This window comes from Taudactylus pleione, unplaced genomic scaffold, assembly GCF_031769625.1.
Source record: "Taudactylus pleione unplaced genomic scaffold, aTauple2 ptg000089l, whole genome shotgun sequence".
In the NCBI taxonomy this organism is placed as follows: domain Eukaryota; kingdom Metazoa; phylum Chordata; class Amphibia; order Anura; family Myobatrachidae; genus Taudactylus; species Taudactylus pleione.
The window spans coordinates 7,171,671-7,303,382 of NW_028284491.1; the positions used below are offsets into that span (position 1 = coordinate 7,171,671).

The 131,712-nt window shown below is 45.8% G+C and overlaps 2 protein-coding genes across 2 annotated transcripts; both read left to right on the forward strand.

Annotated features, from left to right (window-relative positions):
- The first annotated feature begins 12,487 nt into the window (after window positions 1-12,487).
- On the forward strand, window positions 12,488-54,238 carry FAIM2 (Fas apoptotic inhibitory molecule 2). Its single transcript, XM_088469137.1, has 12 exons — window positions 12,488-12,616; window positions 15,893-16,076; window positions 23,764-23,867; window positions 27,125-27,189; window positions 30,063-30,116; window positions 31,305-31,355; window positions 34,091-34,130; window positions 46,607-46,644; window positions 48,209-48,296; window positions 51,586-51,681; window positions 52,441-52,494; window positions 53,214-54,238. Exons 1-12 carry the CDS (start codon window positions 12,602-12,604, stop codon window positions 53,361-53,363), a joined length of 939 nt encoding a protein of 312 aa, XP_088325263.1. The 5' UTR covers window positions 12,488-12,601; the 3' UTR covers window positions 53,364-54,238.
- Window positions 54,239-59,899: 5,661 nt separating this feature from the next.
- BCDIN3D (BCDIN3 domain containing RNA methyltransferase) lies at window positions 59,900-65,039 on the forward strand. Its single transcript, XM_088469140.1, has 2 exons — window positions 59,900-60,158; window positions 64,204-65,039. The coding sequence occupies exons 1-2, from the start codon at window positions 59,961-59,963 to the stop codon at window positions 64,774-64,776; spliced, it is 771 nt and encodes a 256-aa protein (XP_088325266.1). The 5' UTR covers window positions 59,900-59,960; the 3' UTR covers window positions 64,777-65,039.
- The last annotated feature ends 66,673 nt before the right edge of the window (window positions 65,040-131,712 follow it).

Sequence of the window (131,712 nt, forward strand, 5' to 3'; positions counted from 1 at the left end):
GAGCAGGGCCAGAACAATTCGCCCCAGATCTACCTGAAATTCAAAGTTTACAATGTAAGGCTTTTGAGCCACCCCAAAAGTAACAAAAAACAACTTAGCTTTCTGATACCATCCATAGCTGCTTACATGCCGGGGTATTGTCATGATACGTATAAACTGTAAAAAAGCCAAAAATGAGACATCAAAAATTTAGAGGGTGAATTTTTGTTTTTCAAATTGTTGCAAGCCAACACATAAAATAGGAGAAACACACATTTGGCCATCGATGAAAACGACATTGCACACCGTACGTCAAATAGGGTTCAAATGGACCCCAAAAATGGAAAAGGGAAAAGCAAAACTGGTTTACATGATGAATAAGCCGCCAAAAATGCGTTAATTAGTTCGCAAATGCAAGTCACTACACCAACAGTCAAAAATGCGTTAATTAATTCGCAAATGCAAGTCACTACACCAACAGTCAAAAATGCGTTAATTAATTCGCAAATGCAAGTCACTACACCAACAGTCAAAAATGCGTTAATTAATTCGCAAATGCAAGTCACTACACCAACAGTCAAAAATGCGTTAATTAATTCGCAAATGCAAGTCACTACACCAACAGTCAAAAATGCGTTAATTAATTCGCAAATGCAAGTCACTACACCAACAGTCAAAAATGCGTTAATTAATTCGCAAATGCAAGTCACTACACCAACAGTCAAAAATGCGTTAATTAATTCGCAAATGCAAGTCACTACACCAACAGTCAAAAATGCGTTAATTAGTTCGCAAATGCAAGAAAAAAAATGGACTTACCCAACTCGAATATATAAGATTTCCAAAAAAAAGGTCTTTGGGGCCGAAAGCCAAAACAAACTAAAAAAGATGAAATTAGTGTTAAAAAAAATTAGCTAACCAAAAAACAGAAGTAGACACCAATTGGCCACAAATTAGACTGCACAAAACTTACCAAATCAGGAAAGGATGTGGAAAAAAGCAAAAAAATGCGAACGGAAAACCAAAACAACTGTAGCAAAACCAAACAAAAAACCAACTCTGCCAAATCCTCCAACCACAAACAACCAAATCCAAACAACTTAACCGCCAACAATCCAACAACCCAACCTCGACTCCACACACACCAAGCCATAAATAGTGTTTATTTTCCCGCACAAATTAAGGATGAATCATAGGGACGCACAATCAATGATGCGGCCGCAAACAAAGGACGCATGTATAAATACGTCACGAAATCACATTGAATTTCTGGTTGATTTCATTCTGGAAGCAGAGACATGGCTTCAGACCAGGGAAACAATGGCCAAAAATCCGGCGGTAAGGCCTTCATGCATTTTGTCTCAATGATTATTTTAAAACAAATATATTGGTCAAGTTGTGAAGTGGCTAAATCTGCATATTTACCCAAATAGGTGAGGAGGATGACATGGAAGAGACTGCTGGCCCCAGTCAACCCGCCAAAGCTGCCAAAAAAAAAAGGCAGCCACATTTCACAAGCAAGGAGATGGAGGTTTTGATCCAGAAGTGCGTTGACATCCTGCCCCAGGCAGCCAGGAATATGAGCCAAAGCCAGAAGTGGAGAATGTGGGAGGAGGTCGCCGTTGCTGTCAATAGGGTGGGTGATTATGTCCGTCTAGCCCGGGATGTCAAACGGCGGTAAGTAAACACTTTCCCATTCTATAAACAAACCCCATTGTAAAAAAAAGGATAATGGGTCCAATTTCATTCTACAGATGGGCAGACTTCAAATATCGTCTCAAGCAAAAACTTGCCGACAGGGCTAGGCATGCAAGGGGGACAGGTGGGGGTCCCACCCCTGTGTCATTGGAGTTGACAGACTTAGAAGAGCTGGCACAGGGGTGTGTGCAGGCTGTGGAGGTGTTTGGCGTGTCCAACATGGATACGGACATGCCAGACTTTGCGGCTCCTCATGTTGGCCAAGGTAAGTCTTGTGATGTCACCAACTCTGAAATGCTATTGTGCCAATATGTATATTCTAATGTGAGTCTTTTCGCAATTTTCCTAACAGAGACAGAGGCGGATGAGTCTGCTCCAGAGGGGAGCCTTGGCCGCAGAATTTCTGCTGGCTCTGCAGGGGAGGAACCAGTACATCCGGCTGAGGACCCTGCAGAAGCCAGTCCAGGGCGTGCCCCCTCGCAGGCAGTGGGCCTCCTCACAGAACTCAATTTTAAATCGGATTGCCATACGGAGATTCTGCAGAGGATGGACGCCAGTCTGATACGGGTGGCTGAGGCCCTGGAGCAAAATGCTGCGGCCAACGTGACCATTGGTCAGGCCCTGGCGGAAAATACCAGGGCCAACATCCGCATCGCCGATGCCCTGGAGCAGCTCGTTCGCCAGCACATGGTGGAGCCGACCTCCCTTCCTGCCGGAACATCCGGATCCTACACCTCTGGCACAACATCAGCCAATCCTCCAAATGTGCCTAGCCCTGTGCCTAGTCCAGAGGCCACAACATCTGCCTCTGGACAGGCCAGCCCGATGGCATCCCGGACCCGGTCTGGCGCCCACCCTCACCCAGCCAAACGGGCGAGAAAACGGTGACAGCAATGGCGACTTTTCCCACACTCCTTCTGTGCTTGGCTCATATTCCTTTCTGGTCAAAACTTCCCTCTCCTTTCTTGTGAAATGTTTTTAAATTTTGTATTTACGCTTATGTTAGCAGTTATGGTTTTTTTTTTTTTTTTAACAAATATCTTTGCCACAAAAAAAGGCAACAAAATATTAGGCCAATTTGTTTGTGTTTAAACAATAAATTTAAAACAAAAAAATGAGATTGTATTGTGACATTATTGTACAAATGGGTTACATTTAATCCTGGCCCTAAAGGCAAAAACTGACCCTCTTAAAAAAAAAAAAAGGCCTCTTTAAGGAACGTTTAAAAAATCACATAGCGATGCAAATTCCACAGTAAACCAAAAAAAAGGGGAGCTAATTAAAACATGATGACATTATTGTTACAATAGGCCATAACCAACAAATTGTGGCCAAAATAAAACACCAAAAATGTACGCTAATTGATTGTGTAATCATGACATTAGCAGCTCTGATTTCCACCTGCGTACGCTTTTGTGCTATCCCAATAAACTGCTTTCCAAACACATACCAAGCCGGTTTTCAATCCAACACTAATTACTTTACTGACCAGCCGCGATTAATCGCAGCACCATCGCTGAGTCCCGGGACGGAGGAGAAGGCCATCGCCAATGTGGTCGAGTAATCCTGACCCTAAGCTGTGCGAGCATTTTGAAGGGAAAGCGGATGTTCCAGTGACGTATGAGACGGTCCGAACACATTTGACGTTCGCATCTGCTAATGTATGTACGCCCCAAAAACGCCTCGCCACGCCTGCGTTTTTTCATCTCCACCCCCGTCAACACCCAAAAACGCCCTGTTCTGTCAATCACATTTGACATGTCACTTCCTGTACGCTATTTTGGAACGAGAGAAAAAAAGCTCGCAATCTGCCGTACGCACATGCGCAGTGTAACACCGACGCATGCGCGGTTAGTCAACATCGGAACGCAACGAGCGTACTGTTGTTAACGTGCGGCTCTGAATGAGGGCCCATATTCCCTATCATATGTACAGTATATGGTTATTTTTTTTATTTTTTTTTGTCAGAAGCCAATTACCCTACCGGTGTGTTTTTGGGGTGTAGGGGAAGGCAGGAAGACCTTGGAAAGCCATGACCAGGAATAGAACTAATGACCTCAGTGCTGTGGGTAAGTAATGCTAACCACTACGCCATCCATGCTGCCCCATTTGTCACTGCATCCTAAGAATTGTTTATTTGGATCCAATATTCAGCAGGGCACCTAGGCAGGTAACATGATTTCATTGTAAAGTGCAGGTCTGTTTTGCTAATATGGGCCATATTCAATTTGGAGTAAAAAGTCTGTTATCGGCGCTAATTTATCGCCGATGACGTCATTTTCGCCATTTTCACTTATCCCCACATTCAATTTCAAAGACTTTTCGCAGGTGCGAAAAAAAGTGCAGAATTGGGGTTTTAGGGTGCATAATTAAAAAAAAATTGTCTGTAGCCTTTGGTACGCCCCCTTAAAGTAATCTGTTTTGGGGGCGAAAAAAAAAATTGGGGGACAAACTTAAAAAGTAGCCAAATTGACTCAGGGGGGTACCCAAGTATGCAGCAGGTGTTTTCTAGAATGCGGGTGGTTGTGGCAGGTGGATTTTTGAAGAATTAAAAAAAAATCACTTTAGGGACTTAAAAATATGCCAAATTTTCATGTACCCTAAATTTGATGGGACTAGTTCTTTTTCCCCCAAAAAAAGTGCTATTCACTTCTTCAAAGCCGCGTTTATGCACCTGCCGCGGCTGTTTAAAAACTCCAATTACCTTCAGCAGGCCAAATCGGGAGTACCCATAGTGATCCCCCATGTCAGACTATCTTCTAGGGGGTGACAGGCTGATTTCCCCAAAAGTGACAGGACTTTTCGATACTTACCTTTCCGCCTGGTCACGCACCCGATACTTTTTCCCAGGTAAAACTGGCGATGATGGCGAAAAGTCCGACCTCTGACTTTTAGCCTCAAAATGAATATGCCCCTATATCTAATCTCTCTCTCTCTCGCTCTCTTTATGAGGCCAATTCATAGTACGTTAAATGGCACGGTAACCGCGCAGAAACGCTAGTTTCCGCATATTTAAGTTACAGGGGCCATTTATCCATCAGGAGTCCGAATACGGCCACCTGTCAATCAGCAAAGTCCAAAAACTGAAAGTTTTCAGAGTGTGCATGCGAGAACAAGCGCCATCTTCAAATGGCGCTTGTTCTCATAACTCCGCTCCTCCTATGGGAAGGAGTTCCGGGGATGCGAAGAGGGATCCTTACACCGTCTCCTCGCTGACTCTCTGGCGGCTTTATGCATGCGTGACCTCAATCAACCTGGCACCCACCGCACCGAGCTATCAGCACAGGCCTGGGGTGCCCTGGAGAGGGGGACCCCTTTATTGGGGGATCCCCACCTCCCCAGAGATCCCCAGCCGGGGCTGACCAGCTGTCAGGCGTAATGCTTTGGCCAGGGGACTCGATGAAAGGGTTCCCCTGGCTGTGGCATTACACCCCCGCTAGAAAGAATCCGGTGCTAGTTATGGAAAATACAGGGGACCCCTACTCATTTTGTCCCCTGTATTTCCAAAACCAGGACTGGCTTTCAAAAGTCAGGGCTGGTTGTGCTTATAGGGGGAGACCCCGCGTCATTTTATTTTTTTATTTCACACTTTTTACACAGATGCATGCACGGATCTCATTGATCTGTGCATGCATCTGTGTCTCATAATACTATTTACATTTTTAAGAACTCTTTAAGATGGTCATCAGAACTTGGGGACATCAAACGATATATCGTTAACGATCTGACAATTTGGAAATCGTTAACGGTGAATGCTATATAGTTTGATCATTAGTAAAATTGCACAGTGTGTATGCACTATGGGCCTGATTCATTACCATACGCAACTGCGAATACGCACGCAATTGGGCGATTGATGCCGTCTGTGCATGCGTATGCATGGCAGTGCACATGCGCGAACCAGCCACTGCGATCGGGATTGCGATGGCAGAGGCTACGCAGACTCAACGCAGAGTGATTGACAGGAAGTGCCGTTTGTGGGTGGTGAGAGGGGGCTGGTCGGGAAACGCAAATGTGCCAGGGGCGTGCAGGGCTGAAGCTAGGATATCTGTCACCCGGTGCAAGGCAGCAATTTTGCGCCCCCTCCCTTCCTCTACCTGAAGTTTGTCCTTGCTCCTCCATAAGGCAGTGCACTACTCAGACGTCCCTGGTATAGTGACTTACATTATTCCACACACCATAATGCCCATTACACATTATGCCACACACTGTAATGCCTATTACCAAAGTGCCACTTACATATTTGCCCGACACCATTTTATACCCCACAGTAAGGCTTCTAATTACTTTAAAATTACCTGCTCATTGTCAGGGGTTACATGCTCGTTGCCATGGGGTTTCATGCTTGTTGCCAGGGGGTTTCATGCTCGTTGCCATGGAGTTTCATGCTCGTTGCAATGGGGTTTATGCTCGTTGCCATGGGGTTTATGCTCCTTGCCAGGGGGTTTATGCTCATTGCCAGGGGTTTCATGCTCATTGCCAGGGGGGTTTATGCTCGTTGCTAGGGGATTTCACGGGAGAAGATGCAGCTTTCAGCATCTTCTCCTGGCAGCGCCAGCATTCCCGTTGCTGGGAATGCTGTGTGCATTGCTCTGGCCTAACAGACACTAGAGGTCCAGTAGGACCTCTAGCATCTATCTCCTCCTAGGCGGTGGCCATTTTTGGATGGCCGTTTTCATTAGAGTCCATGCGGACGGCTAGTCTGCATGGAATTTGCTGAAAACGGCCATCCAAAAATGGCCGCCGCCAAGGAGGAGGCAGACACTAGAGGGCCAGTAAGGACCTCTAGCATTTGTCTCCTCTTCGGCAGTGGCCATTTTTGGATGGCCGTTTTCTGAGTCTGCAGCCCACAAGCCACCTCGAGTCAGCTTTTTTCACCCCCTGCAATCCGGCACCCGGTGCACGTGCACCTCTAGCCCCCCCCCTAGTTGCGTCCCTGGGGGCGTGCATAAATTAGACACTGCGATATCATATGCTGTCTGAGGTCTCATAGCGTGTCTGGTTGTTAGCAATTTCTGAGTAAGGTCAGGGCTTGTGCAAGTGTGCGTGAGGCTGCGATTAAACCAATGGTTTCGCAGTCTTGCTAAACAGTACGTATGTGTGCAGAGTAAAGTGGTAATCCTTGTGCAATGCTGCGAGGGCATTGCGATCGCAATGTATTAGCAATAGATTAGCATACTATTGCAATTGAACTGCATGCTCAATCGCAATTGCATACGCAGTTGCGATCCATAGTGAATCAGGCCCTATATCGTTAATCCAGGAGGTGTACCCAGCTATAATTTTTTTTTACCTCAGAGACAGTTTCTATATAGAGCCAGTCGTTTGTTCCTATAACCCATCTCTGTAATGAATTTCCTTGATTTATCTACAATCAGTGGCGTATCTATAAATTTTGCTCCCCCCTGCCAAAAATTTTTCAGACTACCCCCCCTCCCCGGCCATAAAACAAACACACCCAAAGATGAGCCCATATACCGTGTCCCCTGTAGCGGAGCCCATATGCCATGCCCCCTTTAGCTGAGCCCATATGCCGTGTCCCCTGTAGCTGAGCCCATATGCCGTGTCTCCTATAGCTGAGCCCATATGCCATGCCCTCTGTAGCTGAGCCCATATGCCATGCCCCCTGTAGCTGAGCCCATATGCCGTGTCCCCTGTAGCTGAGCCCATATGCCATGCCCCCTGTAGCTGAGCCCATATGCCGTCTCCCCTGTAGCTGAGCCCATATGCCGTGTCCCCTGTAGCTGAGCCCATATGCTATGCCCCCTGTAGCTGAGCCCATGTGCCATGCCCCCTGTAGCTGAGCCCATATGCCGTGTTCCCTGTAGCTGAGCCCATATGCCGTGTCCCCTGTAGCTGAGCCCATATGCCGTGTCCCCTGTAGCTGAGCCCATATGTCGTGCCCCCTGTAGTTGAGCCCATATGCCATGCCCCCTGTAGCTGAGCCCTTATGCCGTGTCCCCTGTAGCTGAGCCCATATGCCATGCCCTCTGTAGCTGAGCCCATATGCCATGCCCCCTGTAGCTGAGCCCATATGCCGTGTCCCCTGTAGCTGAGCCCATATGCCATGCCCCTTGTAGCTGTGCCCATATGCCGTGTCCCCTGTAGCTGAGCCCATATGCCGTGTCCCCTGTAGCTGAGCCCATATGCTATGCCCCCTGTAGCTGAGCCCATATGCCATGCCCCCTGTAGCTGAGCCCATATGCCGTGTTCCCTGTAGCTGAGCCCATATGCCGTGTCCCCTGTACACCCATGCCCGTGTACCTCAGTCAGGTGATTCAGCCGCGGAGTCCGCCTGCTCCTCTGTAAGTATGCTGCTCTTCGGCTGAGCGCTTCTTCTCCTCACAGGCAGCCAGGCACACAGAGAGCGTGCGTGGTCTGATGCGGTGGCGGCAGCAGAGCTGGCCTAACAGATACTAGAGGTCCAGTAGGACCTCTAGCATCTGTCTCCTCCTAGGCGGCGGCCTTTTTGGAGGGACATTTTCATCAGATTTCATGCAGACGGCAAGTCCGCATCGAATCGGCATCCCCCAAGCCATCGCGCCCCACAAGCCTCCGCACCCGCAAGCCACCGCAGGGTCTGCTGGGTCTGTAGTTATGCCGCTGTCTACAATGGTTAAAGACCAAAAAATGGCGAATGGGGAGCGTACAACCGCCTATCTGATGAAGATTATTTACATTTGCGGTGAATCATTCAACGAACTTTGTAAATCCAAACACAGGCGCCCAGACACAGTCAGTGGAATCCTTGTGGGAAAAGGCGAAATTTAATAACAAATCCTGTTGGGGCACTCATATGAACATGTTGGATTCGTAGAGATCGTAGCATATTGGCCCCCAAATTGACATTGCTACCTTCTTTTGTTGGAATTTATTTTTCTGTTACTGTATAAATGTGTTTTTAATGTATTTCTTACACAGTTGGTAAAAGTATATTGCGCAGGAATAGTGGTGGGCAGATAACAGGAAAGAGTTGCTCAGGAATAGTGGGGGGCAGATAACAGGAAAGAGTTGCTCAGGAATAGTGGGGGGCAGATAACAGGAAAGAGTTCCTCAGGAATAGTGGGGGGCAGATAACAGGAAAGAGGTGCTCAGGAATAGTGGGGGGCAGATAACAAGAAAGAGTTGCTCAGGAATAGTGGGGGCAGATAACAGGAAAGAGTTGCTCAGGAATAGTGGGGGGCAGATAACAGGGAAGATACATATATACGGTACTGTGCAAATGCTTTATGCAAGTGTGGAAAAAATGCTGCAAAAACAGAATACTTTCAAAAATAGAAGTGTTAATAGTTTGTTTTTTTTTACTTTTTTTCTTTTATTATTAAAGCTTCAAAAGTTACAATAAAATACATGCAACATTTTGTAAAAACATATAATATAAAATAAAGGAGTCTATTAATCATTAAAGATTTTCACAATATAAACAATAATATACTTAACAAAGAAGAAATCCGGAACCGGACCATTTATAATTAATACTTAGGGGTCTATTTACTAAGCAATGTTAGAAGACAGAGTGAAAAGTGATAAGGTGCCAGCCAATCAGCTCCTAACTGCCATCTCACAGGATGTGTTTGAAAAATGACAGTTGGGAGCTGATTGGCTGGCACCTTATCACTTTTCACTCTGTCTCCTAACACTGCTTACTAAATAGACCCCTTAGAGAGAAATGGGAGGATCTTGAAGAAGGATACGAGTATCGTACCACATGGTATTACGAAAACATTGGAATATAGCTTATTTAGTAGAAATAGGCAGGGTCTCTATAAAGCTTTCCCATGTTGTAAAAAACTTTTTGGTTCGAGCTTCTTTATGGAGAGAGGCCTCCAGCCGATCCATATGAAATATAAAGAAAAGTTTTTCTTTGAACATTTTAAGAGTTGGCGGAGAGGTCTGAATCCACAAATGAAGAATTGTTTTGCGGGCAGCTGATGAAATCGCCAAGAGCAATTTTTTAACATCTCTAGAAACCCTAACATTTGTAGGTAATATTCCAAAAATTGCCCATTCTGGGGTAAGAGGAGCATAATTAACTAATCAGTGGTGAAATGCCTGACCCCTAACCAAAATCTTCTTGCAAAGGGACAGGCCCACAGACAGTGATACAAGTTGGCTGAAGACTGCTTACATTTAGGGCAATTGGAACTAGACAATATACCTATTAAAAATCCTCTATGAGGAGAGATATATGACCGATGAAAAATTAGTAGTTTATTTTTTTTCAATTAAGATGCAAAGTCAATGAACAGAAGATAAATCTAAATCAAATCAATATGTGGTGTGATCACCCTTTGCCTTCAAAACAGCCTCAATTCTTCTAGGTACACTTGCATAAAGTCAGGGATTTTGTAAGACTATAGTCAGGTGTATGATTAACCAGTCATACCAAACAGGCAATAATGTTCATTATTTTCATATGTAAGTTGAAATACAGTCATTAACTGAAACAGAAACAGCTGTGTAGGAGGCTTAAAATGGTGAGAAACAGCCAAACTCTGCTACAAATATGAGGTTGTGGAAGACAGTTTCATGTCACAGGTTATACACCATGGCAAGACTGAGCACAGTGTTTATATATACCGAAACATCGACTATGTATGTATTAATGGTGGTTTAAATACACTTATTTATACACTTATTTATTGGAGTGCTGCAGTGACGTGCAGTGGGGTCAATGGCTGGAGAGGCACACATGGAGATGAGTCTGAGTGCTGGGGGCCTGTCTTACCTCCTACTCACTGTATAGTAACTCTCCCCTCACTACACTAAGCTTCAGTGTCCATTGATTCTCCTACCTGCATCACTGTGTCTTCTCTTGCTTCTGCTGACTAAGCCCCGATCTCTAAACACTGCAATGCACTTCCTGGTCACATGACACATCCAAGATGCCTTTATAAGATCTTTCTATGCAGCTTACTGCCCATGGTGTGGCCCCACCCCCAGCTCTGCAACCAGTGTCTGACTATACAGAAGCGAGGCTGGGTTGTTGCTGCCTCATCTCTTGTCTCCCTGCAGTCCCAGGGAGCGCCACAAAGCTGGTGAGTGTTAACTATAAAAATGATTCCAGTAAACAAAGAAGATGTTTATAAGTTATAAATATCTTCTTTGTATTAATCTATTAATTTTATATCAAATCTCAGGAGTTAGACAGGGGAGGCACTGCCTCTCCTGCTTACCCTGACTGCATGTCCCTGGAGTGCTGTCCCTTTGTGCCTGAATATCTATCAGCCAGCCCTAGTGATGGACATTGGAAGCCGATGGTTAGCAACCATTGATATTTCTGTTTTGATGGAAGTACTTTTTCCATTGAATATTGGGAATTTGATGGCTGCAAATCATCGGATGCTGCTTTCCGATGCCCTTCCGATGTCTGGCTTAGGGGAGAGCACACTCCGCTGCTCTGCATAGCAAAGCAGCAGTGGAATAGATGTTGTGCATATGCATCTATTCATAGTGTAAGGGGGAGCCTGGGGGCAGTCCAGTATCTCGGAGAGTGCTGGGCATGCCCCACAGTGATGTGAATGGGAATGCTGTGAGGCACCACCCCCCTTCTCAGAGGCTTCGTCTGCTTTTTGTCCTTAAGTGCCCATGCACAAAGCTATTACTGCTTCTGTGCATGCACACAGTATAACCATTGCGAAAAAAAACATGGAAAACATCTGGGAGGGGGAAGATGCACTAAAGCCTTGGAGAGTGATAAAGTGGAGAGTGATAAAGTACCAACCAATCAGCTCCTGTCAGTTTACAGGCTGTGTTTGAAAAATTACAGTTAGGTGCTGATTGGTTGGTGCTTGATCACTCTCCACTTTATCACTTTCCAAGGCTTAGTACATCTCCCCAACGATGGTAAGGAAACATTAGATCAGGGGCGGGGAACCTTTTCCCGCCGAGGGCCATTTTGATATATGTAACATTATTTGTGGGCCTAGTGCAGGCCACGCCCCCGTGTGATGTCACACAGGGGCGGGGGCACAATCACAGGTGATTACAGCAGTGCCCGGGGATCTGTAAGGGCAGCGTTGTGACCATCTGAAGCATCCTAAGGACACTCCAGGCGGCATTGCTGCATAGATTTTGGCTGCTGGGTGCCATTCTAGGCACCCTGGTAGCCAAATGAGGCTAGCAGAAAAAATCTCAGAGGGCCAGACCAAATGATTCCACCGGCCTTATATACGGCCCCAGGGCCTGAGGTTACCCATCCCTGCATTAGATCCTCGCCATTGCAGGGTGACACATCGAATATCTGAACCATATGACCGATGGTTCCGATGAAACATCAAATGATTCCCAACCCGATTACACGTTATATCAAAGAGACGGACGGGCGGGAAGCCCCCCTCCTGCAGCCAGGCGGCCCGGGAACGGATCATTAAAATTGTACCAGCCCGTGGGGCAGAGGGCACCTGTCCACTGGGACCTCCCTCATACATTTACAAACCTCTAATTCCAGACCTGCATGTGGTGTGTAGTACACGATTGTAGAGATTTTTGCCCTATTTAATGAAAAGTTATGTATTTCAGTGTGTTACAAAACAAACCCTGACCCCAAATATGCAACTGTGTGTCTGTCTATTCATTCTATGTGAGGTTTATATTTTATATTTTTTTGTAGCTGAAGAGTGTTGAATGTTATACTAAAGAATGATTCTGACAAATTGTACCATCGTGTGCATCCCTATATACAATAATAGATGATCCCCTCATCTCAGTCACTTCTAGCACTTGCTGATGCAGACATTTGATCCCGGAGTGCACAGAGCTCCCCCTGCTGGGTGACAGAGGAAGGGCACACAGTGCTGCAGGCTACTGCTGCTGGATGTTACTAGAATCATGTGATGCATCATCGCAGCAGCAGCAACAGCAGCCAGTCCCGACCTGAGAGACGAGTGACATCACCGGGATAACTGTGAGCAGCACCATCATCATGACCCAGGGAAAGGTAAATATTATCCTTTACTGCGTATTCAACACACACAGGCATGCTTCTCACCCAGCCACGGCATGTACAGCTGCACTGGAATTATTACTGACATTATACTACATGTGTTACAGAAGTGGGTGTCTATTTATTACATACTCTGTATATTTACATTACACAGCAATTCAGTTTGCAGGTGGTACGTATCAAATTATATAAATTCAATAGAGCCTATTGCTCACAGGAAAGACAGCAGCTTTCACTTAGTGGTAACACAAGAGGGTATAAATGCTCTAAATAATGCAATATATCTTCTCTACTGGTAATGTGAAACAAGGCACCATGATACTACACCATCACTGCGTCACTAAGCTACTGTATTAGGCAGTCATGTATCAGAAAGGCCAGGGGGCTTCCCCGGGGGGCCAGATGTATAGTGCTGAGCTCACCCTATTACACCATGGTGATGTGCTGCTGAGCCTCGTGCTAAGGGTGACGACAGAATGAGAAACCCCACTCACCCCCAGCTAATATTGCCGGTACAATAAGGGATCAGAGAGGAATGGAAGTCTGAATAAGCTGCATACAGTAGTGGGTATTCTTGTTGTGCATGATACTGTATCTGCCTGATTATAGACAGGGTTGAAATAAAAAGCGTAAATCTGGGTACATGCTATACGATCCATCGTACAATATATCATGACATCGCGTATCGGAACGATATACAGTATCGTACACAGTGCATAATGTGTACGACCGATCTGTCGTTTCCCAACGGTCTTTCATCGCATCGTCCCATCTGGTGTTCTGCCCGTCAGATGGGAAGCTGCAATGAACGACGTGGTGCAGTTACATGTAGCATGTGACAGTACATTGCGCCATCTGACGCCGGATCACGATGTATGTACGGCGCGCGACGTATCATTGCATCGCACTGTCGCTGGGTGGTACCATTGTATGGTGTGTACTAGCTAAGACTCCCTGGCACAGCAAACAAAATAGCTACAGATGTATCATCCTCATACACCTTTGCTGTAGTCTGTGTGTGACTATGGGCTCTATTTACTACAATCCGCATTGGTAATGCAGATTGTAGTGTGATATTACCGAGTGAATTCGCATTGCGAATTTAGGCAATATCACAGGGATTTACTACAAATCCCTTGCAGGGACAGAGCTTGCGATAAAGCTCTGTCCCTGCTAATCCCCTTCGGAGCCTTATCACGGTATTTTCACAAAAAATACCGTGATTAAGTGCCCGTGCATGCGCCGACCGATCGCCGCTGCTACCCCCCGGCGCTAAGCCCCGCCCCGGCACTAAGCCCCGCCCCCTGCGATCGCGGACCCCCCCGCGACCCCCCTCTCCCTTACTTACACTTACCTGCATGCTCCAGGCCTCCGGTGATGTTCTCCATTCCTCCGGTCAGGTGATCTCCCATACTGCACTGGGGCCCGATCACATGATGACCGGGCAGCAGTGCACTGTGGGGGACCAGCTAACCGGAGGGGAGTCATCACCGGAGGCCCGATCACCGGTCCCTGGAGTCAGGTAAGTAATTTTTTTTTTTTTTTTTTTTTTTTTTACAGTAATCAGCTTTCGGTCTGTTTAGACCACACAGCTGATTCTGGAGTCTGGTAACCGGCGGAGACCCTGGATAACACCACCTCCAGGTGGCGTTATTATCACAGGGCTTTCCCCGGTATTTTTTTCACATTTATTTTTAGTAACTATGGTCAGATCACATTTCCCATTACAGTTATGGGAAATGCGATCTGCTTTACTAAAAATAAGTGATACTTAGGGCTTGGAGTAGGATTTTACGAATTCTACTCCAATTGCCCTGTAATAACTATAGGTGATACTAAAATAATGTGAAGAGGGTGTGAAAACACCCTTTTTCACATTATTTTAGTAAAAATAATGTTGATAAATAGAGCCCTAAGTTACAAATCTGTGTAACATATGTTCTGATATGAGCGGTCACGGCTATTCCTTCGGCCATGTCTTGTTCTGTTTATTCTGCCTCTTTGTACATATGTTATAGCCATTCCTTTGCAACCAAATACGCAACCTAGCATCTGTAGTACACAGTGAGCAGCTTTGTATGTGGCTATGATGCCACTAATATAAGAGGCAATATTTAGGTAAAAGTAAACTGCACTTCCCGTGGTGGAGAATCTAAGTCACGCTATGCGCCTTGCACCATATGGCGAATGCTAGGTGTATGAGGACATATCTGGTTATACAGTTATATTACCAGGTAGCTTTTATAATACTTAAACAAACTTTCATGTTGTGCCACTGGGAACAAATACAGATGTGTCCACATACCTCTGAGCGCTACAAATCGCGTTACATATAACGCCTGGGCACTGTACGACTCGGAAGTGCCAATCGTCTTTTCGTGTAACTTTTTGGATGTGCCAGCAGATTCTGCTGATTAAAATTATATGTGGCATGCCTATATTCTGTGGTTATATCTGCATGCAAAGTGCTACGTTACAGTGTCAGTGGCTGTGACACTATAACGTAGCATTACACATGCATATACAGCCGCTGTGACACTATAACGTAGCATTACACATGCAGATACAGCGGCTGTGACACTATAACGTAGCATTACACATGCATATACAGCGGCTGTGACACTATAAGGTAGCATTACACATGCATATACAGAGGCTGTGACACTATAACGTAGCATTACACATGCATATACAGCGGCTGTGACACTATAACGTAGCATTACACATGCATATACAGCGGCTGTGACACTATAACGTAGCATTACACATGCAGATACAGCGGCTGTGACACTATAAGGTAGCATTACACATGCATATACAGAGGCTGTGACACTATAACGTAGCATTACACATGCAGATACAGCGGCTGTGACACTATAACGTAGCATTACACATGCAGATACAGCGGCTGTGACACTATAACGTAGCATTACACATGCAGATACAGCGGCTGTGACACTATAACGTAGCATTACACATGCAGATACAGTGGCTGTGACACTATAAGGTAACATTACACATACAGATACAGCCACAGAGGCAAAGAAAACTTTCACAATTTCACCCTATGAAGGGAGTAGCTGGGGGAAACATGGCGGAGTTCCTTGGTGCACTCATGCATCCCATATTGCACCCCATGCACGAATTGTGTAGAGTTTCTGTTAATTATGTATATTGTAGCTCAACACCACCCACAGGCTGTCACGCCCTACGTGTAATAAGGGACACCTAATTTCTATTCTACCAATTATGAACAATCTTTTTCTGCAGGTCTCCGTTAGTAACAAAGCTGCAGAGAATGGAGGGGGCAAGGCTGATGTGCAGACCAGCACCCCAGTTCCTGCGGAGCCCCCTTCTTATGAGGAGGTCACAGCTGCAGATGGGAAGAAGGCAAATTTTCTACAGACGTCTCCCTCCATGACCGCATATCCTAACTGGACACATGAGGATGCAGGTAAGTAAACAAAGAATGCCTCTTACCTCTCAGACAGGTCTTCTGTTGACCATTGGCATTTCTCCTGACAATGGCAGTTGACCTTTTTTTCCCCAAAATATTTTTATTGAAGCATTATATGCAGTAATAGGTAACAGCATGACAGTATAAGACAATAACAAAGAAGAAAAATGTAGTAACACATACAGCAATGTACATATATAGTCCTATATATTCAATGATCATTATTCAGGAGCCATGTAAGTATGACTGTCATGGTGTGATCATTGTAGATAACAGACAGTACATTAATTAATACTTTAGAAAAAAGGAAAACATAAAGAAGCTCTCTCTTAATTCCCCGCCCCACACACACACCACCTCCATGACTTGTAGGCATTTAAAAGATCACTTTGTGGGCAGTTATCTACCATGCCCAGTAGCTACCATGAAGTGCGGTGCAAACATTGATGAATTATTTCAGGTATCTCATGGGCAGATGTACTAAGCTCTGGAAAGTGATAAATTGGAGAGTGATAACTACCAGCCACTCAGCTCCTAACTGTCATGTTACAGGCTGTGTTCGAAAAATTACGGTTAGGAGCTGATTGGTTGGTAGTTAATCACTCTCCAATATATCACTCTCCAGAGCTTAGTACATCTGCTCCATGAGGAGATAACGTGGAACTATAGCTCTCCCACATACAAAACAAAAGCTCCACCTTAGCCTTCCTGTCCAGAGTTACCTCCACCCAGTCCATCCGAAGCATATAATAGGGGTTAGATTTAAATAAAGATAAGGATGGAGGAGATGGAGAGATCCATTCTTGTAAAATAGCTTTACAGGCTGCTGCGCTGACAGCAAGAGTAATTATCTTCCCCCTTTCCAAACCCGTACATTCTCTGGTAGAAAGCCAAACACTGCCCATACCGCTATGAAAGGACGGTAGCTAACCAGGTGAGCCTCTACATAACTCCTGACCTGTAACAAAGCTGCACTCTAATCAAGGGACATAGCCAAAAGCAGTGGAATAAATCTGCACTATTTGCTCCACATTTATAACATTTATGGGAAGAGAAGCATCCCATAATGAAACTCCTGTGCAGTGAGAGATAGACCTGATGAAAAATATTCAAGAACATTTCTAAATATATATATAGCAGACGGGAGCAGTTTACAAGATATAGTGAATGTAGTGAGTGCAGTGCGGGGAACCAAGGTAACTATTGTGTCATTCCTGTAGGAGAGGAGGAATGATCCATGACTTCCTGGAAAGAATGATAACAATAGTAAATTGCCAATTTAACCAAAGGAGGGTGCTGCCAGAGTTGGTCCATGGAGTTCTGCCAGTCCCTCTCCGAAAATGCCTGGACTACAGAGCTAATATAATGCTGGGCCTGCAGGAAGGCCAGGGGATAGCCAGCTAGAATCTCATATTTCTCAGTCGCTCCTGCAAATATTATACTCCGTTGTAGATGACTATTTCCTAAACAGCCGATATTATTGATTCTACCAGCCCGCCATAATGTGAATGGGTGTGCGGCCCTACTGTCCTGAAAATTGGGGTTGTTTAGAAAAGGTAATAACAAGAATTATTTTTGTGTCTAATTATATGCCAGATCTTTCTTGTATTCCACAATAAGGGTTTATCTCTAAAGCTGGGTACACACCAGAAAGATATATCTGCAGATGACGGTTGTTCATACACACTGAACAAGCAACACTGCCGTCTGGCCGCGGGTCACACTGCCCGGTGGTCGCGACACGCTCCCCTCTCCGCTGCCTATGCAGCAAGTGTACGGGCCTTCGGCTGACTGCCTGTGCACATAGGGCCTGATTCTGTAAGGATTGTAATTGCAAAGCTGCACTCAGGCTATAGTTATATGATGTATGCACTCAGGCAGCTTTGCAATTGGGATCCTTGCAGATATGGTAATGCACAGGAAGTATCACGCCTCTTGTGCATTACTTAACCGAGCTGCGTTCTTCAACGCAGCATCTGTTAATCTGCGTACCATCGGCCGGCTGCGGTGACCCGTCGGGTTAGAGGAAGAGGCCAGGAAATCTCCATCACCCGACTGAGATCCTGGCCTCTTCCCTCTCCCCTAACGGTGACGACATGCCTCCATTTCATGTTACGGAGGGCATTGCGGCCCCCAGACGGCAGCAGACTGTCAATCACTGACAGACTGCTGCCAGTTTGCAGGCGGACTCACAGACCCGTTCTGCACATGCGCACTCACAGACTCACAGACCCGTTCTGCACAGTCATCGACTGTGCAGCACAGCCGACGCGCTATGGCCCTGATTCAGAGCTGGATGCTCTGATCAGAGCGCTCGCTCTGAATCAGGGCCCACCTCCATTAATATGGAGCGTCCTCCTGGACGCTCGTATAGCTGTGGTATAGACCATCGAAACTGCGAGCAAAAGCCTGAGGTTGAGTTTTTCAACCGCAAGGCCAGGAGTGATTTTGGCTCTATCAGAGCCAAAATCACTCCCACTGACATCACTAGTGATGTCAGTGGGGCCGGCTTCAGACGGTAGGCGTTCCCTTGGGAACGCCTCCGTCTGGCAGGCACGCCCACCAAAGGGGGCGTGCTGTCAGTCAACATCGACAGCACGCCCCCTTTGATGAGACACTCCGAGCGAAGGAAAGTCCTTCGCTCGTCGCGTCTCGCGCATGCGCACGATGGAGCTCCCTCCGTCGTGCGCATGCGCAGTGCAGACCATCGACCCACTTGCGAGCGGGCAGCCGCTCGCGAGTGGGTCTGAATGAGGGCCTATGTCTGTGAACTACTTTGTTCACAGACATATCGATGGTGCACACTGACCGATTCACACACAATGTATCGGCCAATATATCTGCCAGTGTGTGCCAAGCATAAGAGTGTTATTTCCTGGTCGTGAAGATTGAGGAAGCTAAGAAGGTAACCCTGGTCCAGGAAACCCCTTTCGATGGCAGAAATATCCCTGTTGTGAATCCAATTAGACAGATACTGAAACATTAGGAGCCTACTGGTTTGCACTAAAAATATTGGGCCTGATTCAGAGCCGCTCGCTAGCGGCAGTACGCTCGTTCCGAGCGATGTTCGCACATCTGCGCATGCGTACGGTTTTTAGTACGCATGCGCGAACCAGTCAGTGCGGCCGAAAATCGTTTGTACGCTATATAGCGAGTGCCTGCTATTTTGAGTGACAGAATGAGGCGTATGTGGGTGGTAACAGGGGAAGGTGCTTGAAAACGGGGGAGTGGAATTCGAACGCAGGCGTGCTTAAAGGTCAAAATGGGCGTTTTAAGGGAGTGCATAATTAATACAGCAGCGTCATTGACCACGTCACTTGGTTTTTTTTAACTCAGAACTGCTCGCAAAATAGCGGTTGAAAAAACCAACCACAAGAATAGCGAGCAGTTCATACGCTGTACGATGTACTCGATTAATCTAATAAATAGCGGACATGACGTATGGTGCGAGCGGCCAGGGGGCGTTTTTATCAAATAAACGAGCGTTTGTTTTGCGTGCTCGTTCAGACTTTGAGGTGGGAACAGACTGCAATTTGCGAAGGGATCATTTGAATAGCCATCCCTTGTTTTTGAACGAACGACCGCAAATAGCGAACGGCTCTGAATCAGGCCCATTGTCAGGAACATTCTGTGTTTTTTGTTAGAGACAAAGCAAATTAACTTTTTAGGGGGTTGAATACTTTTGCAAGTTGCTGTCTGTGTCCCTCCATTAATCCATCCATTCAGATAAATCGGTTTATGATTATTATAAACCTCTCAAATGCTGGAATCACATAGGGCCTGAATCTGAGGTGGGAGTAAAGCAAAACAAGAGCAATGTAATGGGTGCAAATACATGTATTTTATTTGCGTGCAGAGTAAATACTGGCTGCTTTTGCATGTAGCCCACAAATGCTGGACAGCTTTATTTTTACACTGCAAGTTAGATTTGAGTTTGGAAACACCCAGGTTCGGTTTAAGAGAGGAGGTGGTCTGTGTGCAGCCTCCGTGCGGCCCCCTCCTCTCCGGCAGTGCAGTAGAGTCTGGCTTTGTGCCAGAGTCTATTGCGCATACGCAGGTCTTCACAGTGATTTCATTCTGCAGCGCCGGCCGACGCGGGACTCCGGAGAGGTATGTATAATTATATGGGTGTGCAGTATGGGTCCTCCTAGTCCCAGAGGCCCATGTGCACCACACACCCTAGCATGGTTTTTGCCAAGGTGCAAAGTTACTTTTACTCTCACCTCAGAATCAGGCCCATTGTGTATTGTGACATCACTTATTATTACTTAATAGTTCAAGTGGTGTCAGGGAGTGATTCAGCAAGGAGCGCAGTTGCTAATATGCACGCAATCGGCCAATTGTTGCGAATGCAGGGTGCGTGCGCGAACCGGCCACTGCGATCGGAACTGCGACCCTTAACAGTGTGATTGACAAGAAGTGCTGTTTGTGGGTGGTGATGGGGGGGGGTGTTCGGCCTAACACAGGCGTGCCTGTGCATTTTAACGCTGTTGCAGGGGCGTGTATAAATTATCCACTGAGATACCCTACGCAGCCTGAGGCCTCTTAACATGCACGGAAGTTAGCAATTCCTCATGTTACATACATCTAAAAAACACATCCAAAATTCGACCATATCTCACACAAGACACTGCAAAAACTCTAATCCATGCACTTATTATTTCCCGCCTTGACTATTGCAATAGTCTCCTTACTGGTCCTCCCAAAAACTGGCTATCGCCATTACAATCAATTATGAATGCAGCTGCAAGGCTTATCTTCCTTGCCAAACGTTCCTCGTCTGCTGCCCTGCTCTGTCAGTCCCTCCATTGGTTGCCGGTTTTCTACCGTATTCAATACAAAATGCTCTTACTTACACATAAGGCTATTAACCAAACCACACCAACATACATCTCTTCACTCATCTCAAAATATCGCCCTACCCGACCTCTCCGCTCAGCACAAGATCTGCGTCTCTCATCCCTATGCATTACTTGCTCCCACACGGTTACAGGACTTTCTTCGGGCTGCACCCACTCTATGGAATGCCTTACCACGCACAATACGACTTTCCTATAGTCTCCAATCCTTCAAGCGATCCCTGAAAACTCACCTCTTCAGGCAAGCTTATCAGATCCCAGAACCGCCCACACAACCTTCATAGTTTCCATATCTAATTACATCCCCTTTTACAGTCCACACACAATCTCACACATCGTCTCTCTCTCACATCCTCATGACATTTGGCCGACATTCCTGTGTGACTGGATCATGCAGCCAACCAAGAAACTGTGCATTCTGGCTGGACCAAGATGCAATATATAGCACCTATCCTTGTGTATTACTGCCTATTTCCCTATAGATTGTAAGCTTGCGAGCAGGGCCTTCCTACCTATATATCTGTCTGTTATTACCCAGTTTTGTTCTATCAATGTTGACAATTGTAAAGCGCAACGGAATATGCTGCGCTATATAAGAAACTGTTAATAAATAAATAAATAAATAAATTCCTGAGTGAGGTCTGACCTGCCTTACCTGTGCATATGGGTCTGATGTTACTCGATGTTACCGATTATTTTGCTATAGTATACGGATGTGAGTAAGGGGAAGTGGGCCACCTTATGTTAGGCTGCGATGGCAATGCGAATGGAAACATTTACATGTCACCGCTGATATTAGCAACTGCGGTGCGTGCGTATTAGCAGAATAGCGATCCTTGCTGAATCAGGCCCTCAGAATTCTATGTACTCCAGGTGGTAGATGGAATAGAAATGGGAAAGCATGGATTAATAAGGTGCTATTTAGAGTTAAATATTGAGCAATAAATTGTAAAAGATACTAAATAAAAGCAAAATATATCTAAAGTTAAGTATGGAGCAAATGCACTGTATTCTGCAATACCACTCAGTGACTACGCCAACGTTCCTTCTGGCTAACCAGCCACTTATACCAGCTGTACCCCAATCTGGTCTCAGTTGTAGGAGGGTATTGCTGCCAGCACTAGGCTTCTTCACGGCACCTGGAACCTGTTACAGTACATGCATCTAGGTTGTATATAGCTGCCGCAGAACCTATTTGCTGGTTGCTTTGGCTAATTTCTCCTGGCTGCTTAATCTGTTTGCCATATTAACTCAGCAGGGACAGGCGTTTATTGCTTGTATAGACATTGTAAGATCTGTTATACATACACACCACTTGAAGGTGGTGATTATACATTTTTACACACAGGGCTGGTGAAGGATAACCAATCCAGGCTGATCCTCTTATCAGACACAAGAATCATTTAACTTTTTCATACATTAACTAGTGACAGGAGGTGTACTCTCCTACTGTCCATGTACAGTAAGGGGTAAATTTACTAAAGTGAGAGTTTTTAGAAGTGAGTTTTAAAAGTGATGTTGCCCATAGCAACCAATCAGATTCTAGCTATTATCTTCTAGAAGGTGCTAGTTAAATATTAAGTAGAATCTGATTGGTTGCTATGGGCAACATCACTTTTAAAACTGACTTCTAAAAACTCTCACTTTAGTAAATTTACCCCTAAGAGTCAAATGTATTGTTGTACATGTGGTATCATATCTTAAAATTCGGGTTTAGAAATGTAGCAGCCGAACACTGCTGGGACATCCCATAATAATCCTTCTTCTCGGGTTTCTAGGAACCCCACAAATGTGGCTCGGGGGGAGGAAAGCAGCAGTCTTATACCGCCAGATCACGATTTTTTGAACGATTTATCGTTAACAATGTCATTATCGTTCAATCGTTCAAAAAAATCGTTCAGTTTCTGATTTATAATGATAATCGTTCAAGCGCGCTCCTGTTTGTAGTTTGGAATTATCGTTCATCGTCCATTTCAGACTGTCCAACATAACGAATTTCATTAAGGGAAGGAACATTTTTCGTTCATCGTTGTAAAAATCGTTCATTACACTTCAAAATGTCGTTCACTTTTTCAAGGGAAAATCTGACAGAAAATCGTTGGTTACAAAATCGTTACGTGTGTATGCACCTTTACTTTACTATTTCAGACATTATTTTTACATATACAGCTTCACATTTGGGTACACACAATATAATATACCGTATAATACTTCCTACAGCACATTCGAGAAGTGGAGGTGCGGTTGGACCCAATCACAATCTGTATATGTATAAAACATATAAAAGCGGTAGGCTTTTCATGTAAAAAAAAAAATTAATAAACTTTTAAAAAAAATTTTTTTAATATAATTTTATCTGTTTTTAGTGGTTTGCCCTCCAGATTGCCGGATTTAATACCCAGCGATTTGGAGGGTGAAGAATCAAGTTGCTGGCGATGTGTGGTGGGTTTAAAACCCCTACCCCTTTTTTTTGGCAGGATAATATCTCCAATATCTCCAAACTTATAGTGCGTACAAAATAATAGAATGAATTCTCCTTTAGTTAATTGCATGTGTAAGCTGTAGTTTATGGCATGATTTCCAGACTGTTGCCATAAAATATTCTTTTTCTTTAATATAATATTACTTTGTTGATGCTTGCAACTGGCCAAGTAGATATTGTTATAGTGATGATATGATGTTGAACCCACTTTGAATTGATATCAGACGGTATGTTTGCTGGTACCCAGTGGTAGCTCATATGCCGGGATATTACTGCTTGCTCATTGTAACACTGGTAGACAGAAGATAATGGAATAGCCCAGCTGACTGTTCCTCTGTTTCAGGCAACAGTCCTGGTTACAGTAGTGGAGCCTATCCTGGAGACACAGAGATGCTGACCTCAATGGGCTGGGATGATGAGAAGGTGCGCAGGTCATTCATTAGGAAGGTGAGTGTACACTGTAGGGTGAGACCTTTACAGTATGAATGGGGGAAGTGGGGTCATATTGTAAATAAATGTAGAAGACAAATAAAAGCAGTCGGCTCTCATAGGGAGGGTGTCTAACCACTAGCTGCTCTCTCAGGAATTATCCTCAATTCCTTAAACTGATATAACAAAAATAGATAAAGCGCTCCATGGTATTGGTATCTAGTATATAAGTCACTTCTAAATATATCTATATAACAGTCTAAATGATGTACTGGTGGGCAAGAACTTGAGGCTGGATGTTCAGGACTGGAGTTCTATTGGTATGGAAACAATCCAGAAACCAAGTATAAAGTCCCCAATAGTAAGGTAATGTATATTTGTCCCAAATGAGGATGACACAGTCTAATTGTAATACCACACTGGTAGGCAACAACTTGAGGCTGGGTGTTAACGGCAGATGATATATATAAATCAGGTGGGCAACATCTGTCAGCAGAGTGTTCGCACGTGCAGTCTTTTACGTGTATACAATTAGGTCAGCAAAAACTGGGCAGATTGTTGTTTTGAACGAAACGTAGTCTGGATGTTTGCGAATGCAGTCTCCTTCTCCTCCACTTTCCTCACCACCTCAGGAGAGGAACGTAGTATCAGAGTGACAGGTACACCAGAATGCAGTATCATAAGGTAGGAATATGGTGACTTACCTGACCTTGAAGTCTGCTGGTCCTGTGTCAATCTGTGTCCACAATCACTGCATGTGGGTGTGCATGGGGAGACTATGTTGTAAGGATGACTAGATAATCAATAATACAATGACTGTTTATTCAACAGTATAACAAAGAAATACCCTTCAAACAGGGATTGATTATTAAAATCACAAATTGGTATAGGTGAATGTCCCAACGCGTTTCATCTCATTATGACACTTTTTCGAGGGCAAAATGGTGCTTGTACTGTGGAACCATCTTTTATATACATACACATACAGCCTCCTAATTTATAATGACCCCTGTCCGCCAGCGCCTAACTTCCGGTATTGTACTTCCGGGTTTCATGCGCCGCGTGTGTGAGGGGGAAATGTTAAAGTCCCATAGCCTAATCCTCCAATGGTCCCCCCTTGTAACTGCGCTGCACTTCCGGTGGTACACTTCCGGGTTGCGTGCGCCGCGTGTACAAGGGGAGAGCTGTGTAGGAGCGCGTCATAGTGTCTGACACTCCTGTCCAATCACCATGAGAACAATTACATCATTTAAATATTCGTCACGCCCTCCAGTTACATGAGATAGGGCTAAGCTAGGCTCGCTCCTTTTTGTGTCCTTAACCATGGCGGCGGCCATTTTTGGTTAGGTTTTCCCTATGTAGAACAGCCATGGTTCATAATATGAGAATTGGGATCATGGATACGTCTGATGTAATTGTCCCCAGAGGTGGCAGTGGCCATTTTGGATATATTGAAATACAGTACATATATACAATACATAACATTTATCTTAGTTGTCAACAATAATAATAACTTTTTATGTATCAGATCAACATTATGACAATTAGTGAGAGGTGAAACCATTAGACTGTAAGTACCTTAATACATAAGGCACTAAATGGGATTGTCTATAAACTGTCAATCAGGATTATATATAAATATTGTCTCATAATCCTTGGCCCTAGACTACATTAAGTTGAAACATTAATTAAATCAGAAGATAAATAAAGGGATTTTCAAGATAATATATAAAGGAATTATGTAATGGTCCCGAAATGAGAATCATATTGTTCGAGATCAACTGATATTAAAGGTTAAAAAATAGCCATACTATTATATTCTTGAAATATGTGACTGTTATACAAATACAAATACAGTAGCTCCATGAACATATATAGGAATAGTATCCCGTATTCCTTAATTTAGGGGTCTAGATTGAGTCCTTCAGGGTGAAGAGTCTGTAAGTCATAGATCCATTTACTTTCTCTTCGGTTTATGGCATCTATCTTATTTCCTCCCCTCCAGTTATAAATCACTTTGTCAAAACCCGTGAACTTGAGGCCTTTGGGATTGCAACCATGAGTCACCTTGAAGTGTTCTGAGACACTATGGGTCTCTAAACCCTTGTGAATATTTCGACAGTGTTCGTAAATCCTTAACTTGAGGGTTCTTGTGGTGCGCCCCACGTATTGCAACCCACATGGGCATTCAAGTAAATATATTAGATTGTCACTATCGCATGAAAATGTGCCTCTAATCATATATTCCTTGGCGCATGAAACCCGGAAGTACAATACCGGAAGTTAGGCGCTGGCGGACAGGGGTCATTATCAATTAGGAGGCTGTATGTGTATGTATATAAAAGATGGTTCCACAGTACAAGCACCATTTTGCCCTCGAAAAAGTGTCATAATGAGATGAAACGCGTTGGGACATTCTCCTATACCAATTTGTGATTTTAATAATCAATCCCTGTTTGAAGGGTATTTCTTTGTTATACTGTTGAATAAACAGTCATTGTATTATTGATTATCTAGTCATCCTTACAACATAGTCTCCCCATGCACACCCACATGCAGTGATTGTGGACACAGATTGACACAGGACCAGCAGACTTCAAGGTCAGGAAAGTCACCATATTCCTACCTTATGATACTGCATTCTGGTGTACCTGTCACTCTGATACTACGTTCCTCTCCCGAGGTGGTGAGGAAAGTGGAGGAGAAGGAGACTGCATTCGCAAACATCCAGACTACGTTTCGTTCAAAACAACAATCTGCCCACAGTTTTTGCTGACCTAATTGTATACACGTAAAAGTCTGCACGTGCGAACACTCTGTTGACAGATGTTGCCCACCTGATTTATATATATTATGTGCCGTTAACACCCAGCCTCAAGTTGTTGCCTACCAGTGTGGTATTACGATTAGACTGTGTCATCCTCATTTGGGACAAATATACATTACCTTACTATTGGGGACTTTATACTTGGTTTCTGGATTGTTTCCATACCAATAGAACTCCAGTCCTGAACATCCAGCCTCAAGTTCTTGCCCACCAGTACATCACTTAGACTGTTATATAGATATATTTAGAAGTGACTATTATACTAGATACCAATACCACGGAGCGCTTTATGTAAATAAATGTGACAAGTGGGAACCAAGGGCTGAGTGGGGAAGAAATCACAGCTTATAGGAGACAGAAGGACATTGTTGTTGTGGAGAGCATGAGATCAGGGGTGATAATAGATTGTTTCTGCTCTTTCAAAACAGTCTTTATTTTTCTCTTTCAGGTTTATTCAATCCTTTCGCTTCAGCTGTTGGTTACAGTGGCAATTGTGGCTCTGTTTACCTTCTCGTGAGTGTTACACAATGGTGATATAATGACCACATGTTCATCCAATGTTACATTCTGGCACTGCTGTACCTAATGCACGTTGCATATCTGCAATGCTGGTAACAATATATGTATCCTAGTGCCTGGGAACTGATTCTAGGGGGTAAATTTACTAAAGTGAGAGTTTTTAGAAGTGAGTTTTAGTGATGTTGCCCATAGCAACCAATCAGATTCTAGCTATGATCTTCTAGAGGGTGCTAGTTAAATGTTAAGTAGAATCTGAGATTCTTTCTACATGAGCAGTAATTTACTTCTAATTACATATTTGTAGCTATTTGATGTACAGGGATTATCCACTAAGGGCCTGTTTAAAAGATGTACGCTATGCCGATGTTTTCGCACCTGAGCGATTTTCCGCTGTCTTTGCATGTGTCTTAGTCGCACTGGGCATGCATCAAAGTCCATTACTGTAGTCGCAAGCAGCACCTTTATATTTGCAGAGTGATTGTCTGTTAAGGGCCGTTTAGAGGACGGTAATGGGGTGAGCTGCCAAAAACACAGGCGTGTCATGACCTTTCTGGAGTGTGTCACTGCCTGCGTCTGTGATCCAGCACGCAGAAAACATGACCATAGTGTGCCTCTGGTGGCCGATTATCGAAGGAACTGCGCATGCGGCTGCGTATGAGTATCTTGGATTTGCGATGACTTCTCAATACAAATTCCAGATACAGGACACTGCAGCACTGCCCTCTGCTGGAGAGATTGCCTCAGTTTTGCAGATGGATCTTGAGTGCTTTCGCACTGCGTATGCTCTGATGTTAAGCATACAGATCTGAGTAATACATTTGCAGCTGAATGGGCATAACTTGGTGGTACCGGGGCATTTACATGTAGGCAAAGTTTAATATTGGTGTGTGGATGAAATTGTGGGCTATGATGTAGAGTTGTATATACACATAGACACACTTGTTTATCTTTTGCACCAGGGAAAGTGCTCACTGAGCACTACATATAGGGAGTGACCACCGAGATGAGTACAACTCTACATACAGACAAATATACACTTTTAGCTCCGCGCACGCAATGCTGGTGGAATTACGGCCACCTTTGTTCCGTTGAGGAAGTATCACAGCAGTCACTGTGAGCAGCAATATGGATCTGTATTAGAGTTGGCACCAGTATTTGCAGTCACACTTGTCAGCACCTTGTTCTCTGAGAGGCAGGTCAGCGGGATCCCTGAGTAAGCAGAGTACAAAAAGGTGCAGCCACAGCCTTTAGCTAGCCAGTGTATTATGCCTTTGTATTATGGGTTACACATACAGTCAGGTGCATAAATATTGGGACATTGAGAGAATTTTCATATTTTGGCCTCTATTCATCACCACAATGGCTTTGAAATGAAACAAACAAGATGCGAAAGGCCAAGAGGCCGATCCTAAAAAAAAAAAAGCCCGGCCCTGATTAAGAGCGAGCGGCTCTGAATCAGACCCAGTGTTCTAGGAACTCTCATTTGGTTATTGGCACCCAAAACACAGGGAGGGCACTCACACCATAATTAAATGGCCACCTCTCTGCAACTAGTTGAAAGTACTTTATTTTGGACTTTGGGCCTGATTCACTATGGATCGCAATATAGCGTACGCATGCAGTTTAACTGCGATAGTATGCTGCTAATCCATAGCAATCGCAATGCCGCCGCAGCACTACATAAGGACGCCCACTTCACCTACACGCATATCTGTAATGGTTAGCAAAACTGCGAAAACATCGGTACAATGGAGTACCATCGCACCCATACGCACAGTTAGGGCAGGTCAGACCTCACTCAGCGCACGCTATGAGGCCTCAGGCTGCGTATGGTGTAATTTATGCACACCCCTGCAGCGGCGTTGAAACACACTGACACGCCTGCGTTCACTCGACCACTTCCCCCCGACACCAGCCACAAACGCCACTTCATGTCAATCACTCTGCGATGGGTCTGCGTAGCCGCTGTGATCGCTGTGCCAATCGCAGTGGCCGGTTCGCACACATACACTGTGAAGCATACGTATGCACAGTACGCAACAATCGGCCGATTGCGTGCGTCTTGGCAAATGCGATCCTTGCTGAATCAGGCCCTTTGTCATTGAAGGAAAAAGCTACATGTTTGGATTTTCATTTCCTGCCAATACATTACAAGTAGAACTACCTACAGTACCTATTTAGCGGAGATAACTTTTAAAGTGCAGAATTTCTTTCTTTTTATGGTGGCAGGTATGCAGTCCAAATACCAACGTAAAATCAGCCGTTTGCACATTAATTACGTATAATTACAGAAGAGATACTTTAAAAATTAACCTTAATATTATTATTTGTTAGTTTTGAGCAATCACACATTATAAATATAATTTGAGAACTGTTCAGTGCGATAGTTTTTCTCTTACATTCTCATGGAATTGTTGTATTTTTTATCTGGTCTATTTTCCCCCTAAAAAGAAATAATGTCACTATCACAACAATGCCTTCAACTAATGCTGGGCATACACTATACAATTATCTGTCAGGCATCTGTCCAATCTGGCTGGTTGGAATGAATACCTGGTACCTGTAATCACTGGAAAACGGACAAAATCAAAATATTGGTTACATTCGTTTGATTTAACCAATTTGTCTGAATGATAATTTTGGTCCGTTTCCCAGTATTTGATTGTCATTTGCTCCCCTACATTACCAGCTACCAGGTTTTTATTCCAACCAGCCAGATTGAACAGATGTCTGACAGATAATTGTATAGTGTACAGTAAGTGTTTAAAATGTATTTGTGCTAGTACTAATCAGCACTAGTGATTCTCCACAGACAGTACCACTTGTGTACATAGAGATAACACTGCTCTTATGTCCTTGTCTTTCAGTGACCCCGTGAAAGAATATGTACAGGCAAACCCTGCCTTATACTGGGCTTCGTAGTGAGTATGAACGCAGAATGTCCGTGGTGATGACACAGATGTTCATGAATTAACAGAGATTGTTTAATTTAATTTTGAAAAAGGATCACTGTGAATTTCATTTGGCTTATAGCTCACCATTAGGCCCAATAACATAAATTAACAGCTATAAATCTGTGCACTTGGAATGCTATTGGATGTAGAGAAATAGTTACGTTTATGAGTTTGTTCTTTCAGATTTAGCCCAATCATGCTTCACCAATGTTTGACTTAACGTTCTGGAAAGTCCACCATGATGATGCCGATCATGCCAAGCTGTATACTATTGCAGGCGATATATCAGAGCCGCAATTTCCCTATCACTGTCGCCGATCCGATAATCGATGACTGGCGATCCATTGGGGAATCGGGGGAAATTCTACATGTTAAAAATTTGCAACCTGTTGGATTTCACTGATGCCCCAACCCAGGGTCAGGAGATTAGGGAATTGAGGACCCATATGTCCTGGTCTCAATTAAAATTGCTATGAATCTGCATAAGAACAATAAATTAGACCTGCAATACCTGGGCGTGCACTGCACCATAGAATAATGAGTATAATATAGGCCCATATAATTTTTTTATGTTTTGAATACTCCTGTGGAAAATACTTTTGTTGTTCATTTTTAATGATTGTCGGTCATATATAAGCAATATTATATTATATCACAATTCTCTCCCTCTCTTAGCATATGATAACATTTTGCTGTTTCATATATACAGTTCCTAATGCTTACACACAATGTAGGCGGCCATTTTATTTATTGAACTAATATTCAGTTTATCACTCCACTATGGGCCAGTGACCTCACTGAGGGCTGAAACCTAAAGCACCACATCCCTCAGTGATGCCACTGGTTTCCTGTGAATGTATAGGCTGCCTTTTCAGCCCACAAAATGACTAACTTGCCATTGTGTGGGAGATAGTTGCACATTACATGGCCCATATGATTTTGGCGAGATAGCCACTAGATTTAAAGCGGCAATCATTATTAATGCAAAATCAACCTGGTTTTACTTTAAAACTAATTGCTGATTAAAATCTAGTGGCTATATTGCCAAAATAACTCCGGAACCAGTAAATCTCAGACTATGACATATGGGCCGATGCGTTGCCTCTAATATGATCAGAAATGTTCAATACTTATAACTTGTTTCTGCTTTAACAGTGCGGTATTCTTTGTCACATATCTGGTTCTGGCCTGCTGCAGCGGACCAAGGTGAGAACATGATCACTGGCATAAACCATAGTAGAATTAGAATGGTGTTGCAAATGAAGAGAATATTGTGCAAAGAAATGTACAATATTTGGAGATAGCCTACTGGTTTGTGGTGAAAATATAGATTTAGATCTTAGTTGCTGGCACAGTGCGTGCCAGGATTGTGATGGCTTGGACCCTATGGAAGAAATTCTAACAGTGCTGGTTTTAACCACCTGCCTGGCCTGGTCGCATTGTTTGCGACCACGCCAGTACGATGCGGTCTATCAGTAACACACTGAACTGAACATAATCTTCAAGTAGCCGCCAATAGCAGAGTGACCTCCCGGCCCCTCTGTATCCCTGCTCCCTCCCCCAGTGTCTACCCAATCACTGCTTTATGTTGCAGGAATGAGCTTTAAGCTGCGCACACTCTAAACTATATCTTCACTGAGCGATATCGTTTAATGTTTTCCCGGCAGTGGTGTGCTCAATGAGCACACACACTGAACAATATCATTAACGATATCGTTCAGTGCCAGCACCCTCCCCCATCCCCGAACCTGCACAACCTGATGATATCGTCAGATTGGACAGCAGGTTCGGGCGATGAACAGTGTCATCAACGACTAGCAGCTACAGCATCGCTGGTCGTCGACGGCATACACACTGGACGATATTGTGAACGATAACTATATCATTATCATTCAATCGCTCATAATATCAGCTAGTTTGTACGTGGCTTTAGTTTTCTTTTGGATTAAGAAATCAGGCAGTCTCTGGAACTGAGGAACTGAGGATTTCATGTCTCACTTTTTCATTAGAAGTCATTGATAAGGGCAACAACAATTAAGTCATGCAAAAAATATTTTTCCAAATCTTTATACAATTATTATACCATAAACTATAAATGCAGTTCCGGTGGAATTCAATAAGTTAATATAAAACACAAACTTATACTTACCATGGATTTGCTGGATTTTTACCGACATTTATGGGGTGAATGGGAAGTAAAGGTGAAAGGGCATCACCTTGAAACAGGCTGAGCAGCAAGTGGAGAAAGGAGATCAGTGTCGGACAGAGCGCTGATTCCATGATAAGTATAGTTTTGTTTCTTAGATGGGCTTTGTGCTTAGGGCTTTATGCTAGATGTGTACTTCCAACATTTCATTTGGAGAAATAGGGATGCAAGCTGGCATATGTAGGCATGTGTATGCAGATGTTCCAGAAAACCCTAAACAATATCTAAGACTCTCCTAAAATGCTTTTCCACTGGCTTAAGCTGGATTCTCAAGATAAAATGCAGGGTACAGGTATGAATGAGACTTGCCTCGCTCTCCATACTTCTGCTCATGGCATGAGAAGAACAAACAAATGCTAATAGTGTTTTTTAAAAAGAGAAATAAATCTCTGTTAGGTTAAAGATAAAGCCCAGGATGGATGCACAGGAGCCTATTAGACACTTCTGGGACCCAAATACTGTAGGAGCTTATTTAAACATATACACATACTTTATTTCCAAAACAGAGATAGTTGGGGGGGGGGGGGGGAATGACACAGGGGGAGGCAGTTGGTAGATATATACAGAAGTGCTCACAACCAGGTGAGTCAATTCTTATTTATTTTTATTTATTTTTAAACACATTTTTTTATTGAAGCATCAAGTGTTGACATTACAGACATCGCATTGAACAAGAATACAAATGTTCATGGAAAAGAGAAATAAGGATTACAAATAGTTGTACAATAGTACAAATGGTGTATATAACATCATTTGAACAGTGAAGAGATAAAGCAATAGGTTCTTTTTACATACAAAATGATTACAATACGAATAAAAATAAAAATAATACAACAGATCATTATAAAGACAACAAAAATAAATAAATAAATAAATAAACTAGGTAGCTCAGAAAATTTGCGTTAGTATTACAAATTAAGATTTTTTTTTCTTTGTATTACAAAATGTACATCATTATTTTGGATCACAAATATGAAACATTCCCATTGGATTGCGAAAAGAGATCACTTTGGTTGGAATACAAAAAAAATAAAAATGTATTAATTAACATGGGTGTTCTTCATTCAACCCCCATAGAGACAACAGCCCTGTGCTGACCAATTTGGGCTGGATCTACAGGTTTCCCTTTAAATAGTGTGATCAAACCCAAACTTCCCACCCTGTAGCCAGTTTCCACTCTAGTAATAAGAGTCAGCTCTTGTTGTTCCCTGCTTTTGTGTTAACTAACCCATAATGTGTAGCCTGGGGCTGGTTTTCACATTAACAGTATCTGGACCCTATGCTCATTGTCATCCATCTTTTTGTAGGAACTATCAAGACTAGAACTGGTTGAAGCATTTGGGGCAACGATTAATCTATAGTCGCCAATTTTCTTTGTATTATTTTTCATGCATGAATGATCATTAATTTCAGTAGTCCATTTATTTCAATGGGGTTTTGAAATGGTGTACATGCTGAAAACCCCATTGAAATTAATGGTATTTTCAAATGAATGGGAAAAGCTCTTTGCTAATTGAATGCGGGTATGGTTATCTTTGTGGCAAAGAGGTTATTAAATAAAATAGCGAGGTGGATTAATGAAATGATTGCTGTTAGTAAAAAATGTGACAATTGGTCATCACAAATGTAAATCCTTTATTCTAAAACAAGCCCCAGTTACTACAATGATATATCCATGTAAGAGGGCAACATATAGGACAGATTTTTATCTCACTGTTTGCCTTATGTTTTGTAGGAGGCATTTCCCATGGAACCTGATTCTACTGTGTGTCTTTGTAAGTATGGAGGAAACGTTAAATGTATGAGCTCTCCTTCTAGGCATGACAGCATGTCCTAAGGTAATGATGCCCATTTTCTGATATTCATCAGCTGGAGGCATTCCTAAAAGGAGAATTGTCAGTGGGTGGCATTCCTTTACAGGCAGAACTGTATATCAGAGGCGTCACTAGGGTTGGTGTCACCCGGTGTGGTAGCTCATGTGTCACCCCCCCCCCATCCTTAGTACTGTTTTTGTACTATCACTAAATGCAATGGCAATAGTAATAAAATAAACAGCTAACAAAACTAACGTTATACCTTTAAAATACAATATCACAGGTAAAACATTATAACATTTACATAAGTGTTATGCAAACTAAACTCAATGCCTAAATTATTTGACTCAACAGTTTCATGACTTACTGGCCACAAACTTAGACTGTAAAACGGTTTTGCATTGCAATGAGGTTTTTCATGTGTTAGCCAGGATTCGGAAGGGCAACATAGGGATGAAGACATTAAGAGAAACTCTCATGAACAGCATGCCAAACCATATTAAATTTATTATATTCAGCAAAGTATATCACACAAAGTATTCATTTGCACACCTCGATAATTTAATTTGAAGTAATACCATATAAAACATAAACAGTAACAAATACAAAAGCATTTTAGCACTTAATGAACATCTCCACACAAAAAATCAAAACTTTCCTTTCCTGGCCTTCACAGCTGCAAACTTGTGAATCACTTCATCAAAGTCAATGCCTTTTGCCATCTCACTTTCAACTGATAGAATTGCAAGGTCTGAAAGCCTTGACTGTCCCGTGGTAGATCGCAAATAGTTCTTTATAAGTTTCAGCTTTGAAAAGCTCATCTCACATGAAGCCACAGACACACAGATCGTCAAAAATAATTTTAGACTTTGTGAAAGGTTTGGTAGAGATTCTACAAAGTCCCATTCTGCTATGAATTTCAAAATATCTAATACTACCCAATCTTTGGCTTTTTCCACATCAATCTTTGCTGCTTTCAGGTGCCTTCTTAGCCTTGGTAATTCTATTGAAAGAGCACTTTCAGATAACTCATCATAGAAAGTGGTCAATTTTGGAATGGACACCTTTAACTGTTCATCAGTGGCAGCTATGAGACTCTTCGCTTGAACAGCTTCAAACATGGCTGCTATTTTCTGGATGGCTCTTGATCTGATCTGAAGCTCAAAATGAAAGCGATCAATGCACTCAAGCATCGCCCTCCTATTTTCTTCTTGAAGAGAAAGTCCAGCATCACATGCTTGTTCCCCTGCCAACCTCTTCTTGACTCTGGCTCTTCTCTGTACTGCAATTCCATATTCTTCTGACTTTGAAAGTGCCTGTTCAATTGCATGCTCCACTAGTTGACTGCGTTCATCATGTAAAAAAAGTTTAAGCACCTCTAACTTTGTCACCACCTTGTCAAGAGTTAAGCCCTTTGTCTGCAGGTACTGCTGTGTTAGATTAACTTCCTGAAGTACATTACACCAGAAGTATAGGTAGCACAGAAAAGTGAAATCACAGACAGCAGGCAAAAGAGTTTGTGCTGCTCCCCTTGTGTCCAAATTTTCATGTAGATCACAAAGAGCTTCGATCGCCTCCACAAACTTATCAAACTTCTCCTTAACTGGTGTAACAGCAGCATGATGAGCACTCCAGCGTGTTGTTGACAGCCTTTTCACTGAGACTCCAGTATGTTCCATTAACACATCCCATCGATGGGTGGAAGCAGCAAAGAAAGAAAACATTCTTTCAAGAGTCCCAAAAAATGTCACACATGATGCATTTTCAGCAAAAGAGTGCTGACCACACAAATTAAGTGAATGGTCCACACATCCACTAAAAATAGCCTTCCTGTTCTTTTTTTTAAGAATGGCTTGCACACCTCCATAGATTCCAACCATCGTGGCAGCAATATCATAGCCTTGAGAGCGGCACATCATTATGTCCAGTCCATCATTTTCCAGTGTTTTAAGAATGTCAGAACTGAGGTCAGCAGCGGTTTTCCCCTTTAAAGGAAAAAATCCGAGAAATACCTCTTTTACTTCAACTTTCATATCGTTGAATTTTACTTATCTGATCACTTCGGACATCTGGTCAGTATGTGATATGTCAGGTGTGCTGTCAAACATGATCCCAAAACACTTTGCAGACTTTATGTCAATGACAAGCTTCTCCTTCACATGGTTTGCCAAGGCACTTATAAACTCATTCTGAGTGTTTGGTGCTAGATAAGAGACTGGCACTTTAAGTTTACATGTGCTCTGTTTTAATATCATAAGGTGCTCTTTCAGCACTGGCTCATATTTTGACAGCATCTCAACCATTTCAAGAAAGTTCCCTTTATTTAATGAAGTTTCATCTTCCTTGTGGCCACGGAATGCTAGATTCTGCTTGGCAAGAAACAATGTTATATCAAGCAATCTGTACAAGATGTCCCTCCACTTTTTCTTCTCCATTTCCATTAAAGAAATACTTTTGGCATCAATGGTTTTGTGCAGCCTAAGTCCTGCTGCTAATGTTTTCCACTTTTCAAGGCAACATAGGTGCTCTTCGGATGTCTCATGGTTATATACTTTAAGGTTCAGTCATTTTCCACCACATCTGAAACCCAGTCACAAATTTGGATGTCATACTTGTAGCACTAACTGCAAACAGTCGGCAGCAAAAACAGTATAATTTGTTGCTGACAACTGAGTAAATCATCCAAGACCGTAGAATTTTCTCGCCATTTGGCATCATCTTGTAAAACCACTCTTTTGAAAGCTGACGTACACCACCCTTTGCTTTTCCATCTGAATCTTGCCTTGCCACTGCACTGAAAGGACCATCTTTGTTCTGGAAATAAGTACTTCCCTTTTTGATGATTTCAACCCGAAAGTGATCTGGAACTGGTATTTCCCAGAAAGAAACATCATGGAAAATTTGCAAATCTTTCTCCATAACATCACTCATCTCCGTTGCAGTATCAAGGCTAGAGTCACTTTCAGCACTTTCTTATGCTTGACATTCTTCCATTTCCACTCCTTGTTTTTCTGCTGTAAATTCTGCAATTTCCACTTCTTGCTCTTCTGTAGAATGCATGCAATCATCAGAAGAATTAGTATTATCAATTGGAGACTGACACGGAGGAGCTGTGTCTTTTGATGAACCCTGGCCATCATCTTGTCTTTTGACAAATTGAAGCATTGATCCAGCTTGCGTTTTCAGTGCTTTTTTTCTTGTTTCTTTTGCCTTCCTTTGCTGGCATCCACTTGGCCTCTTTGCTTTATGTACACCATGCAGCATGATTGAATATCACTGCACAATATAAAAATGCATAATAGAATTTTTTTGCAAAATAAAATAAAAATATGTAAAATGTAAATCTATTGTAAATAGTACAGGCAAAGGAAGGAAAACCTTGGACCATGTGATTCTGCTGTTACCCTGCCAGGTTAATTACAAGTGCAGAACACTGCATGGGGAAGTTAATTTAAATATTTAAATATACCCTGTTAGTCAATGATAAAAGGTGTGTATTTTACCCCTAATAAGTCAATATTGAAATCAATGCAGGGTTCAAAAACATGCAAAATTTAGAAAAGGCAAACAAAACATTTTGAAAAACAAAAAAAAAGTAATGTTAATATATGTATACAGATGTGTCCTCATACGCCAGGTCGCTTAAGAATCTTCTAGCATTGGGCATCTTCTTCGCTTGTTTCCAACTAAAAATACATCCTAGTTGCAACGTAATGTGACTAGGACGTAAAAGGAGGTTAATTTGATATATGACACTCAGGGTAACTAGGGTAGTGCGACCAGTGCCATGGCACAGGGCACCGCAGGGCAGGGGGCGCTACTCGGGCCTGTCAATTTTCCTGTTTATTATCATTCTCACTTGTAGCTTCCTCTTCTTTTATCCCCAGCATCTCCTGGCCTCTCCTGTCTCTTCCCTGGCCCTTCCCCATGAGGCCATGGCCCTCTCTCAGGTGCACTATATTATGTCCCTATTTATCCCCAGCATCTCCTGGCCTCTCCTGTCTGTTCCCTGGCCCTTCCCCATGAGGCCATGGCCCTCTCTCAGGTGCACTATATTATGTCCCTATTTATCCCCAGCATCTCCTGGCCTCTCCTATCTCTTCCCTGGCCCCAGCATCTCCTGGCCTCTCCTATCTCTTCCCTGGCCCCAGCATCTCCTGGCCTTCCCTATCTATTCCCTGGCCTTTCCCCATGCCATGGCCTTTTTTCAGGTGCACTATTTTATGTACCCATTTAAAAAATGGGGGGGGCACCAATGCTCTCTTATGACACTTGTATATCTGTGTGCAACTGAGTCTCTGAATCTGTATATAAAGTGCAGTAGTAGCAGCTGCAGCTTTCTTCCAATACAAGCTCTGATCTGTACACTGACACAATATACAAGTGTCATATATCAAATTAATCAACACAGTCTCCTTGTGCGTACTATAGTAGTCACATTGCATTGTGACTGAGACTCATTTTTAGCAAACAAAGATGCCCAACGTTAGCAGAGCTGCACTGGACCTGGCGGCTCACTCATGTCCGGCATCTAGCGCTGTATAGCATATCGAGGATAGATGTATGAGTACACATCTATAATGATGTTAACATAAAGGGCAATACACAGACCAATACCAATACCAATTAATAATTTAAAATGAGCCATTTTAAATATACTCCTTAGGGTAGAGACAGTGGGGGTGATTCAATTGTTTGCACCCGTGGCTGATGGCTCAGGGCAGGCGAGCAGAAATGTTCAATAAGTCGGCACTTTGGGCACCTAAATGGGAGTTTGGGCGCCCAAAGCAGGACTTAGCCGCTTTACGGGTTTAGCCCTGTCGATTTGGGCGCGACATGCATGGGCGCCCAAAAACAATTGAATATCGCACCCCAATCTCCCATCACTTTAGGCGGGAGATAGGGTGCGATAAAACAATTGAATGATCCCCAATGACCAACCCTCCATTGACTTTTTCTACTACCTCATTCCCTCCTCACGTTAAACTCATAACAGTAAGATCATATTATAAATCAAAGTTTGATTACATGTAAAGAAATATGATCTACTATGCAGTAATACAAAATAGACCCTCTCTCCCTCCCTTATCTGCAGCCAGGTGTTTATTCAGGGCAAAAATTTCCTTGCTCCCCCCCCCCCCCCCACCATCCTGACCCAAAAATTTTAGACTAGTACAATGCTTTTAACATATAAATGTGTATTATGTATTTTAAGTCACAACAATAAGCATACTATACAATATCAGTGCAAACATACTCAGACTTACAGTGCAGTTTTTTTGAAGGTGAATGCAGAAACTAGACAGCACTCTATTCCAATAGCGTCAGGAGTGGGGTTCGGCTGTCTCCTCCACACTGCTCTGACACCTCTCACTTTATTCTCTGAAAATATGTTTATAATAAATGAGCAACTCTAATATATGGATAATTTATAAAGCACTATTATATATGTTAAATCAATGGGCAGCAAGAGTTTCCATTTGCAGATGGACAAGCACTCGCATTACCTCTATGGAATGCCCCTTATTCAATGCCGTATTAGTGCCCCTTATGCAATGCCCCTGTAGTTGTGCCCATTATGCAGTTCCCCCTGTAGTAGTGCCCCTTTATGCAATGCCCCCTGTAAATGTGCCCAATATGCAATGCCCCCTGTATTAGAGCCCATTATGCAATGCCCCCTTTATTAGAGCCCCATATGCTGTACCTCCAGTAGTGCCCCTTACACAGTTCCCCCAGAAGCGCCCCTTATACTTTACCACCAGTAGCGCTCCTTATGCAGTGCCTCAGTAGTGCCCCTTATTCAGTGTCCCCAGTATGCAGTGCCCCAGTAATGCCCCTTATGTTGTGCCCCCAGTAGTGCCTCTTATACAGTATCGCCAGTAGTGCGTCTTATACAGTGCCCCTTATGCAGTACCCCCAGAAGTATGCCTTATACAGTGCCTCCAGTAGCACCCCTTACGCAGTGGCCCAGCAATGCCCCTTGAGCTGTGACCCCCATAGTGCCCTTATACAGTGCCCCCAGGATTGCATCTCTTATGCAGTGCCCCAGCAATGCCCCTTAGGCTGTGCCCCCAGTAGTGCCCTTATACAGTGTCCCATAGCCCCCAGTAATGCCCTTATATAGTGTCCTATTGCCCCCAGTAGTGCCCTTATATAGTGTCCCATGGCCCTGTAGTGCCCTTATACAGTGTCCCATAGCCCCAGTAATGCCCTTATATAGTGTCCCATTGCCCCCAGTAGTGCCCTTATACAGTGCCCCATGGCCCTGTAGTGCCCTTATACAGTGCCCCCAGGATTGCATCTCTTATGCAGTGCCCCAGCAATGCCCCTTAAGCTGTGCCCCCAGTAGTGCCCTTATACAGTCCCATAGCCCCCAGTAATGCCCTTATATAGTGTCCTATTGCCCCCAGTAGTGCCCTTATATAGTGTCCCATGGCCCTGTAGTGCCCTTATACAGTGTCCCATAGCCCCAGTAATGCCCTTATATAGTGTCCCATTGCCCCCAGTAGTGCCCTTATACAGTGTCCCATTGCCACAGTAGTGCCCTTATACAGTGTCCCATTGCCACAGTAGTGCCCTTATACAGTGTCCCATAGCCTCCAGTAATGCCCTTATACAGTGTCCCATTGCCCCCAGTAGTGCCCTTATACAGTGTCCCATAGCCTCCAGTAGTGCCCTTATACAGTGTCCCATTGCCCCCAGTAGTGCCCTTATACAGTGTCCCATAGCCTCCAGTAGTGCCCTTATACAGTGTCCCATAGCCTCCAGTAGTGCCCTTATACAGTGTCCCATAGCCTCAGTAGTGCCCTTATACAGTGTCCCATAGCCTCAGTAGTGCCCTTATACAGTGTCCCATAGCCTCAGTAATGCCCTTATACAGTGTCCCATTGCCCCCAGTAGTGCCCTTATACAGTGTCCCATAGCCTCAGTAGTGCCCTTATACAGTATCCCATAGCCTCAGTAGTGCCCTTATACAGTGTCCCATAGCCTCAGTAGTGCCCTTATACAGTGTCCCATAGCCTCAGTAGTGCCCTTATACAGTGTCCCATAGCCTCAGTAGTGCCCTTATACAGTGTCCCATAGCCTCAGTAGTGCCCTTATACAGTGTCCCATAGCCTCAGTAGTGCCCTTATACAGTGTCCCATAGCCTCCAGTAATGCCCTTATATTGTGTCCCATGGCCCCCAGTAGTGCCCTTATACAGTGTCCCAGCATGGAACTGCAATGGTGGCCCGGCCCCCAGTAATCTCCCTTATACTGTGCCCCCCCCCTGTGCAGCGACTCAGTACTTACCTCTGGGTGTGTCCGGGTGGGGTGCGCACTGTGCACTTGACTCCTGGCTGGCTTCTTCTTTTCTTGACACCCAGCGCGCTCAGGTCCGTAGTCCCTCCTCCTTCTCCAGCAGGCTGAGCGGCTCCCAGAAAGACAAGCGGAGCCGGTGTGCGCGATGATGTCATCGCGGCCGGCGTCCAGAACCACACACAGGCACAGAGAGATCCTCTGTGCCTGTGTGTGGCTCTGGACGCCGGCCGCGGTAAAAGAATGTGCAGTGCAGCTCACCCCGGCGGCGGCGGGCAGACCAGAGGACCTTCAGGACGGACATCACGCTGCGGATCTGCACAGTTAGTGTCTCCAGCAGCATGGTCGGCAGTGGTGCCTGGGGTGTGCGGCCCGCGGGTGTGACGTACTGCTCTTCTTGGTGTCACCCCCTTGAAGGGTGACACCAGGTGCGGGCCGCACCCCCCGCGCCCCCCTAGTGACGCCGCTGCTGTATATCAGCTGCCCACAGATGGCTTTTTCTCTAATACCAAAAAATACAAAGCAGAGAAGTTGTATTAGCTGATGCTAAACTACAACTCCAGTAATCTAGCAAGTTTTTCAGCTATTACAATCATGAAAAGTGAGGCAATAAAGAAACTATAAAAGGGGTTTCATTTTTATTTTGTTTAATGTCAACTTCCTTCCTACAGTGCTATATAATGGAATCCAGCTCTCCTCTGAGACTGTTGTGATGCTTATGTGACAAAGAGCCATATTCAATTAGAGGCAAAGTTTTCGCCTGTCCGACTGTTCGCTTTATTTGCCTGTTTCAGAGGTGAATTTATTCCGTGCTCGTCCCCGCTTTTCGCCTAATTCAATTGCAAAACAGGCGAAAACGGAAATAGGCGAATGCGGAACAGGTGAAAAGTACTGAAAGAATTTGGGAAATCAGTCTGTACCCCAGAAAAAGATGCTTTAACATAGGGAATCAATATAGATGTGTACTAATAGCCCTAATAAGACTGTTTTGCGTACTTAAGTTGTGTAAATTGCTTGCTATTAGCGTCTTTGTAAAAGTGGTGAAGAATGGCATAAAGCTGTATTTTTTTGGTGAAAATAAGTAGTCCTGTCAAATTTGGGGTGCTTGAAAATGGGTGCAAGCATGTTTTTATGTCTCTAAAGTGAACTTTTAAAAAACGTGAAAAATCCACCTGCTGCATGCACCTGCAATCCCAAAAACACCTGACCCATACTTGTGGACCCCCAAGAAGTCTTTTTCGCTACTTTTAATGTTTATCCCCCCACTTTTTAAATTTTCACCCCAAAAATGACGTCTTTTTTGGGGTGTTCTTAGGATTTAGTTTCTGGTTTTTTTGCGTATTTGTGCTTTGGGGGGCTGTCCCAAGGGGTCTGAGTTGTTTCCCCACGTTTGCACCCCAAAATAAAGATTTTCCATTTCTTTTCACCAGCTATTGATTGGAGAATCATTTTTGGAGAATTGTTTCCACTTAGGTGAAATTGTCCTGGAATTGAATTTGGCGAATTTTTTTTTAGGCAAATTTTTCACAAAAAAACAGGCGAATATGGCTTTTCGCCTCTAATTAAATTCCCCTGAAAGGGTTAGATAGACCACCTGGTCTATCTAAAATAATTAAAATCTCCTTTTTTATAATTGTACAAATAATATTGTATGGATAGTATGGATCTTTGCCACCACCATTACGATTTGATTCAGCAGCTAGCCTTTAGGGAGTTCTTCAGTGCTCCCCCACTTCTACCTCACAATATACTTTCACAAGTTCAATAAGAGATAATCCAAACACTTTCCCCTGTCATTAGCTATATAGCATTTAAAATACAGATGGGTCTTCATACATCTAGCCTCCTTGTGCGTTAAACAGCCCTTCTAGTCGCGCCATGCCGTGGCATGACTCGGTAGCGCAGAGCGTCTTTTGTGTGACTTTCTACCTTTAAATGCATCTTATTCACACAACGATGCGAATAGATAGCACAAGCCGTTTCTGCTGATTTAAAATGACATGCAGCATGCCTATATTCTCTGAGTGCAGGTGTATCTGCATGCGAAACGTTACATTACAGTGTCAGCGGCTGTAACACTGTAACGTAGTGTTTATCATGCAGATACACCCGCAGTCGCACAGAGAACATAGAAATGCTGCATATCATTTTAATCAGCAGAAGCTGCTTGTGCTATCTATTTACATCGCTGTGCAAATCATTTTATCTATTGCGAATAAGACGCATTTGAAGGTAAAAAGTTGCACAAAAAGACTCTCGGCGCTACCAAGTCACACGGATCTCCCGAATTATGTGTGACGCGACTTGTAGGGCACGGATAGATGCATGGGGACACATCTGCACCAAGCTAAAATTTGACACAAGTTTGTAAGATCACAGATTCAGAACTTATTGAATTTATGTGATTTAATATGGAAAAATATGATTGCAGTGATAACAAATGATATACAAAGAATGTAAATTTGACAAAATTATCTAATATAATAAGGATACAAAACAGAAATCAGCACGCTTACAATGTCTGGTTCTGTGGCAGGGAGACATCCAAAAGGTAGGCTAACATCATAATATAAAATTGATTCCCTCGGAATGAACACATGCTCCCTCTGAACGTGACATTTTATGTAGCTCTATACTCCTCAGTGCCATTACAGCATTTTACGCGTGGCGGCAGTACGACTGTAAACATGATCATTTAGCATTATATTTACAGTTGTACTGCCGGCAAACATAAATGCTTTAGCATTTTACAATCATCAAACTAACTCTGCCGGCTTTTCTGAGTCCACATACTACTCGTCAACATTGTGATTCTCGACAAGAGGTATGTATCTCTTCTGAGCAATGCTGGCAGTCAGAATGGAGTATGCATAAATCATTTTGCCTCTCCTAAACAATGGCACCTTTCTACAAGGCAGGTCCCCATTATCTGCCCATTCCACTAATAAACATTTAGAAATAAAATAGGTCAAAATTAAATAAAATAGGTCAATATACAGGATGACACCTAATTTATAAGTTCACTCTGGCGTGTGAGAAGAAAAAACATGTTAACATAAATTCAACATTTTACATGGTTCAATATTGCCCTTTATATTGGGGACAGTAACTTAATCATGACACCTGCGATGTCTGCTACCTCTGCATGTTCTGTATTGATTCCAAATGCAGTGTGATATAAAACTATACCACATTATAATCAGGTATAGTTGTCAGTAGACCACAACGAAGCTGGAACCCAGAGTAGTGTAGTCTGCAGTTAGTAGTCAAAATGTAATCACCGCGGGTTGCAGAAAACGGCGCAATTCCAGCGATTTAGCCCATAGAATTAAAGCTGCAATATTTTAAAAGGCAAAAGCAATTGTGCTGGCTCCTTGCAGGCTATGCCATATGGGCTTGTGTCTTTTCTTAAAGTAAAGTACTGTAGTAAATGGGATTAAAAAAACTACAAAAAGATCTAAGCAGAGCAACCATTTAAGTTGTTAATAGTTATGTTAACATTGGTCTTTTTTATTTTTTACAGATCCTAGAGATTTTTCTTAAATTTCGTGGCTGGCTAGGGAACCTCTACATTGGCTGTGCCCCCTGAAACACAGAGATTTACAAACAACCTCATTTAATTAAAATAAAACTTTAGTTTGATTTTGCAAAAAAAAAATATATATATATTATTTTGCCCCAGCTCTCAGCTGGTATAAATTAGGTGTCATCCTGTATATTTAATGGAACATATTTTGCACTTAGTTTATTATGATTACTTGTGTGTGTATTACTCCTGCTTTCTTGAATATCTGTTGTTTTCACTGCTAATTTTTGAAAAAAATGATATTAATTTAGAGCAATTAGTGATCTCTAAATTATACACAAAGATGTTTAGTTGCAAGTCAACTCTTTTATTTCCTTGTTTAATGAAACGTGCTTTTCTTTCTTTTTTATTTACATCTGTTGTAGAACATAAACATCACTGTGATATGTAAATTAAAATCTGACAGACCATGTTAGTACTGCTGCACACACTGCCTCATTCAGTTATTGGGCCGGATTCTGAGTCACATGCAAATGCATCGTGGGCTGCATACGCTTCTTTAAGTACTTAAGAGCAATTCCAACCCGTAACTAGCTCAGTCTTTTTTCTGCAACCGCTAATTGGGCATTACTGGGTGTCAATAAGGCGGCAACAGGGTGTTCGCACGTAAGAGAAGAGTGGGTGTGTAGCCAGAGTTGCCACCAGTTCATGTGTTTGCACAGTGCTCACCAAAGTACTTTGCATCTCCTGCATCTAGAAATGTGTAAGTGGAACTTCCGACGATAGTGATGACTCATGCGGACGGAGTACTGGTATGTTGCGATCGCTTAGATACATACGACTCGGAATAAGTGCATATAATCGCTTTAGCAATTGTATTCTTATTACATGTGAATCAGAACCAAACCCATTGGTCCGGATTCTCTGAATCAGGGCGGATTTAAAAAAAATAAATAAATCTGCCTCCAGGCCGCTCGCATAGCTGTGGATGACCACCCAGAGCTTGTGCGGGTGGCCTGGCTATGGTCGCGATTATCGCAACCATCGGGCTTGCGACGAAACCCTTGTGGTAGGGTCTCATCCACCGCAAGCCCCAGTGAACGTCCTGCTCTAATAGAGCAGGAATTTCTGTACTGACATCACATCATGCAGCCACCCCCCCCCCCCCCCCGACCTGCCTACAAAACGGGGAGAGCTGTCTATCAACATCGACAGCCGTCCCATCTTGTAGCGAGCCCCGGAGCAGGCGATTTCTCACTCGCTCCGGGGCTCGCGCGTGCTCACTGCCCGACCATCGACCCTCTTGCGAGCGCTATGGCTCACGAGCGGGTCTGAATCGGGCCCATTATCTCTTACTGCTGGTCAACCAGATCTGCATCCAGTGCGATAACAAACAAGTTGAGCCAGATTGGTTATCGATCAGGCAGAATTGCTTCCTTGAGGCCCAACATGATTGTGCTTAGCTTTCCTACAGGCACTAAAAGGATTTATGTACATGACAACTTAACACAACTATAACATTATAAAACCTTATAAATAGTTAAATATTATTCCTTACATATTGCTTCATTTTGCATTAAAAATGTTTCATATGTGACTGTATCTCTTTGCAGACTCTTTCCATGGCATACGTAACTGGGATGTTGTCAAGGTAATGAGACAGTACATTATCTAAGCAGTTTTTATTTGGAGTTTTATAACATATATTGTACCGAGTGTGACTCTATCCCATATTCTACAGGTATAGTAGGAATTCTGTCCTATGGCACTGTTAATGCCGTGTGTCATTGGGGTCTATTCATCATTACTTACTGTAGGTGGAGAGATTATTTTTCACCTACTTTTGTAGAAATTAAGTGACAGGGCTATTAAGTATAAAGATAATAATGCAGGAGATATCACGGATATCTCCTGCTTACCTTGCTGTCCTGATATAGTGTCCGATTCAGACCCGTTCGCTAGGATGCGTTCGCTCGTAGCGAGCTGAAGGAGTGACAGGACGAGCCGTTTGTGGGTGGTGACAGGGGTTTTTCGATGGAAACCGGGGTGTGGTGCGAACGCAGGCGTGTCTGTGCGTCTTAACGCCGTTTCAGGGGCGTGCATAATTAAGATGCAGCATTATAATAAGCGTCATATTGCTGAATTACACACTGAAGCACTCGCAGTGCTTGCGGTAGGGTATGGTCAGCCACAAGTGCTGCGTATGGGTCCGATGGTACTTGATCTTACCGATTGTTGAATACACTTCCTGAAGATGACGTGTACTACTAAGGGAAAGTGGGGTCTTAAGACAGGCTGGTGGATATCTAAATACATACAGCGATCGCACGCCAAGAAATAGTGGGCGTTCTAATGCCTTGCCGTGCGATCGCCGTGACGGCTGCGAGCGAATGCATCTAGCGAGCAGGTCTGAATTGGGCCCATAGCACACTGTCCCCGTACACTAGTATGAATACCTTACTTCATCAAACTTCAAAAACTGAAAGTTTTCAAAGTGTGATTGCGGGAACAGAAGCCATCTTCATATGGCGCTAATTCCTGGAGTTCCTCTCCTACCTGGGAGAAAGTGATCCATTCGGATCCCTCCAACCACCTCCCATACTCTCTGTATGTATGCGTGAACAGTTCACACATGGACAGTAACACTGTCATGTCAAAGTGTAAACTTTGACCACTGCTGATTAGTGGCAGAAGTAGTAGTGATAGGGCTGCTTTCCTCAGCATCTGTCCCCGCACAGGAGTTTAGTATTCGCCACCTCAACTCATGGCAGTTTGAATACCTAATTAACGGGGGCCAGTCGGGGCACGGTGATGAATATGCCGCATTGTCAGAAGCCACAGAAAGACCTCATCTTCTGACATGTTATTCTAATCAGTGTTTCCAAGTTGCTTCATGAAAAATGTCTTTTAATGTATTGGAGGCCTCCATCTGCATATTATTTGTGTGGCTTTACCCTAAAGTGTATTCACATATATCTGGGAGGGTGCATATGACATGGGTGGTGAAGCCATGAAATCCTCATTCACATTTCAAACCACATTGATGTCCAACATCCTGAGAACCATAATGCAATGGGCTCCTTGCCCCTCCCCCCTCCCCCTCCTTATGTTATTAGCTCTAAGTATAAACATATACAACTTATTGTTGCCAATATACTGATATGCGTGGGACTGGTAATACAGAGTTTCTTAGTATCCAATATCTTTCTTCACAGCTTTTATAATACCAAGTCTGTGATCCTCTGTCTTGGAATTACTGCTCTTGTCTGCCTTGCAGTTACCCTGTTCAGCTTCCAAACCAAGGTGAGCGGCAATGATAATATGAGATGTTGAATCTTGTTACGTAAGTAAAAAAAAAACAATCTTTTGCTTTGCCAAGAGGAAGTTTTTAATACAGAGCAAACATGTGAATTTCCATCTCCAGTATACCCTTGTGACTGGTTATGTTCTTTACATGTGTATACCAAGAACAAGAATTACCACAGATTGTTCTGCCTTATAAGATGTAGTAGTCGCCCATTTGTGACCCCTCAGCATAATGTGCACAGCTATCTGACTGAGGACTCAAATACCACAGGATTTATATACAACAGCCCAGTTCTGTGCCCAAAAGATCCAGAGCAGACCTGGACTACAGGTAAAATTGTCTTATCGGTGGAATGGGCACGGGTTGTTGTAAGCAGACATCAGGGCTGGATTAACCATTAAGCAAAATAGGCTCATGCTTGGGGCACCACTGAAATTTTCCATTGTTGGTTTTACCATGGACCATATGGTGCAAAACTGTAAATGGTGCAGCTGAACTAGGTTCCTCAAAAAGGGGCTATATACAATAATAAAAATAAGTATAGTAATAATAAATGGTAATGACATACATTAATCTTGGGACTACAACAAAATTAGAATCTGGTAACTGGTATTCTGCCACACAGTCCACCGAGACTCACGTGATCATTCTTGTCTTAGTCATGCCGGCTATCCCTGGCCACTGAGAGTGAGCGCACCGGTAATCAGTACAGTGCTGCAAGATGGGGGGTTTTCTCTAAATGTGGAGGTTTTTAAAGGCCTTGGAAAGAATTTTGGAGATAACCTCTTTGGGGCTTTTTTGAGGAGCAAAATATTTATGGGGACACCAAAATCGAATGCAATCGCAGCTGTGTTCCTTCACGGTACGCAACTGCGAAAACATGCTAATAGTTTCAAAGATTACCTGAGCATAGGGGTGACAACTAATGCCTTCTCAAATACGTACTTATTTCTCATATGCGTCGCTTACTTGCGTAAATAACGGTAACATTGACGCAAATCGAGCAGCCATCTTGCCCTTGCAGCAGGTCTGACCAACCGCAAACACTGCAGCTCTCTTGATACGCAGAGAGCTCTTATGCTGTGTAGCAGATGGCAATGGCTAATTTATGCCCGCCCATGTAACAGCGTTTAAACTGTCAGACATGCCTGCGTTTTATTAACCACCCCCCCATAACCTCCCCCAAGCGCTGGCTAACTGTCACTCACTTTGCAAATGGATCCTCCATGAGTAATCGCAAACCATTTGCAGCGTGTGTACAGTGCAGCTCACACGCATGCACAATGGCAAATAATCGCTCGATATACGTAAAAATCGCAATAACGTCCATCTATGAATCAGGCCCATCAGAGTCTACATATGTGCTCTGACATGTTTTATTCTTTTATTCAAATTTGGAATAATTGGAACAGTGGAGAAAAATAAAATCCTTCCTTCAAGACGCCAGCCCCAGACACAATATAAATGACGGGGCTCCCTGCTGCCCTCTGCACAAATGGCCTCAAGATCTCAGTTAGTCCCTCCTTGGCCTTGAACAGCCCACGCACAAGGGTGTAATCCTGGCCCAAGGGCAGACACAAGTCCACAGTTGCATTAGTTCCAGATCTCACAAAGCAGAAACAGACACGACATGCTCATTTACTATCATTGCACATAGATACAACATTTGCACTGAACCACAGCAACCCATCCGCAGCTAGTGTTTATATGTACAGTGCCATTTATTATCAGTGACAGCAACAGCAACTATCCTATTGCCCGATGTGATATGGTTCAAATTTTGTACCGCAATATATATGGTAATAAATGAGCCCTATAATTAGTATTATCTGGTAGTAAAGAAGGTGACAGCTGTATTCTTACTATGTCAGTATGGACTTTTTCTATATTTTTTAGTAACCGTTGGCCTGACTCTGAGTCGTGCGCAGCCGCGTTCGTGTCTGCATCTTTTGCCGGTAGCACGCCTGTGACTTTATGTAAATGCCGCTACAAAGCCCTTCCCTGGTGCACATCAATGCGTCCCAATGTGCAAGGACTGAGACGCTCACTTTCAGCATCCGTATACGCTGACATAGTGATTGCTGCGGCTTTAGATGGCAAGTGCAGTTTCCCCATCCTAGAATGTGAGTGGTGGAGCGTCTGTACTCACAACCACTATCCGTGACACGCCCATAACACGGACCTTCTCCATGCGTCCACTAAGCCACCTCTCTGTCACTGCCCAAAACATTTTCATAACATTTCTGAGAATATGCGTCTCCCATGTGCCTCAATCTCATCTCCAAACGGTATATTTATTAAAGGTCGATTTTGATCGATTGAAAATCAATCAAAATTGATTGACATCGATGTTGTGTTTCTGGGGCTAAATCACACATTTACTAGTGTCAAAAATTGTCTGTTAGTAAATGTGTGATTTAGCTCCAGAAACATAAAATCGATTGTTGATTTTAAATCGATCAAAATGAATTAAAATCAACCTTTAGTAAATATACCCCCAAGTCTGGGCGCACGCTATCTGGGCGCATGTGCAGTGCGACTTAGCGCATGCACAGTAAAAAAAAAATGTCTCCATTTCATCTGACAACACTGTTGCATCCAACTCAGAATCAGGCTCAAGTGTTCAAAACTGTTCTACCTTCATAATATATATTAGCAACGTATTAATGCCGTATGGATCTCTTGTATGCTATAAAGCAGAGATGGGGAACCTCAGGCCCGGGGGCTGTATAAGGCCCACGGAATAATTTGGTCTGGCCCTCTGAGCTTTTTTCCTCTAGCCTCATCTAGCTAGCAGGGTGCCTAGAATGACGCCCTGTGGCCAGAATCTATGCAGCAGTGCCACCAGGTGTGTCCTTGGGATGCTTCAGGTGATCACACCGCTGCCCTTACAGCTCCCCGAAGCATCCTCAGGATGTTCCGGGCATTGCTGTAATGACCCCGTCTCAGTGTGACATCACACAGAGGGGGTGTGGCCTGCACCAGGCCCGCAAATAATGTTATATATGTTAAAATGGCCCACGGCAGAAAAAAGGTTCCCCACCCCTGCTATAAAGTGTCACTAGGTTGAGGACATGCTGAAGGAATGTCTAACCTTTCTGTCACCTCCTTTTCATACCTGTCCCCTGAGAGATAGGCAGGGCAATCAAGTGAGTGTGGCAAAGGCGCTTATTGCATCACGCCCCTGATCACTCTGTTCACTGAGGTGGGTGTGGCTGGATGGTGCGATTTGCAGCATCACCACCGTATACATTAAAGTTTTTTTTTGTATCATCCACGTCACAGGTTGACTTCACTTCCTATCACGGCGTTCTGTTTGTGCTTGTCATGGTCCTTCTCTTCAGTGGTCTGTTCCTTGTCATCCTAATCCCCTTCCAATACGTAAGTATCTGGTCCAAGAGTCTCAGCCTTTGTGATGATGTGACACAGCTACGGACATTGAAACTGCATGATTCCTTTTTCAAGACACAAAAATAATATAAAATATTGTGAGAAATAAAACCCAGCTCTAAAACAAATACCAGTGTGATTGAAGACCAAGGTGAATTGCAGCTAATTTGTGACATCTACATTTAAAATGGGCTGATTTAGAGGCTCTGTTTTGCTGTCATATTTTGCATGTGTTCATTTTGCACGTTTGGAAGCCGATCACACGCAGATTCGGGCAATGCTGAATCGTACGCAGCTCAGTTGTGTCTCCACTTGCGGGTGAAGACATGCAACTGGGGGGTAACAGACGATCTCACTTACGTTAAGTATAGGAGTGAGGAATGTTTAATATGCGGCCTGATTAAAGATTTGGCCTAGACCGGTATAAAATGTTGTGCAAAAATAGATCTGGCCAGTGTATTTGTGTGCAGCATGCAGGAGCGTCCAGTGGTTTGCTCCGCATTAAGTTCTGCATGTCAGCCCCATATTATCCACTGCATCTAGTCAATATATACTAAGAGTCTTTTAAGAGCCTATTAACGCTGACTTTTTATCACATCCACCGTGCATCATGATGAATATGTAATTAAACTTTAAGAACCTGAGCCATCGTCATGATTCATGCATCACTCTATATAAAGCACTGTTAATTAGATCAATCAGTAATCATGTGTATATGTTCTCTTTAAACAATTCTGAATGTCTCTCCAGGTGCCGTGGCTTCATGCAATCTATGCAGCGCTGGGGGCCATTGTGTTTACCATGGTAAGTAATAGCAGTTACCGTTTCCCTGTCAGATCAGGGTGAAATTTTGGGTTCACACAGAGCAATTTGGGGCCGATTTAGTTTATAATGACCAGATTGACCATTCAATGGTGCATATGGTAATTTTGACAGTCTATGTACAGATATAAAAGAGAAATTGTTTAAGAGGCAGATTGAGTAGGTCACTGTTGGTGGAGGAGTAGTAGGTTAAAAGCATGGTAGACCGTGCCACAGGTAACCAGAAAATGACTTGGGCAGAAGTAGTTCTACAGGTGTCAACGACATGAAAAGGTGTGTCAGGAATAAGCATGCTGAGGGTTTGTATGATGACACAATTAATGGCTAGAAGTTATGTCTGGCTTCTGATTGGATTAAAACAGCACTCTTCTAACATGAGTCACCTATCACCTACCTATTTGTATACATCGCTTCCCTTGCTCATCTGGTCCTCAGAGATCAGTATGATCATTTCCAGCAGAGATCAACATTAACTTTAGTTACTGGCGTCTTGCTGAATATATCAAGTGATAAGAGTCACACGGGAGGTCCCCAGCTTTGATTTACTGTACTAATTAGGAAGGTTGAAACCCCCTCTAACAATGCTTGCTACGTAAGTCATGGTATGCGGCTATTCAAATTCTAGAATGTATGAATCATTTCCTAAGCTATATACCTATTCACATGGCAAAGTTTCTCATACGAATGTGTGTTTTCCACAGTTCTTGGCATTCGACACCCAAATGTTGATGGGAAACCGGCGATACTCTCTCAGCCCTGAAGAGTATGTCTTCGGAGCACTCAACATTTATCTGGATATAATCTACATCTTTTCATTCTTGCTTCAGCTGTTTGGCTCAACCCACGACTGAAGATTTGCAGCTAATAATCACCTAAGTCTGCACTTGTGCCCGCACTACATCCCGACCACTGAAAAGTCACTCATTCTGCCTGGCATAGAAATCTAGAGGGAAAAATAAGCTGGCACCTTTAGACCACTGACGTTTCACATCTATGTTTTTTACCAACAGTAAAATTTTAAAAAAAATGCATTCTATGTTGTTTGATAAGCTATTTACTAATGTTATAGAGATTGTTGTATAGATTTCAATGAGTAGAAACATAATGTAATGCTTGGTAATCGAACGAATGGTGGTCACCGAAAATCCAACACAAGTGAAGTCACAAATAGGTTTTAGGACATTTATAGCCTTGCATCCATACAAGCATTTAACATGCTTTAGGAATGTATCTTAACTTGCAGAATTAAAAAGCCAATGAGTATGTACTCTAAATTTGATTGAGGTGCACAATTACATTTTGACCATAACAGACACACATGAAATTGTCACCAAGAAGCCATTATTTCACAGAAACTAACTTGTTGAAGATAAAACTAAAACCAATGTAGATTTCCAGCCATTGACAGATGTTTATTGTTACATTTTGAAAGCACATGGAAATTATCATCAGCATTTAAAAGATTCAGCACATGACTTACAGCTTTAGTTGGTGCTTAGTTAATAGAAACTTAATGTTGCTTTCTAATTGAATTGTTGAGTTATTTAGTTATATAGTTGTGTTTCTTGTCATCAGCATCGACCATCACAACAGCACGATACCACATGAGATGAGGTTATAAATTCTATGCATGATACCTATTTTTGTATCCCATCTGAGCTATAGTTACTGTGAGCTTGGAGCTGACATGCATATTGATATAATAAAGACTATTATATTCTTCTGAGTTCACCCTCCGTTATTTCTTCTAATTTGTTTATAAAGTTCAGTGTTGAAAATCTTATTCCAGTTGTATAATTTAGACCAGACTTGTACAACTTGTAGGTCGGAACAGGTTTGAGATATTGTGCAGGCCTCACTACAGGTTTTGGGCATGGCACATGGGGAGTGTGGACACTAGACCAGTGTGTGTCCGGGAGATTCCCGAAATTCGTGTGGCTCTCCTGGACTCCAGAGAGAGTAGGCCAGAGTCCCGCATGTCACTTTCTGTCAGCCACTTCCAGTTCCTGCCCAGGTGTCTTGATAGTGTGATTTCCATTGGGTCGTGCCATCATGGCCCCGCCCCCAGCTTTTCAATTCCAGGAATCGTGGCTTTATATAGCAGGAGGCGGGGCCAAAAATGGCAGCATCATGCCCCTAGCACCTATCTCCTGGCTGCCTCCTCCCAGAGGGGGAAGCTTAAATGTCTACAAGTATGTCCTGGGCCCCTAAAGCGACCTAGGAAAAAGTACTGTATCTGCCCCACCCTCCTCTTGGCGCCCCTGGAGTCCCAGAATTGTTTATGGGGTCTCGTGATTGTCAAATATGCATTAAATTATATCAGTAACTGCCTCTTTAGGGTCCGAGGAGAATAGCACACTGATACTTGTGTTGAACACTGACATTTGGGGTCCACTTAAAAATGGTTGACCTCCTCTGGTTTAAATGAGGCTGCCAATAGAACAGTGTGCCTGTACAGTATTTTTTGCACGTCATTATGGTGGAAACGGTATGTAATGCCGGCGGCTGTTTAGCCGCCAGATCAATTACCGACAGCGGCAGCCCGGCGGGTCGAAATCCCGACACCTCGAGGTAAGCACCCTAACCCTCCCCTCTGCCCCCCCCTAACCCTCCCTTAGGGGTGCCTAAACCTAACCTCCCTCCCATGGGTGCCTGAACGTAACCTCCCCCCCTCCAGCACCCTAAACCTAGCCCTCTCGGGGGGTGCCTAACCCTAACCTCCCCCTCTAGTGCCTAACCCCCCCTTCCCCTAGCCTAACCCTAACCTTCCCTGGGGGGGTGCCTAACCCTGTCCCCCAGGGGGTCCCTAATGTACCTCCAACCCCGAGCTAAGTGTGTACTTAGCCGGCAGAGAGGATGATCGGTCCGGCGTTCTTAACATTCTGTAGGCATCGGTATTTCGATTACTATATTAAATCCCTTGTAGGGATTACTCTTGTCGGGATTGAGACCGGCGGCCGCCTTTAGCTATAATTACTTAATACACAACTCAAGCTAAATTATCTTATGTAAAATAGCCACTAACAATAACATGCTTGTAATAACTAAAAAGTGGAATAGTGAGGGAAAGCCTTATTTCCTATGCACAACATACTTCCTGTTAATAAGCCTATTGCACTCAGCATTCATAAAATGTCTGTTACTGAACAATACCGTGGCTTGCACTTAGCTGCACAATTAATGTAAGTAAAACTCAATATACTGTATCTTAAGTTATGTCAAAGTATGATAACTGTTATATGTGTAGATTTTCCCCTTTATTCTGGGATGTGATACCAATATGCTAGTTCATGTTTAAGGCAACAAGATATTTTATGTGAAGATGTAAGTACATGGCTAAAACATGCAAAAAGAAGATAGTACGAGATGCAGCAGTGCATGTATAGGCCAATAAATAAAACTCATTTGTAACTGGAAGACTGAGCAGCGGTGAACCAGCGTTACCTGCCAACTACACCACTAAACAGGGACCGTTTGGAGGCATGGAACTTAAAGTCCCTAAATTGTAGGTTTTCTACAATGTATCACTAATAGCACACCTATCTTTATTGTTTTATTTTGCTTAAAGAGGGTATTGTTTCCACACAGGACAGAGAAAATTATTTATAAATGATAATGAAAAAAACCCAACAAATAATGAATATAGATCCTGATTTAAATAAATTTCTTCTTCAGGGTCCATATGGCTCCACAGGGGAGACAATGGGGTGTAGGTGGGACCTGAAGGACCGGATACCAAAGCTTTTCAATCCCAGGATGCTCCAGTCCTTCCCCCTATATCCTGTCCACAGCCTGAGGGCAACTCAGTTTCATTGGTGTCCAGCAGGAACTAGATCACCGTTTTAACTTAGGGCTGCTTTTAAGCAGCCCAAGCTTATTTTTATGATTTTAGTTTATTTTCATTTATCTACTATGAGCAGCAGCACAAGACAGTCCATGGGATGTCTGCACTGCTGCTCCATCAATGCTCCGCGGCGCCGTGACATCAGCCCTCGGCTAGGTACTCTCGGCGGGGCTCTGAGGGGGACCTAGCTAGCAGAGGCTCCCCCGACCCCGGACTGCAGCTAGGAATCAAGGGGACAGGTAAGCCATATCCCCACTCGTGGGGACCCGTGTTTGTGCGCAGTCTTACCCCCGGAGACAGACCGGAGGCGCTGACGTGAACACCGATTTGTCCGGGACTCCACTAGACCACCAGGGCCCCGGGCCCAGCAGCCCCGGTGTCCTCTCCTCAGGACCCACCCTAGGCTACTTTTTCAGAGGTGCTGGCAAAAATTGCAAACCATCTAACGGTCCCTGTGGTAACTCCCCCTATGGGATGGCCACAGCAGGTACTTTCTGCAAATCCTATACCTCCACCATGGGTAGACATACTTTCTACCTCAGTGCAGAGTTTGGCGGATACCTCTACAGCCTTTCAGCAAATACTGCAAAAAGAGAGACCCTTACCTAGTAAACCTACTAAGCGTGTTGTGTTATCTTCCCAGTCCACCCAGTTATCAGATTCTGATGTATCATCTGGGGAGGCAGAAGATGAAGACCTCTCTCACTCTGATTCCCCTTCAGGAGACGAGGAACTCCCCTCTAAATTGAATATACCTGCACTTTCTTCGAAGTCCATAGGGTCCGTAGGGCACCTGCCCTGACGCCCCTGGCTTCTATGGGTTCTTATGGTCACTTGTTTCCTTCTCTGTGTTAGAGTGTGATTCTTCAGTGTACAAGTCTTCCTTCTCTCCTAACCTTCTCCTTCCTTGGGTTTGTTAACAAAACTGAGTTGCCCTCAGGCTGTGGGCGGGGTATAGGGGGAAAGACCGGAGCATCCTGGGATTGAAAAGCTTTGCTGTTGATGTCCGGTCCTCCAGGTCCCACCTACACCCAATTGTCTCCCCTGTGGACCCTATTGACTTCGAAGAAAGTTAACAAGGGTAAGTTTTACCATAACTCTCTTTTTATCTAGGACTTAGCTTTAATAGAGCCCATTTAAATATGTGTACTGCAATGTAAAGGACCCATACCAATTAAAATCACCTGGGACAGATGGTAGGAGTACTAGCTCAAAAGAAGGGGTGTCACCTTCAATGTACCTTAAGTACACACATGCATAAAGGAAAAAATGGAATCTGGGCTGCACATCCCAATCTTAAACATAATAAGAGGTGCTACCATGTTGAGACCTGTAGTTCTACAGCAGAAATGAAGGGGAGATACAGATGCACACTATAAGCACTAAGATTTATATATACAGTATAAAAAACAAAAAAATAGAGTACAATCAGAAAGAATAAATTCTTATACGTATTAAAGAAAAAACTCAATAGGAGCTACAATCATGAATAACAAAAACTTATAAAAGCTCTCTGGGAGCTGTAAGGTGAATATATAGGTCCTAATTCCGAGTTGCACACTAATAGCATTGATGCTGCATCTATGGATGCAGCAGCGATGCTTTAATATGCTAATGCTGCAGGCGGCGCTTGAAGAAAAAAGACGTCTTTTGTCGGCATCGCAGATCCGAGTGCTGCGTATGAAGATGCAGCATCAGATCACCATCGCGACGATCGGTCAAATAGTCGCAGTCACCGCCCATCTGAGTAAGTCTAAGCTTACTCAGAATATGAGCTGAAACTCCTCTGCCAGGGCCAGGAAGTTGGCATCGGAAGACGCAGACCCTGGTCTCGGCACTCCCACAAAACGAAGGTGTCGGTTTTGTAGAATGGTCCCCTTCGTCACCCAATCCACCAATCCACTCCCCCAAACGGCCGCAGCCTATCAGTCAGGCTGCGGCGTCCAGATCACTGCATCGCACTGTGGCGCGGCACATGTGCAGTCCTCCCACTATCGGACTTGTACACAAACCATCGGGTTTCCGTACAAGTCTGAAACAGGCCCATAGATCATAAATGTAGTCCTGAAACATAATTGATAATAATAATATTGCCTATTGCCTTGTAGTTGGTGTGTGATATAATATCGTCAGAAGCCTTAATTGTCTTAACACCACCTAAAATGATGTATAGTTAGACAGCAGATCTATTGTGCATTCTTTGATAATATATACCATTGAGTATTGTGACATTTGATCAGTATTTATTGCAGTCACAGCTGAACAAGAACTCTGTCAATATTGATAAAGAAGAATAAGACACGTTGGATGTTATACCTTTCTCACATGCTCCTTCCTTAGTGTGTTCCCATGACTAAATATAAGTTGTATTTAAAAAAACAAACAAATATATATATATATATATATATATATATATATATCAAAGGTTGTTCAGGTCTACATTTGTGATCTATATTTTCACCTTTACAGCTCCTGGAGTACATTTATACATAAAAGATTGTGTTCTTCATTATTGCAGCTCCTATTGAGCTTTTTTTTAATACATATAAGAGTTTATTCTTTTTGATTTTACTCTTAACATTTTTGCTGTATATATTGTGTTTTTTTTATTCAATTTATATAATATTATATCAAAAAGGAGTTCTGCTTTTGGCCCACAATTGTGGATCACATCCTTTGTGAATACAGGGCCTGATTCAGAACCGCTCGCGAGCGCTCGCAAGTGGGTCGATGTTGGCCCAGTGCGCATGTACACGACGGAGCCGGCTCCGTCGTGCGCATGCGCGAGACCCGGATAGCGACGGGCAAACCGTCGCTCCGGGTCTCGTACCAAAGGGAGCGTGCTGTCGATGTTGAGTGACAGCACACCCCCTTTGGTGGGCATGCCGGGGGCGTGGCTGCCCAGACGGACGCGTTCCCATGGGAACGCCTGCCGTCTGGGGCCGGCCCCACTGACATCACAAGGAACCATAACTGATTTAATGAGCCATTCGCAGTTTCACTGTACCGGCCGTGTGTACTTACACGTGCATGGCTTAATCTTTGAGACAAGCATATGCTACTGGCAGGATCAACCAGGTAGCTCTCGGTCCACAAGTGATGTCAGTGGGAGTGCTTTCGGCACCATCGCGACCATCTTCCTGGCCGCTCGCTATAGCTGTGGGTGACCACCCACAGCTATACGAGCGGCCAGGAGGCCGCTCTAAAAATCAAGAAGGACGGCCCTGATTCAGAGCGAGCGCTCTGTCAGATCGTCCGGCTCTTAATCAGGGCCACAGTGTGTGTGTGTCAATGAGGAACAATAACTACTGAATAAAACATCTATATGTAGGGGAAAAAAACCAGACCTAGTAACTAATGACATTTTCAGCTTGCGTAGCGTAGTTTTTTTTAATTAGTGCACATGACTTCTTAAAATATTAAATAAAACCACAACTAGGCATTGATTTAATTCTATTATGCCATATTTTTATAAACAATATATAGGAGTTGGTTATTTTGGTTTGGGTGTAGAAAGATGGCAATTGCCTTAGTATTCACGGGGTGGGAGTAGCAAGATGGCTGCCAAACGGAAGTTACCGACCACACCGTCTGTGTGTGTCGGATGATGGCAGATGCGGAGCCGGCTCACCTCCTGGACCCCGGAGCCGCTCCACACGGAAATTTCCCCAATTATTACACATTCCATCCACCCGAGAGCCGCCTTCAGCTCTTACCCCCCGGGTCACTGCTGGGTTTGCTGCAGAGACAGGAGGGAGAAGAGCAGCCGCTGCTGGGACTAGACGTGGGGTGTAACACGGGGGTGAGTAATGGGAAGATATCTTCCACCTTATTTGCTCTATTACAACCTGTTACTCTTAAGCGCAATTTGACTTGCTGAGAAGCTTGTGTATATATAATACAGGAGGGCAGTGCACCCTGGGCAGTATAAGCGGGGCAGTGCACCCTGGGCAGTATAAGCAGGGCAGTGCAGGCTGGGCAGTATAAGCAGGGCAGTGCAGACTGGGCAGTATAAGCAGGGCAGTGCAGACTGGGCAGTATAAGCAGGCCAGTGCACCCTGGGTAGTATATGCTGGACAGTATATGCAGCACAGTAAAGGAGATCTGGTCAAAATACTGACTCTCATGTGCAAAATACAGCTTAGAATGCCGGTGCCGGAATCCCAATATCTGTCAGAATCCCAGCGTCGGCGTCCCAACGTTATAGCACTGGGGGTAGGGATAGGTTTAGGGTGCGAGGAGGGGGAGGTTAGGTTTAGGCACTAGGGGGGGAGGGTTAGGATACCGACCGACAAGTGTCGGTATCCTAACCCTGTCGGGATTTTTACCACCAGGATCCTGACCGCTGGCATCCTGTACCCAACCCATTAAAATAACTACTTTAATCTCTTATAAGTATTCTTTTTATGTGCACTTATCTTTATACAAATGACATATATGTGGCATTATAGGCTTAGCTTTGTCGCTAGTCGACAAACCCATTCTACTGCCTGTTATTCATCCCACTACCTCGTATTCAGGTAACCCTCTACCAGCACCTGGAACTGCTTGTTCCAACAGGATCCTACACCAGTACCTGTAACGCTTCTCTCAGGCTCCTTCCTCCCTTGGTGGTGCAGACACTGCTCTGCTGCCACAGCCAAATGCAAGAGATATAAAAAATGTACATACTAGATAATTACATATGCAGTCTACATTAGGCGCATAGTGCGACTATTTCCCTTTGATGGCACTGCAGCATTATCATCTTAGCTGCATAGCAAGGGTTCCTGACTACAGCAGTTTAATGGTGGGGTCAGTCTGTTGAGTAGCTATTTGGACTCACTTGCAGTAGATACTGCATTCATATTTTACTCAAATGTACATGAGAACACAGGGTGGACCTTGGATGCATAATGCACTGTTTCAATGGTTGTGTTGGCACATGGTGCTTGATTCTGAGTCGCACATAGGGCCTGATTCAGAGCCGCTCGTAAGCGGCCACTCGTTCGCTCCGAGCGATGTTTGTCCAACTGCGCATGCGTACGGATCGTTATACGCATGCGCGAACCAGTCAGTGCGGTCGAAATTCATGTGCTCGCAAAATAGCGAATGCCTGATAATTTGAGTGACAGGAGGAGGCTATGTGGGTGGTAACGGGGGAAGGTGCTTGAAAACGGGGAGTGGAGATCCGAACGCAGACGTGCTTCAAGGTCAAAACTGGCGTTTTAAGGGTGTGCATAATTAAAACAGCAGCGTCATTGACAACGTCACTGGGTTATTTATAGCCAGAACTGCTCGCAAAATTGTGGTAGCAAAAACCAACCACAAGAATAGCGAGCAGTTCATACCCTGGTCGATGTACTCGATTAATCTAATAAATAGCGGACATGACGTAGGATGCAAGCGGCCAGGGGGCGTATTTTTACAAAAAACGACCGCAAGATTTGTTCGCTCGTTCAGACCTAGAGGCATGAACAGACCGCAAAGAGCGAACGGTTCATTTGAATAGCCACTCCTATTTTCTGGACGAGCGAGCGCTCATTGCGTCCGGCTCTGAATCAGGCCCATAATACGGTCACAATTCTTTTTGCCTACTTTGATTGGAAGTCCCATGTGACTGTCCGCCCATGCTTAGAGTTGGACCTATCCTTGTGAATGTACCGCCTCCAGCTCCTCTCCTGCTGCCTATCGGACTTTTCTCACATGTGAACGCAACGTCACCACTCAGTAATGCCCATTTTGCCATTGGTGCAAAGCAACTGAGATGTGTACAACTCAGGATTGTTCATAAGTGCTTAGAGATGTATGCAGTCCACCTCACATGCGCAGGTTGCAAAAAAGTGGTAGGAAACCTAGATTGTAAACTCTACGGGGGTAGGGACTTATTCTCTGTAAAGCGCTGCGGAATACATGTATGTTATATAAATAACTGATAAATAAAACACTGTACAGGTTAGTTTCTATTTCACCACAAGATGGCAGTATTACTCCAGTGACATGTTGAAGAGTGTTTTTCGTATAGTACTGAGCATGGATGATAACGAACCAATTCATTTACTTGTGTATTTTGGTGCAATGTGTGCATTTTATATGAAACGGTCTTCGATATGGTGACCGCATCCCATTGTCTACCTCCACACAGATCAAATTTGTGGCCATCCAGATTAGATAACATAAAAATAAAAGATCTGGTCCTAGTCAAAATAATAAACTAGCATCTGGTTGTTATAGGTTACTGTTTATGTTGCATATTGCAGAAAGTCTTACAGCCACCATAACTTACATTAAGTATAATGTAACATGGGAATCTGTTTGAAATACAGAAGGCTGAATAGCCGCCAGTTCTCATACTGACGCCGGAAACCCGATGGGAGGACATTCCGACAGCGGCACGTAAGTATGCTAACCCTCCCCTGGCCCCCCTCCCTAACACTAACCTTCACTTGGTGGTGCCTAACCCTAAGCCACCTCGGGGGTGCCTAACCCTCCCTGGGTGGTGCCTTACCCTAAGTCTCCCAGGGATTTCGGTGTGGGGCTAAAGATAGGCGTCAGCATTTCGAAGCTTATCTTTAGTCCGGAGTCGTGATTCTGACGAGCAGCGGTAAATTCACTGCATCCCGTAGCATGCTACACAACCCAGTGTAATTGGCCTGGTATCACCACAAAAACACTTTCTGTTGTGTCTACAACTGCTTATGTAGGATATGCATACAAGTGACCGGGTAATGTAACTACACACTTTTATTGACAAGTATCAAATATTTAAAAAGGCGAGATACTGAAAAACATACTTTAAAAGTATGTAGAGTTGTATGAAGGTTTATTTCTCCAAAAGATTCTGCATAAATATACAATTCGAGTGTCTGGCAACTCTTTAAATAAATTAGGTCAGTGGATGTCGCCATTTTGTCTTTTGTGAAATCTGAGAATGAAACAAGAGCTCTTTCCCGGCGCTATTCAATTTGCTTTGTATTGAATTAAGCCTAATGATGTGATTTGCGGAACTTCCCGGTGACATTGCAAGTGATCCTGCTATTAAATGATCACTGGACTGTTTTATTTAATTTATATTCCGACATCTTTTCAATATTCTTTTCTAGACTTTTGGAAAAAACCTAATACTTTCCTCAATAATAGAGTAGAGGTCCCTTTGTCACATTCACATTGGGTGTGAAATGTAATGATTCCAAGGTGACACTCATGCAAGATTCCACAAATTACTTGTCACCCTGTGTTTCGGAGTATTATATTTTAGCTGGATGAATAAGGTTTAAAGTGGACAGTCATCTGTGCACAGTATTGGCAGCCATTTTGTGGACTGAACTTCAGACTTTCAGTTCGACAGTTAATTGTCTGGCTGCATTCTCATTAATATTGGTTACGCTAACAAATGGCTTGCTCCTCTTTGTGTATGGGACGGGCCTTTGTGAGCCGATGTGAGCCCGGGTGGGTGATTCAATCTTTGTGGGAATTTATTCAGTTACTTCCTGTGACTAGCCCTGAGAATGCACTTATTGCGGATTTCTGTTTGCACCCTCCTGAGGTGATCTCCTGAGGTGAAGTAGGACTTTGGAGCTAGTCGCTAGCATTGGGCACACCACTTGGTCATGGAACTTGTAGCCTAATGCAGCTAATCCCTAGCATTTCCACAGGAAAAGTGGCCATCACGGGAAGTAATTGAATACATCCCGGACGCTTGGTCTGGGAGCTAAATTCAAGCATATCAATTGAATCTCCCCCCAATAATGCTTTTTCATTTGTGCCAAATATTTTTCTTTGCTGCTCTTAATATCCAAGTTTATTGCTGAAATATCACTTCTGTACCACAGGTTGTGTGGTAAATGTCATTGTTTGGTGTCTTACAGGAATTGAGTGTGGGATTGTATAACCATCTCGTGCAGCCAGTGGGATGTTCACAGGTGTGGGAAGAAGTCCGTTTCCTGTGCTGTGACATTGACCCTGATCTGATCACCAGAGCCCAAGCCTCGAACCCCTGCCCCAATTCCATCACTTTCACTTCTGTGGACATCATGGATGCCTCATCGCCAGGTGTCTTCCACAAGTTCTTGGGTAGGTTTAGCCGGTCCACCTTTCATATTGGATTCTGTATGTCCATAACCATGTGGATCCACCTAAATCACGGTGACCACGGACTGGTGAAATTTCTTAGTCGACTAACAATGTTGTGTGACTATCTTCTGGTGGAGCCACAGCCATGGAAGTGTTATCGATCAGCAGCCCGCCGCCTGCGCAAGCTGGGAAGACAGGACTTTGATCACTTCCACACTCTTTCCATCCAGGGGGACATGACTGAACAAATAACTGACATTCTGACCAGAGATGGCAGCACTGAGCTCATTCACTCTTTTGGAAACACAGGTTGGGACAGAAGTCTTTTACTTTTTAAAAGCAAAAGACTGACAAAACTGCCCAGCTAGGATTGTATGATGCCTACATTTCATGTGTGTTATATGATGTTGTTGCATTTGTAACGAGCTACACTAAACCTTTTTATATTTAAATATTTATTTTTTAACAGTCCTTTTAAAGCACTATGGACACAGGAAGTTCACCTGACTTATTTTGGGCATCATGTGACTAAATTGGTGAAATTCACAATCTATACTATAAGATCATTTATAAATACTGTTTTAAAATGGCATTGTGTTTTGGAAAAAAATTAAATATGTTTAATAGATAATGACAGTGGACTTTTTTTTTTTCTTCTGGAAAGGTTACAGAGCTTTATGTTATATAAATGTGTACAGCAGGGATATAACCAAAGGCTGCAGTTCCTGCTGTATCTCATGCACATCAGAATCTCCTGACTGTCTTCTACATAATGTTGGCCAGCGATTTACCCTCTATAACTGTCCTTGTTGGATCCAGCTGAGGTTACAATTGTACATTATATCTCATCATTCTGTCTCTATAGCTATACTCTGTCGCTTAGTCCTAGGATAGTGCTATACACACACATCCCTTTGTTCTGTAGGAACGCTCTGTACCCCTGTTCTGCTTTGCAGGGGAGGAGGATGACAGGTTTTCCTTAGTACATTCACCTCAGGACACCAAACAGTGCATGATTTCCAGGTTTCACAGAATCGCAAGTGAAATAATTATTTCCAACTGTGAATCTTTTAAAATGTGTCAGTGAGTAATGATTACACCTGTGCTCCTGCTGGGTGACCTGGAAAACGTGAACTCTGTGGGGGTTCTGAGGACAGAGGGTCTCATTCAGACCCGCTCGCGAGCGCTGTACGCTCACAAGCGGGTCGATGGTGCCCAAATGCGCATGCGCACGACGGAGGCGCCTCAGTCGTGCGCATGCGCGAGACCCGAATAACGACGGGGTAGCTGTCGTTATGGGTCTCGCACCAAAGGGGGCGTGCTGTCGATGGTGAGTGACAGCACGCCCCCTTTGGTGGGCGTGCCGGGGGCGTGGCTGCCCAGACGGAGGCGTTCCCATGGGAACGCCTACTGTCTGGGTCCGGCACCACTGACATCACTAGTGATGTCAGTGGGAGTGATTTTGGCTCTGATAGAGCCAAAATCACTCCAGGGCTTGCGGTCACCGAGACCCTACCGCAAAGGTCTCGTTGCAAGCCCGATGGTCGCGATGGTCTTGACCATCGCGACCATCATCATGGACGCTCGCATAAGCTGTGGGTGGTAACCCACAGCTATGCGAGCGTCCAAAAGGCCGGACGGGAAAAAAAACCAAAACGCCCTGATTCAGAGCGGGCGCTCGTTCAGAGCATCCGGCTCTGAATCAGGCCCAGAGTTTGAGAACCACTTCTGTAATGTGTACCTTCAATTGCATTAACCTAGTATAAACACTAATCTAAACTGACAGACATTGTTTTTCTAAACGAAAGTCCAATGCTCATTTGATCTGCTGAATAGGCGAGTGTCTTTTGGAAACCATGCCCACTATTATGTGCACTTATAGCCTTTCTTTCGGTCATGTGAGGCCCACATCCAGGAGAAGTGTCAGAGACCAATATGAAGAGTCATCACGTTGTTGCCATCCACCGGCAGACATAAGTGAGCTGTAATTTCTGCCTATACTAGGTGAGTGCTACTGCACATACACATTACATTACAGCGATAACATAACGCTATACAGAATACACTATGCATTTCTACTTCAGGGTCCATAGGGGTCTACAGGGTGACCTTGGGGTATAGCTTGATCCTGGATCCTCGGGCACCACGGAGTTAAAGCTTTCAGCTGCTCCCAGGATGCACTTGGGTCCAACCTCCCCTATACCCCTCCCCCGAGCCACAGGCACCTCAGTTTAAGATGGTGCCTGGCCGAAGTCGGGTCACCCTGCGGGGGGGGGGCTGCAGGAGCAGGCCCCTAAAGCTTTTTATTTTTTAACTTAGTTAAATTTTTTTTTACTGTAGTTTTTTTCTCCAGAGCGGCAGCGATGGGCTGTCTGTACAGACGCCCACGCTGCCGCTCCTTCTCCCTGCTGGCGCCGCGACGCCAGCACTGAACTGGGGATCGCGGCGGGGGAAGCCAGAGTCTGTACTAGCCAGACTCTGGCTTCCCCAGGGACTGCTGGCGGAAGACGCCGGGGAGATTAAGGTAAGCCGCGCACCGCTGATTAGCGGCGGTGCGCGGGTTCCTTGTAAATGCAGTCCCATGCCCCCGGTCTAGGGCTCCGGTATTGTTCTCCTGCAGGCGCTGTTCTGCAGGAGTGGATAGGGAGGATTTGTCACAGGACGACCTGTGCGGACGGTGCCAGGCGCTCCCTGGTATGTCTAAACCTCCCATGTCGCAGGAGCCACCATGGGCAATGTTTTCCCAGGTGCTGGTGTCCATTGCGGACTGTCTGTCGGTCCCGACTGCCGCCCCTACTAGGGCGTTGCCCCTGCCTGCCATCCCCCATTCCCCGGGTGTCCCACAATTATTGCAGACTCCCCCGGGGTCTCAGCCTGTTGGTCCCTATGCGGGGTTGCCAATGTATATTCAGTCCACCCCTGTGGCACAGCAGGCTGTGGTGCCGTTTCAGGCTCCTGTGGCAGCTCCTCCACCCTGGGTGGATGCGCTTTCCCACACTGTCCAAGATTTGGCGGCAGCATCTTCGGCTTTTCAGTCGATGTTGCGCAGTGACGTGCCCTCCAGGGCGTCTATACGCTCAGTCATGGCGCAGGCTGCGCATCTTTCGGATTCTGAGGGGTCCTCGGATGATGGTGAGGTGCAGGATGACTCAGCCTCAGATGCCTCAGTCCAGGAGGTAGACACTAAGTCTTCCATCAATGTGCGGGCTCTGGTTAAGGCGGTGCGGGCCATTCTTCTGATTGAGGATGAGGCACCCGCTCCCAAGTCGAGGTATCCTAGTTTTAAAAAAGCTAAGGTTACTTCTGCAGCGTTTCCCTTGTCTGATTAGTTGACTGATCACATGGCAGTGGCCTGGCAGACACCCAGTAAGCGTTATCTGCCACAGAAACGCTTGGCGTCCAATTATCCATTCCCGGAAGCGCATTGTAAGAAATGGGAAACTCCGCCTGCAGTCGATTCCCATGTAACACGCCTCATCAGGAGTGCTACTTTGCCATTGCCGTCTATATCCTCGCTGAAAGATCCTATGGACAGGAAGGTGGAGACTTGTCTAAAGTCTATTTATTCTCTCTCAGGGGCTGTAGCCCGGCCGTCCATGGCCATCTCCTGGGTGGCCAAGGCCATTGAGGGGTGGGCCAACGCCTTGGAGGACACGTTTACGGATGAAGCTCCGGACGTCCAGAGGGCGTTGTTAGGACAGATGAGAGATGCCGCCTCCTACATTGGAGAAGCATCTTCGGATGCTAGCCTGTTGACCTCTAGGGTTTCGGCGGCAGCAGTGTCTGCTCGTAGATCCTTGTGGTTGCGGTCTTGGAGAGCAGACGCGGATTCAAAGAAAGGCTTGGAGGCCTTACCTTTTAATGGAGAATTACTATTTGGTCCGGACCTGGACAAAATAGTAGATACCCTGGCGAAATCCAAGTCAGCCTTCCTCCCTTCAGCAACTACACCTGCTAAGGTCCGGAGCTCGGCCTTTCGTTCCTTTCGGGTTCAGGGCAAGGCAAAGGGTCAGTCCTTCCCGAGGCAGTCCGCACCCAAGACCGCTTCAAAGCCAAAGAAGCAAGCCTGGAGTGCTAGGCGCCCTTCTTCCAAGCAAGAAGATAAGCCTTCTGCGTGATGGGACGGGCCTCCCTCTGGGGGACCCCAGAGTGGGAGGCCGACTTCTTCAATTCGCCCAGTGCTGGCACAATACCACCAACGATGCCTGGGTGCGAGAAGTGGTCTCCCAGGGATACGCCCTGTCTTTTCGGCACAGGCCGCCTGGCCAGTTTTTTTTGCACAAGTCCTTCTCAGGACAAAACCAAGGCCTTGCAGGTTCAGGAAGCCATAGAGGCCTTGCTGACGGCGGGGGTCATTATACCCGTGCCACAGTCTCAACGTGGGATGGGGTATTACTCTACGCTGTTTCTGGTGCAGAAACCCAATGGCTCTCATCGCCCCATCCTCAATTTGAAGTCCCTGAACAGGTTTCTCAGGGTTCCCAAATTCAGGATGGAAACTTTGCGTTCCATCATTCTGGCGATGGAACCAGGGGACTATATGGTCTCCCTGGATATCCAGGACGCCTACCTCCATGTGCCTATAGCAACATCGCACCAACGGTTTCTGCGGTTTGCTATTCTCCACAACCACTACCAATTCAGGGCTCTACCCTTTGGTCTCTCCACGGCACCAAGGGTATTTACCAAGGTGATGGCGGTCATGGCGGCTCATCTTCGGAGCCAGGGAATACGGTTGCTACCGTATCTAGACGACCTCCTCTTGCTGGCAAGCTCCCCGGAGGTACTGATCCAGCATCTCCACCTGACGGTCGCTTGTCTACAGGCGCACGGCTGGTTGATCAACTGGAAGAAGTCCTCCCTCATCCCATCACAGCGGATGGTTCATTTGGGGGCCCTGCTGGACTCTCGTCAGCAACGGATTTTCTGACTCCAGAGAAGGTCTCCTCCTTACAGCTGCGGATTCACAGTTGTCTGAGCAGTGGCAGAGTGTCGGTGCACTCAGCGATGAGAGTTTTGGGGTTCATGGTGTCGGCATTCGACATGGTGGAGTTTGCTCAGTTCCATTCCAGGCCCCTGCAGGGCTGATTCTTTCGGAATGGAATGGATTGCCACACAGGATCCGCTCTCAGATGCTGGTGTTGTCCTCGGAAGTGCGTCTGTCCCTAGCCTGGTGGCTGCAGACGGCTCATCTCCTAGAGGGGCGCCCCTTTTGGATCCCGGAATGGGTTCTGCTCACGACAGATGCCAGTCTCCGGGGTTGGGGGGCGGTGACAGGCTCCTTGTCACTTCAGGGTCGTTGGTCGGCGGAGGAAGCGATTCTTCCCATCAACATCCTGGAACTGCGGGCAGTATACAGAGCCCTGCAGTTGTCCGGCACCGCTCTTTACGGAAGGGCCGTTCAGGTGCAGTCAGACAACGCCACCACGGTGGCGTACATCAATCACCAGGGAGGGACTCGCAGTCGAGCTGCGATGTCGGAGGTGTCCCGCGTCCTGGCTTGGGCGGAGCGCTATCTTCCAGCTCTCTCGGCAGTTTTCATCCCAGGAGTCCTCAATTGGGAGGCAGACTTCCTCAGCCATTACGACGTGCATCCCGGGGAATGGTCGCTTCATCCAGAGGTATTCCAACTACTCGTGGACAAGTGGGGGCTGCCAGAGCTGGACCTGATGGCGTCCTGTCACAATCACAAGCTGCCTGTGTACGGGTCAAGGACAAGGGACGCAGGCGCAAGTCTGATAGACGCGCTGTCGGTGAAATGGCTGTTTCAACTGGCTTACTTGTTCCCTCCGATATATCTGCTGCCTCGGGTCCTGCGCCAGTTCAAACAGGACGGAGGCACACTGATCCTGGTGGCCCAGAAGGCCGTGGTACTCCGATCTGCGGAGCCTGTCCATCGACGCTCCGTACCTCCTACCTCAACGGCGGGACCTGTTGTCTCAGGGGCCCTGTCTTCACCCAGATCTGGGTCGACTATCTTTGACGGCGTGGCTCTTGAGACAGCCGTCCTGAGGTCTCGGGGCTTTTCTAGCTCCGTTATTACCACCATGCTGAGGGCGCGCAAGCCTGCTTCCGCGAGGATCTATCACAGAGTGTGGCACACTTTCTTTCAGTGGTGCGAGGCCAGAATCTATGATCCCCAGGTGTTCCGGGTTTCGCGTATTCTGGCTTTCCTTCAGTCGGGTTTGGACTTAGGATTACGTCTTTCCTCGCTGAAGGTGCACGTGTCTGCTCTGTCGGTGTGGTTCCAGCGCAGGATTGCTGCTATGCCGGACGTACACACCTTTTTCCAGGGTGTTTTGAGAATCCAGCCTCCCTTTGTGCCACCTGTGGCCCCGTGGGATTTGGCGGTGGTTCTTCGGGCCTTACAGGGTCCGCCTTTTGAGCCCTTGGAGTCAGTGGAGCTCAAGTGGCTAACTTTTAAAACTGTTTTCCTCTTGGCAATTGCTTTTGCCAGGAGGGTTTCAGATTTGGGGGCGCTTTCTTGTCGTCCCCCTTTTCTGATTTTTCATCAGGAAAGAGCGGTGCTTCGCACTCGTCCTGAGTTCCTGCCTAAGGTGGTTTCCAGGTTCCACATTAATCAGGAAATTGTTGTACCAGCCTTTCAGTCGCCTGATCTTTCGGCTGGGGAGGCTTCCTTAGACGTTGTCCGTGCACTCCAGGTTTATGTGGACCGGACTAGTTCTGTGAGGAAGTCGGATTCTTTGTTTATCCTCTTTGGTTTTCACAAGAGGGGTTGGCCTGCCAACAAACAGACTCTAGCCCGTTGGCTTCGTTCTGTTATTATTGAGGCTTATATGCAGGAGGGTTTACCTGTTCCAGCATCTGTTAAGGCTCATTCCACTCGGTCTGTGGGCCCTTCTTGGGCTGCTAGCCGTGGCGCCTCTGCTGTTCAGCTATGTAAGGCGGCCACCTGGTCTTCCATTCAGACCTTTTTGAGGTTCTATGCGTTTGACACCTTTGCCTCTCAGGATGCATCCTTTGGGCGCCGGGTTCTCCTATCAGCACAGGAGCGTCCCCGCCCTTAGTTGGACTGCTTTGGGACATCCCGAAGGTCACCCTGTGGACCCCTATGGACCCTGAAGTAGAAAACAAGAGATATGGTAAGAACTTACCTTTGTTATCTCTGTTTCTACGAAGTCCATAGGGTCCACAGGGCACCCGCCCTGACGCACCTGGCTTCATATGGGCTCTGTGACTGGTCACCGGTTTTCCGTCTCCCATTTCTGTGAGTATGGTTCTTGTGTGTTCCAGTCTTCCTTCTCTCTGTTTCGTCTCCTCCTCCGGCCTGGGCTGCTTACCAACTGAGGTGCCTGTGGCTCGGGGGCGGGGTATAGGGGAGGTTGGACCCAAGTGCATCCTGGGAGCAGCTGAAAGCTTTAACTCCGTGGTGCCCGAGGATCCAGGATCCAGCTATACCCCCTGTGGACCCTATGGACTTCGTAGAAACAGAGATAACAAAGGTAAGTTCTTACCATATCTCTTGTTTTTTAGTACACTCACGGATATTGACCTATTAATGCCCCTGTTTCAAGCTAACAAGTGAACACGGATCAGAAAGTGTCATAATTTCAACCCCACTCCACATATCAAACTGGAGTTGGGGGAGAGCTTAAGTAAAGAACGTAACACACCCATACCATGGACAGTATGAACTGTGATACATTGTGTCATAATCTATATCGTTGTCAATATTTTCCACAAAATTATAGCTCTATAGAGTAAATTAAATGGGGCGAAAACCGCAGTACTGTGGAGTTTGTATGCAAAGCCTTCGACTCTGACTCATATTTTACTACTATCCGACTCAGGCGCCTACTCTGGCTCCCTTGTTATTGGAACGTGTATATTTTACATACATTCTATCTAGAATACAATTTGAACTTTAGATTAATTAAATCTGTGCAATACACCATTTCATTAAGGTTCAAATAGTAGTTTAGGTGTTGAGATAGTAGAAGAATACTGTCACTGAATTTGTTGATCCACATCTGGGACCCTTGGGTCTAGCTGAAGCAGGAATGAAGCTACGGGCTTGGATAAGACCTCTGCTCATTTATGAAATACCTATACCTGAGCCAAGATAGCACTGGTTGGAGGGATGGAATCCAAAGACCAGGAACTGGTCCAGATTACGGAACTGATTGGATCCTTCACTCAGCTCACTTCCGATGGAAACCCATAGGCTTCTATGGGTAACGCCATCAGGAAGATGGCGTTACCCACCGCAACCAGTCGGCTTGGTGCATATGAGAAATGTGGTCAAACCCGCATTTTCGGGGTTTGACCTCATTTTTCTCATTGATGCATCCCGCCCACTGTCAGTTCCATCCATATAACACTGATCCCTTCACAGCTCACTCATTGATTCCCTCACTGCCCCTCTAACAGCACCCACTGTCCACCTGAGAGCACTCACTGTCCCTTTCATTGTCCACCACACATTACTCCCCCCTTCACTACCCCTTCCCCACCACACAGCACTGTCCTCTTCACCGCCACCTCACAGCACTCCCTGCCCCACCACACAGCACCATCCTGCCCTTTTAACAAACACCTCACAGCACCCCTCGGCCCATCCAATGTCCACCGCACTGCACTCCCCACTCACTAACAGCCTGTGTGAGACATTTTTGAGTGCCCCCATCCAACTATAACCATAATTAATACTTTTACTATTTTTAATATTAAAAAACACACACATTGGCGCTCTCAGGGTAAAAAAAAAAACATTTTGCCCCTCATGGGAAAAAAAATAAAACATTTTCCTCGTAGGAAAAAAAAAGTTGGCCCCACAGGAATAAAAACACACATTGGTCCCCACAGAAAAAAAATAATACACCCCAGCCCACTCACAGACGACTGCCCTATCCTCTCAGTAGCAGAAGCAGTGGGAATTATTCTTAATTATTTCACTGCTTTTTGACTATCAGAATATTATTAAAAGCTAAGTTTTATATTTGCCTACTTTTTCTGCACTGCATAGAGAACAACACTTTTTTTTCCTTTTCTCTGAAGCTGTATCACATGTCTGGTGTTTGGCAGGTTGAGAGAGTCTTTGAGCACAGGTCTGGTAGGTGACAGGGTGAGAGTCTTTGGGCACAGGTTTGGTGGATGACCGGGTGAGTGTGCGGGGACAGGTCTGGTGGATGACAGGGTGAGTGTGCGGGGACAGGTCTTGTAGGTGACGGGGTGAGTGTGCAGGGTCAGGTCTGGTGGATGACAGGGTGAGTGTGCAGGCACAGGTCTGGTGGATGACAGGGTGAGTGTGCAGGGACAGGTCTGGTGGATGAAAGGGTGAGTGTGCAGGGACAGGTCTGGTGGATGACAGGGTGAGTGTGCAGGGACAGGTCTGGTGGATGACAGGGTGAGTGTGCAGGGACAGGTCTGGTAGGTGACAAGGCGAGTGTGCAGGGACAGGTCTGGTGGATGACAGGGTGAGTGTGCAGGGACAGGTCTGGTGGATGACGGTGAGCGTGCAGGGACAGGTCTGGTGGATGACAGGGTGAGTGTGCGGGGACAGGTCTGGTAGGTAACAGGGTGAGTGTGCGGGGACAGGTCTGGTAGGTGACAGGGTGAGTGTGCAGGGACATGTCTGGTAGGTGACAGGGTGAGTGTGCAGGGACAGGTCTGGTGGATGACAGGGTGAGTGTGCAGGGACAGGTCTGGTAGGTGACAAGGCGAGGGTGCAGGACAGGTCTGGTAGGTGACAAGGCGAGTGTGCAGGGACAGGTCTGGTTGGTGACAGGATGAATGTGCATGGACAGGTCTGGTGGATGACAGGGTAAGTTTGCAGGGACAGGTCTGGTAGGTGACAGGGTGAGTGTGCAGGGACAGGTCTGGTAGGTGACAGGGTGAGTGTGCAGGGACAGGTCTGGTAGGTGACGGTAAGTGTGCAGGGACAGATGATGTGGCGAGTGTGTCTGTAGGCAGGTCTGGGCACAGCACCCTTCAATGTTCTCCTGTTACAGCACTTTCCCCACTTCAATGCACTCTTCCCCCTTTATCATTTCACAGCACCCCCCACACCTTCCTTCATTATTCACAACATCACAGCACCCTAACACTTCACTGTTCAACTCACACCCCCCCTTTCAATATTCACATCACAGTACATTACACACCTCACAGCATTCCTCGCCACAGGCAGCACCAGCAAATTGCTTACCTTCAAACTAACGCCTCTGCAGTATCGCCCGCAGCAGCCTGCCCTGATGTCTCTCCAACCAGACCCTCTTTGTCCCCAGCCAGCCCCCCTTATGTAGTGTTCACTCTAGGTCCGGCAGCAGGCAGGGCGCCAGACCTAGAGCAAGGGCACATCTGCGCTTGCCCAAAAAGGGGGTGTGGCCAATGAAAAGGGGGCATGTCTTTATGACTCATCCCCTTTTCGTCACTCTTGGGGGCATGCCCGGCACTTACGGACATGCCGGGCAGCCCCCAAGCGCCGCCGTTTTCCCCACCGGCGGGACACTGTGCAGCCCGCGGGTGGAGGATGGAACCCGCAGGCTGTTTCAGCGGGGCGCCAGACTGGAGGGCAGGGTGCTCCGCTGAAACAGCCTAGTGGGAACTCTACACATGTGTCCAGTCCCACCAGCCCCCCTTCTGTGTCCCCAACCAGCCCCCCTTCTGTGACTCCAGCCAGGTCCCCTTCTATGTCGCCAGTCCCTGCAGTCCCCGTTCTGTGTCCCCAGCAGTCCCCTTCTATGTCCCCAGCAGTCCCCCTTCTCTGTCCAGAGCCAGCCCCAGCAGCCCGCGTTGTCCCAAGCAGCACCCCTTCTATGTCCCCAGCAGCCCCTTTCTATGTCCACAGAGCTAGCCCAGCGGCATCCCTTCTGTGTCCACAGAGCCAGTCCCAGCAGCACCCCTTCTATGTCCCCAGCAGCATCCTTCTATGTCCACAGAGCCAATCCCAGCAGCACCCCTTCTATGTCCACAGAGCCAGTCCCAGCAGCACCCCTTCTATGTCCCCAGAAGCCCCATTCTATGTCTGCAGTGCCAGCCCCAGCAGCACCCCTTCTGTGTCCAGAGCCACCCCATCACCACTCCTGTGTCCAGAGCCAGCCCCATCACCACTCCTTCTGTGTCCACAGAGCCAGCCTCAGCAGCACCCCTTCTATGTCCCCAGCAGCACCCCTTCTATGTACGCAGAGCCAGCCCCAGTGGGCACCCTTTTTATGTCGCCTGAGCCAGCCCCAGCAGCACCCCCCACACTTACCTTGTTGCTGTTCGCGGCTCCTTTGAGTCCCCAATATCTACAGTGGCGCCGGCGTGGTGTGATGTCAAGCGCGCCAGGTTTGTAAAAAACAATAACAAAGCACTTTATTGCACGACGCCGGTGGGTTCACCGCGCACATCACAATCAGTAGATGCATGGCCCAGGGAGGGCTGGCAGCCGCAGCCTTATCCTGGTGGCGGTCGTGCAGCTACAATACTACAATTATAGGTGAAAAAATATCTCCTAAACGATAGGGGGGGCACGTGCCTGGCTGCCCCTTCCCCCTGAATCCTACGTTGGGAATGTATAAAAAAATCCATAGCAGAGAGAATTCTTGCGATAAAGCTCTGTCCCTGTGAATCCCCTCTGCACACTACTCACTGTATTATTCCGAGAAAATACAGGGAGAAGGTATCCACTGTCACCCTTGCTGGTTCCCCTTCGCTGCTCCGCCACTGCATCCCCCCTACCCCTGTGGCTGTTGCCTTAGAGCCCCTGCCCCTGCCCCTGGTTCACACTTGCCTGCACCAGGGGTGGTCTCCTCTGACCGGCCGGCACTTTACTGCATCTCAGCTGCCCGCAGTCATCAGCTGAGATTAGAGGAGACCACAACTCTGATCACTAGGACCGGCTCCTGGCTCTGCTCTGCCTGTCAGGAAGGAACCAGGGGAAAGCCCTGATAATTTATGATGGCGTTATTATCACAGGGCTTTCCCCGGTATGTTTTTATAATTGGTTTTAAGTAAATCTCAGGCAGATCGCATTTCCAATGACAAGTATGGGAAATGCTATCTGCATACTAAAAATATGCGAATTGGAGTAGTCACAAAAACTATTCCAATTGACCCTTAATACATTCATGTGATACTAAGATAATGTGAAAAGGGTGTAAAAACACCCTTTTTAAAAAAAAATTGTAAATGCTTTAAGACATTTTTATTTTATTATGTGTAGCCACCAGATGGCAGCATTGTTCCAATTTAACAAAGTAACTGAACAAGTTCTGCAAGTGAGGGATTGCTGTACTAATGGGATTAACATAGCTGCTGCTTTATAGCATGGATTAGATTGCCATTCCAAACCTTTGTTATATCCCCATTTATAGAGAAAGCCAAGAATATTTTCTTTAGCAGAAGTTAAGCTCTGTGACCTGTGTGTTTCTGAATGCAAAATGTGTACACGATAATTTATATAGCACCAGCATATTCCGTTGTGCTTTGAAATGGGGTTTATTTAATCAGAATGTGTTTTGCTCTGATGCCTGTGCCTGATCTTACAAACTTGTTGTCTGGTATTTGCCACCTATGCACAGTACAGTGCAGTTATGTACATGAAGAATTGTAGTAAGACACACTGCTGGCAATAAGGTGGCATTTGTCCGACGCTCCCTTTTTGTGAGAAATCTGAAGAGTTATGGTACATACACACGGTCAGATTTGTCAGATGAACGATTTCTGACTGCATTAAAATGAATGGAATTGTCCAAGTCTGACTGCAAACACATCAGATGTCAGATATCGCTATCTGACCATTGGGAACGTTTATCGTTCAAACATGTCAGATATGTCAGATTTTCCTTCATATATGAACGATTGAACGATTTTTGAAATCGTTATCGTTCAGATCTGGAGAAAAATCTGAGCGTGTGTATGCAACATTAGTGTTTTACGTTACCTCTATCCAGTCCCTGCTTGTGAGTGCAAGTTGCTGGACATTTGTTACATATTGTATTACAGCTGCGTTTAATCCCCCACATCTAGGAATATGTCCCAGAATATACATTACGAGTCTGTAGGCTTTATTGGGACAGGTCTCATGTACGTGTTACTTGTATGTGTATTATATGCAGGCTATGAGTACAGATGGAGCACAAGTGTTTATCATAAGCTGTGCAGTCCGGAACTTCCTGCGATGTATGAGCCCAGCCCACCCCATTATTCTACCACACACCTGTAATTCTAGGCAAGAGATGTGATTGATGGGACCAGTACTAGATCAGCATGTCACTGCCAATAAACACACTTCATCTGTATATGGTGACCCTTAATAACCAGATCTATTTACATATTTCCCCCATCTCCGCTCTATGCCCACCCCCATATTGATTCCCATTCTATTATCTCTTCACATGATAATGATAACTCCTCATACCCTGCGCTAAGTCACAATCTGGGATCCAACAGTGGCTGGCACTAGATAGAGGGTATTTATTTGCTAAAAATCATTAGGTCACTAGGCCGAGGGACCCTGACATCATGGTTTCCACGGTCCTTCTGCTGTCAGTGTAAATCATGTTAGTTACTTGCGTATATTAGTTGCATGTTGGTTTTTATACTAATAAGCCACAAAAAGAAATACTGGTTCTAAAAGGAGTTTTCATCAAAGCATTTATGGCTTAGAACCACAGCATTGAGAAAGTATTTATGTTCCCAGCTATTTTAGTCTTCCCGTCTGATTCTTTAATTCCATTCCAGTCATTAGTGGCGTTCCCCTAAATCTAGAGCAGACCTTTTCACCCCATGGGCTCTAAACATAATAGTTGCTTTGTAGGTTTGTATACTGAGTATAACACGCTTTTCAGTTAACTTTGTCACCTTCCAATTTTCTACTTCAGGGTCCATAGGGTATCCACAGGATACCTTGGGGTATAGGTGTGACGTCAGTCGCAGGGCACCAAAGAGTTAAGCTTTCAGCCTCCCAGGATGCACTAGGTCCCCCTCCTATACCCCGCCCCCGAGCCAAGGCACCTCAGTTTAGTTTGGTGCCCGGCCGGAGTCGGGTGCACCTGTTGGAGTGAAGCTTTTTCTTCATGCAGCTGTGGCTGCACATCTGGATGAACAGCATGGACAGTCAGTCTTGACGTCCATGCTGTCTTCCCTACACCCCGCCGGTACCAGAACGCCGGTACTGATCCGGGGATGCTGGTGGGCATCTGGGGTCACAGCTAGCGGTGACCCCAGATGTTCCGGACCATGGCCGGATTCAAGGGGGACAGACGTAAGCAGCGGGGTCCCGCGGTGGGTCCCCGCTGATCACATGGTCCTAAGTCCCCAGGCAGGGGGCTCCCTGGGGACTGGCTGCAGCGTGGAGCCAGGCGACCAACCTGCGCTTCCACTACCCCCTGGGACAGTGGACCGCAGCAGAGCGGTAGCGCTGCGGCGTCCCAGGGGTTAAATGCATGCCAGGGGAGCGCGCCTTCCCTGTCTCACAGCCGGCGCCTCCCCCGCTGCACACAGCCCTCTCTGCACTGTGCTGACTGGCCCTGTGTCAGCGCTCCTCCCCCAGGCCAGCCTTCTCTCTGCTCCTCGGTGGCCATCTTTTCAGAAGCATTGTGAACGCTGCTGGAAGCCTGCATTGGAAGCATCGTGGTCTGGGTCCCCCCGCATACCTCTCCTCCGCTGTGGTCAGGTCTGTGTATGCAGCGCTGTGTCCTACCAGGCCCTGTGTCTGTGTAGTTGAGTGATCAGCGCTGTTAGTGCAGGAATTGATTTTCTTTGCATTGTATGTGACTGTGCTAGCGCTGCTGCCTGTAACTTTTCTTCTCAAGACTGTCAGCTTTATTACTGTCCCTGTTCTTTCTGCTAAGCCCTTGCGGTGCGGTGCTGCAGGGTGGTCTCTCGCCTATTTAATATATAATTGGTGAGAGGGGTCACATACGTGGTGCCATCATGTCTGAAAGTGATTTTCCCCTCCGGCTACAGTGTACCACGTGTAAAGTACCGTTAGCGGAGGGGGAGGGTAGCGCGGAGGGCCTTTGCCGGCAGTGTTTGTACATGACGCGGCCTCTTACGGTTACAGCACCGGTACAGGAGCCGCCCTGGGCTTGTTTCGCTCAGGCGCTAACAGCTTTAGTGGGCCAGTTAGCTCCGCAGCCCGCGTTTACTCCGATGGGTTTGTCCCAGCAGTCTGTGGTGTCGTCACCCATGCAGGGTTTCCCACGACAATTGGTGGTACCCCACAGTCTCCCTATTTCCCCGCTCCCGGTTTCTCAGGAGCCAGCGTGGGTTAACTCCCTGACGAGTTCTGTACAGCACTTGTCGGATGTGTTGCAAGGGGAGTCTGTGATGCGGCCTCATAAACGGCCGGTGGCGTCTCTGTCCGCTCCTTATGAGGATGACGAAGGGACGTCTGATGATGGGGAGATTCTGGATCCTTACGATCAGGAACCTCTCCATACTAAGGACGCTGATGCTAAGTCCAAAGTATATATTCCTGGACTTATTCGGGCGGTCCGCACAGCCTTGGTGATTGAGGACGAAGTTCCCCCAGCGGCTAAGTCTAAGTATGCCTTTTTCAAAGACGTGAAGGGCGATGCCACAGTCTTTCCTTTTTCGGGTCAGTTGGTGGACCATTTAGAGGAGGCGTGGAAACAGCCTGGCAAAAGATACCAGCCACAGCGACGCCTGGCGGTGGCTTATCCGTTCGCGGATAATTATTTTGCTAAGTGGGAATCCCCTCCACAGGTGGATTCTCACGTGACCCGTCTTGTCCGTAGTGCCACATTGCCGATGCCATCCATGTCCTCCTTTAAGGATGCTACGGACCGCAAGGTGGAAATCTGCCTGAAGTCCGCTTATTCCCTTGCGGGGGGGGGGCAGCACGGCCGGCTATGGCCATTTGCTGGGTTGCCAGAGCGATGGAGCGCTGGGCGGATTCATTAGAGGCTTCTTTTGATTCCGACTGTCCGGCCGAACAGGCGGAGTTGATTGGCAATCTCCGTGATTCGGCCACTTATATCAACGAGGCGGCTCTAGACATTAGTACTCTGGTGTCTAGAATTTCTTCAGCAGCGGTAGCCGCTCGTCGCACCTTGTGGCTGCGATCCTGGAAGGCGGACGCAGATTCCAAGAAGGGTCTGGAAGCGTTGCCGTTTACCGGAGAAGTTCTCTTCGGTCCGGATCTGGATAAGATTGTGGCCACGCTGGCGGCAGCCAAATCAGCTTGTCTCCCGTCGGCCGCTGCTCCTTCTGGTTCTGGACCATCGTCCTTTCGGTCATCTAGGGCCCAGGGCAGGCCCAAACCACAGTCGTTTCCTCGTCAGGCTGGCCCTAGGAAATCGGTCAAGCCCCGGAAGCAGGCATGGAGTACCAGACGTCCGGCCCCCAAGCCATATGACAAGCCTGCGGCCTGACGGTCCGGGCCTCCCTTTGGGGGATCCCAGGGTGGGAGGCCGCCTGCTGCAGTTCGCCCAGTGTTTGTCGGTCACTACGACAGACACTTGGGTTCTGGAGGTGGTCTCCCACGGGTACGCCCTCTCCTTCCGGCACAGACCCCCGGCTCGATTCTTCACCACGGGTCTACCATCAGACCGGAACAAGGCTACGGAGCTGCGGAAGGTATTGCACACTATGCTCCAGGCTGGAGTTATAGTGCCTGTTCCATTCTCCCAGAGGGGCCAGGGTTTCTATTCAAATCTTTTTTTGGTACAGAAACCCAATGGGTCGTATCGTCCGATTCTCAACCTCAAAGCACTCAACAAGTCTTTGCGGGTACCGAAGTTTCGGATGGAGACCCTACGGTCCATCATTCTGGCGCTGGAACCTGGGGACTACATGGTGTCATTGGACATACAGGACGCTTACCCGCATGTCCCTATATTCTTTTGCGCCATCAACAGTTCCTCAGGTTTGCAATCCGCAGCGACCACTTCCACTTTCGGGCGTTACCTTTTGGCCTGGCGACAGCACCACGTGTTTTCACCAAGGTGATGGCGGTCATGGCGGCTTCTCTGCGGCTGCAGGGAGTCCGCATGTTGCCGTACTTGGACGACCTGTTATTGGTGGCGGGATCTCCAGGGCTCCTGTTACGCCACTTGGACCTGACCATTTCCCTGCTGCAACGGCACGGCTGGCTAATCAACTGGCAGAAGTCCACTCTAATCCCGTCTTGGAGGATTCTGCATCTTGGAGCCTTATTGGACTCGGGACAGCAAAAGATCTTCGTGACGGAGGAAAAGATCTCTGCTTTACAGTCAAGGGTGCGCAGTTGTCTGCACAGCCGCCGGGTGTCTCTACACTCGGCGATGAGGTTACTGGGCTCCATGGTGTCGGTGTTCGACATGGTGGAATATGCCCAGTTTCACTCCAGACCTCTGCAGCACCTGATCCTGTCAAAGTGGAACGGGCTGCCTCAGTCTCTGAAGTCCCAGACGATTGTGTTCACCCCGGAGGTTCGCCTGTCCCTTGCTTGGTGGTTACAGACGACCCACCTCAGCGAGGGACGTCCGTTCTGGGTTCCAAATTGGGTCCTGTTGACAACGGACGCCAGTCTTCGGGGCTGGGGAGCAGTTTCGGGTCCACATCTGTTCCAGGGCCGGTGGACGCCGACAGAAGCGGAGCTTCCAATCAATATCTTGGAACTCCGTGCGGTCTTCAATGCTCTCCAGCAGGCACATCGGTTTCTCCAGGGTCACCCGGTACAGGTCCAGTCGGACAACGCTACCACCGTGGCCTACATAAACAGGCAAGGAGGAACCCGAAGCCGGGCGGCTCTCGTAGAGGTGTCTCGGATCCTGGTTTGGGCGGAGCGCAATCTTCCGGCCATATCAGCGGTCTTCATCCCGGGAGTGCTCAATTGGGAGGCGGACTTTCTAAGTCGCCAGGACGTTCATCCGGGGGAATGGTCCCTGCACCCGGACGTTTTTCAACTACTGGTGGACAGATGGTGTCTTCCAGAGATCGACCTCATGGCGACCCGGCACAACAACAAGTTGCCGGTGTACGGGTCTCGCACAAGAGACGAAGGGGCGTCTCTGGTGGATGCTCTGTCCGTCCGGTGGACGTTCCGGTTCGCATACCTGTTCCCTCCGGTCTCCCTTCTTCCACGGGTAATCCGGAAATTCAAACAGGAAGGAGGGACGCTCCTGTTGATAGCTCCCGCGTGGCCCAGACGGCACTGGTTCTCAGACCTTCAGGGTCTGTCCGTGGACAGTCCTCTGCGGTTGCCGCTACGACCGGACCTCCTGTCTCAGGGTCCTTGTCGTCACCCGGACCTGACTTGGCTGTCTTTGACGGCGTGGCTGTTGAGACGGCCATGCTGAGGTCCCGGGGGTTTTCCAGCTCTGTGGTGCGTACCATGTTGCGAGCTCGGAAACCGTCTTCCGCGAGGATATACCATCGCGTGTGGCATACGTTCTTCCAGTGGTGTCAACCGAGAGGTTATGCACCGCGGGAGTTTCGTCTGTCTCGGATTCTCGCCTTCCTGCAAGCGGGACTAGATCATGGGCTTCGCCTTGCTTCTTTGAAGGTACAGGTGTCGGCCCTGTCTGTCTGGTTTCACCGTAGGATTGCTACAATCCCGGATGTGCGCACCTTTATGCAAGGTGTTGTCCGCATTCAGCCGCCCTTTGTTCCACCTGTGGCGCCTTGGGATTTGGCTGTGGTTTGAACCACTGGGATCAGTGGATCTTAAATGGCTAACAGCTAAGACTGTTTTCCTTCTGGCTATTGCTTCGGCCAGACGTGTTTCTGAGTTAGGGGCTCTTTCTTGTAGACCCCCTTTCTTGGTTTTTCATGGGAACAGGGCAGTACTCCGCACTCGGCCCGAGTTTCTTCCCAAAGTTGTTTCCCAGTTTCATGTTAACGAGGAAATCGTTGTTCCGGCCTTTAACTCACCGGGTCTTTCCGTGGGTGAGGCCTCTTTGGATGTTGTGCGGGCCTTAAGGACTTATGTTGACCGCACTTCTTCGTTTAGGAAGTCGGACGCTTTGTTTGTCCTCTATGGCTTCCGTAAAAAGGGTTCGCCTGCTTCAAAGCAAACTTTGGCAGCCTGGATCCGTATGGCTATTTCTGAAGCTTATCTTCATGAGGTATTACAGGTTTGACACCTTCGCCTCTCAGGATGCTTCCTTCGGGCAGCGGATTCTCCTTTCTGCACAGGAGCGTCCCCACCCTTAAAGGATACTGCTTTGGGACATCCCCAAGGTATCCTGTGGATACCCTATGGACCCTGAAGTAGAAAATATGAGATATGGTAAGAACTTACCCTTGTTATCTCTATTTCTACGAAGTCCATAGGGTTCCACAGGACTCCTGCCCTGTCGCACCTGTGCTGCAGATGGGCTTTGCTCTGGTCACCGGTTTTCCGTCTCCCTCTGGTGAGAATGTGATTCTTGTATGTGTCCAGATCTTTGTTCTCTCTCTTCCTTCTCCTCCTCCGGCCTATGGCTTGGTAACTAACTGAGGTGCTTTGGCTCGGGGGCGGGGTATAGGAGGGGGACCTAGTGCATCCTGGGAGGCTGAAAGCTTAACTCTTTGGTGCCCTGCGACTGACGTCACACCTATACCCCAAGGTATCCTGTGGAACCCTATGGACTTCGTAGAAATAGAGATAACAAGGGTAAGTTCTTACCATATCTCATATTTTCAGAGCTGTTGTATTTAAGTTACCCATTTGCAAACCAAAGTTTTTCATTTAAACTGCATTTTTATTTTTTTGGTAAGACTGGTTATTTAAAGAATCCAGACATAATTGTACTGTCTAGATGGTAGGACTGCATATTCCAAAAGGAGAAAGAGAGAAGTCACATTTTCTGAATATTACTCGTTAATCGCAGTCCTGTCATTCAAAAGGTTGGCTTCAATAATTGAGTTTGGCCTATGAAGACAGAATGTGTGTTCCAGTGTTTACAACAGGGATTGTGTAAATGGTGTGGCTGCTGTATGTGACATAGGCACATGATGGCGCCAAAGCCCAGGAACAATTTTACCAGGAAAAGAGAAAAAGTCTTTTGTAGTCACAGTTGCTTTTCACATAATGAGAATCTTACATAACTTAGTGGATTTATGTGATGAAAACTATCTAAAGTATTTGGCCGAGGTTGTCTTATATCAAGATTGATACTGGCAATAAAATCTTGCCAAGTGCACACCGAACATTCTCTTATGTACATATAAGCCTTGCAAATAAACTAATTTGTATAGATTTGTGTTGCCACAAGCCGTTTCTTGTTTTTCAGAGGTTGGGTCGAATATAATGCAAATAGGCCTTCCCGGTCAACCATAAAATCATTGTAGTTAGTTGAAGTGCATAGTGTCAGCTGCACACATTTGAACGAATTGCAGCCTACTGGCCTGATTCTGAGTCGAATGCAGTGGAGCAATGATTTTTGTCTGAGTCGAACCGCACATTCTTCCCGCTTTTTGTTCATACATAGGGCCTGATTCAGAGCCGCTCGCTCGTGCTGTGCGTTCGCAAGCGGCTCGTGCACGAACTACACACTGCGATCGCATCCTTCTCGCTCACCCAGCAAAGGCAGCCCAGGGTAATTAGTGACAGGAGAGGCCGTTTGTGGGTGGTAACAGGGGCAAGACACTAATAACAGGGGGTAGGAGATGCGAACGCAGGCATGCCTGAGTGTTTCAACGCCATTTTAGAGGCGTGCATAATTAACAGGCAGCGTCATAGTACACATCGCTTGCCTTTTTTTAGACTGATTTCCTCGCAATGCTTGCGGTAGGGTAAAGCTACCTCAAGCACTGCGTTCACGCCGATGGTGCTCGATGTACCAATGTTTTAATACACTTCCTGGAGATGACTTGTTGCTGGTGGGCGGCTTGGCTCTGCCTGTGTGATTGAGCATACACATACACAAAGTGGCCGCTCGCTAACACATGGTGGGCGTGCTTATGCCTTGGCGAGCGATCACTTCCCGTGCCGTCACTTTGACAAATTTGCATATGCATCCAGCAAGCGTACGCAGATAGCAAACGGGTCTGAATCAGGCCCATAGTCACATATCAAATTTAGATGCATAATAGCAGAAATGTAAGGGGTGTACCTGGACAGTGACTGGAACTTAACGGGGCTGACTAAACAGATGCACAGAGTTGTTGTATTTAATGGGAGTGTCACTGACAGCATTTGCTTACAGAGATGCTCAACCACTGAGGCCATACTCGGATCGAGAAACTTGCACCAGCCCTTTGGCAGGTACAAGTTTTCATGGTGCATATTCGGTGTCTACGGATGCTGACAGTGGGCGTCTCAGTCCTTGCACATTTACTGTAGGAGTGCAAGTAGATGACATAGAGATCGCCACAGCGATGCTGCCAAATTTAATGCCTGAGTTTGACTTTGTAGTTGTAGCGTTGGAAGCAAACACAGCCAAGTTAACCACAGACACAGTCAGAGCAATACTGCTACAGTTTCAGGAGCGCGTGCCAGTTGAGTCGAACGCTGTGGGTACTGCATTACACACTAAAAATTAGAAGCTTAGAAAAGTCAAGTTCAACAAAAGAAAATGAAAGCTATGCACAACAAGGAATGCAACAACAAAGATGAATTGGCACTGAGTGTCTCAGTCATGAAAAAGATTCTTGATATATTGATTCAGGTGCTACAAGGCATTTCAGTTGCAATGAAGAGTGGTTCACCAAATTAGCTGCATGTGATCCTTTGAGACTCAAAAGAGTTGGGATTGAAGTGCTTACAACCACAAAAATTGAAACAATTACAGCCCACTTAAAAAGTGGGACTAAAACAAAATTCACCATAATTCAAGAAGTGCTTTTATGTACCAGAGATTTGAACAAATCTTGTAGCCATCAGTGTCCTAGAGCAGAGAGGTCACAAAGTTGACTTCACAAAAGGAAAATGCATTGTATGGAACAGAAAAGGGACTGGGATAGCAACAGGTACTTGGTGCCATCAATTGTACATTCTTGACGTACAGAAGTGTTATGCATTGATGACAACTGAGTCACAGCCTATGAAACTGACACAGAAGATTTGGTCACCTTGGATATGAACATGTTCAAAAATTACTGAATGGGATGGCCACAGGAATGTCAGTGACTAATACAGAAAAAACTATGTGAAAGCTGTATAACAGGAAAACAAAACCATCAGCCATTTCCAAAGTCAGCAAGGAGAGCCGAAGCACCACTGGAGTTAATCAATACACGTTTGTGGTCCAATGGAAGTCATTCAATAAGTGGCTACAGATACTTCATAACATTCATTGATGACTTCACAAGAATGACGTGCATATACTTCATCAAAAAGAAGTCTGAAGTAATGAAGAAAATCACAGACTACAAGAGACTTGTAGAGAATCAAACAGGTCACAGACTCAAGACTTAGATCTGATAATGGTGTAGAATATCTATACAAAGATGTGGAATTCTTCCTAAAGAAATACGTAATTGAACATCAATTGACAATTACCTACACTCCTGAACAAAATGATGTAAGTGAGCGAGCAAACCGCACATTAATGGAGAAAGCTAGATGTATGCTAAAGGATACAGGCCTAAACAAGCAATTTGTGTAAGCGGTGTCTGCAGCAGTCTCCCTAAAAAAATTGTTTTCCCATAGTTGCCTTAAAAGACAAAACATCAACTGAAGCGTGGTCAGAGAGAGAGAGAGCCAAGTGTAAAGTATCTAAGAACTTTTGTAAGTACTGCCTACATGCATATACCAAAAGAGAGAAAATGCATGCTGGATTCAAAATCTATGAAAAGCTTTATGCTTGGCTACTGCCTAGAAAGTAAGGGTTACAGACTCTGGATCCAAGTAGCAAAAAGCTTGTCAAGACAAGAGATGTCACATTTAAAGAAACAACACAGCATAAAAGATGGAATTTTAAATGCAGAATAAGTAAATATCACGGTGTATGCCAGAAACTGAACCAGAGGCTACCAACGTGGACATCCAAGCACAGGAAAAGAACTTCCACAAAGTCAAACATTCTAGAAGCACAGCCAAGAGTCTACTGGTGCGAATGGAAATCAGCGTTGGAGAAGAAAATGAAGTTGCTCGATGAAAACAATACGTGGACTATAGTTTAAAGACTTAGCACTTGCAAGATGGTCAAAACTAAGTGGGTGTTCTGCAGAAAGATCGGGGCAGACGGAAGCATTGCACGTTATAAGGCTAGTTTGGTTGCAGAACGCTACACCGAGAAGTCGGGAATCCATTATAATGGAACCTATTTCCCGGTGGCAAATTACAGCACATTATTGCTGGTCTTCACTATATCTGCCCTGCATTACATGCTACTCTACCAGCTGGATTTCTTTTCAGCCTTCCTGATTGGTGAACTGATGGAGGAAATATATATGTAGCTGCCTGAATACTATAACGAAAAGAAGGGGAAGTCTGTCTTCTAAAAAAAAAAAAAAGGCACTTTATGGCCTGAAGCAGAGTGGCCGATGCTGGTATATAAAATTAGACGCTTTACTACAGGATATTTTGAATAAACAATAAAAATATATGGATCTGCGCTTCACAGTAGGCAGCTGCTGATGGCAAAAGGTAATCCCTAAAATTACCCCAAAAGAGATATATAAAACACAATGTAGTCACCAGAGCGCACAAAGAACAAGGACATAGAGTTAGAATGATAAATGCTGCCACTATATACTTATATACAACGTGACAAAAACTTCAACAAAAAGTGTGTAGTAAGAGTCTCTGTGGACTATCTCCATAGTCACAATAGGAGGGTTGCTTCGTTATGTTCAGGATGCTTTTTTCATGAAGGTCTCCTTAATCCCATGTCTCACTCACGTGCACATAAAAGAAAGGAAAAGAAAGGGACCTTCCTGGTGTATTACCATTTATTAAAGTAAGACATGTAAATACAAGACATATAAAATCCACCGTATTTTGATAAAAATCAAGGCGTACCGGAAAGTGGGGGTGTAGACAAAGTACACCAAAAGCGCTATAGGGGTCCTTCCTGAGGAACAGGAACAGGGGGTCCCAAAACGATCTGCAACCCACCTGATTATAAGGGTGTCCTTGTTCTTTGTGCGCTCTGGTGACTACACTGTGTTTTAGGATATTTTGAATGCTCAAAGACAGATCACTGTCTCTATCATAAGTTCATACAGAAGAAACTTTTTATAATTGTCTTGTATGTGGATGACTTACTATCGGCAGGCCAAAAAGAACACATTGCTGAAGTAAGAATTGTTTGGACAAAAATTCTAAATGAAAGACCTAGGTCCAGCGCATTACTTGATAGGCCTAAGAATTAGCCAAGACCTAGAGAAGGGCACTTTATCTGTTGGCAAACATAACTATGTCGAGAACATCCTTGAGAAATATGGGATGTTAGATGCCAAACCGATTGTCTCTTTTGTCGATAAGAGTGCCTAAATAAAGTTTTATGTCATGTAAAAGTGAGAATGAGGCTGAAGACATGAAGAACGTTCCTTATGAGAATGTCATTGGGCCCTCGATGTATGCGAGTGTTGGGACCTGTCCTGATATTACGCATGCAGTGTGCAAAGTTAGTCAGTTTGCCACCAACCCAGGAAGACAACATTGGAAAGCTGTCAAAAGAATCCTGAGAAATCTAAAGGGGACACCTTCCTTGAGATTAGAGTTTACCAGGTCCAGAAACTCTTCACTGGAGTCATTCTGTGATGCTGACTGGTGAGGTGGATGATGATGACCTCCATTCTTATACAGGATATTTGTTCCTTTTGGCAGGTGCAGTGGTGAGCTGTGCAAGTAGGAAGCAACTCATAGTGACATTTTCTACTACTGAGGCAGAATATATTGTATTGACCGAGTCAGACAAGGAAGCCCTACAAATTTGTCCTCACTCATCTTTGCTGCAGTCGCACCAAACAGGTGTCCCGTGAGACTCTGCTAGTGTTGTGTGTTTTTTACTGTCGAAAATGTCTGAGTCGTAATGTGACTAGGTTGCGCCGTTGAGACTGTGCTCATTAATTTCATATGTGACACTTGTATATCTGTGTGCGACTGATTCTCTCAGTCAGTATGCGAAGTGTAGCAATCTCTGAAGCAATTGGAGGCTTCTTTAGCCTCCGGTCACTTCAGAGGCCAGCGGCGGTCGGCGGGGATAAGTGTCGGGCGGCAGGCTGTTTCTGCCGGGCGATGCGCCTGCAGAAAACAGCCTGGGGAGAACCCTGCGCTTGTTGCACGGGACCTGGCGGCTCAGTCATAATAGGTATATCACGCTGCATGGCGTATTGAGGCTAGATGAGCAAGGTCACATCTGTACATCTCAAAGAGACTTTAAGCAAATTGAGTCAGATTCCATCAACATAGTGTGATAACAGGGGTGCAATTGACCTATAGCATAGTGCTAAGCATTATAGAAGATCCAAACATACTGAAATTGTGCATAGCTTCATCCGCGAGCTTGTGGAGAAGGGATCTGTTGATACAGGTCATATTGCCAGTGAAGAGAACCCTGCAGTTATACTTACAAAGGTCATTACATGACACTCGATTGCCATGTTCCTAAAGAGCAATGGACAGGAATTTACTTGAAATGTTGATGTTTTCTTGCTTGTCTAACAAAAATTCTTTAACACGTAACTAAAAGTAAATGTTTGTGTAAGATAGAGAAGCTTGTAGAGAGGAGGGTTTTCCGCCTAAAATACATCTTTTTTGCAAAGCGATGCGGCATGCCTCTATTCTGTGTGTGACTGCTGTTATATCTGCATGCGAATGGCTACATTATAGTGTCAGCAGCTGTGACACTGTAACGTAGCATTTCACATGCAGATACAGCCGCAGTTGCACACAGAATATAGGTATGCCGCATATCATTTTAATCAGCATAAGCTACTATCATCACTTTGCAAATAAAAAGCACGTAAGGGAAAAATTTGCACAAAAATATGCTCAGCGCTACCAAGTCACACCATGGCATGGCGCAACTAGAAGGGGTTGTTTAACGCTTAAGAGGGCTAGATGTATGTGTAAACAACTGTACACTCTGCCATACCACCGCCAGTTGTACACACACATTCCAACAGAAGCGGGTGTATGGTTTTCAATCCTTCTGTTGCCAGGCTGCTATGAAATGTGTATTCAGGGTATGCAATCGGGAAGCCGGCAGCCGGCTTCCCGACTGTCATATCCCGGCAAGGGTGAAATGCCGGGCGTCTAGATGTAGACACCCGGCATTTCCCCGACGCCGGGAGACCGGCGCCCGGCATCCCGATCGTAGTGATGCCGGGCACCGCGAGCGGACAGCCACTGGGGGGGGGGTTAGATTTAGGGCTCCCGGGGGGGACTTAGGGTTAGGCACCCCCCTGGGAGGGTTAGGGTCAGGCTAGGGGGAGGGAGGGTTAGGGTTAGGCACCCCGGGGGGGGGGGGACTTAGGGTTAGGCACCCCCCCGGGGGACTTAGGTTTAGGCAGCGGGGAAGGGGGTGGTTAGGGTTAGGCACTTAGAGGGGGGATTAGGGTTAGGCACTTGGGGGGGAGGTTAGGGTTAGGCACCCCTAAGGAGGGTTAGGTTAGGTTAGACAATACCTACCTATCCACGATCGGGATTTCCAGCGCTGTCGGGCTTCCGCTGCCGGGATCTCTCCTGATGTCGGGCTGCCGCTGCCGGGAATCGAACCCTGCGGCCGATGGTATTTCATACCACTTCCGTATTCAGTGACTTGTACCCAGGCAGTGGGAGATTTACAAAAGTAGTTTAAGTGGACACAGCATTGGCAAGTTACAGTGGTGCTGGTATAATTAACAAGTACCAAAGTTTTCAATGCTCCTGAGACTGGAAAGCGTGACAAAACGTATTGCTTTCATCAATATATGGCCAGACATTGTAATTAAAACAAAAACAGCAAAATACCCGACACCATTGTTTTCTTTTTCTCATGACTGGTTCGGGGGGAAGAATGATCTGATTAAGGATTACAGTACTCTGAGAGGTCACATGTCTTGCATTGTTCAGCATGTGGAAAACACAGAAACAGAGCAGTGTGCCTGGGAGGAAAGCTATAAAACCAAAACCATACAGTAATCCTAACCACAGGGGTGTATCTAGGGGTCTGTGCGCCCCTGGCAAAATAATGGACTAGCGCCCCCCTCCCTCCAAATTTTCTGAATAATTTTATTCTGTCTCCCCAGCCATCCCCCTTCTTTCTACACAGCCTTTCCCACTTCTCTCCCCAGCCAACCCCCTTCTGTGTCCCCAGCCATTAGCCTTCCACTTTCTGTGTCCCCAGCATTCTCTTTTCTGTGTCCCCTGCCAACCCCTTCTGTGTCCCCAGGCACCCCCCTTTATTCTCTACAGCCTTACCCCCTTCTCTCTCCACAGCCATCTCTTTTTTTGTGTCCAAAGGCATCCCCCTTCTGCTTCTCCCCCCACATCCAGCCCCCGCATACCACACAGATACTTACCATATCTTCCGATGTGGTATGGCTGCGGCAGGCTCCTCAGTGAGAGCAGCAATGTGGCGCGCCTTGTGTAAAAAAAACTTTATTAATCATCTGCTCTGTGCTCACTGCTCAGCTCCTCCACAGATGACGAGGCCACACAATGGTGGAGCTCCAGCCCCTGGCACACAATGGGGCTCAAGCTGTCAGAGTCCCGGGTCAGAGCCATGCCGCTGCCCTCTTCCCAAAACTCCCTCCCCGGGCATCCGATCTCCCGACTCCTGCAGCATACCCACCCAGGCTCCCACACTAGAGAACACCTCCGTCTCCGCTCTGTCCCCCTTGGAGGCAGCCGCAGCATCAGTGCCCCAGACAAGCCTTCCCCCGGCCGGTGCAGGCGGGCGGCTACAGGGGCGTATCTACCCCGTATCTGCAGGTGACACCACCGGGCGGCGCCCCCCCTTTGGCTGCTGCCCCTGGCGAGTGCCATCCTGGCCAATGGGTAGATATGCCCCTGCCTAACCACATAAGTACATCTGCGTCAGGCTGCCGAAGAAGAAGTATTGTGATTTGGAATGGATGAGTCTGTCCTTATATTAATTAAAATAGTGCATAATCTGTACAGGGGACTGGGTCAGAGTATGTCTAGAATGTGATGGAGTAATTAGGTCCAGAGCTAAAGGTTCACATTCTCCCCAACAAACACTTACAATTGGATGTCATTAGTGTTTATATGTAGAGATGGAGTAATGTACTATGCACGTTAGGCTAGATGTGCATATGAGTGCACCAACATGATGATATAATTTGTTTTATTTTATAAATATATATACACTACACATGTGGATCAATGTTTACATTAGACCAGGGCTTCCCAAACTCGGTCCTCAACACTAATAGTCCAGGTTTTAAGGATATCCATGCTTGTACTTAGATAGTATAATCAAACTGACTGAGTTACTAAATAAATCACTTGTGCCTAGTATAGCTATCCTGAAATCCTGGACTGTTAGGGTGCCTTGAGGACCAAGTTTGGGAATCGCTGCATAAGACATTAAAAAGTATGATATTTAGTTATCAGTTCGTTCAAATGTTCAATTATTAAGAAACAAATAGCTATAGGTTAAGGTGAAATTCATGCAAGAATATGGATTGATCCAAAAGGATCACAAGACGACTGCAGAGTATTCCCAGCCGCCTACTTGTGTGTCCAGCTCCGTCTCGGTAGAGCTGACATAAGTATGTCATTAGCACACAACATTCTGTTTATATGGCATGTGTAAGGACAAAAGAAGCTTGTTCACCTGAAGCATCAGCTGTTCCAGTAATAAATGTTGTTTACAGACCTAACAATGAGATGACACTTGGCTTATATAAACACACTCACAATAATTGTTGTTACCTGCTTTATTGAAGACAGTTCTCTCCCTGAGGAGTCCCAGCTATACGGAGAGGTCACAGACCTTTCAAGAACTGGACAAACAGGGTGACCTGGAATTCACAGAGACAGAACTGGTATAGGCTAAAGGTGTAGCCATTCACTATGATTCCAAATCACAATAACATTTGCACAAATATTTTATTTTCATGGAAAAAATTGGATAAATGTCCAAGCACTGGTTACCTTATATGTAATTTTCATGCAGCATTGCGCGGGCTTTAGATTTTATATTAAGATAAGCAATAGACAAATAGCAAATAATACAAATTAAATATGTAATAGGGTCAGTGTCAGTATAAAGAGGCTGAATATTATAAAATTGGTTTGCAGGGAAATACATGATTGCTGCAAGCTGGTAAAGGTTTCTGAAGCTATAATTGCCTGTTTACTAAGTCACGAAGCCAATAAAACATAAATGTATGATTCACACTGTATAATGAGAGACCCAGAATGTAACTAGAGTAGAGTTTTAAGGAACACGCAGTTGTATTTGTATTACCCCTTGTAGGGTTGTGATCTATTATATAATATGCTAAATTCACTGTTCCTGACATGGGCAGTGAGAGCCAGAGAGAGGTACTCCCACTGGCACCAGGGACAGGCAGTCACAATGCCCACTGCCATTAAAGATGAAAAACATGGAGCATATTTGACCTACAGCCATTTTGCTAGCCCACTCACCAACCTTCCCCAGTTTGACCACCAGACTGCTTGTTTACCCATTCACAAGAAGCTTGCGTGTGACCTTAGTATTCACCATCATCATGAAGTAGACATCTGGGGCCAAATGTAATAGGGTGAGAGTTTAGAAAATGTGAGCGTTTCATAGGCAAACGCAGGGGGGGTTTCCGTCTGCCTGGAAACCCCCCTCCCCAGCCCACACCATGACCACAATAGAAATAATGTAATAGAATTTTACTAATACTGAATGTTCTTCTCAGTATCACAAATTAAATAATTAGCACCAACTGTGGATATTTTAATATGTATCAGTCAGTAATAAATAACCTGTGCTCCAACTAGGAGATCTGGAAAACATTCACTGTTAGGGATGTGCTGCTATAGAGCTCAATATGTACATATATGTCCAGGGCAGTGCTAGGTTCTGCTGCTGATCCCAGACTCCATGCTCTGGAATGGTTTCCCCCTCCTCGAGCCGGTCCTTAGGCCATCGGCCCTTCTGGCATATGCCAGAAGTGCCCGATGGCCAGTCCGGCCCTGATGTGATGCGATATATGGTGAGCCACTTCATGTTCTTTATGAATAGACCCCCAAGTGTCAAATCTGTTGCCTAAGGCTATTTAACCCTTGCAAAACTACAGCTTCTTATTGAAATCAATAAAATTAATACCTGTGCCACTTTGTCATCCTATTTCATGCCCAAAATCTTGTTGAGCACTACAAAATACAATTGAAATTTGTGTAAGGGACACACTTGCTTGTTTTTACAATGATAACTTAGTGATCGAGGGGCCTATTCATCAACCGATAAATGGCCTGGTAACCATGCGGAAACGCTAGTTTTTGCATTTTTAAGTTACCGGTCCATTCATCATTAGGAGTCCTATCTGACCCCCCCGGTATTCAGCAAACTGCAAAAACTGAATGCCTGCCGAGAACAAGCGCCATCTTCAGAATTTACCTCTGCCGCCTCCTCACCAGCTCCCCGGCGGCTGTGCGCATGCGTGACCCGAGGTCACTCATGCGTTGCCGGGACAACGGGGAGCAGGTAAGTAACGCAGCTACAAAAGTAGCTGCGATACTTTCCACGGGGACAACTGCTTTTCGGAGCAGTTGTCCCATCACCGGAGCAATGATGAATTGCTCTGGTGTCAGACTTCCCCCGCTGCGAGTTCTAAACTTCATCATCGGAGGCCATACGGCCTTTGATGATGAATAGGCCCCCTAATTTGATTTAATTGTTTTAATAAAAACATGTTCTGAATAAGAAGCTGGAGCATGAATAGTATGTTTACTAAAGTATGCTGGTAATAGCAACCAATCTGATTCTACCTATTATTTTCTAATCTGGAAGGTACTAGATAACTGATAAATAGAATCTGGTTGCTATGACAAAATCTCCACTTTTGTAAACCCGCACATTAGTAAATATACCCCTAAGAAGCTAACTGCAGCCTCTTTCCACACAGGCCCTGCCAATCATTTGGCACAGAGGAAGCTATGGATGGGGTAAGAGGACAATCCACCCCCCACCATAACTGCCGTGCATCCAAGGCAAGCCTAACACCAGGTACTGTACTTTGTACCCACCACCCTCTTCACGGCACCACTGCACACCCCTAAGCCAAGTTCCCATTATCTATCTAGTTATGTTCATACTTGTACCACTGAACTTGGCATTGAGATGGTTGGGGTCCCTCACAGGGGGACTCTTAGCTACAGAACCAAATGCCCCTCATATAATATGCCACAATTACACATATCAGAGCAGTGCACTGCAGTCCTGTATGATGGAAGCCTGCACCCCCAGCATTAGTGTATCCTCAGTGTAGGGGGCATGCACTTATCCTGTTGTGAACAGAAATGGGAAGTCATTTACTGGATCTCATGAGCTGCCAGTTGGCTGCCAGGTCCTGTCTGTGCAGGCCGAGCATCACACGTTCACATTCCCTCCACAGCTCAGCAAACCTGCCTCATCTTGCAGGGACACCCCAGACAATTACACAGAGAACGTGCTGACACAGACAGAAAGCAGCGTTGTGCTATGGGAGGGAGCGCTCCATCACTGTGTCATTGTTCATAAACTTCCACAGACTACTTTATGCATCAAGCTGATATGGTTGATGACTAATTCTATATATCAGCAATTACTTCATCATTTTCTCATCTTATGTTTTGTTTTGGTTTTGTTTGTGTGATAAAATCAGGCAGCAGAAGGGAGAGTGATATGTTGGAGGAATCCACCTCACACTATGGAATAGGGAGGGGAAAAAGTCTGATCACGATCCTAACTAAGTGCCTGATTCAGAGATGGTTGGTAATTCTGCCGCACTAGCAGACGCTCTCTCAATAGCTGTTGCGGAATATACAAGTGCTAATCTCAGCCTTCCCTTTGTGCGCCACTGTTCGATGGAGGGCACGAGCGCTGAGACGCCCACTTTCACGCTCTGTAGTCTGTGCATTTGCGATGGAGTTTGTAAACACTGCAACATCAGTCGCACCATCAGCATTTGTGGTAGCCTTGGGTCTATTCTAGCTACTCTCCTGAAATGTAACCAAACAAGGCCTCTGATGCAGTGGATTTGCGCAGAAGCACTACCAGTCACACCTGTGACACTCCCATAATACGCCCATGAAACGGCCCCTTACTGAGATCACTTTAGGTCACCTCCCAATCTCCACCTTGAAATGCCCAGAGATTGCAAACCCCTTCTCAAGTGTTAGCGATGCCATATGCAATTACGAATGGCATAGGACACACAGGTACCCACCAGCCTCTTCACGGCACCACTGCACACCCCTAATCCAAGATCCCATTATCTATCTAGTTATGTTCATACTTGTACCACTGAACTTGGCAGTGAGATGGTTGGGGTCCCTCACAGGGGGACTCTTAGCTACAGCCCCAGTTGTAGAAATTAAGTTATCAGGCCATTCATCAAGAAGGTAAAGCAGGAGATAGCACAGATATCTCCTACTTACCTTCCTCTGGCGAAATGGCCCACTGTCCCCATACACTAGTATTGGGACAGAATTCATCTAGCTTTGATTATACCATATTTTCGGAGCTTGAGTGTGCGGGAGCAGTGAAGCCGCACCCAGAGACAGCTGATTTTCACGTCAGCTGTCTCCGCGCCGGAGCAATGATGAATTGCTCCAGCGCTCGCAGCAAGTTAGAATTATAATTATTGGTTTCGGACCCCGATAATTAACATCATGAATAGACCCCTTGGTGAAATGCACTCCTGAGGTCAAACAGCTACAGATCGTGTGCAATTCATATGTATCACAGATTAAAGGGATATTATAGCAACCCTACTTTAAGTTAATCCTTCAGTTTTGCAGGCTCCCCCTCAATATGAGCACCCAAGGCAATCACCTATATCTAGGTTTGCCAAATGGCCATAATGCTAACAAACAAGTGAATGAGTCTGGGAAAAGGAGCGAACAGTATTTATGTAAAAGGCATCATTTTAAACACTCATTCCCAGCAAAGCTCTATATGTGTGTGGGTTTCCTACAGATACTCCAGTGTCCTCCCAAAATACTGGTAGGTTCATTTGCTTCTGCAAAAAAAAGACCCTACCGTGTTAAGATCAACACCAAAAAAGAAGCATCAGTAGTTTTGCTCAATGCTTGAATAAGTTGACTGAATATGTACAGTATATTCAATTACAATAGGCAACAGAACTGTTTTGAAAAGCACAGAATTTCACCCCCACCAGCACCCACGTAGCACATTTATATCACCTGTAACACAACTGTGTCACATTCAGCACAAGCCCCTCCCCCCAGAGTGCAGCTGATTCATTCTGAATTGCTGTCACTGTCTGCAACTTCTCCCCATACTTTACAGGAGAGATCCAGGTTTCCCGGGACCCAAAGACAGAAACACTACTACAGTGTTTCCACCCCACAGTCCCATTTCCCCGTATATATGTCCTGACACAAAAGAGACCTTGCGAGCATATGAAGTACAGCAACAAAGCGTAAATACTTTGCACATTGGACCCAGTACAAATAAATAGTTACTGCTGACAGTCTCCAATAGACTGTCCCCCTCCCGCACAGCTCACGCATGCGCAGAATGACTCCTGGGTAATAAACCCGGGAGTCCTTAGACCGCTGAGGACATCTTTAACGTTTATTGGAAGAGCTGTCCTTTGTGGTTGTAATCACAATTGTGCATGCATACGGCATTAATAAACGCCGCTATGCATGCTTTAAGTGGTGGGATGCATCGCATTCAAAATGTGATGCTTGATACATCCCTCCCTTAGAAAGGCATGTAGTTTGGAAGCCGATGGTCGAAATCCTGACCGCCGGCTTCCAGATGTTCTAATCCCGGCGTGGTGCCGGGCGCAGACAGCCGCGGGGGGGGGGGGGGGTAGGGTTAGGTTTAAGGCTCCTGGGGGGGATTTAGGGTTAGGCTAGGGGAGGGGGGGGTTAGACACCCCCCCGGGGGACTTAAGTTTAGGCGGCGGGGAAAGGGGGGTTAGGGTTAGGCACTTGGGGGAGAGGTTAGGGTTAGGCACCCCTAAGGGAGGGAATTATGTTAGCGATACTTACCTTAGGGATGAACGGGATTTCCACCCTTGCCGGGCTGCCGTTGTCAGGATTTGAACCACCGGACATGCATCCGGTGGTAATACCTACTACACCCCTTAGAAAGGAGCATACTAAATATCAATGTAAATGTGGAGGCTCAAAGAATTGAGATACTTTCTAGGAAAAAAAAAAAGGTATACATTACGTAATGAGATATAAGCCAGATAAATTTGTCATGTGTATATATTTGTACACAGGTTTATGGTTACAATGTAAAATGGTAGAGGCGTCCATGAACTGTCTATTATCTGCAAACAGCTGAACCCATTTACCTCTGAGGGCAGTGGTTCTTGTTGACTTTAGTGAGGCCCAGTGAGGAAAAAAAAAGTTGTGGAACCATTGATCAAATAGTACAAGATAGTAATTAGTGTGTGTGCCCTGTGGCTTGAATGTGTAGTATGGCTGATATCTATACTATCTGTGGAATGAGGTGTGGAAGGGAGCTGGTTCGGTCAGTGTCATTAGTTTTAGCCTACGGCCTAGTATGTGAAGAGTCCATAAAATGGATTAGGATTATATGCAGGGACTATCCAGCTCAGTAATGTATTATGTATCCAGGGTAACAGCGTGAATAACAATTCCGAACAGTGTTGGTGACTCATGCTTATGCTTGTGGGAGGCAGGTTTGTGTGATCAGTCTTGTGAGAACCTGTAAAATACACTATTATATGTGAATGGAATTCTTGGCCAGTTTGATTTAAAAAAAAAAAAAATACCTGAGAAATTGGGGCTGTGTTGAACTTTGTATCCCCCGGCTCTGGAGAGCCTCAGTTATGAATGTTACATTACAACAAACTGACACCCAGAGATTCCTAAAAAAGTTCTAGTAATTTACTCATAAGCCGAGTTCTTTATAGGATTTTGTCACTCTGAGGCATTAGGGCCCTGGCCTTGTATTGTCCAACTACTGATCAGGAGGGGAGATTCAAAGAGAATATGCCAGTGTAACCCCAGCAGTGGTGTCACAGGGAACCAGTCAAATGATGCTGTTGCATGGCCTTCCTTCATTTGTTAAACCTTGCCACATATATGCTTATGTTGTACGTCACATCTGTACCTGGAGTTTAATCATAAAAAAGCATAGTATTATTCAACATTTAATTATAATCTAATTCAATAAAATAGAGAGGCATTTTAAGAGTGTTTTAGTAATGGACATCAACTATCAAAAGGCTTCAAATATATATATATATATATATATATATATATATATATATATATAGATATATCTAGATATTTTTCATGCGTACCTCTGTAAAATGTTATATGGCAAATCTAATTTTAATCAGTTGATGTAATTTATCTGCAAATGGTAATCAATACCTATGTTTTTAACTTTATTATGTACGATAATTACAAGCCTTATGGCATGGACACTGTAAGATATGTGCCTGAACTGGCAACGCATACCTCTGCTACTTTCCTGCTATGCATGTGATTGTAACATTACTGCTACAGTACAACTTTCCTGCTATGCCTGTGACTGTAACATAACTGCTACAGTACAACTTTCCTGCTATGCCTGTGACTGTAACATATCTGCTACAGTACAACTTTCCTGCTATGCATGTGACTGTAACATAACTGCTACAGTACAACTTTCCTGCTATGCATGTGACTGCAACATAACTGCTACAGTACAACTTTCCTGCTATGCATGTGACTGCAACATAACTGCTACAGTACAACTTTCCTGCTATGCATGTGACTGCAACATAACTGCTACAGTACAACTTTCCTGCTATGCATGTGACTATAACTGCTACAGTACATCATTCCTGCTATACATGTGACTGCAACGTAACTGCTACAGTACAACTTTCCTGCTATACATGTGACTGCAACGTAACTGCTACAGTACAACTTTCCTGCTATACATGTGACTGCAACGTAACTGCTACAGTACAACTTTCCTGCTATGCATGTTACTGTAACGTAACTGCTAAAGTACAACTTTCCTGCTATGCATGTTACTGTAACATAACTGCTAAAGTACAACTTTCCTGCTATGCATGTTACTGTAGCATAACTGCTACAGTACATCATTCCTGCTATACATGTGACTGCAACGTAACTGCTACAGTACAACTTTCCTGCTATACATGTGACTGCAACGTAACTGCTACAGTACAACTTTCCTGCTATGCATGTTACTGTAACGTAACTGCTAAAGTACAACTTTCCTGCTATGCATGTTACTGTAACATAACTGCTAAAGTACAACTTTCCTGCTATGCATGTTACTGTAGCATAACTGCTACAGTACATCATTCCTGCTATACATGTGACTGCAACGTAACTGCTACAGTACAACTTTTCTGCTATACATGTGACTGCAACGTAACTGCTACAGTACAACTTTCCTGCTATACATGTGACTGCAACGTAACTGCTACAGTACAACTTTCCTGCTATGCATGTTACTGTAACATAACTTCTACAGTACATCGTTCCTGCTATGCATGTTACTGCAACGTAACTGCTACAGTACAACTTTCCTGCTATGCCTGTGACTGTAACATAACTGCTAAAGTACAACTTTCCTGCTATGCATGTGACTATAACTGCTACAGTACAACTTTCCTGCTATGCCTGTGACTGTAACATAACTGCTAAAGTACAACTTTCCTGCTATGCATGTTACTATAACATAACTGCTACAGTACAACTTTCCTGCTATGCATGTTACTATAACATAACTGCTACAGTACAACTTTCCTGCTATGCATGTTACTATAACATAACCGCTACAGTACAACTTTCCTGCTATGCATGTTACTATAACATAACTGCTACAGTACAACTTTCAACCAAAATCACTTGACCATTCTGTGTGACCCCTGATGACAAATGACCATTATTCATTCTGCCGGACAGAAATCCAGTCAGACTGGAAATTTGTTATGTATTATTATTGGCAAGGCTTAATGCGTAGGGCCTCTGGGGTTGAGGTCGCCTGACCAGACCTGCTAAGTTTGGCTGTGCTGCACATGAGCATGTAGTCAGTGTGTGTGAGACGCTCATACAGAACATTACTGCCTCCAGTATACCAGTTTTATTATTTGTACTTCATATTCGGCACTACGCCCTCCAACGTAACATGGCTATTAGGCATGAAGGAGGGAAGTTGTACTGAGCAGTTGGTGAATATTAAACAACAGGGACATTATGTAGGACAAAAGGTTTTAGTAATAGCTCAAAAGCTGCCACTGCTCCTAAAATACCTGTTAAAAAAAAAGAAGAAATGAATATTTTCTTCTAGAAGACTACAGTGTTTATTGTATTGTTGATAAGTTTTGTTGTATTACTGGACAGGACGCACAGCCTGAGTTCTCCCTATGGTGCATGGTGGCGGCGGGCACCAGCCCTTTGATCTGTCTGGGTAGTACTCTCTTTTTCTGTACTGACCGCGCCCTAGTACTCAGCTTTCATTCTTTCATCATTTCTTTTCTGTGCAGATTATTAACCTTGCTCCAGTAGAATGAGTCACCTGTGGGAGATTTACTAGAACAAACATAGTTTTAAAGACACATCACCATTAAAGCAACACATCCTCACTTTCATACAAAGTGTAGTATAGCAGCTGCAGCCTTGTACAACTAGCGCTCTAAGGGCCTTATTCAGAGCTGAACGCTATGCCGATTTTCATGCAGTTGCGCGATTAGCGGTGGCCTGCGCACGCATCACAGCGGCATTGCGTAGAATGTTTTGTGGGTGGTTACAGGGAGTTCCGGTTAAATCTCAGGCGTGCCAGGGCCGTTTTCTGGGCATGTACTAGCCAGCGCCTGCCATCGCACACGCAGAAAACAAAGCTCCAACATTTTAGTTACTGCACCCGTTCTGAGTAATCATCCAATGCGGAGTTTGTATACGCTGTTGCGGGCAGCTGAGAGGGCTCCGGTGAGCGTCTCAATACAAATTCTGCTGGCTGATGCATTAGCATGTTTTAGCAATTGCTAAGCGGCAAAATTCAATAATGCGTTTGCATTACTGTACAACTCTGAATTGGGCCCTAAGATCAGCCGTTTAAACCCAAAGAACGCTTGCTGCCTGGTTCTGTTACACTATGAGTTCATTTGGTAGTATTTGGTAGTATTTGTGTTTTTATCTTACATCTGAACCAATTTTAATGCAGCCAGGTCATACATATGGGCCATTGCCAACGTCGTCCCTTCTGTCTATGCTCTATTTCATTCACCTGGTGTTGTACGGAGCAGAAATGTACCCCACATGGTTACTGTAATGCATACTGGCCAACTCCCTGATTGTCAGGGAGACTCCCTGAAATAGCAGCAATCTCCTTGACTCCCTGAAGAGTCCAGCAAACTCCCTGACTGCACCTTACCCACATTATGCAGCTGTTAAATACAAAAGAAAACAGAGATATATACATTTAAATAGGATCATTAGTATCATTTCCCTGTATGGGATATAAGGCACAATGATACCTATGGCTACATGAAAAGTATCAGTGTGTTTTCATCAACAAGTAGATGTTACTAACTGCTTAGGGGCTCATTTACATTAGGATGTAAGTCAGTATTATAGCACGCCCCCCAGATGTAGCAGTACATGTCCACTTTACCGCCACACTCATAGGTGTTACTATCACAATGTCCCTGAAATGCTTTTTCAAAAGTAGGCAAGTATGCTTAACATCGTTATGAAGTGTGCAAGACTCAACCACAAAGACATTCAGGACAATGCAACAAGAATGCATAACAAAGAGCTAAAACTAAACTATGGTACAGTGGCCCTGGTTCAGAGCCGGTCGCTCTGACAGAGCACTTGCTCTGAATCAGGGCCGGTCTTTTTAGCTATAGCGAGCGGCCAGGAAGATGGTCGTGATGGTCAAGACCATCGCGACCATCTGGCTTGCGACGAGACCCTTGTGGTAAGGTCTCGTTGCCGCAAGCCCCAGAGAGCTTTCGGCTCAGACAGAGCCGAAAGCTCTCCCGCTGACATCACTTGTGATGTCAGTGGGGCCGCCTCCAGACGGTAGCATTCTCATGGGAACGCCTCAGTCTGGGGAGCCTCCCCCCCGGCCCGGCCACCAAAGGGGGCGTGCTGTCACTCAACATCAACAGCACGCCCCCTTTGGTGCGAGACCCGGAGCAAAGGCTTGCCCGTCGCTATCCAGGTCTCGTGCATGCGCACGACGGAGCCGGCTCCATCGTGCGCATGCGCTCTGGGCCACCATCAACCCGGTTGCGAGCGCTCATCGCTTGCGACCGTGTCTGAATCAGGCCCAGTAGCCCTTCACTAACATCATCTGCAGAAATAGTTTAATTAATGGTAAATAACTTTGGCTCATGAAAATAATTTGCATTTAAATGTTATTAGAAATGTTACACTTTCACCATTTATGCAGATCATTACAATTGTTTTTATATCATAAAATAGCAATTATGGACATGCAAGAAGTATACAATTCACTAACCATGAAAAGAGCTGATACACCTGATGTAACGAAGGGCCTGATGATGAGATTTACGCTAATGTAATCGCCAGGGCCATAGCTAGGGTAGTGCGGCCGGTGCCATCGCACAGGGCACCACAGGTCAGGGGGCGCTGTTTGGGCCTGTAAAATTTTTGTTTAATATCATTCTTGCTTGTAGTTCCTCTTATTTCATCCCCAGCATCTCCTGCCCTCTCCTATCTCTTCCCTAGCCCTTCCCCATGAAGCCATGGCCCTCTCTTGGATGCATTTTGTCCCTTTGAAAAATGAGGGGGGCGCCAATGCTTTTTCTGGCACAAGGCATCAAAAAGTCTAATTACGGCTCTGGTAATCACAACTGCAATCTCTAATGTCTTCCATAGCTTACCCGGGCGTAGGGACATCCACTGCTGCCTTCTCGCATCCTTCTGACGACGTGCAACAGCTTAAACATCGGGAACATCGACGCAGATCCAGCATCCACACAGTTTCTGAGTGGTCTGACCTGTCTCATACATGGCGTCTCTCCTGACACACGCAGCGCTCTCATGCTGCGAAGGAGATCACAATGGCTAATTTATGCACGCCTGCAAAGTAGCGTTTAAACGATCAGATGCACCTGCATTTCCTTAGGCACCAACCCATTACCTCCCCCAAACACTGACTACATGTCACTCACTTTGCGAATGAATCCTTTGTGAACGTGTGCAGTACGGCGTTCATACATGTGCGTAAATTTGAATTGCGTGTACCTCAGGATCAGGCCCTCTGTTTATAATACATTGGAATGTTTTTAGTCTCGTACATTTGAATTCAATGTTCTTCTGCTTATATTTCTCTAATGGCAGTAATCACTTTCATTTCTCAAAATCAATACAGGCACAAGCCATTGTTTTCACAAAGTGACAGAATTATATTATATGATAGCATAGCTCTGCTATTATAATCATCATCATAGTAATATTAAAACTGACTTTGCCACCTATGTACTGTAAGTTTCTACTGGCTGCCAATGTGGCAGCATTCGGTTGAATGGTTGAATAGCTGCATGCCCGGGCACCATTAACAATTGAATCTATTCTCCTTTGAATTAAAACACATGGGGCCGGTGCCATGTTGGAAGTAAATCAGCATGAGGTAAATGTTGCAGGGAACACACCGTGCACAGATGTGAGTGTATAATGTGCGCTGCAGTAATGTGTATACATCACTAAGCATGGAACGTGACAACGCGCCCCACTGCCTGAGGCAGAGGTGTGCTGCCTGTCTTTGTACATAGCTGCTCTGGGGAATGCTGTGTGTCTACATGTCTTATTTATTTGTGAAAGCAGTATTTTCATAGCTGGAATTTGTTATAAAAGAGCACTACTCTATATTTTGTCATCGCAACGGGATGTAGTTATGAGACCGGCGGCACTACTGTTTATAATAATAACGTGATAACTTTATCACATGTTTTATGAGAGCAATGTGCAGAGGATACAAAGGGTCAGAATTGAGCCCTTTGGTACTTCCCGCTAATTTCCTTCCTGCACGTCTGGTCTTGCCTCACTCCAAACCAATGTCACAAGCCAGCCACTCACTATAGACAGTTACTGTACGGTGCATGCACTTTACTGCTGCCTCACTTATAAGGAGAATTTCTTTATTATTTAATGGTACCACTGGAAGCACACAAAATTCAGTTTGAACAGAGTCTGTAGAGACCTGGAGCTGCACACCAGTGGAAATCCAGGCTGTCATGTCATTATAATTTACATCAGTCATATTGAGGTGTGGCACCTGCAAATATGATGCTTATAAATGTCAGGCGGCATCACTGTATTACAGTGGACCTGTCACATAACCTTTGCATTAAAATATATTGCGGGCTAAACATTAAAAGATGGTTACTAGCCAGATATCACCTCAGAACGTATGTGCAGAGGCAGCAGGAGTACATATTGTGCCAGAAGCATGGCTGTTCTTGGAAGGTTACCTCAGGGTTTTGAAAAATGTGCAGTGTCGTCCATTAGCATAAAGCGGTCTTGGGTCATTGCTACTGCTAAAACCTTGTTATCAACATTGCATTTATTAAAATCAAGCTACAAATTAAAGACTACTTTGTTGCAGACCATTGATTCTTAGTTGCACAAGTTTCAATCTCAGATTATTAGGGCTTATTTGCAAATATTACGTTTAGTATCAAAATTTGCAGTAAACCACAGCCACTAATAAACAATTGGCTTTTTTCTGCCTAGTACAAGTTATACATTTAAAATAAAGTGTCTGATTGGTTGATATAGGGCCTGATTCAGTATGGATCACAACTGCGATTACGCATGCAGTCTCACTGCGATAATATGCTAATGTCTGCGATCGCAATGTAATCTCAGCACAACATGAGAACGCCCACTTCCCCTTACTCACATCCGTAATACTTAGCAAGTCTGCGAAAGCATCTGTAACATCGAATAATATCGGATCCTCACGCACAATTGCACAAGGTTAGACCTTACTCAGAAATTGCTAAGCTGATCGTACGCTGTGATAGCTTAAGCTGCAAATGATAATTCATGCACGCCCCTGTAACGGCGTTTAAACGCACGGACACGCCTGTGTTTCGCCGACCCCCCCCGTCACAGCCCCCCAAACTGTCACTTCCTGTCAATCACACTGTGATAGGTCTGCGTAGTGAATGCGATCGCGGTAAAGAGTTTGCACACTGCAATGCATACGCTTGCGCAGAACGCAACAATCATCCGATTGCACGCATAATTGCAGTTGCGATCGCTACTGAATCAGGCCCATAGTTCATTTACCATACTGTATCTGTTTATGTCACTGTATTAATTTTGTGCTATAGAAACTATTTTTTACAGTACAATTCTGTAAAGTTTATATATCAGCTTCGTGAACACAGCTATGTGCATAGCTTATACCCTTTTTACACCAAAGTCCCAGGTCTGACCCGGGATTTGGAACACGTTTCCAACCCGGATCAGACTCAGGACAGACCCCCTTTTACACTGCGGCGCCGACTCGGACTAAGCCCAGGTCGGCACCGTTAACACTGGAGCCGGCTCTCCGGCGCAGGTGAGCAGCGCTACTAACCCTCCCTCCCCCTCCATGACCCCCTTACCTTACTCCGAAGTGGTCCGGAGTCACGGAGGGTGGGTGGGGTGCGCTGCTCCGTTCTGGACGGCCCTTCAGTGGTCGCTTGTAGATGATGTCATCTCCAAGCGCCACTGAAGCCAGCCAATCGGGTGGCATGCGGCGCGACCCGGGTCACCATTTACACTGCAGGGTGACACGGGAATCAACCATGCAATCCAGCCGGGTTGGATCCCTGGGTCAGTGGACCCAGGTTGATCCGTTTACACTGACAAAAATCCCGGGTTGATGCGCGTTCACGTGCATTAACCCAGGATTTTTAAGTCGGTGTAAAAGAGGTATTATTATGTGACTAAAATGTTATTACTGTAGACGGAGGGACCATTTTAAAATAATTTTTGTTTGATTTGAGGCAAATAAACCTGGTTGTGCTTTGCTCATTTCACCATGCATTGTTTCATGTATACTTAGCTACATTTATATGATGCTGTCTGGAAGATCCAGGCAAGTAGTTAGGGGTGGGAGGTGCAGACGGCATGGGACAGTGATTCGCATCATTACACACACTCACCTCCCACTGTGGAATGCCAGTATATGAAGCAGGGCCATCATGGTGCCACTCACAGATTCACCACAAGTTGCTTAGTTTAGCGCCCAGACTGCCCACTTTACTGGCCTACTCTCCCAGGAACATTCTCCGAAAGTTGGACGTTGCCATGACATTCTGGGGACCATACCTCATACTTGCCGACTCTCCTGGAAATTTGTCAGGGAGACTTCCGAAATAGTGGCCAATCTTCCGGACACCCAAGAGAGTCTGGCAATCTCAACAAACGTGGGCCAGATACAGAAGCAGTGGGCGAAACACAATGTGATGATGGTATTCATCGCTCTCTGCCCACCAAACAATGGGGGGCATAATGAAATACTCCATCTGTGTGATGGAAAGTACCAATCATTTTATTTCTTTTATTTATTTATTTTAACATGATTTTATTGAGCATATCACAAACTTTACAGAGTGCAAAGAGCAATAAGGAACATTATGTCCACACAAAGACAATAAGGATAAAATATCTGTACACACAAAATCAGCATGTGATACACAATGCAAGCTGTACTATGAAACACCATAGTCTCACAGAAGATCAATCCAATAATAAGAAAAAGAGGAAGGAATGATACAGTATATATGAAAAGTGAACCTTAGGAGGAAATTGTGAGAGATAAAACACCCACCAATCAGCTCCTAACTGCCACTTTACAGGCTGTGTTTGAAAAATGACAGTTAGGAGCTGATTGGTTGGTGCTTTAGCTCTCACAATTTTATCTCTCTCCAAGATTTATTAAGTCTCCACCTTAGTCCTCCAAAAGCCTTTGGTGAAGGATGTCACTTTTTGTGGGGGCTGCTAGTTTGTGTACTAAAAAAGTGATTCACAACAATGTAGCCTTAGCCTTTAACTAGGCGAATTGTTAAGGCAGGATGTGAACTGCTTCCTTCCCCATACTCACCATATTTAGAATTTGTAGCATAATGAAGTGAAAATGGATCACCAAGACATGTTGTACAATATGGTACAGGGACAGAAGATCTACAGTGTCTAGATAGACAGTCAAAAGATCGACACCAGATGGTCGACAGGGTCAAATGGTTGATATTTAAAAGGTTGACATGTACTAAGGTCGACAGGATCAAATGGTCGACATAGTCAAAAGGTCGACGCAAAAAATATTGTCACATTGTTTTTAGGATTTTTGGGGTTAGGGGTAGGTTTAGGCACTTGGCTGAAAGTTAGGGTGAGGCTGTGGAAAGGAACGGTAAGGGTTAGGCACTAGGGGGGTTAGGGTGAGGATTAAAATAACATAAAAAACATGTGTCAACCATTTGTGAGTTGACCTTTCGACCATATGGCCATGTCAACCTTAGTCCATGTTGACCACTTAACAGTCTGCCTTTTGATCCTGTCGACCATTTGACCCTGTCAACCTATTGCCTGTCTAACATGTGGTTTAATTTTTTGACTGTCTATCTAAATAGTGTAGATCTTTCAATCCATACCTGTGCAAGATGACGGGTAAATGTAATAGCTGCAGCTTATTACATTTACTCTACATCTTTAAATTACCCAAATGATTAAAATGCCACAACCCAAGAAGAGTTTCTTAAGCTGGTCCTGTGGCAAAGAAGATTATCGCAGTAGTACCCTGCATAATACATCCCGCCCTCGCGCTGGCATGGCTCTGGGGGTCTCGGTGATCAGAAATGCGACAAAGGTCAGAGGCCCAGAGGGAGGTGGTGAGATTGAGGTTTTCATTGTATCCTCCTTTCTTCTGCTGCACTTACTTATTTTTTAAACTTACAAATTCAGCACCTGAGCACTAAACAAATATAGCATGATACAACAAATTGGCACACCATATTGGGCAGCTACAGGGCCAGGTTACCGGCTCGGCAACTCAGACACCTGCCCAATCATCCAGAAGTTCCTAATCCCTATTTTTATTAAGCAAAGCCCAGATTTAGGAGGAAAGGGTCAATGGGTGGACCCTGAGTGGCCTAGGAGATTTAGGACCTGATTCAGACCCGCTCGCTAGATACGTACGCTCATTCCCAGCATATGCAAATTCGGCTAAGTGACGACAAGGCAGGCGATCGCACGGCAAGGCATAAGCACGCCCACTGTGTCTTGGTGTGCGATCGCTTTGTGTATGCAGACGCCCACAAGCCTGTCTTAAGACGCCCACTTACGCACGTCATCTCCAGGAAGTGTAGGCAACCATTGGTAACATTGAGTACCATCGGATGCATTTGCAGTGCTTGAGGTTGACTATACCCTACCGCAAGCACTGCGAGCACTTCAGCGTAAAATTCAGCCAGGTGAGGTGTACTATGACGCTGCCTGCTAATTATGCACGCCTCTGAGACGGCGTCAGTGGCAAACGCAGGATTTCTATAGGGGGGTTTCCAAATGCTTGATTTTAGAGTAAGTGTGGCCAGTCCATGAAGAGGGTATAATTAGCACTTATCCAGCTTTGATATGCATCATACAAAGTATATTGTGTTACATAATTCCAGCATATACAGGACCAGCGATCACAGTAAGCCATTAGATGCGGCAGTAGGGCCATCCTGCCTGAGCTGTATATTTATATGTCAGATGTGGGCACCATTCCTGAGCATTGGAGCAAGTCTGGGAGAGCAGCAGAAGAACCAAGCTCTGGCCTGGACATATATGTACATATTGGTCTCCTTATGTACTGGATAGTGTATTATTATACAGTATTAATAATTAACCCTATTGATGGTCTATAGCAGTGCACTTCTAACAGTGCATGTTTTTCACATCTCCTAGTTGGTGCACAGGTTATTTATTACTGGCTGACACATTTTAAAAGATCCACAGTTGGTGCTAATCATTTCATTTGTGATACTGAGAAGAACATGCAGCACTCGTAACATTGTATAATATTAGTATTTCTGTTGTGGTCATGGTGTGTGCTGGAGAGGGGGGCTTCCAGGCAGATGGAAACCCCCCCTGCGTTTGCCTATGGGTGTTGAGGGCCCTGAGCTTATAGTCTATAGTGTTAAGTTACAATCTGCTGCCGCGTCTCAACATCTGGCAGCTGTGTTACTACTATGTGTATGTATGCTGATTTCCTCCAATCAGGACTCTGCATATGTCAATCTGACAATTATGCTGATTGGTGGATGGATGGCACACATTGTTTATATCCATTGGTTCCAGCTCTTCTAATTCAGCCAGCAACTCATCCTGCAAGGATTACAGAGGCTATCTTTCTATACACCGAGGTCACTTTACAGTATGGTTTAATTTGTGTGGTTCAGCAAAATCTGTCAAATCAAATAAATCAGTCACATCTGCAATGTGATTGCCAAGTGGATTGTTTATTTTTGGTCATATTGTCATACTGTTGCACAGTGTATGGTCCTGAACTGCTGGTCAGAATTCATGCTGATCTGACATAATAGGTGATTAAGCGGTATGCAGTCGGGAAGCCGGTGGACCTAATCCCGACAGCCGGCTTCCCGACTGCTTAATCCCGGCGAGGGTTAAATAACAGGTGTCTAAATCTAGACGCCTGTCATTTTACGACGCCAGGAGACCGGCGCCCAGCATCCCGATCAAAGGGACACCGGGCGCTGAGCACGGATAGCCGCGGAGGGGAGGGTGAGGGTTAGGTTCAGGGTTCAAGGGGGGGGACTTAGGGTTAGGCTAGTGGAAGGGGGGGTTAGGGTTAGGCACCCCCCGGGAGACTTAGGGTTAGGCAGCGGGGAAGGAGGGGTTAGGTTTAGGCACTTAGAGGGGGGGTTAGGCACTGGGGGGAAGGTTAGGGTTAGGCACCCCTAAGGGAGGGTTAGGGGAGGGAATTGGGTTAGTCAATACTTACCTTAGGGACGATCAGGATTTTCACTCTTGTCGGGCAGCCGCTGTCGGGATTCCAACCGCCGGACATGCATCCGGAGGTAAATCATACCGATTCCGATTAAGCACCCCTGTTGCCCATCTGTTGCCTGGTATGCTATGGCTTATAGTTCCACAATGATTATCAATAGTTTGTGAGTCCACCTCTAGCGCTCCTCTGAACACAAATTCACATAGGTCAGTGTAGAAAATGTAGTAAAAATAATCACCATAAATGAGTCCACTTGATAATGGAGAAATGCATAATAAATCCAATAGGCACTTCTTATAGACAGATGGTTGATGACATCTATATAGAAAAAAATCTCCGTTTGTGTGTTAATAAAAACAACACCAATAGGGAGAATAAGAAGAGAAACAAAAAATAGTCAGATCAAACTTGGACACATACATTTTAATGGCAAATTGCACTTACAAAGTGTAGGCTTAAACAAGCATTTGTTTAAAATCATCAATGGTGGTAAGCTGACAGCACTCCCAAAGACTCCGTCCTTCACCTCCTAGATAACAGTAGAGGAAGGCAATAACCCAGCTCCGGTTATAGTTCCACAATAAATGGAGCCTGCTGGGGGAATATGATGCTTTGCAATGGGAAAGCAGATAGTGGTATGGGGAACGGTGCGCGTGGAATGCCGTAGCTAGACATTTAGGCAGGGCCGATCGAAGGAGAAAGTGGAGCCCCAAACCAGTATCTATGTGTGGTCTCTGTGGTTCAAATAAATGTTATGTCTTGATAGTACTCTCTGCATGCTCCTTTGGTGCGTGCATTAAAAATGGGTGTAGCCACGCATCACTCTGGGAGCATGCCCAGTGAATCGGGAGCTGCTAGGCTGCCCCCAATCACTCACAGCCCAAGGTCCATCGCTGCTGAGTGCTGTGACTCTCTCAGCAGCTCAGGTAATGGCATCGGGGTTAAGTAGGTAGGAGACACAGCGTACCGCCTACTAATTTCTTAATGGCACGCTGTACCGGCATTACTTGAGCCACGGACGCTCCATAGCATGGCCAAGACAAAGGGGGTTGGCCACTTACCAATGGTATGATCACATCCCTCTGGGGCATGCTTAGTAGGGGTGACCATCAACCTTTAACCACCGATGGTACATGATTTTGCAATCAATGGGAGAGATCCAAAGGTTCTATGCCATCGATGGTACAGGGCTCCCTGATGTTCTTTTTCTTTCTACTTGGCATCGCGACGTGGAGCCTAGCACTGCCGCCAAAGTGACCTGCAAAGCCCTGCCCCCACCTCTGATTGGCCAGGTGAGCAATAGAGCAGGACTGACCATCAGCGAGAGAAACCATTGATGGTTCGCCTGTCGATGGTTTCATACCAATGGTACCATCGATGGTCATCCTTAATGCTTAGTGTTTCTGAACTGCTAGGCTGACTCAACCCCCCTATCTCGCCCCCTTAGGTGCATGTCTCCCAAAGGTGCATGTGGCACCCGTTCACTCTCAACATTCCGACTGTCTGGATAAAACTGCTAATGGTAGGGTTCTGTTCTGCCTAAATCAGAACACTTTGAAGGTATACATGGGGGAAATTAGGCCTAAGATGTTAATTTATATAAACTAAAATAACAATAATGCTAACAAGTAGTGTAGTGGTATAAACAAGTATAAAGGTGGTATCTGAGCTATTGCACCAGGGCCATCTGGCCTCTAGGCCCAGTTAAATCTTGTTTGCAGGTTATCTGCCCTGGTAATTTAACTTTTGCTGTACTGATGGCGAATAGTAAAAATGCCCTTTAAAGCCACACTAGTGCACAGGCCTTCTCTGTTTTCATGCTAAATCTTGCCCTGCGCAGACTGTGACACATCTTTATAGATATCTGTATTACACAGACAAAAACACTGCAAAATGCTCATCACTTTCTTGCTCTTTTCTCATTGCCACTTTTTTAATTGATGTCTGCATCAACAGTAGCATCTCACCAACCCTTTTAACCATGCCTGTATGCTGTATGGAAATCAAATACGTACTGAATTTTAAGATACATCCTGTCTAATTCTATGACCAGCAAATCAGGCAATCACAAAAAGTATTGCAGTGCTATTTAATTTCAGTAACTGGATCTCCTGGAACCCTATTATGTGGCATGGTGCCTCTGCCAGAGTTATTAAAATTCCAACCTTGAGTACTATGTGTGCTGTGTTTGTATGCTCTCTCCATGTCTTTGTGGTATTCCTATGTTCTGGTCTGTTCCCACATACTTTCACCACTGAGCATGATGGAAACTGAGATGGTATTAACTAGGCCTAGTTTGAAGAATGAGCCCTTCTGTCATTAAAAAAACTTAATATCTATGGAATATCGACTTTACTGGTTAACAATTTCTATAACTGCATGTCTCACTTTTGACCAGCAGGTGGAGCTCTGTCATTTCTCATGATAGGTCATGGGTCTGGTAGTTCAGAGACAGAGGGGAAGGTGTGTGCTCATAAAATATACCTTCTATTTAATATTGGATAGACATACTGTATATATCCAACTTGTTTCATGACGCTCCCTCGCCTCAAGCAACATGAATAAATTACAATTTTCTACTTCAGGGTCCATAGGGTATCCACAGGATACCTTGGGGTATAGGTGTGACGTCAGTCGCAGGGCACCAAAGAGTTAAGCTTTCAGCCTCCCAGGATGCACTAGGTCCCCCTCCTATACCCCGCCCCCGGGCTAAGGCACCTCAGTTTAGTTTGGTGCCCGGCCGGAGTCGGGTGCACCTGTTGGAGTGGGGGCTAGAAGAGCCCCTGAAGCTTTTTCTTCATGCAGCTGTGGCTGCACATCTGGATGAACAGCATGGACAGTCAGTCCTGACGTCCATGCTGTCTTCCCTACACCCCGCCGGTACCAGAACGCCGGTACTGATCCGGGGATGCTGGTGGGCGTCTGGGGTCACAGCTAGCGGTGACCCCAGATGTTCCGGACCATGGCCGGATTCAAGGGGGACAGAGGTAAGCAGCGGGGTTCCGCGGTGGGTCCCCGCTGATCACATGGTCCTAAGTCCCCAGGCAGGGGGCTCCCTGGGGACTGGCTGCAGCGTGGAGCCAGGCAACCAACCTGCGCTTCCACTACCCCCTGGGACAGCGGACCGCAGCAGAGCGGTAGCGCTGCGGCGTCCCAGGGGTTAAATGCATGCCAGGGGAGCGCGCCTTCCCTGTCTCACAGCCGGCGCCTCCCCCGCTGCACACAGCCCTCTCTGCACTGTGCTGACTGGTCCTGTGTCAGCGCTCCTCCCCCAGGCCAGCTTCTCTCTGCTCCTCGGCGGCCATCTTCTCTGCAACGCATGGTGAACGCTGCTGGAAGTCTGGAAGGAAGCATCGTGGTCTGGGTCCCCCCGCATACCTCTCCTCCGCTGTGGCTCAGGTCTGTGTATGCAGCGCTGTGTCCTACCAGGCCCTGTGTCTGTGTAGTTGAGTGATCAGCGCTGTTAGTGCAGGAATTGTTATTTCTCTGCATTGTATGTGACTGTGCTAGCGCTGCCTGTAACTTTTCTTCTCTAAACTGTCAGCTTTATTACTGTCCCTGTTCTTTCTGCTAAAGCCCTTGCGGTGCGGTGCTGCAGGGTGGTCTCTCGCCTATTTAATACTTAATTGGTGAGAGAGGTCACATACGTGGTGCCATCATGTCTGAAAGTGATTTTCCCCTCCGGCTACAGTGTACCACGTGCAAAGTACCGTTAGCGGAGGGGGAGGGTAGCGCGGAGGGCCTTTGCCGGCAGTGTTTGTCCATGGCGCGGCCTATTACGGTTACAGCACCGGTACAGGAGCCGCCCTGGGCTTGTTTCGCTCAGGCGTTAACAGCTTTAGTGGGCCAGTTAGCTCCGCAGCCCGCGTTTACTCCGATGGGTTTGTCCCAGCAGTCTGTGGTGTCGTCACCCATGCAGGGGTTCCCACGACAATTGGTGGTACCCCACAGTCTCCCTATTTCCCCGCTCCCGGGTTCTCAGGAGCCAGCGTGGGTTAACTCCCTGACGAGTTCTGTACAGCACTTGTCGGATGTGTTGCAAGGGGAGTCTGTGATGCGGCCTCATAAAAGGCCGGTGGCGTCTCTGTCCGCTCCTTATGAGGATGACGAAGGGACGTCTGATGATGGGGAGATTCTGGATCCTTACGATCAGGAACCTTTCCATACTAAGGACGCTGATGCGAAGTCCAAAGTATATATTCCTGGACTTATTCGGGCGGTCCGCACAGCCTTGGTGATTGAGGACGAAGTTCCCCCAGCGGCTAAATCTAAGTATGCCTTTTTCAAAGATGTGAAGGGCGATGCCACAGTCTTTCCTCTTTCGGGTCAGTTGGTGGACCATTTAGAGGAGGCGTGGAAACAACCTGGCAAAAGATACCAGCCGCAGAGACGCCTGGCGGTGGCTTATCCGTTCGCGGATAATTATTTTGCTAAGTGTGAATCCCCTCCACAGGTGGATTCTCACGTGACCCGTCTTGTCCGTAGTGCCACATTGCCGATGCCATCCATGTCCTCCCTTAAGGATGCTACGGACCGCAAGGTAGAAATCTGCCTGAAGTCTGCTTATTCCCTTGCAGGGGGGGCAGCACGGCCGGCTATGGCCATTTGCTGGGTTGCCAGAGCGATGGAGCGCTGGGCGGATTCATTAGAGGCTTCTTTTGAATCCGACTGTCCGGCCGAACAGGCGGAGTTGATTGGCAATCTCCGTGATTCGGCCACCTACATCAACGAGGCGGCTCTAGACATTAGTACTCTGGTGTCTAGAATTTCTTCAGCAGCGGTAGCTGCTCGTCGCACCTTGTGGCTGCGATCCTGGAAGGCGGACGCAGATCCAAGAAAGGTCTGGAAGCGTTGCCGTTTACCGGAGAAGTTCTCTTCGGTCCGGATCTGGATAAGATTGTGGCCACGCTGGCGGCAGCCAAATCTGCTTGTCTCCCGTCGGCCGCTGCTCCTTCTGGTTCTGGACCATCGTCCTTTCGGTCATCTAGGGCCCAGGGCAGGCCCAAACCACAGTCGTTTCCTCGACAGGCTGGCCCTAAGAAATCGGTCAAGCCCCGGAAACAGGCATGGAGTACCAGACGTCCGGCCCCCAAGCCAGATGACAAGCCTGCGGCCTGACGGTCCGGGTCTCCCCTTGGGGGATCCCAGGGTGGGAGGCCGCCTGCTGCAGTTCTCCCGGTGTTGGTCGTTCACTACGACAGACACTTGGGTTCTGGAGGTGGTCTCTCACGGGTACGCCCTCTCCTTCCGGCACAGACCCCCGGCTCGATTCTTCACCACGGGTCTACCATCAGACCGGAACAAGGCTACGGAGCTGCGGAAGGTATTGCACACTATGCTCCAGGCTGGAGTTATAGTGCCTGTTCCATTCTCCCAGAGGGGCCAGGGTTTCTATTCAAATCTTTTTTTGGTACAGAAACCCAATGGGTCATATCGTCCGATTCTCAACCTCAAAGCACTCAACAAGTCTTTGCGGGTCCCGAAGTTTCGGATGGAGACCCTACGGTCCATCATTCTGGCGCTGGAACCTGGGGACTACATGGTGTCATTGAACTTACAGGACGCTATGGCGGTCATGGCGGCTTCTCTGCGGCTGCAAGGAGTCCGCATGTTGCCGTACTTGGACGACCTGTTATTGGTGGCAGGATCTCCAGAGCTCCTGTTACACCACTTGGACCTGACCATTGCACTGCTGCAATGGCACGGCTGGCTAATCAACTGGCAGAAGTCCACTCTAATCCCGTCTCGGAGGATTCTGCATCTTGGAGCCTTATTGGACTTGGGACAGCAAAGGATCTTCGTGACGGAGGACAAGATCTCTGCTTTACAGTCAAGGGTGCGCAGTTGTCTGCACAGCCGCCGGGTGTCCTTACACTCGGCGATGAGGTTACTGGGCTCCATGGTGTCGGTGTTCGACATGGTGGAATACGCCCAGTTTCACTCCAGACCTCTGCAGCACCTGATCCTGTCCAAGTGGAACGGGCTGCCTCAGTCTCTGAAGTTCCAGACGATTGTGCTCACCCCGGAGGTTCGCCTGTCCCTTGCGTGGTGGTTAAAGACGACCCACCTCAACAAGGGACGTCCGTTCTGGGTTCCAAATTGGGTCCTGTTGACAACGGACGCCAGTCTTCGGGGCTGGGGAGCAGTTTCGGGTCCACACTTGTTCCAGGGCAGGTGGACACCGACAGAAGCGGAGCTTCCAATAAATATCTTGGAACTCCGTGCGGTCTTCAATGCTCTCCTGCAGGCACAGCGGTTTCTCCAGGGTCACCCGGTGCAGGTCCAGTCGGACAATGCTACCACCGTGGCCTACATAAACAGGCAAGGAGGAACTCGCAGTCGGGCGGCTCTCGTAGAGGTCTCTCGGATCCTGGTTTGGGCGGAGCGCAATCTTCCGGCCATATCAGCGGTCTTCATCCCGGGAGTGCTAAATTGGGAGGCAGACTTTCTAAGTCGCCAGGACGTTCATCCAGGGGAATGGTCCCTGCACCCGGACGTTTTTCAACTACTGGTGGACAGGTGGGGTCTTCCAGAAATCGACCTCATGGCGTCCCGGCACAACAACAAGTTGCCGGTGTACGGGTCTCGCACAAGTGACGAAGGGGCGTCTCTGGTGGATGCTCTGTCCGTCCGGTGGACGTTCAGGTTCGCATACCTGTTCCCTCCGGTCTCCCTTCTTCCACGGGTAATCCGGAAATTCAAACAGGAAGGAGGGACGCTCCTGTTGATAGCTCCCGCGTGGCCCAGACGGCACTGGTTCTCAGACCTTCAGGGTCTGTCCGTGGACAGTCCTCTGCGGTTGCCGCTACGACCGGACCTTCTGTCTCAGGGTCCTTGTCTTCACCCGGACCTGACTCGGCTGTCTTTGGCGGCGTGGCTGTTGAGACGGCCATGCTGAGGTCCTGGGGGTTTTCCAGCTCTGTGGTGCGTACCATGTTACGAGCTCGGAAACCGTCTTCCGCGAGGATATACCATCGCGTGTGGCATATGTTCTTCCAGTGGTGTCGACCGAGAGGTTATGCACCGCGGGAGTTTCGTCTGTCTCGGATTCTCGCCTTCCTGCAAGCGGGACTAGATCATGGGCTTCGCCTTGCTTCTTTGAAGGTACAGGTTTCGGCCCTATCTGTCTGGTTTCACCGTAGGATTGCTACAATCCCGGATGTGCGCACCTTTATGCAAGGTGTTCTCCGTATTCAGCCGCCCTTTGTTCCACCTGTGGCGCCTTGGGATTTGGCTGTGGTCCTGAGGGCTCTCCAAGGACCGCCGTTTGAACCACTGGGCTCAGTGGATATTAAATGGCTAACAGCTAAGACTGTTTTCCTTCTGGCCGTTGCTTCAGCCAGACGTGTTTCTGAGTTAGGGGCTCTTTCTTGTAGACCCCCTTTCTTGGTTTTTCATGGGAACAGGGCAGTGCTCCGCACTCGGCCCAAGTTTCTTCCCAAAGTTGTTTCCCAGTTTCATGTTAACGAGGAAATAGTTGTTCCGGCCTTTAACTCACCGGGTCTTTCCGTGGGTGAGGCCTCTTTGGATGTTGTGCGGGCCTTAAGGACTTATGTTGACCGCACTTCTTTGTTTAGGAAGTCGGACGCTTTGTTGTCCTCTATGGCTTCTGTAAAAAGGGTTGGCCTGCTTCAAAGCAAACTTTGGCAGCCTGGATCCGTATGGCTATTTCTGAAGCTTATCTTCATGAAGGCCTACCGGTCCCTCCTTCTCTGAAGGCTCATTCCACTAGGTCTGTGGGTCCTTCGTGGGCAGCTCGACGTGGTGCCTCGGCAGTTCAGATCTGCAAGGCTGCTACGTGGTCTTCTGTCCATACCTTCGTGAGGTATTACTGGTTTGACACCTTCGCCTCTCAGGATGCTTCCTTCGGGCGGCGGATTCTCCTTTCTGCACAGGAGCGTCCCCACCCTTAAAGGATACTGCTTTGGGACATCCCCAAGGTATCCTGTGGATACCCTATGGACCCTGAAGTAGAAAATATGAGATATGGTAAGAACTTACCCTTGTTATCTCTATTTCTACGAAGTCCATAGGGTTCCACAGGACTCCCGCCCTGTCGCACCTGTGCTGCAGATGGGCTTTGCTCTGGTCACCGGTTTTCCGTCTCCCTCTGGTGAGAATGTGATTCTTGTATGTGTCCAGATCTTTGTTCTCTCTCTTCCTTCTCCTCCTCCGGCCTATGGCTTGGTAACTAACTGAGGTGCCTTGGCCCGGGGGCGGGGTATAGGAGGGGGACCTAGTGCATCCTGGGAGGCTGAAAGCTTAACTCTTTGGTGCCCTGCGACTGACGTCACACCTATACCCCAAGGTATCCTGTGGAACCCTATGGACTTCGTAGAAATAGAGATAACAAGGGTAAGTTCTTACCATATCTCATATTGTCGTCTTCTTATTGGCTGTTAGAAGTTATAACCCAGCAAGACAGGCAGAGAGGAGCAGCACTGAGTCTCACAATGCTGTATTATAACATGGCTGCCACACCCTCTTTACCACAACTACAGAGAGACAGAAACCTCTAAATCTTCTGTGCTGTTTTGTGTTCTCATGCATCTGGTGTTACCTGATGATCAAAGAATGTGACTTACCAGCTTTCCCTGAACTACTTCAACTGCTCTGTTTACTATACATAGTGGATCCTCTGTCTCATTTACTGGTTCATTTAGAATTGGACCCACAATTTTAAATGTAAAATAACTTTTTTTTGTACTGTGCATGAAAATTGTGTCATTTGTCTGCATCTGTATTATGCTTCTTCCGTATGCCTGACTTGCACCTCTTCACACTCTATTTATTAACATTATTATTACTAAAATAAAGTGAAAAAGGGTGTTTTCACACCCTTTTCACATTATTTTAGTTTCACCTGTAGTTACTATAGGGCAATTGGAGTAGAATTAGTAAAATTCTACTCCAACCCCCAGTATCACTTATTTTTAGTAAAGCAGATCGCATTTCCCATAATTGTAATGGGAAGTGTGATCCGACCTAAGTTACTAAAAATAAATTGTAAAAAATACCGGGGGAAGCCCTGTGATAATAACGCCACCTGGAGGTGGCGTTATCCAGGGTCTCCCCCGGTTACTGGGCTCCCACTCTGCTCTAACGGGGAGAGCAGAGGCGGGAGCCGGTACCTGTAATCAGCTATGTGGTCTAAGCAGACCGCAAGCTGATTACTGTAAAAAAAAAGAAAAAAAAAATTAAACATTTTTTTTTTTTCACTTACCTGAATCCAGGGACCGGTGATCGGGCCTCCGTGATGGCTCCTCTCCGGTCAGCTGGTCTCCCATAGTACACTGGGGCCCGGTCATCAGGTGATCGGGCCCCAGTGCAGTATGGGAGATCACCTGATCGGGAAGCCCGGAGAAGATCACCGGGGACCAGGAGGATGCAGGTAAGTGTAATGAAGGGAGGGGGGGTCGCTGGGGTCCGCGACCGCGGGGGGGCGGGGCTTAGCGTCGGTGGGGGGTAGTAGCGGTGGTCGGTCGGCTCATGCGCGGGCTCTTAGTCGCGGTATTTTTTCCGAAAATACCGCGACTACAGTGCGGATGGGATCCGCAGGGACAGAGCTTTATCGCAAGCTCTGTCCCTGCAAGGGATTTATAGTAAATCCCTGTGATATTGCCTGAATTCGCAATGCGAATTCACTCGGTAATATCACACTACAATCCGCATTCAATATGCGGATTGTAGTAAATAGAGCCCCTAGAGAGGCATAATGAGGGAAGAGAAGAGATATAAGCCACATACAGTAAAGATGTGTACACGTAATTGCTCTTTATTTAGAGCTGGTTACAGTCACAAATACATGACTCTTCACTTATCCTGTTGTAAGTGCTTCAGTCTTGCACATGGGTAGTGGAGTGTCAGGGCATCAGGTTTGCACTCGGGTAGCAAAGTTTCAATACCTCAGGCTTGCAGTCAGATAGCAGAATGTCAGGACCTCAGGCTTGCTTCGCGTGTTAGAGTGTCAAGACATCAGTCTTGCACTTGGGTAGTGGAGTGTCAGTGCTTCAAGTTTGCACTCGGGTAGCAAATTTCAATACCTCAGGCTTGCACTCTGGTAGCAGAGTGTCAGGGTCTCAGGCTTGCACTTATGTAGCAGAGTGTCAGGGCCTCAGGCTTGCACTTATGTAGCAGAGTGTCAGGGCCTCAGGCTTGCACTTATGTAGCAGAGTGTCAGGACCTCAGGCTTGCACTCGGGTAGCAGAGTGTCAGGACCTCAGGCTTGTACTCGGGTAGCAGAATGTCAGGGCCTAAAGCTTGCACTCAACTAGCTGAGAGTAGGGCATCAGGTTTGCACTTGGATAGCAAAGTTTCAAGACCTTAGGCATGAACTCGGTTAGGAAGATTTCAGGAACACATTTATAGAAAAGTGTCAGGATCTCAGGATTGCACTGTTTACAGCAGGAGTATTCAACATGCGGCCCTACAGCTGCTGTGAAACTACACATCGCAGCATGCCCTACCATAGCGATGGACATCGGAAGCCCACCATCAAATGATGGCTGGGCTCCCACCATCAAAACTTTCGATGCAATGGTAAGTAACCATTGCATCAAAAGTATTCAATGGAAAAAACAATTAATTTGACTTGCGTATGCTCAAAAGACCTTGTTTACGCATGCGCAATAACCTTTTACCATGGCTAGCAGGGGACAGGATTGGGGGCGAGACAAGATGGGATTGGGGCGGAGCCTGGAGTAGCTCCAGTGACAAGATTCCCGAAGCTGAGAGCTGCAGGCAGGGACAGCGCCGCTCTCCGCATTCTAAAAAAAAAAAGACTATCACAAGACCTTCGAATCATTACCATTCGATGGCGACAAACACCGAAATGCTGCCATCGAATGATAAAAACACTACCATCACAACAAAATATCAATTGTCAGCAAACATTGACCATCGATGTCCATCCCTACCCTACCGCAGTTTTGATATCAGGGCATGCTAAAACCGTGGCAGATCATGCTAGGATGTGTAGTTCCACAGCAGCTGGAAAGTCGCATGTTGAATACCCCTGGTTTAATGTATGCCCGAGCCTTTTATTAGTCGTAGTAAGGTTATCAGCCACTCCTTCCTCTTACATCACAGCAGTCCACACAGCAGTCTCCTATGCCTGTGGGGGGATCGATCACACTGATAGTGCCCCCCACTGGCTATGCACCGGGCTGAGGGGCTCACAGCACCCCCCCTCCCCAGCTCTCAGTGCCGTACAAAAATTATTTTTTTTTCTCCCCTAGGGGGACGTGGCCACGCCTGCAATGATTAGGCCATGCCCCTTCTCCCGGGCTCAGCACACCTGAAGGTAATCCGAAGTGTGAAATCTGTGACCATCAACTTTGCTAAAGAGTCTATGAAAGCAGCACCATGGCTGAGTAGAAAGAGTAGGTGGGTCAACTTCTCCAAGGTTATGTCTTAGGTATAAGCTGCTGGTTCTGCTTCCATGATGGTAATCTGATGCTGTGATTACGGATGCTGTACACATCACAATTGCTCTCAGGAGGAGTCTGCTTCCTATAGATGCATACATACATGCCTACTCTCCCTGGATGGCCGGGAGTCTCCTGAAAATTAGATAGCGCTCCTGGATCCCTGGAAAAGTAGGCAAAGTCCCCTGCAGCCGCAACCCCCTTCATCGCCCCGGACCCCTCCCGAATCCCCATAAATACACCCCCGCAGCAGAGGGGGGGTGACATGATTTGCGCTGAATTGCATCATCGTGGCCCCGCCCCCGCTTCACAATGCCAATTAATCTTGGCATTGTGAAAAGAGGGCGGGGCCACAATGACACGATCGCACAGTCACGCCCCAGCTCCGCACCCAATACTATTCATCAAACATCATGTCCCCTTCCATGCCACGCCCCTCTGCAGTAGACGTTTAGAAACAGACATTCAGCTCCCTCCCAGAAAGAGGGAGCTGAATGTCGGTAAGTATGTATAGACGTCTCCTGCAGCATTCAAATATTTGCTGGATGGTATTGTGCAATACTGTCCACATCTGAATCAGGTCCTAAGGCCATGAGTTTCATTTACCAACAAGGATCAATTTGTGTTCTCTCCGTGTTTGCTTTCGGGTTCCCCTGGGTGCTCCAGTCTCCTTCCATACTCCAAAAACATACTGGTAGGTTAACTGGCTGCTGACTAAAATGTACCCTAATGTGTATGTGTGTTAGCAAATTTACAATGTGAATTGCAATGGGGCAGGGACTGAAGTGAATTACAAATATTCTCTGTACGGCTTCCTTGTAAAAAAAAATCATGCAGTTATAAAATACCCCTCTGGATATTGCTTGATGGGATGGTAATCTACCATACTGCTTAAAACATGGTAGATGGTTCATAAAATGAACTATTTTATTATATAATTTATATTATTATTATTATTATAGTTTATATGGCGCCACAAGTGTTCCGCAGCGCCTTACAAGGTACATAACCAAAAATGTGACTTACGTAAAATTCAATACAATGAAGGACAAGGATATGGATAATATACATTGATACATAGGTGGCCATAACACCCAATTAAGCAACAAAGCATAAGCACCAAATGTTAGGTGTCCTAGTGGTGAGTAAGAAGTAGATGAAAATAAAGTAGGGAGAAGCACAAGAGGGTAGAGGGCCCTGCTCGTAAGAGCTTACATTCTCAAGGGGAGGGGCAGACAGACAGGCGTGACACAGATGGGGAAGACAGGGAGGAGGGAGCATGTAGTAGCAAGTTAGAATGAGAGCTGGAAAGCATTGATGAAGTAGTTGGTCTTGAGACCCCGTTTGAAGGATTGTAGAGAGGTGGAGAGTCTGATGGGGAGAGGGAGAGAGTTCCAAAGGTGGGGAGCAGCACGGGTAAAGTCTTGGAGGTGGGAGTGGGAGGAAGTAATCAGTTGGCATGAGAGGCGATGTGCATTAGTTGAGCGAAGAGGGCGGACAGGAGAGTGAAGGGAGATGAGATCAGTGATGTAAATGGGAGAGGAATGGGTGAGGGCTTTGTAAGCGAGTGTGAGAACCTTGAATTGGGTTCTGAAAGGGAAGGGGAGCCAGTGGAGGGCTTGTAGGAGAGGGGAGGCAGATGTAGACCGTTTGGAGAGAAAGATGAGTCGAGCGGCAGCATTGAGGACAGCCTGGAGAGGAGAGAGATGGGAGTTGGGGGGGAGGCCAGATAGGAGAAGGTTACAGTAATCAGTATATATATATATATATATCTCAGTATACACTTTTCAATTGGATGATTGCTGATGTCAGTTATGTTTAACTACATTACACAGGGGCCCATTTATCATTAAATATTTGCGGCATATTCCCTGAAAATATTAAGTATCCCCCAGATGTGTATCGGAGATATCTGCTTCGGTCCTTCCATTTCCGATGGCAGCCATAACCCCCATAGGAAACTATGGGGGATGTGATGCTGTCGGATTTACCAAGCTCCGGATTGCGAATCAGTCCACAGTTTGGCCCCCGCAGCTAACACCATCTAAAGATGTGTTGTCCTGCTGTAGCCTATGCTCTACACTCACAAAACTAACTGGGGCAATATCCGATAGTAGTCCCGGTATATGAGTGGAGAGGCCGCTGATGCAGTCACTTCACTCCAAGCACATTGCAGGGAGGGCCGCTTTTCGTAGCCCCTGTCCATGCGTGTGCTATTTAATACATCCCGGCGCTAATATTGCATAATGCAATGCAATCATGGGCGCTAATATCAAGCCCAGATCGCATTGAGAATGTGATTATTTATAAATAGGCCCAGTGGCATCACTAGGGGGCTGCGGGGTATATGAGCCACATCACGTGACACCATTCAAGGGGGAGACACCAAAATAACAAATAGTTGTGGCATCCATTACACACACCCCTGTGTCTGGAGAGGCTTGGGGACAACCCAAGGGGTGTGGCTTTATGACACAAGGCCACACACCCCTTTTGCACGTGCACTGGAGTCGCTGCACCGGCTGTTCCCACACCCGGTGATGCCTCTGAATGCGCCCCATAATGTGGGTAAGAAAGAGGCAGGTTAGGATTTCAGGTAACATTAAGGCCATGATTCAGAGCCGCTCGCGGCCGCTGCCCGCTCGCAGGGATTGTGGGCGGTTTTTTTTCTTTCTTTTTTTGTTCTCCGGACGCTCGCAAAGCTGTGGGAGACCACCCACAGCTGGTGCGAGCGGCCAGCAGACCATTGCGATAATTGTGACCATCGACCTTGCAACAAGACCCTACAGTAGGGCCTAGGCTGCCGCAAGGCCAAGTAGAGTTCCTGCTCTAATAGAGCAGGAAGTCCACTACTGACATCAGTAGTGATGTCAGTAAGACCTCACTACAAACACCAGGCGTTCCTAAGGGAACACCTGCGTTTGTCTAGCCGTCCCAAAACGGGGCGAGCTGTCACTCACCATAGAAAGGTCGGCAATTAATTCCTTGGTACCAGACCAACAATGTGCTGGTCTATAAAAAATAGAACATAACCCATATATCATTATGTGTGACAGCCCATGATCAGTATTTCCAATAAAAAAGCAATGCATTAATTAAACATGTATCAGATTACTTCCATTTATATTCATGGATTGTTGATTGAAATGCTCCACTTAAGGTGGGTACACACCTGACAGATATATCTGCAGATGATGGTCGTTCATACTCACTGAACGGCCATCATCTGCGGGTCCCAGCAACCAGGGGGCGGGTTGGGGGCATGTTCCAGCGTGTCCCGTCCCCTCCTCGCAGCTGCCGCTATGTGTGTACGGGCGGTCTGCAGACATATCTGTCCATCGGCTGTGCAGCACAGCCAATGTGATATGACAGTGAACGCCGACGTTCTCCGACATATCGCGGGTACACACTGCCCGATGGGCAGCAGATACATTGGCCGATCAATTGATCGGCCAATTTATCTGTCAGTGTGTGCCCAGCTTCAGACAGTCCTCTACTGTGCACAATCTACTTAGAAAAAACTTCTGCTCTTTTTCCACTTAAATCAAGCCCAAAACGTGACTTAAATTGATTCTTTACTTGCCTGGAAGTTACCTTAGTATATTCCTATATTTCAATAGTATGAGCATTGTGATTGAATCTGCAAAAGAAAAGCCACCACTAGTTTGCTCATGGAAATCTAGATAGAAGATTAAAAAGTATAAAACACCAATTGTATGCAAGGTGATTTCTATATTTAATATCACCTAAAAATTAATTGGATCGCACAGCTTACGCCACCACAGGTTTCATAGTTGATAGCCTACAAGGTGATACCTATTGCTAATGATATGATAGCCTACAAGGTGATACCTATTGCTAATGATATGATAGCCTACAAGGTGATACCTATTGCTAATGATATGATAGCCTACAAGGTGATACCTATTGCTAATGATATGTTTACAAGTAAACCAGGAGGCATAGCTTAAGCCACTATAAGATTGATACCTACAGTATCATTAAAGCCAGGAAATCGGGAGATTTATTCAAAGGCATATACTGAATAAATATACCCCTGAAGAAATAATTTATATTGACGAAACGGGTTGAGAATTTCCTGTAAAGGCCTCAAATTGGAGGATTCTCTTCTGCCATAAAAGAGGTGGTTACCCAGATCTGGGCTGTGGTAACAATTGCAATTTTAACCATCCCAAAGCGAGGTGTCATAAGCTCTGTTATAAGTGTGATGTAAGAATTTCTTTTATCTTTTTTAAAATTATAAAGACTGGTCACATCTATTCTGATGTGTTTGGTGGGAGGGTTTCTTTTCAGAGGAAATTAAGTTGGATTTCTCTCCCACAAACCATCACCAGAAAAAGAAAAAAGTAAATTTACAAACTATTGGTTCCTCAAAGTGGAGTTTATCAGTGAATACTGATTAGTAAATATCAATATTAAAGCCCACCCTGGGACTTTTATTTGTATTGACCACAAAATGCAATGATAAAAGAAAATATAAGTTTTTGTGTCTTTTCCAAAATGTTTAATAGGCCTGTAACTATTACAATCATTTGGCTCACACATTTGAATCATGTTTATATTTATTCTGAATTATTTACATTTGTTTATGTATAGGGACAGAGGGCCTGATTCAGAGCCGCTCGTTCCGAGCGATGTTCGCACATCTGCGCATGCGTATGGGTCGTAATGCGCATGCGCCAACCAGTCATTGCGGTCGGAAATCGTGCGCTCGCAAAACAGCAAGGGCCTGCTAATTTGAGTGACAGAATGAGGCGTTTGTGGGTGGTAACAGGGGAAGGTGCTTGAAAACGGGGAGTGGAGATCCGAACGCAGGCGTGCCAAACGGTCAAAACGGGCGTTTAATGGGAGTGCATAATTAACAAAGCAGTGTCATCGACCACGTCACTTGGTTGTCTTTTAGCCTGAACTGCTCGCAGTGATTGCGGGAAGTAAACCCTACCACAAGCACTGCGAGCAGTTCAGACGCCTTTCGATGTACTCAATTAATCTAATAAATAGCGGAGATGACGTATGATGCGAACGGCCAGGGGGCGTCTTTACAAAATAGCGAGCGCATATTTCGTTTGCTCGCTCGCTCAGACATAGAGGCATCAACAGACCGCAAAGAGCGAGCGCTCAATTTAAATAGCCGGCCCCTTATTCTGAACAACAGTTCGCAAATAGCGTCCGGCTCTGAATCAGGCCCAGAGTCTTAACCCGAGTACACACTATCCAATTATTGGATACATCAGCCAATAATTAGCTGATCAGCCTGATAATTGTATAGTGTGTAAGCAAGAGCATCAGCCGAAAAACGGCTTCAAATGCTCTTGCAACGGTCAGATCGGGAGGTTGGAATCTGGTGTCCATATTCTGCTATCTCGTGTCCTGCACACGCTATCTCGTGTCCTGCACACGCTATCTCGTGTCCGACCTCCTGATCCCATTAAGGAGATCTGAAGAAAGTACACACTGAGCTAGAAATTGGTAAGTGTTTATGGGAACACACCGACCTGATAATCGCTCTGTCGGATCTGAGTTTTTATCGGATCGGCACAATTTATTGCATGGTATGTACCCAGCATTAGTCCCGCTTTCTTGGCATCCCAATTGACCAGTACATTTGGATTACTTGTTGCCTTTGGTTGATATCTTTTGAGTATCCACAGGTGATTTCATAAATTAAGATAATATCCTCTCCTGCAATTGTAAATTCACATATCAGAAGTGCTAGGCAACAACCCTGATGAGGGTACAATGACGAAACACGTAGGGTGGGCTCCAGTGCTCTTATGAAAGCTCAGATTGTTCTTCTTAGTTCATACTGAACTAATTGATATCCCAATCCTGTCCATCTCCAGCTGGTTCTGGGGATTCCAAATTAGCTTAAATCTATTTTAATGTGAGCAGTTTGTATTGTGTATCTATGTCAATAAATTTACACCAGATTATTTTGTATTCAGTATGTGGTCTTTCCATATAAAAAACAGGATGGATTTTCCAATATTGGAATAAGGAGATGCTCTGCATGGGTACTATAATCAGATAAGCAGGGGTGTCCCCGTCCCCTTGAGCTAACAAGTTGGAGCTGGTGCTTGTGTAAAGGATAATAGAGACTCTGGCACTTTTCCAGAGTACTTTTGTGCTTGCACATATTTTTGGCAATATCTGCACATATATGGTGCAGGCGCCATATTTACCAAAGATAGTGGCGGAACAACAGTGCAGGCAGCAGCAGGAGAAGGTAGCTGGAATTGGGGTGCGGTATGCCCACAACCTGCACCCTTTATAGATACTATCTATCTACAGTGTATCTATCTACAGAGAGAAAATTAATCAGTACATTCACTTTATTTCTAAAACAAGACAGAACGGGAAGCAGTCAGGAAGCCGACGGTCGCAATGCCGACCGCCGGCTTCCGACTGTCTTATCCCGGCAAGGTTCAAATGACAGGCATCGAAATTCAGACGCCTGCCATTAGACCTACAACGGGAGCCCGACACCGGCTTACTGATCAAAGGTAAGCCGAGCGCTGAGTGCGGACAGCCACGGGGAGGGTTAGGTTAGGGGCTCCCGGGGGGAACAGAGTTAGGCACCCCCCTGGGAGGTTAGGGTTAGGATAGTGGAAGGGGGGGGTTAGGGGTAGGCACCCCCCCCGGGAGACTTAGGGTTAGGCTGCGGGGTAGGGGGGTTTAGGTTTAGGCACTTAGAGGGGGGTTAGGGTTAGGCACTTGGGGGGAGGTTAGGAATAGGCACCCCTAAGGGAGGGTTAGGGTGGGGGGATTAGATTAGCTATACTTACCTTAATTGACAATCGGGAATTACCATCTCTGCCAGGCTGCTGCTGTCGGGATTTGAACCCATACCCATACTGATTCCGACAGAACACTCATTGGGCTCAGTCCTATTAGGAGCTAGCTTGTAAACGTGAGTTTGTTTCACGAAGCTCACAGACATCACACAAATGCAAGCACCTGATAAATGCAAGATACAATTAGAAATGGCGAATTGCGGTACTCGTGGCAAGGGTGCGCGACTTTCTACAAATTACGAACTGGAGGAAGTGCATGAAAAAGTGGGGAAAGCATCCTGGACCCCCCAAAAAGTGACAACTGAGATAGCAGGCTCACATAGAAGGTTGATTGTGGCCATAAAGCACTGGGGGTTCTTAAAAGGTGTAAAATAGCTGATATTTCCACTTTTTTATTAATGATGGAAAAATTACCGCAAACAAGTGTTTTTCAGCAAATGAAAGTCTTTCCAGCATTTTGGGGTACAGAAAAATTTCTGTATAGTAATTACAGTGCTTTTATACAAGTTTGTAAAATTGTTTTAATAAACACTTTTACCTCTAATCTGCAACTGTACAACCCCTCTCCCATTAATACAACACCACCACATACCTGTCCCATATAAATGACACCTCCACGTACCTGACCCACATCATTTATACCTCCACATACCTGTCCCACATCATTTACACCTCCACATACCTGTCCCCACATCATTTACACCTCCACACACTAGTCCCACATCATTTACACCTCGACATATCTGTCCCACGTCATTCACACCTCCACATACCTGTCCCCACGTAATTTACACCTCCACATATCTGTCCCCACATAATTTACACCTCAACATATCTGTCCCACGTCATTTACACCTCCACATACCTGTCCCCTCATCATTTACACCTCCGTGTACCTGTCCCACATCATTTACACCCCCATGTACCTGACCCACATAATTTACACCTCAACATACAGTACTTGTCCCCCATCATTTACACCTCCACATACCATTCCCCGCATCATTTACACCTCAACGTACCTGTCCCAAATCATTTACACCTCCACATACCTGTCCCACATCATTTAAACCTCCACATACCTGTTCCCACATCATTTACACCTCCACATACCTGTCCCACATCATTTAAACCTCCACATACCTGTTCCCACATCATTTACATCTCCACATACCTGTCCCACATAATTTACACCTCCACATACTTGTCCTACATCATTTACACCTCCACATACCTGTCCCACATCATTTACACCTCCACCTACCTGTCCCCCCATCATTTACACCTCCACATACCTGTCCCACATCATTTAACCCATTATTGAGCTTTATAGAGAAATTCATCTGAAAACCAACTTGTATTTATTGTCCAAATTATGCTATTTAAACCTTTTCAAGTGCCTGATTATTCATTGGGAGGGGTGTTCCAGAGGTTCTGCACTGTGTGTCCCAACATTTGTACATTATAATAAAGATTATCCCTACCTTTTCATCAGCTCAGAGGGGTGCCCACAAAAACGCAAATTTTGTCTGAAAAAATAAATATGAGTTTGGAATTTGATTGCAAGTGGAATTCGCAATGCAAGATCATCGTGAGAACGGCTCGCAGGACCCAATTCGCACTTAATTATATTGACCCCAATGTATTTATAAATGCCACTTTAACAATATACTTTTTAAAGGAATGGAAGTTAAATATGCATTTCATTTATCTACATACATTTATTTCCTTTCCAGACTTTTATTTATTCAAAGAAATAAGCAGCAAAAACTGTATGCAAATACATAAGTTGGTTTACATAAGAAACTGGATAAGAGACAGGATCTACAATGTAATATGGTTTCCACTTTATATTTGTGTATTAATGATCTGTTTATCTTGGAGATACAGCCAGGACTTGTGATTCCAAATTTCTAAGACTTCTGGACACCCTTCTCGCAGATTTTGTGTTTACATGCAATTGGTGCAGATTGGTTCTTTCATTGCATGTTTCACTTCAAAGATGTGTAACAGAAGAGATGCTCACAGCCAGGGGTGTATCTAGGGGTCCGAGCGCCCCTGGCAAACCAAGGGACTGG

Bases quoted from the DNA above. Each gene is read 5' to 3' on its own strand.
- FAIM2 (XM_088469137.1), top strand. The intron at 46,645-48,208 runs GTAATGAGACAG...CTTTCTTCACAG, and splicing joins GTAACTGGGATGTTGTCAAG to CTTTTATAATACCAAGTCTG. The intron at 48,297-51,585 runs GTGAGCGGCAAT...TCCACGTCACAG, and splicing joins TGTTCAGCTTCCAAACCAAG to GTTGACTTCACTTCCTATCA.
- BCDIN3D (XM_088469140.1), top strand. From the start codon at position 59,961: ATGATGGCAGATGCGGAGCCGGCTCACCTCCTGGACCCCGGAGCCGCT. The intron at 60,159-64,203 runs GTGAGTAATGGG...GGTGTCTTACAG, and splicing joins ACGTGGGGTGTAACACGGGG to GAATTGAGTGTGGGATTGTA.